At 37.3% G+C, this 116,839-nt stretch overlaps 14 protein-coding genes, 1 non-coding gene and 1 pseudogene across 24 annotated transcripts; 8 read left to right on the forward strand and 8 right to left on the reverse strand.

Annotated features, from left to right (window-relative positions):
• Positions 1 to 1,163: 1,163 nt before the first annotated feature.
• Positions 1,164 to 2,922, reverse strand: LOC113763520 (allene oxide synthase 3-like). Its single transcript, XM_027307353.1, has one exon. The coding sequence runs from the start codon at positions 2,818 to 2,820 to the stop codon at positions 1,354 to 1,356; it is 1,467 nt and encodes a 488-aa protein (XP_027163154.1). The 5' UTR covers positions 2,821 to 2,922; the 3' UTR covers positions 1,164 to 1,353.
• A 5,699-nt stretch (positions 2,923 to 8,621) lies between these two features.
• LOC113763913 lies at positions 8,622 to 9,361 on the forward strand. The gene is made up of 2 exons (XM_027307910.1): positions 8,622 to 9,071; positions 9,155 to 9,361. Exons 1-2 carry the CDS (start codon positions 8,792 to 8,794, stop codon positions 9,250 to 9,252), a joined length of 378 nt encoding a protein of 125 aa, XP_027163711.1. The 5' UTR covers positions 8,622 to 8,791; the 3' UTR covers positions 9,253 to 9,361.
• A 12,494-nt stretch (positions 9,362 to 21,855) lies between these two features.
• On the reverse strand, positions 21,856 to 25,037 carry LOC113758756 (annotated as a pseudogene).
• A 578-nt stretch (positions 25,038 to 25,615) lies between these two features.
• On the reverse strand, positions 25,616 to 29,445 carry LOC113761813 (proteasome assembly chaperone 2). The gene is made up of 7 exons (XM_027304952.1): positions 29,216 to 29,445; positions 28,950 to 29,115; positions 28,718 to 28,776; positions 28,241 to 28,359; positions 27,149 to 27,383; positions 26,339 to 26,462; positions 25,616 to 26,063 (listed from the first exon to the last, which is right to left on the reverse strand). The coding sequence occupies exons 1-7, from the start codon at positions 29,273 to 29,275 to the stop codon at positions 25,984 to 25,986; spliced, it is 843 nt and encodes a 280-aa protein (XP_027160753.1). The 5' UTR covers positions 29,276 to 29,445; the 3' UTR covers positions 25,616 to 25,983.
• Positions 29,446 to 38,057: 8,612 nt separating this feature from the next.
• LOC113763609 (protein JINGUBANG-like) lies at positions 38,058 to 39,764 on the forward strand. The gene has a single exon (XM_027307476.1). The coding sequence runs from the start codon at positions 38,117 to 38,119 to the stop codon at positions 39,506 to 39,508; it is 1,392 nt and encodes a 463-aa protein (XP_027163277.1). The 5' UTR covers positions 38,058 to 38,116; the 3' UTR covers positions 39,509 to 39,764.
• Positions 39,765 to 43,494: 3,730 nt separating this feature from the next.
• On the forward strand, positions 43,495 to 49,620 carry LOC113760534 (extra-large guanine nucleotide-binding protein 1-like). 3 transcript variants are annotated; one of them, XM_027303157.1, is made up of 9 exons: positions 43,495 to 43,800; positions 43,946 to 45,278; positions 45,365 to 45,502; positions 45,582 to 45,686; positions 45,790 to 45,966; positions 46,529 to 46,703; positions 47,717 to 47,958; positions 48,091 to 48,254; positions 48,685 to 49,620. In XM_027303157.1, exons 2-9 carry the CDS (start codon positions 44,112 to 44,114, stop codon positions 49,268 to 49,270), a joined length of 2,754 nt encoding a protein of 917 aa, XP_027158958.1. In that variant the 5' UTR covers positions 43,495 to 43,800; positions 43,946 to 44,111; the 3' UTR covers positions 49,271 to 49,620. The 3 variants fall into 3 exon arrangements, with proteins under 3 accessions (XP_027158958.1, XP_027158959.1, XP_027158957.1); XM_027303158.1 differs by having other exon boundaries at positions 44,013 to 45,278; XM_027303156.1 differs by lacking the exon at positions 43,495 to 43,800 and having other exon boundaries at positions 43,809 to 45,278.
• A 2,932-nt stretch (positions 49,621 to 52,552) lies between these two features.
• TRNAA-CGC lies at positions 52,553 to 52,625 on the forward strand. Its single transcript has one exon. It is a non-coding gene; the product is annotated as a tRNA-Ala (tRNA).
• An 8,670-nt stretch (positions 52,626 to 61,295) lies between these two features.
• LOC113762119 (serine/threonine-protein kinase SMG1-like) lies at positions 61,296 to 81,398 on the reverse strand. The gene is made up of 17 exons (XM_027305405.1): positions 80,984 to 81,398; positions 74,742 to 79,665; positions 74,483 to 74,671; positions 73,415 to 73,529; positions 71,646 to 72,699; positions 69,766 to 70,213; positions 69,485 to 69,538; positions 66,543 to 69,384; positions 66,313 to 66,426; positions 64,750 to 64,880; positions 64,003 to 64,095; positions 63,615 to 63,884; positions 63,112 to 63,519; positions 62,904 to 63,024; positions 62,428 to 62,503; positions 62,205 to 62,351; positions 61,296 to 62,113 (listed from the first exon to the last, which is right to left on the reverse strand). The coding sequence occupies exons 1-16, from the start codon at positions 81,253 to 81,255 to the stop codon at positions 62,252 to 62,254; spliced, it is 11,211 nt and encodes a 3,736-aa protein (XP_027161206.1). The 5' UTR covers positions 81,256 to 81,398; the 3' UTR covers positions 61,296 to 62,113; positions 62,205 to 62,251.
• A 559-nt stretch (positions 81,399 to 81,957) lies between these two features.
• LOC113760644 (pentatricopeptide repeat-containing protein At2g15630, mitochondrial) lies at positions 81,958 to 84,881 on the forward strand. The gene has a single exon (XM_027303300.1). The coding sequence runs from the start codon at positions 81,975 to 81,977 to the stop codon at positions 83,916 to 83,918; it is 1,944 nt and encodes a 647-aa protein (XP_027159101.1). The 5' UTR covers positions 81,958 to 81,974; the 3' UTR covers positions 83,919 to 84,881.
• Positions 84,882 to 85,790: 909 nt separating this feature from the next.
• On the forward strand, positions 85,791 to 86,872 carry LOC113763804. Its single transcript, XM_027307748.1, has one exon. It carries the CDS (start codon positions 85,791 to 85,793, stop codon positions 86,691 to 86,693), a length of 903 nt encoding a protein of 300 aa, XP_027163549.1. The 3' UTR covers positions 86,694 to 86,872.
• Positions 86,873 to 87,603: 731 nt separating this feature from the next.
• LOC113760982 lies at positions 87,604 to 89,940 on the forward strand. The gene has a single exon (XM_027303764.1). The coding sequence runs from the start codon at positions 87,873 to 87,875 to the stop codon at positions 89,211 to 89,213; it is 1,341 nt and encodes a 446-aa protein (XP_027159565.1). The 5' UTR covers positions 87,604 to 87,872; the 3' UTR covers positions 89,214 to 89,940.
• LOC113760983 lies at positions 89,826 to 90,604 on the reverse strand. The gene is made up of 2 exons (XM_027303765.1): positions 90,494 to 90,604; positions 89,826 to 90,391 (listed from the first exon to the last, which is right to left on the reverse strand). The coding sequence occupies exon 2, from the start codon at positions 90,371 to 90,373 to the stop codon at positions 89,996 to 89,998; it is 378 nt and encodes a 125-aa protein (XP_027159566.1). The 5' UTR covers positions 90,374 to 90,391; positions 90,494 to 90,604; the 3' UTR covers positions 89,826 to 89,995.
• An 841-nt stretch (positions 90,605 to 91,445) lies between these two features.
• LOC113763805 (diphthamide biosynthesis protein 3-like) lies at positions 91,446 to 97,621 on the reverse strand. 4 transcript variants are annotated; one of them, XM_027307752.1, is made up of 4 exons: positions 97,217 to 97,621; positions 96,948 to 96,977; positions 96,009 to 96,101; positions 91,446 to 92,031 (listed from the first exon to the last, which is right to left on the reverse strand). In XM_027307752.1, exon 4 carries the CDS (start codon positions 92,005 to 92,007, stop codon positions 91,756 to 91,758), a length of 252 nt encoding a protein of 83 aa, XP_027163553.1. In that variant the 5' UTR covers positions 92,008 to 92,031; positions 96,009 to 96,101; positions 96,948 to 96,977; positions 97,217 to 97,621; the 3' UTR covers positions 91,446 to 91,755. The 4 variants fall into 4 exon arrangements, with proteins under 4 accessions (XP_027163553.1, XP_027163552.1, XP_027163550.1 ...); XM_027307751.1 differs by lacking the exons at positions 96,948 to 96,977; positions 97,217 to 97,621 and adding an exon at positions 95,205 to 95,282 and having other exon boundaries at positions 96,009 to 96,056; XM_027307749.1 differs by lacking the exons at positions 96,948 to 96,977; positions 97,217 to 97,621 and adding an exon at positions 95,166 to 95,282 and having other exon boundaries at positions 96,009 to 96,056.
• Positions 97,622 to 97,778: 157 nt separating this feature from the next.
• On the reverse strand, positions 97,779 to 98,348 carry LOC113763806 (diphthamide biosynthesis protein 3-like). The gene has a single exon (XM_027307753.1). It carries the CDS (start codon positions 98,206 to 98,208, stop codon positions 97,957 to 97,959), a length of 252 nt encoding a protein of 83 aa, XP_027163554.1. The 5' UTR covers positions 98,209 to 98,348; the 3' UTR covers positions 97,779 to 97,956.
• A 2,516-nt stretch (positions 98,349 to 100,864) lies between these two features.
• On the forward strand, positions 100,865 to 103,053 carry LOC113763068 (pentatricopeptide repeat-containing protein At3g12770-like). Its single transcript, XM_027306761.1, has one exon. It carries the CDS (start codon positions 100,871 to 100,873, stop codon positions 102,977 to 102,979), a length of 2,109 nt encoding a protein of 702 aa, XP_027162562.1. The 5' UTR covers positions 100,865 to 100,870; the 3' UTR covers positions 102,980 to 103,053.
• A 1,084-nt stretch (positions 103,054 to 104,137) lies between these two features.
• Positions 104,138 to 109,651, reverse strand: LOC113762256 (B3 domain-containing protein Os01g0723500-like). 5 transcript variants are annotated; one of them, XR_003467183.1, is made up of 8 exons: positions 109,559 to 109,651; positions 109,313 to 109,342; positions 108,378 to 108,470; positions 107,256 to 107,372; positions 105,535 to 105,700; positions 104,966 to 105,397; positions 104,494 to 104,780; positions 104,138 to 104,393 (listed from the first exon to the last, which is right to left on the reverse strand). XR_003467183.1 is itself a non-coding variant. In XM_027305630.1 (8 exons), the coding sequence occupies exons 5-7, from the start codon at positions 105,631 to 105,633 to the stop codon at positions 104,547 to 104,549; spliced, it is 765 nt and encodes a 254-aa protein (XP_027161431.1). In that variant the 5' UTR covers positions 105,634 to 105,700; positions 107,256 to 107,372; positions 108,378 to 108,431; positions 109,313 to 109,342; positions 109,559 to 109,651; the 3' UTR covers positions 104,138 to 104,442; positions 104,532 to 104,546. The 5 variants fall into 5 exon arrangements, 3 of the variants coding, with proteins under 3 accessions (XP_027161431.1, XP_027161430.1, XP_027161429.1); XR_003467182.1 differs by having other exon boundaries at positions 104,138 to 104,408; XM_027305630.1 differs by having other exon boundaries at positions 104,138 to 104,442; positions 104,532 to 104,780; positions 108,378 to 108,431.
• Positions 109,652 to 116,839: the final 7,188 nt, after the last annotated feature.

Genomic DNA, 116,839 nt, shown 5'->3' on the forward strand with positions numbered 1-116,839 from the left:
ATTTGCCAGCAACTTCTGCTGCTTTTTATGAAATTTGCGGACAATCGGGTAGGGACCAGGTCTAGCTCTCTCTTTTATCGCAATAATTGCCTCCTTAATCATCTGAAAATATGCCATGGATGAAAATTGAAAATCGCCATTGCTGAAATTGAAGACCGAAATTTGGATCAGATTCAATAGCGACCTTGTTGCGACCAAATTTGACATGGAGGAGATGGGTGGAAGTGCTAGAAAGGGAGAGGAAGATGGAGGAGGGGGGTAGAGTGGGAAGAGGGAGGTAGAGAGGTTGCGGTTGTGGGAGAGTGCGGCAGTGGAGGTTGGGAGGGGAGTGACGGTGAAGGAGGGGATGTTGGGTTGGGTGTCGGGAAGGTGGTGGCGGTGGTGGTGGAGGAAGGAGACGTGGTGGTGTTGGTTTGGAGACGCAGGAATTTGTGGAGCAGAGGAGAGCGGCATTGGAAAAGTATTTGAGGAGGTTGGCCAAGCATCCGGCCATTCGGAGGAGTGAACAGTTGAGGTTGTTTCTGGAGTCGCAAGGAAAGCTGCCGCTGGTGAAACGTACGGATGTTGCGTCGAGGATGTTGGATGGGGCGGTGAAGTTGCCGAAGCAGTTGTTTGGCGCGGAGGTTGTTGCCGGAGTGGTGGATGTGAATGAGGTGGCCCAGCCTGCAAAAGGTGGGAAGGATTTGCTGAAGCTTTTCAAGGAGTTAAAGCAAAGCGTTACTAATGATTGGGGTGCAACGAAGCCACCTTTGGTAGAGGAGGACAAGGAGTTTATGGAGAGGAAAGATAAGTTGTAGGAATTGGAACAGGAGCTCATCAACGTCTCTCAGCAGGATTGAACCTTTTGTTTAATTTTGGTTAAGGCTCCAGAATGAAAGTTCCTAAAATACCCCTTTTGGGTTGCTCAATTGGAAAGCTGATGGAAATTATGCGGTGGCCCCGCCGCTAAGCTCTTTGATTGGAATCGAAATATAAGTTTAGGGATTAAATTGACTATAAATAATGTATAGGCACTAAATCGACAATAAAAAAAAGGTTAGGGACTAAATTGGCGATTTTTCCGAATAAATATGAAATTGAATCAATTTAAGAATATTTTTTGTAATACGAGTTATTTTGACAATAAACTCTGGATTATACATATAGTATCAGAAGTACAACGAGTCTATTAGGAGTAATGCTACCAAGCAAAAGACACAAACCCAAAATATATGTATACACACACATACACGCACAAGTTTATAGATCCCCGTGACCCAAAATATTTAGCAGTAACACTTGATGAAGATGAACCACCCAATTTTAATTATTAAAGAACTAGTTGATCCCAGGTTTCTTTGAACCGTCACATGATTACGAAGAGGCCGTGGTTAGTGACGTGACGGTCACCAATGGACCCAACAAAACCGTGGCAGCGTCAACCGTAAAAGTATCGTACTTGAGAAAGAATTCCACTAACATCAGCCTGGACAAGAGCACCACCAAATCTTTCGCCGGGCATTGCTTATTATTCTTTGATGGATTATCCGTCTCTCTTCCATTAGACCAACAAACGTACTCAAGCAATTTCTCGCCTTCACCGACGAACCTATCCCCGACAAATTCTTCAGCATTGGCAAATATCTTAGGATCTTTGGTCGCAAATGGCTGATACCCAAAAATCATTTCACCCTTCTTGATCAAGAACGCCGAATCGTGGCTATTGATCACGATATCCTCCCTGGCCTTGCCATATTGGAAGGGTACGGCAGGTTCGATCCTCAATGCTTCATATGCCACTGACTTAACCAGGCTCATTCTATTCAATCCAGATAAAGTGACCCCGCCTTCTTCCTTAACAATGGTCCTGATTTCTTCAGCAAGCCGACGATGCAATTTCTCTCCTGCAGCTCCAACCCACTTGATCAGAGCTGGAAATAGGATCTTCATGCCGCCATAAGCGTTGAACCCTGCAAGAAAAACCAAGTTATGGCAAGCTTCATCTCTTTTGATCCCTCTCTTCACAGCTTCATCCAATATTGTGCTGCCGTACTTGTAAAATGCGTCATAAAGCTTCTGATAGCCTGATTTTACTAGAAAAAATGGCAGCCCGAATGTGTGAAACAGTAAATCTTCGAGAAAATGCGGTATGAACTTGTTCCCAAGAGATACCAACGGCGCCAACTGGAAGAATAGCCACTTATCAAAACTTGTTGGTCCATCGGACCCAATTTTCGTATCAGGATCAGCAGGGCTCTTATTATCGCAGAGCAAACGAAAGACGAAGTCAAATGAAGCTTGATCGCTGAGGTCGTTGAAATTTGCTTTTCCGTCCTTGGACATATCATCATCCAGCTTAACAAAGAGCTCCGAAAGCGAGCTCTGGAAGATTGGGATGAACCGGTTATGTAATTTCGCGAGTTGGGATAGGAAAAGGCCTTTGATCTCGGCGTGGGAAGGCTCATCAGTGTCCAGATAGGCACATGCACGATAGCCACCGGTGAAGGTGGTGGAGGGCATGTAGGTGCCATCAAGAACGTCTTTCTTCTCTACTCTGGAATTGTCGAAGAGGATTGGAAAGCTAACAGCGTCCAGGACTGTGACAACCTTAGAATTATGAGCCATGAAGGGGCCAGGAGGCATATTGCATCTGAAGACTGTGGACTTGTATTTTTCCACTCGACTCCTGAAGAATTCATCCGCGCCTTGCTTGTAATAATAGTCACTCCGGTCCCTGAGCACCCCGAAAAGGGGCCAGCCGTAGTCACCGGGGATTTCTCTCAATAGAAGCTTTTCCGGCGAAGGGACAGCATCAACATTGGCAGAGAGAGGTGAAGACATGGCTAATGGATTCTTTGTTTTGTGAGGAGAAGTTGAGTTTTTTTCTATTTTTTTTCAAGCGACGAGAAGTTGAGTTGATTCTAGGAAACGATAAATAGACCAACAAACAGCTAATTTAGAGTCTATTCTTTCAATAGACTATAGTTGATGCTTCACGCGAATTGATGATGACGGTAGTATCTTGTGCTGAGCAAATGGAGCAGGCAAATTGACTGCAAATTTATAGATGGCTACGCTGCCTGCTACCAGTATTAATATGATGATCTTTACGCATGTGCGTGAAATATCCACGGTGTGCGTGCATTGGTCGGCGGAAACGTATACATTTTGAAGAGTAAAAATACGATTGAAGTTTCCTACATTTCGGGCTTGTACAAACGGAGCACGTATTCAAATTCAATGCTGGATTTCTTGGGAAGACCGTAACCGCAATAAATGTTAGAAAATTGGTTTAATTTCTTCTACGGAGAGTTTTTGTTTTGTGTAAAAGTAATTAGTTTTCTAATTAATTTTAGTTACTTGAAATAGTAGCCAACAAATTTTTTATTTTATTTTGATTTTAGAAGTTATTTTCTATTCGTATAAGTTTAAAAATTAGCATTGATTTCCTATTATTATTTGGCTTTTGACCAAATAAAGTTATCTAGAAATAGATAGGTTGACATATTATAAAGAGGCAAACAAGGGGTACACACAAGAGCGTCATATAACTTTATACATTGGCAATGAGAGAGGGTTTTTAAAAGATGAGAGATGGTATGCAGTGGTTGAGTTTTGAGTCAAATTGTATTCTTGTATAGGATTCTCTTTCTCATAATAAAGTACATATTTTTCTGGAGGTTCAATGGTGGAGTCAAATCACGTTAAATATTGTTTGTCGTTTATCTTTCATACTTGTGACTTGTTTATCATTAAATTATTGTATACTTGATATCTCGATAGTTGTTTGTTCCGCTTTTGAATCCTAACAAGTGGTATCATAGTTTGGTTGCGAGACTGGACTGCTCACAAACGCTTAAAACCCAACAAACTGTATTAGAGTAGGGTTCAAAGTTGGATCCTGATTAATTATTGAGATCAAGTGGATTGGTAGTTGTTACTAATTGGACAATTTAATGAGTGATATCTTTATTTCAATGATTTGGCAAAAAATATTGATGGTGAAGGCTAGAAATTTGAAAAGTATGGAAACATTTGACGGTGAATCTAGACAGGTGATTCAATGATCAAGGAAAAGGTGGGGTCCAATGTTGATTTTGGACGTGAATCGATGAAAACTTTCTTACACCTCTAACGATTGATATTTCATCCTGATGGCTTGTAGATTTCGATTATATTCTTTGGGTGGCGTAGCATGTGTCCCAAAGAAATAAAAAGATCTAATTTTCATGCTTCAGAAGACTCTGATAGTTACGAAGTGGAGTTTTGAAAATCACACGTGGCAAGACAAACATAAGGATAGGGAAGAAATATATTGATTTTACCACTTGATTACTTCAATGAGTAGAGTTAGAACTCACAGAAGGAGATCTCGTGTTGCGAGTGGTGGTGAGAAGAAATCTTGCAAAAGAAGACGATGAATTGAGACATTTCTCGTGAATCAACAGGAAGTTAGATTCGGAATAACTACTCATGTTCATTTGTCAATTGAATCAATTTGATATTAGAACTGATTGATTCGGATGTTTAATTCGATATCATATTATTTGGTAGTTGAACGCAAATTATTGTTAAAAGAAATACTCGTCAAGGTGGATATTTGTTAGATAATTGACTTAATTTCTTTTAGTGAGGTTTCTTGTTTTGAATGAATGTAACTAATTTCCTAATTGATTTTAGTTATTTGAAATAGTAGTCAAGAAATTTTTTATTTTGTTTAGAATTTAGAAGTTATTTCTTATTTTGTATAAGTTTACAAATTAGCATTGATTTTTTGTTTTTATTTGACTTTTAACCAAATAATATTATTTATAAATAGGTGATTTGGAATACTACAAAAAGACACACAAGAGACATATACAAGAACGTCATGTAACCTTATACATGGGGGATAAAAGAGAGTTTTTGAGAAACTAGATATGGTATGCAAGGGTTAGGTTTGGATTTAAGTTATTTTTTCTGCGGACATAGATTTAATGGTGGAATCGAACCACGTTAAATATTATATGTCGTTTATTTTTCATATTTATGACTTGTTTATTATTAAATTACTATGTAGTTGATATCTCGATAGTTATTTGTTCCGCATTTAGATCCTAATAATAAATTTAGTAGTATCAAGTATCGACCAACAAGAAGACGAAGATTGGGTCTCGTTTTAAAAATTCGGGTACGTGTATAAATCACCATTCTCTTCTTCAGATGAGTTGAATACTACAACTAGTTTGGAGTTCAAATATGCGCACAACGACTCGGGGAAGAAAGCAATAATTTATAATTGTTCGTTAGCAAATTACGGAATTTTCCAAACAAGATAGAATCATAGGACTTGAGAACTTATAATCTTCGAGCAAAGGTATTGAATTTTCCAACCTGGATGACTCCCATGGATTATCCCTATTAGTAATAACCGATTTCCCAATGGAAACGGCATTACTCTTATTTATTACTGTTAGAATAGTCGACAGTCGTTTATGATAGGACTTGAGAACCTTACCCGGAAAAAATTATTGGACTTGGGAGCACTCGAGACCACAAGTATCGAACTTGGCTCATCTCCCAGTACTCTTTCTTCATTTCTGGCAGCGTACGTTACCGTTTGGATGCATGACATGTATTTTCGTTTATTAATAAGTATTAGAATGAGTCAAATTTAAAATAATCGTATTTCTTTCTAATAAATAAAGATACGAATCATACGTCTAGATGTATATTATGAAAACGACTGAAAAAGAGCCAAATTACACAAGTACTATATATAGGTTAACCAATTACTCAAAACTTGGAAATTTTCAATCCTAGCTATTTTTCGCTGTGAATCAGGAAGACTTGTTTTTTTTAGTACTAGTACAAGTAAAGCACGTGGGAAGTTCGCCTTGCTAAAGTAAGCTGCTTTGAAAATTCATCAGAGAATAAACCATGCAAAAAACGATTGAGCAAAAGGTCCTTTTCTCAACTTCTGGGCGGTACGTACAAATTGTGGCCGCGGAACATCAAGTCATGTTCCCCGTTGTGTTGCATGGTTGGATCTATAATGTTGTACTGCTTGCACAATGAAAGTGAAAAACGCCACATCAGTTCGATGTATCCTCCACGGACAATCCTATCAAATATATTAAGAATTCTCAGAGTACACGGCATTTAATATATTCATTGAACTTTCGTACAATCGTGAGAGAGAGAGAGAGCCTCCAGCAGTAGATTCACCTTTGACCTCGTACAAGCTTAGTTAGAGTGCCCCTTCCTCCTGTACCATAAGAATAGAATAGATTGTTAAGATTAAATTTTTTTTTTTTTAAAAAAAAACAAAAGGGGTACACAAGATTTATAAAAGGGAAGAGTGTTTTACTACTATTTTTAAGTTTTCATTTGAAGACGAATAATGTTGAAATTAGAATATAAACACGTATTTTTTTTAATCTTTTTTATTACTTTTTTTATCTTACATATATCATATTACAAAAAGTATTACATAATTCTTTCAAATAATTTTTTATCTAAACAAATAATTAATTTCTCACCAAACTTTGGTTGGTTGTATGAAACCTAAATTTTGAAGTAAATCTGGTTGGCGATAGATACAATACGACTACCAAAATGAACAACATCCTCGTAGGGATAAAGCGCCTTAAAAACTAGGAATCCCGCTCCACAAGGCCTTGGGTTGTCCCACAACACGGCTGCCCTGATCTGAGTATGGCCGAATCCTGTCAATTTATACGATATACTTCACACAGATGTATGCCCTCTCAAGGCTTTGTTTGGATTGTATTTTTCTTAATTTTTTTATGAAAAACTTGCTATAACGATTGATATATATGAAGTAAAAAGATGATTAAAAAATGTATCCACAGAAAACGTAAAAATATTGTAAATCCAAACGCAGGTCCAGCGATAAAATCTACTCCCTCTGTCTAGAGGTGTCAAATAAAATCATTTAATTAATTTTATCCATACCCGCCCATTAATAACTGAATATGGGTACATTAAATTTTTATATATGAGTATAAATAGGTTACCCAATTATACCCAATTATTAAATGGGTATAATTGGATAACCCATTAAACCCAATTAACCCATTTAACTTGCATTCCCAAACTTCTTTCTATTTTCAGTTTTCACCGTCAATCTTCTTCTCCTCCCCACCAGCAAGCCCACTGCTTCCCCCCCTCTTCCTCCAGTGTTTGATTCCCCTCTCCCTTCTCCCCGTCTCTGCTTAATAGAAGGTTTTTGCCCCTTCCATGTCCGATTCCTGAGCTGATTGATGGATAACTTTTCTAATGCCATTAGATCCTGGAAACGCCACTTATATTTTTTAGCTCTAGTTTTTTTCCCTTCATTTGATACCATTGCATTTCTTTGCTTAATGTTCACAGGAATCTAAATATTGTGAGAAAAGTTGAAAAGCTTTGGGAGCTTGAGGTACAAGAAAATTAGAATCAATCTTCAATTTTGTTTGGATGGAATTGTTGGCATAGTATTTGGACATGGGAGGAGAGAGACAGAGCATATGCTGCAGATCCTGCACCCCGGATGCAGTTGGTGGTATCTGTAGCATTGTGGAGTCTACAGGTAAGGCTTTCCTGCTTAAATTTGTGGTGGGATGCATACTTATTGGCTGTAGTAGTATTTGAATGGGATCTTAATTTTGCTGGTTCTATGACAACTCTACTGGGAAAGTTTTACTTGTATGCATTCGTTTCCTTGCAATCTGTGAAGCTGTTTGTTATTATTGTTCCCAGTAATTGCAAATTTGGAAAACTTCCAGTGCCTAGTAATTTCTTTTTAGTCTATTCGTAACAAATTTGTTCAGCACTACTGGTAACAATTTCTTGAAGGCTACAAAATCTGCAATGACGAGGACAAGATTGGTTGGCCATAGTTTTTCAAAATTTACACGACGCTAAACTGAGGTCTAAAGATCCAGCCATGTTCTTTTTCTATAACAGGAATCTTGTTAAGTAGCATATTCTTTAAATTTTTCCTATAACAGGTATCTTGTTATTGGGCATGTAATTTTTTTTTTTTAATAAAAATGTTGTTGGAAACGGGATAGAAAAGCATAGAAAATTAACATGATAGAAAAGCATAATATCTCGTATATAATATCATTGACAGTAGTATTTTAGGTTCAATCTAATGCATTGTTTAGGGGAAAGTTTCTGGTATAAATTTGCTTCATGTCAATTAAGCCACACATAACACATAAAAAGGTGGATCATATACACATGAAATCCTCTTTTTCTATGTAATTTGGTTTATGTGAACGGTGGCATATGTCATAATCTACCCATATCCTTGTAAAGGGTATATTTGGCTTGGATATGTTTTAGGTTCTCGATATTGTTGTAGTGCTAGAGTTTGAGCTACAATGTGGAATGGAATTTTGTGGCTTGTGTCTTGTGTATTATTCAGCCTTTGTTGTTATGACATGGTTATATTTGTGCCTAGTTATCTGGAAAATGGAAAGATGCTGATTTTGTTTGCATGATCAGGCTTAAATTGGTTCTAGCAACCTTGTCAGGATGCTGATACTGATGCACTGAATGCAGCAGCATCACTGTTGTAAGGTTCTCCCATTAGAAAGAGTCAAAAAGCTAAAAAACCAAAGTAGCAAGGAACTTTTTAAAGTGATGAAAATTGGAAGTTGTTGAAACTTGGGCTTGGCTATCAAGTCATTGAAACTGGCAAGTGCAGTCAGCACAATTAAGTCTGAGAGGGCAGGGCAGGACAAGTTATATGTAAGGCTGAGAGTCTTAGATAGGAAAACATCAGATGAGGTGTACAAAGTTGGTAGTATAGATAACAGAAATGCTATCCCTTCATGATCCAACAGATGAGTTGTCAGAGCACATTCAGGAACTATGTTCTTATACAAGCCATGAGCCTACCAATACAGATGAGTTGATCCAAGGTTCTTCAAAGCGTTCGAGACAACTCACGTCATTGATTTGGAAGGAATTTGATATATTGTATGTTGAACCAGATGGTTCACAAAGAGCACAATGTAAATGGTGCAAGCGTGATTATGCATGTGGTGGAACAACCGGAACAAGCAACTTATGGCGTCATCTTTCAAATGGAGTAACAGGTATGTTATACTTAACCTTTTTGTGCACATGATCTTGTATTTTACTTTTTTAGTCACTTATTGAACTTTACTTTTGATTTCAGCTTCTGAAGATGAAGAAGATAGAGAAAGACTGAGTATTGACTTTGCACCTTTAGTTGCTAAACTTACTAACCTTCATGTTGGCGGATTCCAACAATGAGCTGGAGGAGTTTTATGCTATGCTATGCAGTTGTACGAAGCTTGTGCTTGTTAAGTATCTTGATAGAGTAGCTAGTTGTGGGAATTCAAGTAGCTATTGTTTATTCTCGTACTGAAGGTTGGCAAGAAGTTTTGGCCATGTAACCTTTCACTGTTCTATCAATTATTTCTATTTATTGAAAATTTATCTTTGTTTGTATGCTAAATGAAGTGATTGCTAATCCTTATCAGGATTTTTAACTATTTTTTATGTTAACTAATTTTGTTTTATTTATTATATTTATTTGTTGATTTTGTCTTATCGCTTTATTTCCTCGTAATTTATTAATTTGATCATTTTTTAGCATCACTAATTTATGACAAATTTTAGTCTCCTTTCTTACCTTTTCAAAATGAAAATTTAAATTTATACACGAAAAAATACTAGGGGTTCAAAGTTTTGTATTAAATTTTTATGTTAACTTTCATATTATTTAGTCCAAATTTTTAGATTATCATTGTTCAATTATTAAATAATATGTAATTTTGCAACATAGCACGCGGATGAAAAAAAAATTGATAATTAGACTTATTTGGCATAATAAGTAAATATTTAAAATTAATGATGGGTGTAAAATAGTATAAATTGATAATTTAGTTTGCAAAATGAATTTATATGAGTTTGTAAAAAATTAGAATAAATGGATTATAAATGGATAATTGAGTTACCCAACTCATTTTTTGACTTACCCATTTATACCCATCTAATTAAATGGATATAAATGGGTTGACTCACTTATACCCATTACCCATTTTACCCAACCCAAACCCGTCCAAATCACCCATTTTGCCACCTCTACCTCTGTCCCATCCCATTTTGATAGTCCTAATTTTTTTCACACAGTTTAAGAAAAAGTAGTTAACTTTGTTGGAACAATAAATTTAGTTGGCTATTTTTTTAAAATATTCTTACATTAAATAGAGTACAACTTTATATTAATTATTCATGAAAACTTAAATTGATGGTTTATGGGAAACTTGAATTGATGATTAAGAAAGAATTAATTCTCATTTTACATTATTTCACATTTTGGCTTGAAAGAATAACAAAGCTGGCTTTTCATATATCAATATGTTTTGAAAAATATAAATGTATTAAATGGAGTAGGTTAACAATCTATATTAAATAAGGTAGTTTATACTAATAACAACCTACATTGAATAAGGGTATTTTAGAAAAATTAAATTATAATTACATTATTCAATTGAAAAGTGGACTATAATTTGAGACAGACGAAAAAGAAAAACATAACTATCAAAGTGTGACGAAGGAGTATCTAATAATAGCAGTAAAGTTAATCTACTAACTACTTCGGCTGTTATTTAGTTACGGATGGACATATTAACAGTAGCATTACGTCCAAGCTGTTTCAAATATAATTATGCATGCAGTTGCTATCGTTTAGTAATATCTCTGTGTGTGTGTGTATATATATATATATTCGCATATTTCATAATCAAAGCTTTGTTCACGCCAGTCAAATAGGGTTAATAGCAGACTGTCAAATACAAATAAACTAACTGACATGATTAGTGCCGCCCCAGTCTTTTTTTTTTTTTGGATGAAGGACGCCCCAGTTTCAATCCAGATGCACCTCCACATAACTGGCTAGATTTGATCTTCCAGTCCACTGTTTCACGAAACTTCCTCTTCATTGATCCAATTAATGCATAAGTTATTGAAAACTAACACTACCCAGATTAGGTTGTTTGGCAAGAAACTCGATTATTGCTAGAAGAATCTGTAATCACCAACTATGGCACGTTTTAAATTCTGATAACAGCCAATGCGTTTCTTGCTTCCCTTTTGTTTTTTGTTTGATTTTTCTCATTTACAGTGAAGGGTCTGCTAAGAGTTGAAAGCCTGATACCGTCCATAAAAATATGAGTAAGGTGCAAGATGACATCAAAAGCAGAGTTCAATATCACAAGTGAAGTGACATCAAACGGAGGAAAAGATGAATCTGAAATAGGGAAGCTAAGATGGCGATAAGATTTGAAAAGCTGTCATGATAAGATTTCAAGACAAATCCCGTTTTTACAAATAACTCATCGTTCCCGGCTGCTATGCGAGCCTCGGACGCATTCTTTTCTGTGACTAGTACCAAAAGTACAATCAAAATTGTGACAAAAATCTAACTAAAACAGCAAACTGATTAGTTCAGTTTGGTTTCAATGAATATGTGTATTAGCCATTTACATCAACTGTAACCTGAACTGTCAATAAGTTTTATTTTTTTTAACAACATTTATGGTTCCTGTAGGGAAGCATTCCTCAAATTGTTTCTCTCAATGATAATATTGATCAAATATTCTAAATAATTTAAACTATTACAGTTCAAGAGTCAAAACACTAATTTTACCATCCAACAAGAAGAGAGTATGATATCCAAAATAACTATCAGATTTATAAAGACACTAGTGGCATTTGTTTGCTAGTATACTTCTACGTGGCTTTGTTTATCTTTTTCATTTTTGTACTGATTTTGATACTTTATGAGTACCAGAAGGGCAGTAGCAGAGTTGTGGGAAGTCGGGGGCAGTAAATTAATTAGCCAGAAAAATTTCACCTCATACTGTCCAAAAAATCGCTAATCTCATCGTTTTGTTGGTTTTCAAATGAAGCTAATGGTTACAAAAAAAAAATGAAACTAATGGAAATAGGGATGACAATTGGGACGGATGCTCGCAGGGTCTAATGGCACAACGGATCTTCTGTCCCATACCCTGTGTCACTCTCTGTCCCAATTTTCATTATATTGCTATTTCTTCTACATAAACATCATGTGTTAGTTCTTTTTTGTTTCCTTAACATTCAATAACTATTAACTAAGTAATATACAAAATTTAACAATCTCAAAAAATCAAAATGCATAAAAAAATGAGATTTTTATGAATTTTCTACTATATTTTTTAATTTTCTATTATATATTACTTTTTTGAACCTGTTGTATTTATTTTTTATTCAACTAATTGTTATTGAATGTTAAAGAAACAATAAAGAACTAAAACATGATGCTTATGTAGCAGAAATAGCAATATAATAAAAAGTGGGACAGAGAGTGGCACAGGGTATAGGACAGAAGATCCGTTGCGGGCTAATGGGATGGGGAAATTTTTTCCCATGTCTAGCAATGGGGTGGAAGGCGGGGGCCCACCACCCGTTAAAAAAATTTAATAAATATATAAATATATGTATATAATATTTAACTTAATGAGTTACAAATTTATGATAATGATATTATTAATTATATATATATTATATAATATATATTAGTATATGTAATATAATTGATATTATCAATTATACTAATAATTATACATATCTACTAATAGAAATTGTTAATTAGTTATACTAAATTTACTAATATATTTATATTAAATTTCTAATTATACTTAACACAATAATACTTTTTTATATAAAAAAAGCATAAATAATGACTTGGTGATTGTATTTATGTAAAAAGTGAAAATTTGACTACTTTAGTTGTATTTGTTTTATCATGTTGAATTGTATTCAAATAACTTTTATTTAATCGTTTTTATGAATTTCAACTATGAAATTATAATGAATAATAACTTTGTGTTGATATTTTAGTATTTAATTATTTATTAAAATTTGATTATAATAAAATTATATTATAAATTTTTATTAGTCCCGCATAGAAAGCGGGGCGAGGCGAGTTAGTGGGCAGCGGGACTTGCAGTGAAAACTTCAAAAAAGTAACTCATTTGGGTTGCTATTTTCCAAACAAAACGAGGCTTTGTAGTTTAATCGAGATTGGTGATTTTTTTGGACAAAACGACGTGAATGAAACAAATTATTCTTCACTAGTCTCATTCAAAAAATGAACAACACAAGTCATGTGGCATTTCAAGCGCGCGCTCTCTCTCTCTATATATATATAGAGAGAGGAAGAGAGAGACGGGTAAAAAAGATCCCATGTGATACATAATTGAATCGTATCGTTACCTAATAAATTAAAGACTCCTAAATAGATGACTCTTTTGATTTTAGCCCCATGGAAAAAAGAAAGAACGATTTTGAGCGAAGATGCAATTTTGCATTCTTTGCTTATATACTTCTATATACATATAGAGAGAGAGATGGGTAACGAAGATCCCATGTAATACATAATTGAATCGTATCGTTACCCAATAAATTAAAGACTCCTAAATAGAGGACTCTTTTGATTTTAGCCCTATGGAGAAAAGAAAGAACGATTTTGAGTGAAGATGCAATTTTGCATTCTTTGCTTATACTTCTATATACATATAGAGAGAGAGATGGGAAAAGAAGATCCCATGTGATACATAATTGAATCGTATCGTTACCCAATAAATTAAAGACTCCTAAATAGAGGACTCTTTTGATTTTAGCCCCATGGAGAAAAGAAAGAACGATTTTGAGTGAAGATGCAATTTTGCATTCTTTGCTTATATACTTCTATATACATATAGAGAGAGAGACGGGAAAAGAAGATTCCATGTGATACATAATTGAATCGTATCGTTACCCAATAAATTAAAGACTCCTAAATAGAGGACTCTTTTGATTTTAGCCCTATGGAGAAAAGAAAGACCGATTTTGAGCGAAGATGCAATTTTGCTTTCTTTGCTTATATACTTATATATATATATATATATATATATATAGAGAGAGAGAGAGACTGGTAAAGAAGATCCCATGTGATACATAATTGAATCGTATAGTGATTTTACCACTTGATTACTTTAATGAGTAGAGTTAGAACTGACAGAAGGAGATCCCGTATTGCGAGTGGTGGTGAGAAAAAATCTTGCAAATGGAGACGGTGAATTGAGACATTTTCTCGCGAATCAACAGGAAGTTAGATTCAGGATAGCTATACATGTTCATTTGCCAATTGAATCAATTTGATATCGGAACTGATTGATTCGAATGTGTAATTCGATATCATATTATTTGGTAGTTGAACGCAAATTGTTGTTAAAAGAAATATTCATCAAGGTGGAGATTTGTTAGGTAATTGGATTAATTTCTTTTAGTGAGGTTTCTTGTTTTGAATGAAAGTAACTAATTTCCTAATTGATTTTAGTTATTTAAAATAGTAGTCAAGAAATTTTTTATTTTGTTTAGAATTTAAAAGTTATTTCTTATTTTGTATAAGTTTAAAAATTAGCATTGATTTTTTGTTGTTATTTGACTTTTGACCAAATAATATTATCTATAAATAGGTGAGTTGGCATACTACAAAAAGACATACAAGAGACACATATAAGAGCGTCATGTAACCTTATACATGGGGGATGAGAGAAGGTTTTTGATAAACGAGAGATAGTATACAAGTGTTAGGTTTGGATTCAAATTATATTCTTGTATAAGATTTTTTCCTCTTATAATAAAGAAGGTATTTTTTTTCTGTGGACGTAGGTTTAATGGTGGAGTCGAACGTAAAATATTGTATGTCGTTTATTTTTCATATTTATGACTTGTTTATTATTAAATTATTATATACTTGATATCTCGATAGTTGTTTGTTCCGCATTTGGATCCTAATAATAAATTTAGTAGTATCAAGTATCGACCAACAAGAAGACGAAGATTGGGTCTCGTTTTAAAAATTCAGGTACGTGTATAAATCACCACTCTCTTCTTCCGATGAGTTGAATACTACAACTAGTTTGGAGTTCAAATATGCGCACAACGACTCGGGGAAGAAAGCAATAATTTATAATTGTTCGTTAGCAAATTACGGAATTTTCCAAACAAGATAGAATCATAGGACTTGAGAACTTATAATCTTCGAGCAAACGTATTGGATTTTCCAACCTGGATGACCCCCATGGATTATCCCTATTAGTAATAACCGATTTCCCAATGGAAAAGGCATTACTCTTATTTATTACTGTTAGAATAGTCGATAGTCGTTTTCTCCTCCTTTCCTTGTGCAATGAACGCAATGATCGGACTTGAGAACCTTACCCGGAAAAAATTATTGGACTTGGGAGCACTCGAGACCACAAGTATCGAACTTGGCTCATCTCCCAGTACTCTTTCTTCATTTCTGGCAGCGTAGGTTTGTATGCATGACATGTGTTTTCGTTTATTAATAAGCAATAGAATGAGTCAAATTTAAAATAATTATATTTCTTTCTAATAAATAAAGATACGAATCATACATATAGATGTATATTGTGAAAACGACTGAAAAAGAGCCAAATTACACAAGTACTATAGGTTAACCAATTACTCAAAACTTGGAAATTTTCAATCCTAGCTATTTTTTGCTGTGAATCAGGAAGACTTGTTTTTTTTAGTACAAGTAAAGCACGTGGGCAAGTTCGCCTTGCTAAAGTAAGCTGCTTTGAAAATTCATCAGAGAATAAACCATGCAAAAAACGATTGAGCAAAGGTTCTCCGAAGTCCCAAGGCCTTTTCTCAACTTCTGGGCAGTGCAACTTGTGGACGTGGAACATCATCAAGTCATGTTCCCCGTTGGGTTGCTGGGTTGGATCTATAATGTTGTACTGCTTCCACAATGAAAGTGAAAAACGCCACGGTAGTTCAATGTATCCACGGGTCTAAGCTCAAAGAAATCCTATCAAATGTATTCTCAGAGTACACGGCATTTAATATGTTCATTGAACTTTCGTACAACCGTGAGAGAGAGAACCTCTAGCAGTAGATTCACCTTTGTCTGGATTGCATTTTTCTTGATTTTTTTAATGAAAAAATTGCTATAGCGATTGATATTTGTGAAATAAAAGGATGATTGAAAAATGTGTTCATAGAAAATGTAAAAATATTATAATCCAAACGCAGGTTAATGCTAGAAGAATCTGTAATCACCAACTATGGCACGTTTTAAAATTCTGATAGCAGCCAAATGCGTTTCTTGCTTCCCTTTTGTTTTTTGTTTGATTTTTCTCATTTACAGTGAAGGGTCTGCTAAGAGTTGAAAGCCTGATACCGTCCATAAAAATATGAGTAAGGTGCAAGATGACATCAAAAGCAGAGTTCAATATCACAAGTGAAGTGACATCAAACGGAGGAAAAGATGAATCTGAAATAGGGAAGCTAAGATGGCGATAAGATTTGAAAAGTTGTCATGATAAGATTTCAAGACAAATCCCGTTTTTACAAATAACTCATCGTTCCCGGCTGCTATGCGAGCCTCGGACGCATTCTTTTCTGTGACTAGTACCAAAGTACAATCAAAATTGTGACAAAAATCTAACTAAAACAGCAAACTGATTAGTTCAGTTTGGTTTCAATGAATATGTGTATTAGCCATTTACATCAACTGTAACCTGAACTGTCAATAAGTTTTATTTTTTTGAACAACATTATAGTGGGGTTTTTTTTTCCGGTCCAAAGCTATTAGAAGTGTATCTTCAACGCTTGATTGGAGACCTTAGATACATTGCTTGCTTAATCATGCCGAGAGCCTGAGAGGATAGAAGATGAATAGCTGAAGATATAGCTAAGATAGGACATACTAATTAATCTTTATATTGTACTTTAGCTTATGTACTCGTTCAAAAGTATTATTACTAGTACTTATATAGTAAAATAGTATTGGGTTTATTAGGTTATTATGACACTATTTCAGCTTGGCGTCTTGGATTTCAAGCCAATTCAGCCTGCACTACTGTTACATCAATATTGTTTTTCTTTGAGATAAAAAGAAAAGGAAGAATGAGAAGAGGTAAATTTATAGGAAAATTTTATGGTTCTTGTAGGGAAGCATTCCTCAAATTGTTTCTCTCAATGATAATATTGATCAAATATTCTAAATAATTCAAACTATTACAGTTCAAGAGTCAAAACACTAATTTTACCATCCAACAAGAAGAGAGTATGATATCCAAAATAACTATCAGATTTATAAAGACACTAGTGGCATTTGTTTGCTAGTATACTTCTACGTGGCTTTGTTTATCTTTTTCATTTCTGTACTGATTTTGATACTTTATGAGTACCAGAAGGGCAGTAGCAGAGCTGTGGGAAGTCGGGGGCAGTAAATTAATTAGCCAGAAAAAATTCACCGCATACTGTCCAAAAAATCGCTAATCTCATCGTTTTGTTGGTTTTCAAATGAAGCTAATGGTTAAAAAAAAAAATGAAACTAATGGAAATGGGAGAAAATTCTAAAACTATTATGAAAAAAAAAAAGTTTTCTATTTGAAGGGTTGTTTGTGTTGGGGATTCTAAGAATAGGTAGTTCGCATTTGTCGAATGCGAGCTCAGTGAGTTTGCATTCGGCAAATGCGATTTATTATTGAATTTCTGATTTTGCAAAAATCTAAAAAAAAAAATTTTTGCTTCAGACCTCGCATTTGACAAATGCGAGGTCAGGCAAACATATGCGAGAATGAATTTTGCTTCAGACCTTTTGGTTTTTTAATATTAATAAATTCAAGCTCATCATTTTTTTTGTTTTTTATAAATTCAAGCAAATTGTTTTTGTTTTTCTTTTGAGTGTGGGTTTTGCTTGTTATTTTATAAATTTACGGAGAATGAATTTTGAAAGGTGAGCATTTGATGTGAATTTTTAAAGATTGTTTCCGAGAAGACTCAAATCCATATGGTCAAGACCGTTTGAAATTACTCAAGTGTTTCCTTATGGAACAGTCGAGGTAGTTAATGCAAAAAAAAAAAAAAAAAAAAAAAAACGGTTCAAGGTCAATGGACAACGATTAAAACTACATGCATTTGGCCGGTGAAATCAATTTCAAAGGACTTTTATGTCTTTTGGGTGATTCTTATTCAACTTAAGAATCCGAACCCTTGAGTCGAGCCAACGACTATAAACAAAATCGGTAATTGGGAGACAACCCAATGTTTTAAGTTGCATGTGTTAATCTGGTATGATTGTATGTTTACAACATGCATTTAAGTTGGTTTGTTATTTCTTTGTTGTAGGTTTGATAACCGGAAATCAAGATGAGCATTTGAGGTGGAAAAGGCGAAATTTGATCCATCAACTCAACCCCTCAATTTGTGTTAAAGGTGTTTTTGATCCGTTAAAAAGGGTAGAATGCATGTATTTATCATTTTGCATGTGCATGTAAGGTACAAATTAGTAAAGAAATGATTTAAAATGCATTGTTGGATTTTGGGGTTAATAGTCAAAAAATTGGTTGTGCATGAATTCCTGCAGAAACTGCAGAAAATTGAAAAACGCGACCATAATACGCGACAACAAAGTCGCTTATTACAATCCGCGCCTGCAAAAAAAAAAAAACGACCACAATACGCGACCATTACGTCGCGTATTACACTCCGCAACCCCTGTGCAGAAAACGCGACAACAATACGTGACCATGAGGTCGCGTATTGTGTGGTCGCGTAATACAACATGTAGAACCCTGACCTCGCATTTATCGAATGCGAGGTCTGTGACCTCCTTTTTTTTTTTTTTTTTGCATTTCGTTGGTCACAAAATTCAAGAGACTTCGCATTTAGGAGCTCGCATTTACTGAATGCGAAGACCCTTTGGACGGAATCTCACACTCAAAATGCCCCCTTTGTAGAATTTTTTAAAAATTCATCATAATTTTAGAAATTTCTCTGGAAATAGGGATGGCAATTGGGACGAATGCTCGTGGGGCTAATGGGCTGGGGAAATTTTTTCCCATGTTTAGAAATGGGGTGGAAGGTGGGGTCCCATCACTCGTTAAAAAAATTTAATAAATATATAAATATGTATATAATATTTAATTTAATGAGTTACAAATTTATGATAATGATATTATTAATTATATATATTATATAATATATATTAGTATATGTAATATAATTGATATTATCAATTATACTAATTATTATACATATCTACTAATAGAAATTGTTAATTAGTTATACTAAATTTACTAATATATTTATATTAAATTTCTAATTATACTTAACACAATAATACTTTTTTATATAAAAAAAAGCATAAATAATGACTTGGTGATTGTATTTATGTAAAAAGTGAAAATTTGACTACTTTAGTTGTATTTGTTTTATCATGTTGAATTATATTCAAATAACTTTTATTTAATCGTTTTTATGAATTTCAACTGTAAAATTATAATGAATAATAACTTGGTGTTGATATTTTAGTATTTAATTATTTATTAAAATTTGATTATAATAAAATTATATTATAAATTTTTATTAGTCCCGCATAGAAAGCGGGGCGAGGCGAGGCGAGTTAGTGGGCAGCGGGACTTGCAGTGAAAACTCCAAAAAAGTAACTCATTTGGGTTGCTATTTTCCAAACAAAACGAGGCTTTGTAGTTTAATCGAGATTGGTGATTTTTTTGGACAAAACGACGTGAATGAAACGAATTATTCTTCACTAGTCTCATTCAAAAAATGAACAACACAAGTCATGTGGCATTTCAAGCGCTCTCTCTCTCTCTCTCTATATATATATATATATATATATATAGAGAGAGAGAGAGGAAGAGAGAGACGGGTAAAAAAGATCCCATGTGATACATAATTGAATCGTATCGTTACCTAATAAATTAAAGACTCCTAAATAGATGACTCTTTTGATTTTAGCCCCATGGAGAAAAGAAAGAACGATTTTTAGTGAAGATGCAATTTTGCATTCTATGCTTATATACTTCTATATATAGAGAGAAAGAGAGAGAGAGACGGGTAAAGAAGATCCCATGTGATACATAATTGAATCGTATCATTACCCAATAAATTAAAGACTCCTAAATAGAGGACTCTTTTGATTTTAGCCCTATGGAGAAAAGCAAGACCGGTTTTGAGCGAAGATGCAATTTTGCATTCTTTGCTTATATACTTCTATATATATATATATATATATATAGAGACGGGTAAAGAAGATCCCATGTGATACATAATTGAATCGTATCGTTATCCAATAAATTAAAGACTCCTAAATACAGGACTCTTTTGATTTTAGCCCTATGGAGAAATGAAAGACCGATTTTGAGCGAAGATGCAATTTTGCATTCTTTGCTTATATACTTCTATATATATATATATAGAGAGAGAGAGAGAGAGAGAGACGGGTAAAGAAGATCCCATGTGATACATAATTGAATCGTATCGTTACCCAATAAATTAAAAACTCCTAAATAGAGGACTCTTTTGATTTTAACCCCATGCCGAAAAGAAAAAACGATTTTGAGCGAAGATGCAATTTTGCATTCTTTGCTTATATACTTCTCCATACTGCCATTATTGTTTTCACAAAAGGAAAGCACCAGCATGGATCAGATTCGCGAATGGATCAAAGATACCAATTGTACTTTTTTCTTGAAGGCCCGCATTTTGAACGAACATGGCATAATGGTTTGTCAGCAATCATACGGCAGTAAGTCTGAATTGAAAGGGCTGATAAGCAGAAAAGCATTGGGCGCAGACCAAATACATACAAAGGATGCAGGGTGGACCAAAATAAAGGTTAACTTACACTGCAAATCAGTAGTGGACCAGATTTGTGCATGACAGCAATATTTGCAGCTGTACTGGAAGGCATTCAGGACTTAAAACAAGACTTTGAATACTACTATTGCTTTTCTTTTGTACCTAGATCAGAAAATGAATGCAGCCACGCACAGACTCATCAATTTGCTGTAAAGCTAGTTCACGATACAGAATGGGAATGTGATTTCCAGTACGGCTGATAGATATAGCAAAGAAGGAAGTGAGAGTTGTGGCCTTTTTATAATTAATTCTTGTAATATCAATTGTTTATATATATATATATATAAAGCTGTTACCGTTTGCAGAAAAAAAAGATTAATATCGAAAAGTGAATGAACAAAGCAACCCAAAAAAACGATTGAGGTTTACATTAGAGTTCAAAGATGTACAGTCGGGCCAGCCCATTTTGGCCGCGTGCTTCTCTTCAAACTGATGCGTTTAAAGGGCACTCACCTGCCCAATGCCTCAGATTTTGAGACTCTCATTCTGGGCCTAACAATTCCTGAAGTTCTAACAGGCGGGGGAAAGGTACAGCTACAAAAAAACCACACTGGTAAAAGGTTGTCTTTTCCCACCAAGTTATACAAAAAAGATACGGAAAAAAATAACCATATATACTTCGATCTTTACTGGAAAAATCTTGGTCATTTGAATCTTAACCACTAATGTTTTAAATTTTTGAGAAGTATTACATAACATGGTAAACCTAACTAGCGGGCGTTTAGAAGGTTAAACAGCTTTTAATTAGATTCTTTCTATTTCCCCCTTTTTTAGAAGATTAAGCAACTTTTGATACCTTTTTGAGCTGATATGAATTGATTTGATTATGGTCTTCCTGCATATTTTATGCATATGTTAGTAGCGGGGCACCAAACAAGAAGTGGCGGGGCACCTTGTGCAGAAATCAACAAACATGACAATGTTGATAAACACGTACCAACATTATCGGAAGTGCTATTACTGCTAGACAGCCAACAAATGAGATCAAGATACAAACATGTTTACAAAGAAGATGGAAATGCAAGAACACCGCTTACTTCACCCCAAGAATCATGAGCAAATCAGTGAAACTAATTAGTTTTGAAATATTCAATAAGGCTGCTTAATTATCAAGCTCTGTCTGAATGAACTGATACGTGATAAATTCAGTCGGCCTTGGTCAAAGACTTCACAGTAACCAGGGGACCCAACAAGATGGTGGCAGCCTCGACCGAAAATGTATCATACCTGAGAAAGAACTCAACCAACAATAGCTTAGACAGGAGCACCACCAAGTCCTTTCCAGGGCATTGTTTGTCATCCACGGTAGGGTTATCGGTCTCTCTGCCATTAGACCAATACACGTATTTAAGCAACCTCTCACCATCACCCAAAAACCTATCCCCCACAAATTCTTCAGGATTGTCGAACACTTTCGGATCTTTGGTAGCAAATGGCTGATACCCAAAGATCATTTCACCTTTCTCGATCAAGAAAGACGAATCATGGCTACTGATCACGACGTCCTCCCTGGCCTTTCCATATTGAAAAGGCACTGGAGGTTCGATTCTCAGTGCCTCGTAGACCACTGATTTGGTCAAGCTCATTTTGTTCAATGCTGAAACCGTAACTCCTCCCTCTTCCTTGACAACTGTTCTTATTTCATGAGCAAGTTGACGGTGCAAATCCTCACCTGCAGCGCCAACCCACTTGATCAAAGCAGGAAATAGGACCTTCGCGCCTCCATATGCACTAAAACCTGCAAGAAAAACCAAGTTATGACAGGCTTCATCCTTGTGATGCCATATTTCTCAGATTCATCCAATATTCCGCTCCCATACTTGTCAAAGGCATCATGCAGCTTCTGATAATCGGATTTCACAAACAAAAATGGCAACGGAAGTGTGTGTAACAGAAAATCTTCGACGAAACTCGGTACGAATTTCAGCCCTAGCGTTATGAGTGGGTGAAGCATAAGAAAAAGCCACTTATCGAAACTTTTTGGTCCACTCGAGCCGACACCTGTCTCATCGGGGTTCTTATTATCGCAAAACAAACGAAAGATGAAGTCAAAGGAAATCTTATCACTATGGGCGTTGAAATTCGCCTTTCCCTCCTTATCCAACTCATCTTCAAGGTTGGCGAACAGCTCAGAAACGGAGCTGCGGAAGGTTGGGATGAATTTGTTGTGTAACTTGGCGAGTTGGGACGAGAAAAAACCTTTGATGGCTGCATGGGAAGGCTCACGAGTATCGAGAAAGGCACATACGCGATAGCCACCGGTGAAGTCAGTGGAAGGCATGAATGTGCCGTCCAGAACGTTTTTCTTCTCAAGTTTAGAGTTGTCGAAAAGAATTGGAAAACTAACGGCATCCAGGACTGCCACAACCTTGGGATTTTTGGCGCATGAAAGGCCGGTGGTGAACGTTGGGTTCTGAGACGGTGGAGTTGTATTTTTTGCATTCGGCTCTTGAAGAATTCATCTGTAACCTTGGTTTGTAGTAGTAGTCTCGTCTGTCTTTTATGGGTCCAAAAAGGGTAAGACGTAGCCACCGGGAATAATCTCGTAATGGGAGGGTTTTCTTCGATGAAGGGTTAGGTTTGGATGAGGAAGATGATTGGAGGAAGAGGACGACATTGTTCACTTCAGTGTATACTTAGCAAGGCAAAGATTGGTTTGATTAGTAAGTTTGAAAATGGTGATCAACAAAGGTATGTATATATAGGGAATGTAAATCGAAAGAATCATCAGTTGACAAGCTGAAAAGCTTAATTAACAAAATCAAATACAGGAAAAATTTTTATTATTATTTTTCAAATTTGAGCTGTTCCTTGTTCAATTTTGAGCGCGCTGTCCCGGTCAAGTGGCCATCATTTTGCAACCTGTACCACATAATGCGAAGATATATATGGAAGTTGGAAAGGGAGACGAGTCACAGATACGAAAGTCTTGCTTCTTCAGGGTTCAGATCATAGAAGACAATAATAGTTCAATGACCTCAAATGTTTTAAAAGTACACTAGTAATCAATCCGACAACACCTTGATTGCAAGTTTTAACGAAGACATACGTGCACTCGTCACGATTTACCAAAGGAACCAAAACCCAAAAAAAAATGAGTTTGTACTTCTGTGAAATTCCGTTCGCCACCGCCCGTCATGTCAATTGTTTGGTTGTGAATTTGGGACTCAAAACTCATTTCTAATATAAATCCAAGATCATAAATTGCTCCGTCGTCCACAGCTACTCGGCTTCAAGAATATATTGAGGTGATTGTAATGTACACGTAAGAGCCTTGAGTGTGTGAATTGGATGTCAAAAATAAGGGTCTCAAAGTAGTTTAGTACTTCAGATCAGACAGAGAGAATACGTACTCCTTTGTTTAACGTTTAGCTATTAAAATTTCATAGTCTGCGCGTATTAATATATATATATATATACATTTGGTTTACGAGTAAAACAGGCAGTTATTTACTTTCATAAAATCACACGTATGGTATGTGGTATGTATGATGTCACGCGTCTTAAGTTCAAACGGACAACCCCACCAGCAGATACAACCATACCATTGATGAAAAGATTATTTTTGCACGGTGAAGTCGAGCTGACTTAATACGTCCTCTTCCTAAATGAAGTGACTGGGATGTACTTTTCTTGACACACACTAGACTGGCCTTTTTCTCCTGGAATACTTCCGATGATTAAGTTAGTTTACTGAAAAATGAATAATGAATAATAGAAAATGGAAATAGTAAAATTCTTACTATATTTCTATTCCTTTTCTGAATGAGGGGGAGTAGTATTTATAGAGAACAAGGTGGAGGGAGAAATAATAGGCTCCAACTCCCTAAAACCTGTCAAGGATTGAGCGTGTCCAATCTGATTTGACAGGACGGAGCAATAGACAGGTCACTTAAGATGTCTTGTCTGCCATGCAGGTGTCAGGTTTTTCGATAAGATTTCGGATGTCGTGTCAAGCACAACACCAATCCGAGGTACCAGGGATGTGAGAGTCACCTCGGTTATCCGCATGCAATGTCTAGTCGAAGTGACCAAAACTGGTGGCGACCCGTTCCGAATAATAAAGGATTGAGCTCAGTATGGCCGAGCCGGGATGGCAATCCTCAATTGACATACATACAAGTGAGATTTTGACCCCAAAAATAAAATAAAATTATTCCCACCTCATCCCTAACAAGCTGCGCCAACCTCGCCTTCTAGAAATTGTCAATTCCCGCGTCGCCACAGCTGGATCGTTCGTCATTCTATAACAAAAGGCGTCTGATGAACTAACCGATAGCATCCCTGGTTAATGCCAATTTCATCTTTATAATCACACAATCGTATGTTCACGAACACAAAAAGCAGTCCAGAACCCTAAGGAAAACTGTAAATGTGGTGGCGTCATCTAAATATGGAGTATTACCGTATATGTATGTCTAAACTTATTAACGTTTAGATATGTAAGATGTCAATCCTTTTTTTGCCTTTTTCTTCTCTGATCGTCCGATGAAGCGTCTCTGTCTGTCTCTGTCTTGGCTCTATTATAAGAGGCCTCAATTTCATGATCATCAGCTACAAGACACTAATAATACCTGGGGAAGCGGGGAAAGGCGCCAGGTTCAGCCCATTCGGGGGGAGGGGATGCTGTAGTAATAGCATTACCTAATCAAAAGGCATCGATTATGTCCAGATCCCACAAAATATCACCAAAAATCCCGCAACCCCGTCCATCTAACCTGTCATTAAATCCCCTTGACCTTCCAAGAACAAAAATCCTATATTCTGTACTAGCATTTGAAGGTTCATAGCCAAAAACTTTTCGGGTTTCTCTTTTGGTCTAATTTCTCGAACTTTTAGGTCAAACCATCCAAGTTTGGTGTATTTCCATCTTCAATGTATATAACCCAACATCAGGACATGACCCGTTTAGATACTTGTTACATACTCTCGACTATAGTAATTTCGATTGCATATTCGGTTCAGATGTATATAGATACAGTACAGTACCGAGGAAAACATTAAAGCAGCCATTTATGCAGAGTGCTTCTACTTTGGAGGTGAGAGATGATACACTGGTATGGGACAGCTGGACAGGAATGAAATTACATCTCCTCTAAAGAAAGAAAACAGGAAGCTGACAGCTTAGCTAAATATAGAAGCAGAGAAGATATTAGCAAGTCGGCATACCAAGACATATAAGTCTCAAGGCCCCATGTAAAGACACCCAAAATAAAATCAAAACAATAGACAACACTACCCAAGAGCAGCCTAAAACAGAGATGTATCTGGGGGTGGTCCATACACGCTCTTCCATGAGAAGGGAACAATCCATCTACCACTTCCAGTACCTGAACAGATTAAGTCAACCAAGTCAGTAGTATTGCATACTCAAGACGAAAAGCATTTGTAAGTGTTGCAACTTGGCAGTGGCATCGATAAATAAACATAATCTCAACACCAAAATTACCTATAATACAATCGAGGAAGTATTAGATAGCATTCCATCTATTATCTTTTCTTACAGGAAATGAAATGCGCCAGACTTAACTAGCATAAGTCACCACTGATGAAACAGATGTAACAATAAAATGAAGCAAGCCTTGCTTTCAATCTTCAAACTCACCTTCAAAATCATTCGGGCTTTGGATCAAGATTTTGCTTGCTGCCTCGGCCAATTGGAAAGCATCAGGTATATTGTCTCCCTCCGAGCAATAGCACAGTAAACAAGTCACTTTTAAACCCTTGGCCTACCCCAACAGAACATAAACTTTCATCACACAAAGTTACACCCATAAAGATCCAAAACGACAAAGGCAATGAAGAACCAGCACAGCTCCATATTAATCAATAAAATGAAAAGATATGCTGAAAGAGTGATGTCCCCCCCAAGGCTTCCAGATTGCTCTCCTTTGATAATCTAGATACTTAACTAACATTCAGGCAGTTCTTCTTAGGTTCAAGTTTGTGAGGTGGAAAGTAAGGATCGCAAGCAGTGATAGGAGCAACAAAATTCCATAACATCTCACCTACATTATACATTTTTCCTGATCCAAAGAAACTGGGAGGGTAATTATGTTCAGTTAATAATTCTGAAGTTAAATAGTGGCTGGCTGACTGATGGAGACATAGGAGGCCCCAAACTATATGATATTATATCAACGACAAGTTTGTGTGATATGAGAAACAAAATACCCAGAGAATATATGTGAACCCTTAAGATAGATATCATCTTGCGAAGACTGGAGATAACATTTCGTTTCTGAAGCATTAAAATCAAATGCATGAGCTGTTTACTGTCCAATTTCCTTTACCATAAGTTCAAAAAAAAACCAACACTACAATTCAATATAACAACAAATCCAAGCTATAACACGTAAAGACGTCAAGAAAGTTGATCGCTTCTCGTTAGAATGATAGTTCTGCATTTCTTTACCTTAAAACAAGAAAATAGTGCTGCAAAAGGCAAACTTGGATAGTAATCTTCTTCTTTTAAATCCTCAAAAAGCAAATCATCATCTTGAACAATATTTTCTTCATTAGTGGAACTAAGATACTCCCACCTCCTGTGAGCAGGATTATATTCCGGTAGTCTCTTCCATCCATGTTTTTCACAGTCCTCATCTGTCCCATCTGTGCTGGAACTAGACAGGTAATATATCTGTAAACCACTGCAGTAAATCACAAGAGGTCAATAGGAATGTTTACTTCTGGCTTCTAAGCATCCTTGAGCCTAGAGTAAATAAACCACGGACAAAAGCTCTTCAAACATGCATTTAGGCAGAATTGTCTCTACGAAAATATTCTACAGTTCAGTCACCGAGATATGAAGATCATTTATCAAGAGCAAGTGAAACATCTATAAACCGCCTGGCAAAGAATTCTGATTGATAAGTTCCCAATTATTCATCATTATTAAAAGTTTCGATTAAGAATGGGCCCCAAGGAAAGGAAGCGGCACAAGGGAAGCACATGAGATGAAAGATAGGGGGAGATAAACAATCAAAATATCCCATAAACTAATCAAAGAATGCCTCAAATATCTTTTGCAAAGAACATGAAGACGGGAAAATACAGATGTCCCCAAGGGGTGGAGGAGACTGTTATATCAGGTTGAATATGAAGACTAGAGGCCTTGAAAGAAAGGAGGATTTATCTGGCCAAATTTAATGACATAACACAGTAAAAGCTGGGATTTGTATGAGTAACTGCTACGGTTATAGCTAATATGGGCATTCATGTACGTGAAATCCTTCAAAGCTACTTAAAATTGAAAACATGGGAAGAAAGAGAGGACGCACATGCACGGCAAGAGCATGAAAAAGTGATCTAAGGAGGAGTTATTTTGTAATATGATTTTGATCACTTCCAAAATCCTACAAGTACTCACCAAATCCAAGAATGTCCAAGCATTGGATACCAATGACTCTGGATGGCAATAAGTAGATAACTTCCAAATTCGTCTAGAAAATCGAGAGACAGACGCATACTAGAGTTACTAATTAACAAAGACTAAACTGATCAGTACCTTGACATATCAATGTTTTGCCACTGCTTAAAATCCAAGCTGGAGAGGATAATGACATGCTTCTTTCCATTTGTGGCTGCAAAATTTGCCAGATTCTTAGCAAATTCAACCATCATACCCTGTTCCATAAGCAGTTTAGGACTCCATCATACTGAAACGGTTAATGACCATCATAAAGCAGAAGAACAATAAGAGATCAAAAGAAGGTTTGCCAGCAAAGAGCCAACAACACTGCGCAGACACTAGTTACAAAGCTCCTGCACATTTTGTACCGTGTAAGTGCGAAATTAACACAAAGCAATTTCCCAAAATTTTGCCTATAAAATCTCTTTACATTTTCCTCTCCCACTTCAAAATGATTAGTAGTAACGCCTACACTAAACAGTTCATCATCTAAAGAAAGAAGCACAATTACGCTTCATAAACATCTCTATTTCATTTGCTTCTTCCCAAATAAATTAATTCAAAGCGTATTACCTTTACAACTGGAGACCTCTGCTGTACAAGAGTCAATCGGTTGGAGGACGAATCAAAAGCTGCAGACTCAAACCAGTCATAGTCGGAATTGCTTCGTAGATAACCCAAACAAAATACGTAGACAAAAAAGTAGCAAATAAATAGTACTTTCATTCTCAAATTCCTCGTCCATTTTAAGACAAAGAGCATAGAAAATGTAGCACTCAGTATAAGAGGGAACGGCGAACGAGACCTTCGAGAGGGAGGGAGAGATCGCCGGGAGGAGAAGGCGCATAAGCGTTGTTGCCGACGCAGGGCAGAACGTTAGGATCGTCAAAGTAACCGATTCTCTCAGCTCTCAATGACGATATGAATAGGTCCACCGCCAACTGTCCGACGTTCCCGATGGACAGCGCCGGCTAGTTAGCATTTTTGTAGGAAAGGAAAGATTATCAGTAAGTCAAATCTAAAAGGGAATTGAAATGAAACCCTGGGAGCTAGGGGAAGATGACTGATTACCAATACAAGAGTAGAACATGCTTCGTCTAGTTTTTTTCCTTCCTCAGCATAAAATTCCATCCGTTATTGTAGTATCTTCAATGTTCAAAGAGTAGTACGAATAATTATAGGTATGAGCGTATGGGAGCAAGGAGGTCTTCTGAGAGCTGTGAGCTCTGCTCTGCTACACAACACCCCAATCCACTGTTCTTGAAGAAGGAGAAGGAGAAAGATTGTTCCGCAAGTCCAAAATTCTTCTGGAAATTCTTAAATTTCTCGTAAGCTATGGACGGCGTCGTTTCATTGTTCATGAAAACCTAATATGCTGTCGTCCAAGGCAGATGGGCCGCCTTCTGCAAACCAAAACGCTTCGCAGAACGCAAGGAAAATCTGGAACAAGCAAGACGGAAGCCCAAATTAATGCTCGGGCCCAAATGTGTTTCTATTTTGTAGTAGTATTTGAATGGAAATCTCAAAAGCCATGACAAATGTTTCGTGTGGATTTTTAATTTGAATGGACATTTATTTTAGTACTCAAACGTGGTAGTAGTATAGAAACACCTAGAGGAGCATTCGGTCTTTTCTTATTTTCTTCCTCTTTGAATTTGTGTATACACTATTTATCTTTTTCTCTCGAATATTAATTGAAATTAAAGAGACCATGTGAAGATGCAAGACTATTATTGCGAGTTTTTAAGTAGAATAATTAACTGTTCATACTGTTATTTACACAGATAAAGTTTCTTTTTTTTTTTTTGTCAATACAATAGATTATCCTATATTAGGGGTAGGGAAAGGATTTAAAGAGATCCAAGGGTAATCCAGAAGGGACTGAATCGCTATCAGATTAGACGGGTGTATTTTGCCTGAATTTTTTAAACAGAGCAACTTTAACGTGGGAAATTGGTGAACCCTTACCTCCCACTTCACCAAACTTTAATGCATTGGTAGTGACCACCAGCCCAAAGGCCGGTGGTTGCACAGATAAAGTTTCTACTCGATGAAAAATTGGTGTTGTTTCATGAGTGACGTACGCATTTAAAACTCAAACAAGACATTCATTTATAAGATCAAAATTTTTGGCACAGCTTGAGAGTTCAAAGAGCGAATGCAACCCCATGCATTGGTTTTGGATTCGCTGTGTGCCAAAAGCGGCTAAATGCCATGATCATCCAGCTTGACAAACGGCCTCATCTCATCCAAAGGTTATAGCAGCCATTAATCTCTTAACAATTAGCGCCACAGGATTCTGGTCCAGCAGCACTACTGAATGATGTTTAGTCGAAAGTGGATGTCTAAATCTCTCGGAAGGTCAATCATTCATGATTCTACTAGTTTTGCCAAGATGTGGTGGAGTGGAAGGCTTTAACTATGAATGTACAAGCCAGGCCAGTTGAGAGCGACAGAAATTTTGGATTATATCAAATTAGCGCGAATGACCTGACCACAGACAGACCTCTTCCAGATCGAACACCAAATTTTATGATTGCTTTTGGTTTGGATTTGAGAGTCTCTATACAGTTGGTTGTGAGGAGCAGTAGCAGTGGCTATATGATTCATTCCTACCTTGCTCCTCTCATTTTTCTCACGAATATAATTAGAATTAGGATGGATATATGTATGATTCAGGAACTTCCGGTGGTTGAATTCTCAATCTCCATGTTCGCAGTCACTGTCAAATTCACGGGCGTACACTACACCACACATCAAATTCACATTCACATTCACTACTATTGTCCGTGGATGGAAGCAAATTATTGTCCGTGCGTGTAATTAAACTAGCTTTGCACGTGGAAACCTTGGAATCACAAATCTACTCTCACCTGAAATCATATACATTAAACCAATCCATAAAACTACCAGTGCAGGTACACGATACCATACTTAACTCAGGATAAATTATTATTTGTTTTCAAATACTAGTTAAAATATGAATAAATCAAATCACTAAGTGACAATGCCAACAGTAATAATAAAATATAGGAAAAATAAAAGATACAAGACACCAAGATTTTTATACTAAAAATTCAAATTGAGGAAAATCAGGAGACATAGTAGAATCAAAAAATCTCCACTATCACAATAATGGAAATACACAGGTCTATCTGGAACATCTAGATGACAATAATATCACTAATATCAGTCAAGTTAAATTGCTATAAAATAATTTAAAAAATATTACAACTATCAAAGAAGTGGGTTTGAAAGGGTGTTATCAAACGAAGAGGAAATCCAAAAACTGAAAGAAAAGTGACGGCTGCTATATTTTCTCTCCCTTCGTTTTTTCTCCAAAGAAAGAAAAGTGACGGCTGCTATATTTCTTCGTCGGTTGATTTCTATGTCTCGGCTGAAGCTTTTGTCCTGTGTTCCCAAAAAAGAAAGGCCAAGCTTTCCAAGTCAAATTTGACTTCAACCTAATGGGATTTATTTTGTGGTTTGACTCACAAATGGGCTGGCCGAAACCTAACATGTTATAATGGCGCATGCAGAAGCAAAATGGCTGTACTAGCTATAGCTAGTTTGTGCATTGCCGTGTTTCTTCCACCATTAACAAGCAACTCTATATTACCATTCTTCTAAAACAGAAACTCAACTTGATTGCTAAGGACGTTTTAGCCGTTAAATCCTACCCTTTAATTTTCCCTTCGCCTCATAAGACATATAGAGTCTCCCTTGAACCAAAATAATAATAATAATAGTAGCAGTTCACTTCTCGTGCATGGTTTCCATTTCAATGGTTTTACGGGTTCAAACTAGTGTGTTTGGACAGGAGATTATTTGTCCAAATATATTTGATTACATCATCATTATAATTTTCAATATACCTTTTCATCTTTTCAATTACCTTTTTATCTCACATACACCACATCACAAAAAGTGCTACAGTAAAAATATCTCAAATAATTTACAATCCAAACACAGTAATTAATGATTGTTATGCTTCCTCAACGTTGGTTTTCCCTCAATCATTTTAATCTTCAAGGTTCCTACCTTACACACTTGTAGTTGTATGTAATTTGGGAAGAGAAAGGATTAAAGAAACAAAAGTGTTTAAACTTTTTTTTTTTTTTGGTAATGAAAGTCAAGTCGAGCTAGGTTACGAAGTGCACCTGATCAAAGTAATTAGCTTTATGCCCAGAATTTTCAAGGTTTACACAGTAGAACAAAGGCAGCGTTAAATTCTTCGTTGCGGGGGAAGGTCAAACCAGTCGGAATCTACATCAAGGACTCTACCATGTTTATAGTAGTGTGATCAGTTGTGCTTTTTCTTTCCCTTTAATACCTTCACCCATCATGACGAACATGGATAATTAATTAACCAGTTCGACCTTCTCGTTTGTGTTCTTTTTTCTTTTTTATTTTGTGGTGGTTGGGGGGGCGGCTGATGATGCAAAGCTTTCATACTTGCTCTTTTACATTTCTTATTTCCGATGAAGATGCGGCCTCTGCAAACCCGGCACATGAACCCAATTTATCGGAAACAGCATTGTTGATAGCTAGACTTCAAGGAAACGTGTATTAACCTTGGAGGACATGATCCCGTCAAGTAACTATAGTTTATTAGTATTTCCTTTACGTACCAAGATCTTAAAAGTTATCTACTTTAAGAAAGAAACTAAGTGGTGTGTGGATTCTTTTCAATGGTGCTTCAGTTTTTTTTATACCCTAAAATGCATCATCTCTAAAGATATTTGTATACCTTAATGAATGTGTCATCATCAGACATCAAATGCTTAACACATACTAGCTATACTGTTGAAGCTAGTCATATTTAATTATAAAGTTGTACCATTCATATAATAACCAACCCGTTGGTATAACTTTTTGATTCGTATGTAGATTTCATTTTTGGGTATTAGGACCAATTCGATCGTGTTAGTACGTATTATCTTATCTTATTTGAAAAAAAAAAAAAAACTAGAGGTAGGGTATGTTCTTAATTGATTTTAGCTTTTGATTTTTCAAAAAGCTATTTTGTTATGTTCTCAACTAATGTTGAACATCCGACCACTTTAATTTTTATTTTTTTTTTGGATTCAAAAAATTTTTAAACCGATTTTAAATTCTTATTCTGGCCAACTTTTTTTTTTTTTTTACAGACAAAAATACCATCAATAAGGACTCGATAAGAATTACTAATGGAAATTCTTCTCACACTACAACTACAAGTGCACAGGGCCTCTCACATCACATGTTTTTCAGATCAGAAAACAAAAACGAAACAAAAAAAAAATTAAAATCAATTCGTGATTCTTATCTCAATCAGAAAACATGAAGCAAATTCAAAGCACGCCCACCTACGCAAGCAATTATGTGTTGTGATTTGATGATTAATGTCACCCAACAAGTTGACAATATCATGCACTGTTGAACTGCAGCTGACAAAAAATATTGTACGTATAATCTTCACTCAGGATTTCAGATGCAACCAAGAAATCTCAATCATTATCCAACTGATAATAAGCTTGCTGCTAATATTTTACAAAAAGATCTGACAATTGGAAGAAGGAACAAACGACGCTTAGATACATTGCCTCAACTCAGCAACGTACGTGGGCCGGCTAAGATCTTGAGTTATGACGTGATTTTTAATTCTCAAAGTCAATAGCTCTCGTCCACAATGTCGTTGAAACTTTAATGGGGCTGGCAATTACAAGTCGCAACTTGCAATAAACTAGTATTGCTTCCTACTTACCAGTGGCTGTGATCAGAAGCAAATTTTACAATAGACAGGGAACTGCAAACAAATGTATTAAGTGACACCTGGAGTAGGATCGATGCTTATGGGAAATCGTATTTAGATAAGACGAGTAAAGTATTTAGAATGTGAAGAATACATAGTTCAATTATGAGCTAGGAATTAATTGAGGGCACATTTGATGAGAGGAAGAAAATAAAAGTTACTCATGAAGCCAGAACAAGGTTGACGGGCTATGTGGTTAAAGTTTCTCAACAGATAAGCTTAATTATATGAAGTATTTACCAGAAATACCAAAGATTGTAGTAGACTCCAACGAAAATAAATTTTCTTATCACTTGAGATACCCCGCCCTATAGTACAGTACAAGGGTATAAACGAGTTTGATCACATCAAACACTCAAATAAATTTGACTTGTTTAAAATTTTGTTTAAATTTGACTTGTTTATTTGTTGAATCGAATTCAAATAAACTTTGGTTGAACTGAATTCAAGCCGATCTCTCGAGTAATTTGAAATGTTTACATGTAAAATTCAATCTTACACTACTGGAACTAAACTCAAGTTCAACTTAAAAGTTTATCCAACATCAAACAATATCGTACAAGTTTTGGCTTGACTAGTTGACAAATAAAATTTGAATAATCTCTTATTAAATTGAAGTGATTCAAGTATGGTTTATCCTTGAGTCGTGCTGCATGGCTGAACACAGTTTTCGCATAACATGCACGTTTTGGTTAATGACGAATTATTTGGCGTGTAGTGAAATAGAGAGATGCAAGCATCAATGACGGAGCCAAGGGGGGGCAGAGGGGGGCCATGGCCCCCCCTAAGTTTTGAGAATTTTAATTCATAATATGTAAATATGTGTGTAAAATAAAATTGGCCCCCCCTAAATTTTTTCAATTTTAGTTTATATTATGAGAGTTGATATATATATATATATATATATGAATTAGTCATCTTTGAATGGAATTTCAATTTTGGCCCCCCCAAAAAAAAAATCCTGGCTCCGTCACTGGCAAGCATGTTATTGTTTGTTGTGCGTGTTTGGGATTGAGTAGTAGAATTTTACTGACAGTAAAATAGAGATGCACGCATGTCATGATCGCGTGTGTTTATCATTTCGTGGTACAATTTTAGTAGTTACAAAATAGAGATGCATGCATGTTATTTTTCGTGCGTTTTTATAACTCATTTTCCGCTATTGAAAGTGATATGCTTTTTATTTTAAAATATTGAGAAATATTTGTAATCTATCAAATTCAAAGTCAGTTTTTTTTATCATTAATTTCTTTCCAATATTACCTCTGCTTTTGCTCTTGTTTCATACCAGATTCAAATTTAAATTTTAAAGAACAAATTCAGGATAATCCACAATTCAATTTATTACTCTTAAAATGTTGGAATTTCGAAATCTGACGAAAAAATTTCGAGCGGGAAGAGAGTGTATTTATTTAGCACTTAGCAGTTTACTTTTTTGTCAAGAAGTCAATTGACTTTTACTGACTAAACAAACCTAATCTCCAGAGCATACTCCAAAAATCGGCAACTCTTGGAGCAGCCCCAAGAGACTTATCTACCCAACAAACCCCAACCCTTGAGATGCAAACCTAGTAAACTTAGCAGTTTACTAGAATTCTAGTAATAGCAGTAAAATAGAGAGATGCATGCATTTTATTATTATCCTGTTTGTTCGCGGCGTGTCTTGAGTTTTGACATGTGGCGGGGCTGCAACAATTGGGTCACGCTGACGCATGTGCCCTCTAATTTTCCCAGAAGGAGGAAGCACGCGCCACCCCATCATTTTGCAATTTGACCGGCGCTCTCCCCCACCTCTCCTATTAAGGGGGACTTACGTACGTGAGTAGGTGTCAGCGACCGAACAGCTGCCAGCCAATTGGCTTCTTCTAATTGGAATACGTGGCGGCCAGCCTGACTTTTTGGAAGTCATTCTCACTTTTCTACCTGTCCTTTGAGCAGTAGGTTACCCTCAGATTTGGTACGTTGACATTTTCGCTAATCTGCTCCTCTCTCTTCGTTCCCTTTCCCACAGCTTGTCATGTTCTTTGTGTAGTAGTAGGATTATTTCGTCGTGCATTAATACACCGTATGTACAGCTACAAGAGTTAACTGGTAATAATATCTGCAACATTGCTTCTGGAAGGTCATTGTTAATGCACAAAACCAATCACAATATTGTCTGCTATTGGCTGGCTAATGCATCCAACCGTTACTATTTTCTAGAATTTTTATTTTAAAAAAATGTTATAATATTTTGATATATATATATAAAGTAAAAAAAATTAAAAAATGAGTTCGTAGAAAGCTTAAAAAATTTTTTTCTCTTTTTTAGCCTTCTTAATGGTACTTTAATTATTGTTAGTTGCACTACATTTTTTTTTTTTGGCAAAAGCACATGAAGGAAGTGGAGAGTCATTAACAAATAGGGAATAGGTAGTAAAAAGATTGGTTTTTTTTTGTTTTTGTTTTTGTAAATTGTATTACATGAAATTACACTAATTTTGGATTTAATTTGCTCATGTACGGCGGTTCAAGCGCTATGGAAAGATTTGACGTGAAGAAATTTGTCTTGGCCAGTGGGTATCGTAACGGAGACTTGCACGGTCAATTGCAAGGAACTGTAGTTCAACCGTCATAATTGCAAAGTCAATTATTTGAACTCCAAACTATTTCGCCAAAAATTAGTCTTGCAATTGTTCAGGCGCTTTGAAATTTCGAAGCTTGATGAAGCTATTGATTCATTTTTCTTCGGCTTGTTTGTTGTGATCCTGTCAGACCGCGGCCAGGATCAGTTAATCCTAACCTAATGTCTGATAGACTTTTTGGTCGGACAAAGCTAATATTAGTAGCCAAATGGGAAACCAAATGACGAATTGAATCTTCCATAAATGTACAAAGCGTGACAAACATGACTTGTGAGAAGAAGTCAAAACTCTCAAACACCGATGTTCAAATTATGAAATTATCAACTCAATGCACAAGTTAGGGCTATAAACGAGACGAGTCGAATCGAATCTTGATTTTATTGAGTCGAGCTGGACTTGTTAATGTGCAAATTTGAGCTCGTCGAGGCGAAAAAATGAAGCTCGAGCTCTACTCGAATTAGGAAAAGGAAAGTTCGAGCTCGACTCGTTTTCTGGCTCGTGAGCTTGACTTGAAGTCAATTCAAGATGTCAGATCTAGTTTCGCTCGACATTCTGACTCGTGAAAAGATTGAAATCAGTTCAATTTTAATTGATTTAGGGATATTTTTGTAATTTCACATCAACTCGAGCGGCTCGTCGAGCAATCGATCCTAACAAATGACTGCTCAAGTTCGACTCGTATATATTAGCACTCGACTCAAGTTCTGTGTTGACTGAACGCAAGTTGAGTTCATGAGCAGTTCGAGTCAATTGTAACCCTATGCACAACAAAGTACTCATATAAACTCACGTAGCAAACTTTCGTGTAAGTGATAATCTTTCCAAGAGTGGCAATCGATATTATAATCATATTACGAGCAGCTCGAGTCAATTATAACTCTATGCACGACAAAGTATTCGTATAAAGTCATGCAGCAAACTTCCTTGTAAGTAATAATCCTTCCAACAATGGCAATCCACGTTATAAACCATATGACAAATAATCCTCCAAAAAGAAAAATCATATGACAAATAACACATTGTAGCAAACAATCGTTGCAAGTCAGGATACAAAGAATTAAGGCCATATTTGTCGTTTCCCCAGTACATGGCATTTGCCCTTTTTCCATTTTGTCCTAGTCATATATATATAGTAATACACTAAGAACCTTTCTCCTGCGTAAACCTCACGTATCATTTCACCACGTGTCCCTCATTCACCTCCTCGCTAAACCTACTAATGCTTCCACTGCAGTTCCAACCTCACGTACTTACATTTATATATACACACATATATATACTCCCGTGGCCCTTCATCTTCCTCCAGTAAACTACGAGCATCTTTTTTCTTTTTATAGATTCTCACAATTTAAGCAAACAACCCTGTATCCAACCTCTACGCTTCCTCCCCAACACCCCCCCCTTCCTCCAAAAACAAAAAAAAATCCCACCAGAAAAAATACAAAAAAAGAAGAGTGTCGACCAAAATTTATGTCCTTGACAAAACAAAACAAGCTTAAATTTCGCTTCACGCTTGAGCCAAATCTCCACTTTCTGCCGTCTTGTTTCAAAAAGATGACAAAAGTTAAAAAAAGCAATGGTGGTACGTTGTTTAAGGAGAAAAAGACTGTGCAAAGACAAAAATTTCGCACTCTCTTGTACTCCGATCCAACTATTTTCAGCAATCAAGAAGATGAGGATGACAATAACAACGATTGCTCGGCCCGCAACAGCAGTGCCACCGTTCCAAGCGCTAGCTACTCTAACATGTCTCCGGCTCCCAGCAGCGGAACCGCGTCTCCCTATTATTTGTCACCATGGAACCAACCCTCTCCTTTCACCAAGTCCCCTTGGATACAGCGGCCTTATCCACCTCTTGATCATTCAATCGAAGAGAGCAGCGGCGCCTACGCCATCCACAACAGCCTTATCGGCTCCCTTGTTCGAGAGGAAGGTCACGTATATTCGTTAGCCACTTGCGGAGACTTGCTATACACGGGTTCTGACAGCAAGAACATAAGGGTATGGAAGAATCTCAGAGATTTTGCGGGCTTCAAGTCCAACAGTGGCTTGGTAAAGGCCATTGTCGTAGCGAGGGATAGGATATTTACCGGCCACCAGGATGGTAAAATCCGCGTCTGGAAACTCTCCGGGCTCAGAAAGAAAGGATACCGACGTGTTGGTAGTTTACCTACCACCACCGACTATTTCAAGACCTCCATCAATCCCAAGAACTACGTTGAGGTAAGAAGGCATCGAAACGTTCCTTGGATTAAACACTACGATGCTATTTCATGCATGGCCGTGGACGTAGAAGGAGGGTTACTGTATTCGGGTTCCTGGGATAAAACCTTGAAGGTTTGGAGACTTTCGGACTCTAAATGCATTGAGTCCATTAACGCCCACGACGATGCGGTGAACTCCGTCGTCATCGGGGTCGACGGGTTGGTATTCACGGGCTCGGCCGATGGAACGGTGAAAGCTTGGAGGAGAGAATTGGTGGGAAGCTCAACGCAGCATGTTCTTGTGGAGACATTGTTGAAACAGGAGTATGCCGTGACGTCGTTGGCTTTCAACGGGAAGGCGGCAGCGGTTTACGCGGGTTCCTCGGACGGCTTGGTTAATTTTTGGGAACGTGAAAAGCATTTCATTTCCCACGGCGGGTTGCTGAGGGGCCACAAAATGGCCGTGTTGTGCTTGGCCGCGGCCGGGAATTTGGTGTTTAGCGGCTCCGCGGATAGGAGTATTTGTGTGTGGAGGCGAGAGGAGGGTGGGATCCACACATGTATTTCTGTGTTGACTGGACACAATGGGCCCGTGAAGTGCTTGGCCGTTGGGAAGGAAGACGGTGATTGCGATGCGTCTGATCAGCGGTGGATGTTATACAGTGGGAGTTTGGACAATTCCGTCAAGGTCTGGAGAGTGTTCGAGAAGGCGGCGAACTTGAAGAAGTTGGAAGGGACGTGAGAACGAAAAGAGATTGAAAGCACGCGCCTCCGCTGTTGGCGGGTTCGAAGTTGACTTCTTGAAGTGGTCTAGATGGCGACAAAACGGTCTTGGAGCGGGAGGTGAGGATGAAATACCTAAAGAAAAAGTTTCCAATTACCATACCATAATTATTTATCAAGGGTTAAAACAGTTCGTCAATCAAATTACTAACTTGTATATACATACATCTTTCTTCTTTAGGAGACATGTAATTCTTCATTTCTTCATTTTTCCATTTGCATGAAAAGGAAAAGAAAAGTGTTACAGAAATTTGACTTCTTCAGTTTTTAGAGTTGGCAGCGAATGGCTAAGCGTAGTTTATACTTTGCGTTCTTATTATCAATTCCAGCGGGTTGTTGCTGACGTACACTGTTTATTAACTGTTAAACGGCTTGATTTCATGAGATGGAGTGCCAGTAGAATCACTCCATCTGATGAATTTTGAGCAGGCGATAGACATGTTTTCAGGCACTATTTAGTTATAGGCACGAGAAGAATCCAATAACAATTTATATAGAGAATCATGCAATTTATCAGTGGCATAGTGATCTTGTCAAATTCTAACACGTACTTTTATTTTAAATTATCTTTACCTAAAAAGCAATCAAACAAATTGAATCAGTTTGAGACTGCAAGCTCCTAATCACCAGCCTTTGGACTGGTGGCCACCACCAATGCATTAAGACTTGGTGGGGGTGGGAGGCAAGGTTCATTTGTCACAATTAAATGTGGCCCTGTTTAAAAAATTCAGGCGGGTGCGCAGTGCACCCGTCTGATCCGGTGGTAGTTCAATTCCTTTCGAATTATCCCAGACCTCTTTAGACCTTTCCTTCCCCGTAGTGTAGGAAGCTATCTATCAACAAAAAAAGAAGGAGACTGCAAGCTCCAAGTCGTGGCATACTTTTTAGAATGGAACGAGCCTTGAATCAAACTAGATTAATTCTCTGCTCCACAATTGACTAAGCGTAGTTTGAGATGGTGGGATTTTTGGTTCAATGGCCTCCATTATGATCTTCATTTTGCTTTGATTTCAGTTCGAGGGTCGACTTTCTGTTTGCTTTTATGTCCGTGAAACTCTCTCTTTAGTGGAAGATTCTTGGCCACTTACTTCCCTGGAAAAGTGAATTCCAGATGCTGCAGTTGCATTACATCGATAAGCTTATGATGCGAAGCTGGTTTTCATTTTGAACTTGAACAGATTAAGGGGGACATGAAAAAAGAGAACCAAAAAACTTTACTAGTAGTCGTTGCATTGCATTGTTCAAAAAACCGGCATGCAGATCTACAGTATTCAAAGTTCAATTACACATAAGGTTTGAAATTTGAAGGCTTTTAGCCGAAATTCCAAAGCTTTAACAGGGGGGCCAGCCTATATGAAGTCAACTTGTAAATCTTATTTATATTTGGTGATTCTGTTAGTCTTCAAGAGTCAAGGATTAGTAACATTTATGCCCACATATTATGCCACCAAAAAATTACTAATAATCACACACATACAATTTTTGTATCGACTAAAAAGTACTCCAACACTAATGCCATTTATTATTATTATTAGTATAGTATTTATTTTTAGGAGAAAGACAACTAATGTTTGTTTGAAACTGAACAGTTTCAAAATGTTGCCACCTCTTCAGCTAAAATGTCTGGCAAAAACTAAACATCACGACATAGCACCTGTCTGAAAAGAACTAGTCCGTGTCCTTTTTGGGTGATAAACTGAAGTAGTCCTATTGATTTCGGTACCGGATGATATGACATTTGGGCTGTGAAATCAAACGTTGGGTAGTCAAGTGAAGCCCGTATGTCAGCTACCTACGACCCAAGTACTAGTTCATATAAGCGGTTTTGGTCTCAAGGCCCATACACCGAGTTCAATTTGTTTTCCAGATTACAGGCGGTCGAACCAATTTCAGTCTCACCTCGCTGAACATGTTAGGGGAATGTTATTTGCATTTTTATTTTTATTGTTCACATTTTACACCCTCACTATTAGTTTAATCATATAATAGTTTTCATTTATTAGACTGGACGATACAACAAATAATGAAAGTGTAAATAACATTTTTTTTTTTATTAAATATGAATAAGCTAGGTAAGCCAATTAGCTTAGCTCAACACCCACAGATGTCATTGAACCAAATAGTAGCTAGCTTTGTTCATCTACAGAAGTGTTTTCCAGTTGCCCAAATGCATAGCCTTAGAACCCCTCAAAGATCAACGAGGATTCATCATATTCCTCCTGTTCTTCCAAAGAAATAGAAACAAATGCAAAGTGCATAATATTTCTACGTAAAATGTTTGTTCAGAACTTCAGAGATTACTTAAAACGTTGTTGAGACTGACGATAATTATTAACTTCCACGAAATTCCAGAAGCGAGCAGAAAATGCTGACCGAGTCTAAGCTTCAAAAATCAAAAAGTCGGACACCATTTTCCATTCACTCTTCCCCCGTCTTCGCGGGTTTTACTACAGCACCAAAGTGGAGGCAGACCGGGTCACAAGTTCCATTTTAGACACATGCATGGGATTAGAAATAAATTAGTATTTCATCTGGAAATGGGGAGTCAAATGAAACTTGTTAGGCCGATTTCGAAAGTTGGACTGAACGAGTCTAAGTAACAGCCCCATTACCCGACAAGCACGTAGTATCCTTTAATTTTAGCTAACAAAAATGGAAACATAGAGGATGTCAAAAACATTGCGCTGAAGACTGATTTTTGTTACCATCACCACACTGGTTCGCCCAATTAATATATAATTTTTCTCATCCACCAAACCAAAAAAAAAAAAAAAAAAAGAAAAGGCAAAAGAAAAGGCTGCCGGACGACATATATAACTGCCGTAATATAATATGAGCAAGTTCTGCATGCAGCATAATGATTTACTCTTTTAATTAACAATATAATCATACTCCACGGGTTATAAATATTAGCACAAAGAAGTGACCATCAAACCAGCAAAAATATGCTAATGTGAACATACTGGTTTGTTTGGACAGAGAAAGTAGAGTATTATTTGAAATATTATTTTGAAATATTACTGTAGTACTTTTTTGTGATATAATGTACGCATATGAGATAAAAAGATAGTTGGAATATAAAAGGTGGGTTGAGAAATGTATTTATGATGCAAGCAAAATGTTATTTGAAAAAATTTGATATCCAAATGCTATTATTAGAAATAATGCGGATGGTTCTCTTTTTTCTTTGAAAAAAATGCAGACTGTTTTTGGTTAAAAGATTATTGAGAATATTTTTTTTTCCGATTAACCTTTTATGCACTGAGAGTGTAATAAATTTTTCACACTAGTAGTTTTAGTTTTAGATGCATGTCACATGGACATGATTTGAATTTATGTTATATGGTATAATTTAAATCTGTTAGCGTTAAAAAAATTATGCACTAATAGTGCATAAAAAAAGTTATCCAAATTTTTTTAGAATAACGTTGTTGGACTTTGTGATACAATATTATGTATACAAGATAAAAAAAAAAGGTAGTGAAGAAAATAAAATTATAATTCTGTAAAAATTGTCATTATTTCCCCCCTATCCAAATAACTCTAAAAAAATTGTCATATATATATATATATTTTTATTTCTTGAGAGATTAACCTTAGCAGCAGCTAGGACTAGGAGTGGAAGTTACGCCTCAAACTTCAACTTGTAGCCCCACCCCCGATCCTTTGGAATTCTTGCAATGTAGTCGCCAAAAACTTTTTAGATGCCTTGTCAACCACGTGAACATGATGGCTTGCCTAATAAACCTGAAAAACATTTTTTTTTACTAGTAATAAACTTGAGAAGAATTAGTCCTACCAATGAGACACGAGACACGTATCACCCATTCAACGCATCCAAATAACAGGTGTGTCTGTGTAATAGGATTCCAGACTTGCCAGTTCCATTCACATGCAAGCAAATTCTCATCAGATTGTAAAAGGGCCAAGACTAAAGAGGAAATTCTAGCTTGCCTCCACTTTTTAGACCACATTACCCTCCATTCCCACTCAAATTCGAGCCGAATGGCACATTTGAATTATCATCGTGAACGGGTCCTCCTTTATTTTGATTTCTCTCCCGTTATTAAACCATTCTCTGGGGTGAATATTTTCTCAAAAACGCGTTGCTCAAGAAAATCAGTGGTCTTTCCAGCGTTGATCTTTTCTAAGACGTTTGAATACTACTACTATTACTGCTGCGTCTTCCAGTCCTCCTTCCTTCGGGTCTCAAGTCTCTAGTCTCTAGTCTCAAGTCTCCATTTTTCACTGGTATGCTCCTATATTTATACCATCATTTTCTTTCCCTTGCTATCAATTAGATCCTTTTCAAGCAGGAAAAATATCAAATTTTGATTTCTGGGTTGTACGAGAATCACATTTCAAAGTTGATTTTGGGTTTCTTTTTCTTATATAGGATGAAAATATGTAAAGGGTGGGTTTCATCAGATTAGCCGCCATTTGATGCATGCTCATCCTTTAAGCTGTAGGAGAGAAACAAAGATTGAAGCTTTTCAGCAATTTGATGCATTCTTGAAGCTGTTGGAGTTGGGGTTTTCAAGATTTTGGGTAGAATTATAAATATGACTAGTATTTTGAGGAGTTTTATGCCAGTTTCCGCCTCGAAAGTGGATGATCATGATGAGTATAGCGTGGAGTACTCTTTCGCTTTGGAGTATAGTGGTCCTCCTGTTGGCTATGACATTCCTCACGTGGTTCCGGTAGATGTTAACCGGATTCCGACTGCAGCTGTGGTTTCGAAGGCCTCTATGTCGAATAATTTGTCCTTACCAATTATTCAACCAATTGTTAAGAGTGACCGTTCCAGCAAGAGATTAGCAAAGCGGTCTAAAGTTGGGCCTGAAGCGGCTGAGTTCGAAGGTTCTGACAGAATTCTGCCCAGAAAATCAGTAGTAGATGCGAATGATCAAGAGGGTGCAGCAGTAGATGGTTCGGAAAATGGTGATGCATGTGCAGTGCCGAGGGTGTCAGATGGAACTGGAAGTTCTGATACCTTAGGTTTCTCGGACAGCCATAATGACTCCAATGAGATATCAGAGAGTTCGGATATTGAAGACTTAAATGATGAAAATAGTAGTCATGCTCAACATGCCAATCCACAATTGGAGGATCGTAGCTTGAGCTCATCTGCTTCCTCTTCTGAGATTGCTACTTGTGAAGAGGTGGAAGATTGTCTTGATGAGACTCCCTACCGCGGCAGTAGAACCCCAGTTGTGACATTCCGTGATCCTCAAACCAGTGAAATAACTTCTGAGGATGGTAGCCTTGATGAACTGGATAATGCAGTAGAAAGGCCGGTAGCCAGAAGTGATGTGAAGAGAGGTTTGTGCTATCGCTGTTTCAAGGGGAATCGGTTTACTGAGAAGGAAGTGTGCCTTGTTTGCGGTGCCAAGTTTTGTAGTAGTTGTCTGCTGAGAGCAATGGGGTCCATGCCAGAAGGGAGAAAATGTATTGCCTGTATTCGTCATATGATTGATGAATCAAAGCGAGGATCTCTGGGAAAACCTTCGAGAATGCTTAAGAAACTACTCACCGACGGGGAACTTAAACAGATCATGAGAAATGAGATTTCATGTGAAGCAAATCAGCTACCGCCTAGGCTTGTATCTGTTAATGGCAGGCCTCTTTCTCTGCAAGAGTTGAGCATGTTGCAGAACTGTAGGAACCCACCAAAGAAGCTAAAACCTGGGAGGTATTGGTATGACAAGCAGTCTGGATTCTGGGGAAAGGTGAGGATCATGTTCTTTCTAACATTATTGTTTACACTAAATGTAAATTTCTTGTTCTGATGAATAATCTCAACTGAAAAAAACAGGAAAGCCAGCAACCTTGTCAGATTATCAGCCCTAGACTGGATGTTGGTAGTCCAATTGAGCGAAATGCTAGCAATGGAAACACAAATGTACTGATAAATGGTCGGGAGATTACCAAAAAAGAGCTCTGGATGTTGCAGGTATATGTTCTCTGCCTGGATACATATCCTGAATCTATTTTGAATGTGCAGTTATCAGCATTTTGTTAAATCTTTGCAGATGGCTGGGATTCACTGTGAAGGACGCCCACACTTTTGGTTGAGTCCAGATGGGTCCTACCAGGAAGAGGGTCAGAAGAATGTCATGGGGAAATTATGGGACAAGGTAATCGAGAATTTCATTAAATGTTTTGCGTTTTACCTGTTCCTTTCCTGCATTGTACTATTTATTTCTTGGACATTTAATAGCTCAGAAAATGTAATTGCAGTCTGGAATCAAGCTCATTTGTGCTGCATTGTCTTTGCCAATTCCACCTGAGTCATGTAATGGTGAAGTTGAAAAGGATGCAGATAAAGTTTGCTCCGAGGGCCTGGATCAGAAAGCAGACAATAAACTTCTTTTAGTTGGTTGTGACCAATCGGGGACGAGTGCAATATTTAAGCAGGTATTTCATACTTGGAAATGTTCTTTTCTTCTTTTGTTTGATGACGATAAAATCATAAAAGTAGTATGTTATGTTTAAATTGGTCTTCTGCTTGATATTACCAAGAATTTGGACATTTGTTGGTTAAGGATAACAAGATTTACTTTGCAATCAATGACTAAATGTGGGAACTACACAAAAGGTGTATGACCTTTTTTATATGCTTAGCATGTTTCTAATACGTACACATTATGATCACCCTGTTTGGGAGGTTTTTCTACAAGCTCTTCAGAGGTGATGAGCTCTATATTTATCTGAGGATACCACTGCCAGCAATATTATTAATGTTGTTCTGTATACAGTCTACAATGAATAGTGAAACTCAATGTTTTTATACTTTTATGAACTCATACTTACCACTATTTTCTTGAGAAGAGTAAATGTCCCAAGAAAATTTGCATTAATTTCTGATTTTTATCGTCCTTAATTAAATGAGGCTGTATCTTTACATGGATGAACATTATTGTTTATGACTCAGAACGGATGAAAGGGGTAAACTTCCTAACTTACATGTCTATTTCAGGCCAAAATTTTGTATGATGTTCCTTTCTCTGGAGATGACCGTCAAAATATTAAATTCATGATTCAGACCAATTTATATCGTTACATTGGAATTCTGCTTGAGGGCCGTGAATGGTTTGAAGAAGATTGTTTGCTTGAATTAAGGAGACAACATCTGAGCCAACCTGGTCCATCAGGTAAAGAAGAACTGGTTTTTCAATTTTCATCTATTTGTCTCTTCATAATGTCTTTGTCTTTCATAGTGTCCTAAGACCTTTCATGTAAAATTTTTCATCCAATGATTTGGTTACATCTGATTTTCAACTTTTGTAGCTCCAAAGTAGGTCTGAAGGGCTTTCAGACCTGCTTAAGCTGTGAAAGCTTGCCTGAGAATCAAAGTGTACATCATTCAACCTTTTAGTAGCTGTATGTAGATTATGATTTTCATTAGATTACTAAGTTCCAGTAGTGTTAAATGGCATGAGATTTCAGCTAGCTCATGCTCTTATTTACTTCATGCAGGCTCCTCCTGATGTGTTAGATTATTCACCATTTAAAAAAAGTAGCCCTGTGAATCAACCAAAAAATTATACTACTACATACAGATCTGTTGTTGCTCTAAACTGTGAGAAATTTGGAAAGGACACATCTCAGTGGTTGTTTTTAACTTTTGTTCCATCCTTTTTGGTTCTCTGTGTTTGCTCCCAGAAATCTGGTCCTTACTGATTTTTAAAGCTAATACTCAAAATTGGTCAACATGTTTTACACTAAACACAGAGAAGGATGTGAGAGTAGCTTCTAACAAACTCTGTGATTTTGCAATGCTTATGAGCAATGATCAGGATCCTTACACCAAATAATTTAAAAAAAAAATGATAAGAAGCAAATGAAAGAAATAATTTTGGGGATAAAATATTTGTGGGTTGTTTCTGATGTATCTTGCTTATGGTGTCACTGGTGCTGATGTACTTAATATTTACTACTTTGTAAAATATTGTGCTTAGATACTTGTTATAAGTTGGTCTATGCGTTCTTAACTTTTTATGATTCACATATTAAAACCTCTGCGGGTCTAAGGTAAAAGGAGTTTCTCTTTGTCAGTAAAATCTGTGATATCCAAACTTCTGAAGACAATTTTTACCTAGAAATGCTTGCATACATAGGTGGATCTGTCATCCAATGGATTCTAAAAGTTAAATGTTTGCAACAGCATATGCTGAGCAGATTGAGGAAAAAAATGCTTATTCCATCAGCCCAAGGCTGAAAGCATTTTCAGATTGGCTTCTACAAGTCATGATGTCCGGCAACTTGGAGGCCATCTTTCCAGCTGCTACCCGTGAATATGCAACATTAATTGAGGATCTGGTAAAGGATAGTGGCTTTCAAGCTACCTACAGCCGGAGAAATGAGCTGCCCATGCTTCCTAGAGTTGCTAATTATTTCTTAGATCGGGTAAGCTGAGATTACAAATTATTTCCTAGTTATGTGTTTACATGATATTGTATTTAATCAATCTTCTGGCTGCTATACATGATATTGTCTTTGCATCATATTGTATATGCTAATATACCGTGGTTGATGTAGGCTGTTGAGATTTCAAGAGTTGACTATGAACCTTCTGATATGGACATTTTGTATGCCGAGGGCTTTACTTCTTCTAATGGGGTTACATCTATGGAGTTTTCATTCCCTATGTCTTCCCAGGATGGATACATGGAGCCCACAGATCAAAGTGATCCTGCCATGAGGTGATCTCTCTTTCTGTGTGTGTGTGTGCGCGTGCGTGCTCTCAATCGCATGGCATGTAGTAGGACGGGAGTCTTATCACTCGAGGAAGTCTCTAAATTTGATTTGAACTCTGTAACTGCATTTGTTAATCTTATTGTGGCTTTTGAGAATGGAATTATGAGATCTAAGCCAGTATTTTTGAGTCCATAAATTAGCTGTACGCTAGATTTTGCTAAATTTCTTAACGTTCGTGATGGTTCACCCATGATTAACATTGCATGCACAATTTCCTCCTCAATAACATATAGGGTAGAAAAATGCTCAACTACAAAGTTAGATGCTGACTTCTAAATTGTCATCTGTACTGGGAATTGTAGACTCCCCTTACTCAGTCTCTCCTGCTCTGGTTCTCCTGCATGCACATAACGGATAAAATTGTTGCACTCGCAGCTACAGGTACCAACTCATCAGAGTCCATGCAAGCAGCCTTGGAGAAAACTGCAAGTGGTTGGGAATGTTTGAAGATGTTGATCTTGTCCTATTTTGCGTCTCTTTAACAGACTATGATGAGTACTATGTAAACAGTGACGGAGCTTGCATAAACAAGATGCTTGCTAGTAAGAATTTAATGGAGAACGTTGTTACTCATCCATCTTTTGCCCAGAAAAGTTTCCTCCTGATGCTAAACAAGTTTGACTTGCTGGAGGAAAAACTTGAGCGAGTTCCTCTCTCTCAATGTGAGTGGTTTCAAGATTTCTACCCGTTGGTGAGTTTGCATTCCCAGAGCAGGCACGGTAACAATACTCCGTCTTTGGCTCAACGTGCATTTCACTACATTGGTGCCAAGTTCAAAAGGTTGTTTGACTCCCTAACGGAGCGGAAGCTTTATGTTTCACCGGTTACTGGACTGGAGTCTGATAGTGTAGATGAAGCTTTGAAATACGCTAGGGAGATCCTGAAGTGGGAACAAGAGAAACCTACTGTCTCTGTCAATGACTGGTCTTCTGGGAGCATGGAGGCTAGCACATCTTCGTAGTTCGTCCGTAGAAAATTTTTGTAAATAAGGGTCTCCCTCAGTTTGTGTTCATGTACATAGTGCCCAGATACCACAAAGCAAACGTAGTAGAACCAGAAAGTGGACATCTGGAGGCTGTCAAAGGATAGGATGTTGTTGAAGCAGCAAATCACAAATGCTTCTTCTGTCACTTGCAGATCTGAACTCCAAGAGAAGTTCGATAACTTAATCATGCTTTTTCCATCTTTTCCTGCACGCAACAGACTCAAATTATATGTCTTACACCGTTACACGCATGGTCATAACCCAATATTTCTTTCTCAATGCTCATTTCAGTGGAGATCTCTCAAAAGATGTTTTTGTTTTCTTTATTTTTTGACTTGAGCACAACCTTTTCTTGTCCCGTGGAACCAATCATCAAATTAGCGAATTATATGTATTCAACCAAGTCTGCTAATATTTCCAACTCCTTGAGCTACTGCTAATATTTCCAACTGCTTGAGCTAATTAGTAAGCCAGCATAGCAATCATCCAAGAACTGAAATTGCAAAGATCGTCTCCCAAAACATGAAGCGCAAGCGTTTACTATTATCTTTCCCCAAAATCGAGCATGAAACATATTAATTCTGCCTGGATTAGTGAGGGCACGTGCACGCACTGTTTTATTAAGAATCAGGGTACCCAACCAAGCATACTAACATTTCCAACTCAAGGCTCTGTACTGGAGTGGCAATTGTGAAAGTAGTCAAAATTACAAAGATCATCTCATTTCATCAAAAGAAAAAAGAAAGAGCTCTTGGTACAAAATGAATTCTCCAGACGAAGCTATATATATACATAGCATAGGTGATAATCTGATCAAAGATGCTAGGGGTGGTGCTTCAACATCTCTCTGCCCCCGAGTCCTGCTTAACTTTGATCATCACCAGGGTGCAAATCGATCCATAAGCAAACAAATAGTGGTTTCAGACAAAATACATTCATCCTTTGCCTTGGTTGATGACTTCAATGGAGAAGAAGAAGAAGATGATTGTTTTTTGGTAGGTTCCGCTTGGTCATCCCCAACTTGTGTGTCTTGGACATTGAACAAGAATATCTTCCTGGCTCGAACCTTCTGTTTCAGCTTAGCCAGCTCCCCCATGCACGCATCAACAAACACTGCTGCCATCTTAATCTGATTATCCTCCCTTCTCTTGCACTCTCTCAATTGAGCTAGTATTTATATATAGTAAGTGTCTTGAGTAATAGTAATAATCTATTCTTGGAGTTCAATCATCAAGCTACAATGAATGAACAGAAACGCGTAGCAAAACTACACATATTTATGCAGAATTGAAGTCGAGAGAAGAAAACAAGGCAGTGGGGGCTGCTGTGGGGCATCGGTTTCAAAGGGAATCCAGTGGCGTATGAAAAATCAGCATGTAGCCGCCCCCAGAACCAGAAGCACATACATGGTCAATTTGGTCATGGGATTAGAATATCTTAAAAAACCAATGGCATATTCCAAATTTCTGGAATAATGCAACTCCAACTCATCCATCCATCTGTCTCCAATAGACTCGTCCATCTGTCTGGTCTCCAAGTAACGTCCTCTTTGCTCGTTCTATCATTGTATTATGCCGTGCCCATAATGCACTTCAGTTTTGATTAATTATTGCTGCCTTTTGCCTTGGGACCGACCTTCCAGTGGACGACAATGACCAAAACGAATGAATGATTTTTTTCATTCCCTTGGCCCTTTTTTTTCTGTACTTTTAATTATTATCTGTGTGTGTGTGTGTGTGTTTTTTTTTAAAGCTTATAGTTAGTAATTAGCAGGAAAATTTACCAACACATGGTGCAGAAGTCAATGATTTACGGATAATTAATGGTGTGCCCAAGCATACGTCTTTATTTGGAATGCTTCGGTTCGTGCAAATCAACGGCACGGCATTTAGAAGTAGCTGCACATTTTCTAAAAACTATTTATAATTAGTACCACTTGAACGTCTTCTTCTTCTTCGCTTCTTGAATTCTATTTTTTCCTATGCGTACAATATATATATATAAAAGATATCCAATATGGAGTGCTCAAAGTTTTGTTCAAGTCAACTTTTGCCTAACTTGAGAGTTTCTGCGTGCGACTTCAATGCCTATCCATTCATTTTGTTTTTATTCGCAAGATTCAATGCTTATCCATTCATGTTCCCTTCGCTACTAATTTCAATTCCTTAGTAAACCAAGGCAAAAATAAACAAACTAAATAAAAGGCAAAAAAAAAAAAAAAATCCAGTTGGAAAATATGCTCAAGACATATATTTGTTCGAAAAATCGATAATAAATCAAAGCATATATAAACTAAATGGTTTCCACAACGAGGCATATTAATATCCACAACGGTGGTGCTGCTCCGGGATTTAATTAATTAATATTTTGTCATAGCTAAAAATAAATATAATTAAGGTCTCAAGAAAGAATTGGAGGTCTAAATTTTGCAGCCTACTTCTTAAACCCCACCATTTCATTGCTTTGGAACCAAAAAAAAAAAAAAAAACTAGGCAGGAAAATTAAAAAAAAAGAAAAAAGAAAAGGTGAAGTCGTGGAGTTCAAGCCCATATGAGATGGTAGCAACTGATTGAAACATTTGTGGCATCCTTCTACAGTTAGGAGAATGTGTGGCTCATTCTTCTTTTTGGCTGAAAATGTGAGAGTAGCTTCTGCAGCTTTCTCTTGTTCTTTTTCTCCAGTTTTCATTTACTGTGGTAATACACCTTCTGTTCTTCTATTTTAATTAATGGAATTTAGTTTCAGTTTGGAATTACATAACAGGTGGGAAGATTCTAGGAACTCTTTCCGAATCATTAATGATTTGCTTCATGATAATTAAATGCATTGAAATTCATCCAACCGTACAAGTATGCGAAACGATAGAAGTATGCCTTTTAAGACTCTGTTTTGGATAATTAAACTAGCAATTGTTGTTAGTTTAACACAGTAATAGTTTTCTTAAAATCATTTTCCTTCAAAGGACAGATACAACTTTTACTGGAAAATGTATTTGAAGAGTAGAATTAACTATGCGAAGAAACAATTAAATTCATGCAAAGTAATAGTTTATTCTGAAAATATCCTCTGACGATTAAAAATATCCCCATCACCATCACCGGAGCAATGATGACAAAAATTTGGGTCCAGTCCGATCGTCAAGGCCGAATGTCCCAAACGAACGAACGAACGAACAAACAAAAGCTAGGTGCAGTTATAATTTTTTTTTTTAGTTATGGTATAATTACAATATTTCCTTGCGTCGAGCAAGTGCGCAAGGGGGGTGTAGCTCATATGGTAGAGCGCTCGCTTCGCATGCGAGAGGCACGGGGTTCGATTCCCCGCACCTCCACTCTCTGCGCATGTTTCCTTTTCTACTATTATGCTTTATGTTAACTAAAAACAGGCGCAAATGAACAAGCGACCAATCCATTTTGCATATCTTCTTGTCTGTGTTTTATGTTGGAAATCTAGAACAGACGCAAATGATGAAGCCACCAATTCATTATTATTTCTCTTGGCCAAAAACTTCACTTGTCATTTCGTTAATTGATCTTCGATTGGTTAACGGATTGACGAAGATGAGTCCGTCCTTCATTCAGACAAGGTAACCATAGTTTACAAACAAGTTATTTTAACACATCACCCAACCAAACGACATACATACATGCTGCCTAAACTCGACACTCAGATGATTAATGATCTGAGAAATCGCATCAGATTAAGTTAAAATTAAGGACTAAAGCAATTCACGAGCATAGAAAGTGTAGCCTCCGAGCAATGCAGAGCAACCAATTTCTTGACTTGCCAATTTGCAGCCAAGAAGGAGCGCCCGGGGCTGGCTCCCTGGCTAGCTTGATCGAGACTGGCTGGCGGGGTCAATGTTGATGCTGCAGCACTTGCATTACCATTTGAGAGGAGAGTGAAGTTTTGACCCTTTTCACGCAATTTATCGACTTCACTCGTCCAAATATCTACTAGCCCAGACATTATTGCTTCTCGCGAGAGAGAAAAATATCTTCTATTCTTGTGCGTGCGTCTTTTTGTGTGATTCTGGAATGAAACCATCCTGGCTTTCATACATTTTAACTTCCTCTATTATATAGAGGACACAAATACATAGGGCAAACATGAAAGAATTAGATGGGTTTGCCAAGCAAGGATGGCGCACACAGTTGCTAGCCAGGTTTGGTGTTTGTATCTGTGTGCTTTTTTTCAGTTGATTGAGTTGAACTATTGAAGTCTGTTACTGTTAAGACACCAAAATAGTAATAATAAAGAATCTAAAATTAGTCCACAGTCTCGTTCTCATGGTTAGTTGTTGCTGTCTTTTATTTACCGTGGGCAGTATCATTCTCATGGTTTGGTTTAAACAAAAACCGCAGCTCCGCTGTATCCGGTATTCTATTTATCTGGTCCAATGGACCATTTCCTATTTCAACATCCGATCCAATACGCTTCCTCTTCATCTCTCGTCTCGTTTTTTGGGTGCATAATATATTCAAAATTAAAACCCGTGGCCTGCTACGTTCGGATCCCTCGAATCCATGGAAAGCTTTTTTGATAGTTATAGATTTTATGATGGAGCACTATGCTCATCATCTCATGCTCCATACTTTTCATTATACTTATCCACTATTACTATACATAACTACTACAATTGTACTTATCCACCACTACTATTCCCACTGCAGCCACTACAAAAAATTTTATCCTGACTTTTCCTACCAATTTCAATCAACAAACCAGTGTAATTAATTCCTTTGCTCCAACTAATTTAATATTTTATATCTTTTTCATTATTTTTTTCCCTAAAATATGTGCACGTATAGAGCGAGTCTCGCCCACTAATAAGCACATAATGTTTGCTACTACTGCATATGTTCATGAAAAGCGAAAAATCCAGTCAAACCTTGGCTAACAAAATGTAATAATATTCCCCATACTCCGCCTCGGCTTTTTTTTTTTTTGCCACAACATGTATAATTCAATCATTGAACTGACATTCAAGTAATTCTTGGAGGGGATCAATAGATTCTATCATCACCAATGCCAATTGTATGGTGTAGTGTAAACAGCAACACAGCATATAGAGACACTAGTAAAACAAATGTTTAAACACCAAGGTAACAACGTGCAAAAATATATTAAAATTCGGCACTTCATGAAATTGCGTTTCCAATTCAATCTCATCCACTCAATTTCAAATCGAACACATTCTCACCATTAACTGCACCATACAATCTAACTTGGACGTCTTATGCCTGTTATTATCCAAAAGAGATCAGTTTCGAACACAAGTTTAAACTACTAAGCTCAAAAATTTAATAACACTACAATTAAATCTTTGCTTGTTTTAATCTTTATCATGTATAACAAGATCCCACAACATTCAATCTCTGAATGTGTTTGGATAGCAAATTATTTATACAAATTTATCTGTTTGTATCATAAACATATTTTTTAATTACTATTTTATTTCAAATAATCACGTTCAAAAAATGTTGTAATATTTTTAATTCAAAATATTATCCCAAATAACCTCCTATTCAATAACAACCCACGAAGTCTAACTTCTACTCCGTCTTATATCAATGACAACCCACGAAGACTTTTCCTGGGAATAGCCGTACTAGAAAGGTACGGGGAGAAATAAAATAAGTCAAATATAATTATTAGCGACGCACAAGAAGAATTTGAATGCATTCTTAAGACCAATTTATCGGACCTTAAGGCCCAACTTAGATGATAAGGACGATAGTTAAGTAATTACGAAATGGGCAAACTGCACAAATAGTCCCTCACATATTGCAAATGTGAAAATTTCGTCCCTCAGATCGAAAATGATCAATTTTAGTCCTTATCAAATAAAAAAGGATCAATTTGAGTCCCTTTTCACTTTTCCGACTGATTTTTGCCCGGAATATCTCACGTGCACACCACGTGGCCAACTTTTCAAGGGTAAAAATGCCAAACCACTTATCTGTTGACCAAAACCAAAATGTAAAGGACGAATACTGCCCAAAATTCTTCTTCTTCTTCATTTCAACCAAACCCAAAAGCTGAGCCTCATCTCCATGGCAGAACCACCAACTTGTAATTGCGGTGTACCAGCTAGGGTGAAGACGTCGTGGACAGCTGAAAATTCAGGAAAGAGGTTCTACGGTTGCGCTTACTACGAAGTAAGTGTGCCTGATTTCTGTTTCTTTTTTCTTTTAGAAAATGTGAAATTTGAAGAGGTAATTTTGAACAGCATAATGGTGGTGGCGGCTGTGGCTATTTCAAGTGGTATGATACAAACAGTTGCGAGAGGTGCGATAAATTAGTGAGACACACAAGAAGATTGGCGAAGAGATTAAGAGAGTTGGAGGCAAAGGTGGAAGAAACAAGACGCAAGGAGAAAATGATGAAATTGTTCCTGTTTGCGGCCTTTGTTGTATTCATAGTGCAGAATTTATTGAGCAAAGATTGAGTTGTAACTGGCATTTGTTGGTGCAGGTGGTGAACTGGGAACTGGGTGGTGAACTGGGAACTGGGTGGCTTTTATTTGTTGTACTTAGGTTGGGTTACGTTTAGTGGCCCTGTTGATTGTACAAATGGGAGTTGGAATGCAATTATGAAGCTTAAGTTCTTTCTGGTATATTGTGATTTTTTCTTGAATATGAGCTTACAGCATAAGATGGAATAAAAGTCTAACTTGAAAGATAATGCAGATGATAATGGCGATATTGCAGAGTTGGTAGGTAAAAGAATCTGTCAAAACTGCTGCTATACCGAAGCAGCAGCAGCAGGAGAGGGAAGAAAGCCGAAAGGGGAAGAAGGCATTAACACAAGATTTCATATTGCAGTCCACCATGTCTAGTCAGCCAAATATGAGACCAACAACATTAAAACCTGCCCTGCCAAAAACTTTTTAAGGATTAAGCCATATCAGAACTTGGCAAGGTTTCAACAACATTAACTAACTACTCAATATTTGTGTCAGTAAACAAAATTGGAGACAACATAATTGTATATTCATTCTTCAGTCCTGCCAATGTCATCTGCTGAGGGTTCAACTAACCAATAATCAGTCCCTTCAAAAATAAGAAGAGCATGCATTCCATTGCAATGAAAAAAAACAGTACATAACCGAGCCAAGTACATTCATTACAATACGCCTGTTATCAAAAAAAATGCAATGAACTAAGAAGTCAATTCCATTGCTCCAAAAAAAGGTCTGCTGAAGTCAAATACAAGACAAAAAGGCGAAAAATAATCCATTTGCAGCACTCTTTTGTGGATTCTTTATTATATCCACCATTTGCAGCACTCTTTTGTAGATATCTTTGCAGTCATCCCTCTTTGCAATAACAGGCCAGTCATCTAGGCCTTTTTAGCCCTCTTTGCAGCACTTTTAGAAGTAGATATATTTGCAGTATTCTTGGGCCTCTGATACAAAAAAAAACAATGAAGAAGTCATTACTTACAGTCAATTACTTACAGTCAATAGCAATTTTTGCAGTCTTAAAAGTAGATATCTTTGCAGTCTCTTTAGACTATGCACGTAGTAGACAATACTTACAGCCAATCCAGGTGGTTCCCATGGGTGTCTCTTATAGAGAGAGGCCAATGTTGAATCACAACTACTTCGAGTGTGTCCAAATCTCTGACATACACCACATCTGTACTTGACTTTCTTACCCTGACAATTGGCAACCAGAAATTCAAGTAAATAAATAATAGTATAGAAAGAAGTCAACATGCTATTATTAGTATGAACAAATAGAGAAACATGAACTGGAGATGTTGCATTCTTTGTTGTCAATGTTGAAGTAGGTGGTTGGCTGGTTGTAGGTTGATCTGGGATTTGACTGATGAGATCAAACAAGACTTGGTCATTTGTATCAGTCTCCAAGCCACTTGCACCAAAAACTGCTTCAGGTGTGAAATTGGACTGCTGAGGTTGGGACTGCTTGTTTGCACCAGGATTCATAGTGTTGGGATTCATAGTGTTGGGAGTCTGCTGTTGTGATTGAGAGCCACTTGCACCAAAAACTGCTTCAGGTGTGAAATTGGACTGCTGAGGTTGGGACTGCTTGTTTGCACCAGGATTCATAGTGTTGGGAGTCTGCTGTTGTGATTGAGAGCTACTTGTAACCGCAGCAGCTTGTTGCTGGACATTCTCTTGATCATGACTGCTTGGACACTTCCTACTATTGTGGCCCTTCTGTTTACACTTTCTGCACTTATAATCCATTAGACCAACTCTAGACAGTCTCTTTGTTTGTCCTCGAGAAGTTGTTGTAGCTGGTGGCTCATCTGGCTCTTTTCTTCTTACCTTCTTTGGCCGGCCAGGAAGCTTGATGGTTTCAGGTGGTAGGACAGGCCCCTGTTTCAAATCCTTCCACAAATGCTCACCATTGAGAGGATATATTATAGGCCCATATGCCTTCATATAGGCCTCTTTTGAGTAGCATTCATGAACAAAGTTCTCGGGAGACTCCTTTGTCAAAGCAATGGCACTTATTGCATGAGCACAAGGAATGCCATTTAGTTCCCACCTTCTACAACTACAAGTTCTGCTAGCCAAATTCACAGTGTACCTATCCCCATACATACATCTCACCTCATAATTCCAGTCCCCTGAAGGTGTAGCTATACATGCACTAGAAGCAGTTTTTACCTTTTCCAACTTTTTTAAAATTTTGGGACATACCTTTCCTGTATACTTCTGCATCCACTCCCTCTTATTCTCCATTCTAACCATTAAATAAAGTCGTATTGTTTCCAACATACCTAGTATAGGCCTCTCCCTTGCTTCTAAAATGCTGGAGTTGAAACTCTCACAAAGATTGTTCAATAAAATGTCACATTTAGGGGAGGTTCTGAAGTAAGCTCTGGACCATTGCTGTGGTGTTGTGTTGTCAACCAACCATTGAAATGCACCCTCATCAACTGCTTTCAAAGCTTCCATCAAAGCCTTGAACAGATTTTTGTAAGGAGCTCTTGCAAGTGCCCAAATTCTCTCCTTTAACGCCAAACCACCATGCAGCTTTTTAAAGTTATTGTACATGTGTCTCACACACATCCTATGCTCCACATCTGGAAGCAACTCTTGAATAGCTTGAATCAGTCCCTTCAACAAATAAAAAGGTGAAACCAGATCATCAAATTAAAACTAGCAAACTCAGTTTAAAAAAATCCCAGAAAAATACACTAACATACCTTTTGTTTATCAGTAATAATTGTCCAATGATTTTCATCTCTGATTTGGAGGTCATTCAGCAATTCACCTACGAACCATTTCCAAGTCAGCTTGTTTTCTATTTCCACCACAGCATAGGCAATGGGGTACAACTGATCATTGGGGTCAATTCCTACAGCTGTAAGCAACACACCCTTGTGGGGCCCTCTAAGATGGCAGCCATCTAACCCGACAACAGGCCTACAACCACTTAAAAAGCTTGTCTTGCATGCATTGAGACAAATATACAACCTCTCAAACCTATCTTCTCCCTCATCATCTTCAACAGTGGTCATGAAAACATTTGAGCCAGGATTAGCCCTCTTTACTTCCCTACAATAGTTTCTTAGTTTGTTGTATTGGGCTTCATGTTCACCATTAACTAAACTCTCTGCCTTTTTCTTAGTTCTATAAGCTTGCCACCTAGAGATGTTGACATTAACATCAGTCTTCACTTTATCTGTGAGCGTACTCACCTTCATGTCGGCCATGGCAGCCAGCTCCTTTTTGTATCTATCAACCAAAAAAGTTGAATTTGCTAGTCCGTGGTCAAATGTCCTCCCACAACTGTGTTTACCTTGCATGCTCTTGATTTGAAAAGTCTTTTTGTCTAGCATAACAGCTGTAGAAACTTTCCAGCTACAGTCCTTGCAATAAGCCGTAGCTCTTCTGCCATCATTTTTACTGAATTTTATCTTCCTTCCGTGAACCACTCCATGGCTCTTGCATGCCTTCATGAACAACTGCTTACAAGTAAAAATCTGCCCAACCTCAAATTTGGGATCAATCATATCAGTTTCAGGGTTAAATTTTGGAAACTTAGCTCTTTTTCTTGACTGATCTTCTTCTACTTCTGAGTCACACCAACTATCAAATTCATCTGAGTCAGTAGCATCTTCTTCCATCTCAGCATTCTCCACTTGACATGTTCTTTCCTTTGTACTCTTATTTGATTTGCAATTTTTGGCAATTTTCTCCCATTCAGCTTTTCTGTCTTTAACAGATTTTACTATGTCTTCTTCATCACTGAACTCATAGTCACTATCAATGAACTTGTCACCATCAGCACATTCCTCATCTTCCTCAGCATGTGTCTCCTTCTTACTCTTCTTCTTTTTCTCAACTTTTTCAGCCTGCTCTTTATTTGTTGAGGATTTTTTCTTTAATGATTTCTCTTTTGGTGATTTGTTAGTAGAAGGTGCATTTTTTCCTGTATTCTGTACTTCTGAGTTTGTCCAATCTTGTTCTTTTCTAAAATTCTGATCAGGCCCTCCTATATTTGCTGCACTATCCCCTTTATCAGCAACTCTAATGTCAACTTCTGAAAGCATTTCACCTAAGTTCTCTCCTATGGCTGCTTCCTCTATGTGTTTATTAACTCCTGACTCACCAGCACCTATGCTATCCTTTTCACCCTCATTTTCTGATTGAGTTACAGGAATATTAGTCAACATTATTTCTTCTACATCAGAAGGTTCTTCATGCACCTTACTACCCTGTTGATTTTCCTTAGGATCAGTCCCCTCTTTTGGTTTACATGGTCCAGCTTCACATTCACTTATGGAGTAGGTTTTTAAGTGCACAAAGTATACATCAACCAAACCATATTTCACTCCGTCTCTAGCCAAATCCTGAGCAACATCTTCACATAACACATACACTAACCCATCCTCCATGTTCTTCCCGGGTATTAAGTAATAGTATATTACAGTAAACTCAGGATAACCCAGTTTTTCTGCAACCCTATCAAGTGTACATATAGACCATCTGTCAGGATTGCAACAGTTAACAATTTTTACACTACCCCCGCGGTATTCTTTGTTCGGCAACTCAGTGAATTCACCTCCATAGTGGACCCTAATGAAAAATCGATTCATACCATCTGCCAACCATTTAGGAGACAGTTAACAACAAAAAAATTGTTTTGGGACCGACAGCCCATCTATGTAAAGCGACAACACAGCACAATACAAGGGACCACATGTACTTACAACAATTTAATACATAAAATTGACCACCAGCAACCCTAATCAATATAATAATGCTTCTTAACTGCACAAATCATGCTTATTTCAACTGTATTTAAACTATTCACATAGTATCTGACATCATTCCATAAATTTTACAGTTTAGGGTTTAGAAAAACATACCGTAATTTGGGATCCATTGAATGTCTTCTTCGTCCATCACTCTGGTATGCCTGTTTCTTCTTCGCTTTAGTCACTAACACTCCTTTCCATCAACATCAGTCCACTGCTGGGTAGTGGGTAGTGATAATTATGTTTTTTTGTTTGGGTTGAGAGGAATCGGAGATGGAACGGTGAGTTAGTACCAAAATGGAGATTTTTTTTGGGCAGTATTCGTCCTTTACATTTTGGTTTTGGTCAACAGATAAGTGGTTTGGCATTTTTACCCTTGAAAAGTTGGCCACGTGGTGTGCACGTGAGATATTCCGGGCAAAAATCAGTCGAAAAAGTGAAAAGGGACTCAAATTGATCCTTTTTTATTTGATAAGGACTAAAATTGATCATTTTCGATCTGAGGGACGAAATTTTCACATTTGCAATATGTGAGGGACTATTTGTGCAGTTTGCCCTTACGAAATTCCTAGTTTAAATTTCAAACCCTCACTTTTTTTCCTTTTCCCTTGCAAGGTTTGAAACCTGTACCGCTTCCTCATAAAGGTGAGGCAAACTTATATACTAATAAGACTGAGGAATTGAAGCAAGTGTAACTTTTTCTGGCACGTGAATCCCTTGTGTTGGAATTTGATGCACTGAAAATAAAGGAAGCAAGTCAGCAACATTCGTCCTTTTCATTGTACTGTAAAATAGCAGGAAAAGTAGAGCTTAACCGAATAAAGAATTTCTGCAATAGAGAAAAATGAATAAAAATGTCAGGATAAAGGTAAAGACGGCTAGAGATCCTCAAATATATTTAAAATGCGGACAGTAGTTAAAAATTCAATACGTGACATCACAAGTCAGGAGCGAAGGCGCAACTTTGTTGGTCATCAACCAGATGGTTCATGTGCTGATGCAGCATGTGTCACAGTGATATAAAGCATTTAGCTGGACCAACATCCTTAAAGCATGGCAACAGAAACTCTAGTCCAATTTGCCAATCAGCTTAACTTCCCAAGTTCCAGCGCATTAAGTTGCTCTTTGATCGGGTTCAGCAGTAAACACGAGTGCTGTTGAGGATAGCACCCTAGGGAGCCAGCATTGAGAATCTGCAAATCCTGATTGCCGCTTTTACAAGGCACTGATCAACTAAGAAGCCCAAGCTTGTGTAACAGGTGCAAGTACTCACATCTGAGCTGTAATACATTTATCAATTTAAACGGGGCAGCTGCCTGCTGCAATAACCTGCCACCAGCCCTTCAATGAGATCTTTTGTCATTTAAAACAATCCACGCACAGCCAGGAAACGTACACTGAGGACGAGCTCAAGGGACTGGTGAGAAAGCAGATCTCTTTAGAACCTCATGCCAAAAATCCTTTGCACCTCAGTATCCCTCAGGCACATTCATGCGCAAACCATGGTGCCTTCCATCTTTTGCAACTCAAAATAGGGATTATGATTTGAAGAAACATGACGTGCCATGGCAATAGCTGCACCCAAGGCAGTGGATCACAGTTTCAGTTCTTGCATTGAGAAGTCGAAGAGCAGCACAAATCCAGATACACATGGAACATCTCTTACCAAATTCTGAAGGAAGAGGTTCATAGAAAATCATCCTCTTCAAAAGCTCAAATCCATGGTGTCCAACCTTCATACATATTGCATAAATTGTCCACACTTGTTGCTTGTTTGAGCAGAAAATCAACTTGTTCAGCAATACTAATATCTCTGTGAATGGGGGCAAAAAACTATTAATAGATCCAATAATAAGATACCTGGCGAAAAAGCCATGGCACGCACGTACCTGTTATTTGCGATATCCTGACCATCAAGTTTCATCTCTACTCGCCTTAGTATTGACATTGCATAAGCATTTTTGCCTACAAGCTCAAACGTTACAAACAGCATAAGAAGCATGCTATTTTCATTATCTAATAATCCAAAAAAAAATAAAAATGAAGATCCCGTATCACAGTATTAGAGCAAGGGGAAAACCACAAGAAGCCAAAAAGGCATGCACCACGATTTTAAGTTTCCATAAGCTCTGCACCCTAATTTCTCAAATTAAAAAAATAAATACATTTGCAATATCAAAAAGCTGCTATAGTTCTGAAAAGGAACGGCAGATAATGCACAACAGCTGCTCTAGCAATTCAAACCATGTCAGATTGCATCGAAGTGAGGTAATTACCTCCAAAACTATAGAAACATTTTATAGTAGGTCTCTTACCACCACAAAAGACCCAGAACCTTAAATAGAGTTTTTATTAGTTATCTTACCCCTGGTAGCTCGAGTTCCAGCTTCTGTAGAAATAAATGAAGTGTCATGTGTTCCCCCCACCTTGTCTTCGTTTGACAAGGAAGCTTCCTTTCTAAGCACCGACTTTCCTTGGGAACTTACCTGACTCAGAAAACGGTAGTATTATGAGGTTGGCATGCATATAATTTTTAAGGCAAGCACTTTTAACCTTAAATCACAATTATATACCTGAATGCTTACTGAGCCTGATTGAGTAGGAGATGATTTCTCATGAGGAACAGCCTCATTTAAGCAAAATTGGTTTGAAAACTCTCTCGCCTCTCTGTTACTAGTATCATACAAAAGTGGTTCGGTCACATCTGAACCATTGGAGCTATCTGGAAGACTAACTTCAGCTAATGTAACACCAGAATCCAAGCTTCCGCTCAAGATAGTTTCAGGAGGAGATATCCAGCTTTTCTCTTGCAATGACAGGTCATTCAGACGAAGAAGATCATGATAATTTTCAGGATAAGATTTGGAGAAAATCTCACTCTCATCATTATGATATGCAGTGATATCACCGGCTAAACCTTGGCTAGACAAATTATTGTCCGGCGGCCTTTCCTCTTGGCTGTCCCCCAATCCTTCAAGAGCCTGAAAAAAAAAATGGATAGTGAATTTGTCTGCTAGGAGCAGTTACTTTGGGGTTTGGAAACGAAATTCTATGGGCAATATATATTTTAGATTACTTTGTGAAGATTTCCTGCATGAAGACTTGCAGTACGTGCTAGCCTGGTCAACATGGAATATAACCCCTTCACAGAGGATGTGAGAGGTGGTACCAAAGGCTTAAATGCTTGACAAGCCTCCGTGGTTCTTATATAATAAGACTGGAATATAGCTTGACCATGAATTGGGGATATTTCCATCTGCGTTTCTTGCTCCTTGCCCATAGCATCAGTCATAGCAGCAACATCCTTAGACAACAGAGATTCAAGCGGCAGCAAAATAGCATTCACCTGTATAGAATGTGACTCATTTAGAAATGAAGACAAATTTCACTGCAAAGAACCTTGAAATTATGACTTCAAACTGAACAAAGGAAACTGAATAAATTGAACAAAGGAACATGAAGACCTTAGAAAGATCTTCCATAAGAGAGAAGTGTAAGGCAGCAGCCTCCTTTCCCAAGCTGTGAACATCATGTAGACCTTCTGTTATTGCCAGGACCTATAGAAAATGGAGGAGTTCGCCAAAAATAAGTACTGAGCAATGTTTATGTTTAAGGCCTTAAAAAGGCGATGACCTTTGGACAACTTTCTGATACTTGTACCTCCCACAAAATAAGCTACTTGTTACATTCATTGAAGAATAGGTTTAAATAACAATAAAGTTTAATTTAAGCACAAATTACTTTTATGAGTAGAAGTTATACAAACAAGGGATGATAAGGCTTATCATCACCACAGGGTAAATCAGTGCAGAGGAATATTCAAGAAGATAATGGGATTGAAGATGATTTTATTGGTAAGGCAATAATAAATGCATATTTCTCCACAGTCAAGTCTAGGACATGAAGTTAAACAATTTCTCATCGAGACAGCACAGCCAAAAAGCACATATACGAGCTATCCAAAGTGGAAATTTGCAATGGTTTAAAGCAAAAGAAAGTATCACAATTAATTTAACTACCATTATAGCTATGTGGCAAGAGTTCAAGTACAGACATAATAAGGAGCAGTAAAGGTTCAGACTAAGTTCTAAAGCAAAAAGCACACATCAAAAGCCAATTTCCAAGATGCCTCAAGCATGGAACCAAATTCTGAAGTATTGAACCAAGTGATGAATGACTCAAACTTAGACCAACTGATGAATGCAACATACCTCCTCAAGCATAGAACCACATTCTGAAGTCAAAGTTGTATGGCCTTTGGTAATGCCCGCAAAAGCTGAGAGTGCTACACTGGCTTCATAAGCAGAATCCCGCATTGCAAGTAGTGTGCTCTGCAAATCACCTGCACAACAATAGGCAGATCCTAAAGTTGTGCATATAGAGAGGACTTCATATTTATCTATACTCAAGTTTTAACTCTATTTTTTTTAATTTTTAAATTTCTTGCTATTTTGAATTACAAGAATGCATCTGCTCTCTGCTCTAAGATGGTTGTTTTCTGAGCATCTTGTAACTCGATGGAAGCAGTCAATCAGTAACTTAAAAGGACAAGCTTCACCTATCACGGATAATTACACTTCTCCAATGCCGACAAAGAACAAGATAAACCAAATAATTCTGTAAAGGGACATACTAAACATGCACATACCCGTATTGTCACCAAAATTTCTGTTTCTCATTTTTTAGTGAAAGATAAATTAGCAAAAATAAACTAGTCCTTTTCATTTACCAATAAACCTTGCACATAGTCCTTAATCTGGGCTGGGGATATATAGTTCGACATAAATTTTTGGAAGTCAAATTCAATTTCTCTCGTATGACTAACTTAACATGGGCTCACAACACAGACATATATGGCCACTACAATCTTGTTGATGATTTAGTCAGTAAATCAATCAAGCAAAGTTTGGAGACTGGGAACTATCAGCATTTTCACTCATTAATGGCAATTTGTAAGTTCCAGAATGATTCAATTGATAACTTATCAAAGTAATTTAGAATCAATAATTATTGAAAGTTGTTGCCAACAACTATGGGAAAATCCTTTTTACTTAATTTAAATGGCCTACTAGGTACATAATCATTTGGTAATTCATATTCTCCATATCCCTCTTTTTGGTTTCATTTCAAGGTGAAGCAGGTCAAAGTAAAAACTGTTTCTTTCATGTTCATCAGTAATTTCCTGATCCAAACTCATTATAGACAAAATGGGAGTTAGAATTCAAGTTCTGGACAGGTCTCTTCAGCCTTTTTCTATTTTTCGGTATTCTATATGACCACATAAGAAATATTGGTATGCTATTTGACCAAATAAGAAATCTAAAAGGGGCAATTTTACTGGCTAACCTCTTGAAAGATGGTGTTCAGGCATCAAGTGCGGTATTTAGAACCAGAGATCATATATGGGAAAACTATCCTGAAAATTAGTCAGATGTAATTTAACTAGCAGATTTCATGGAATGTTAAGTTGGGTTTGGTTTTTGCTCGGATAGCTGGTGCTTACGCTCTTTCCCATCTTGAGATCCCCATTCACTCAATGCCCATCCTTTCTAATATTTCTCTCCCATGTAATCTCAGACTAATCATCGATCAATACGATCTTCCTTAAAAGCGAAAACCAATTTTTGAATGCAATTCCTTGTGGTAATAAAAAGTTCACACATTAAAATTTATCAACCTAAAACTATAAAAAAAGTATCGTACAAAAGAGTTCACAAATTCATGGCAAATAAAGAAATAATGGATTAAGAGTTCACATCTGAAAACCAGATTACCTGACGCTGATTTCACTTTAACAGAGGCGACGCAAAGTTCATTACTTGCAGAAAATAAACCACTTGAAGCAGCTTCCATATTGCTCTGAGCAAACTTCCATTCCTGTTCAGTACCTGAAAGAGGAAAGCTTTCCATACATTCATCAACAAAGAAAGAAGAGCGTATAAAACCAACAATAAAAACCAATTTTATCATTCATCCAATGAATAAAGTAAATGTTTGTCCTCACGTGTAAAGGAATGATAAGTAATGTCCAGTTTGGTCAGAACATTCAAGTAAGCTTGCTGCCAGGTCCTGCCATCAGAAACAGTCCTCAAAGGATAGAGCTCTTCTGAATTTCGAAATATCCCATCTCTTGATGCTTCAAACTCCAATATTAAAATGCAAATTTTCATTATCTCTGATGCCTTTTCTCTAGCTTCCCATAACAACTGCCTCCGTCTCATTAGATGATCATGGAATTCAGGCGGTATCCCTGAATTCCTAGTCAAACTATTTCCAGTTGCACTAGAACTTGGACCACCACAAGCCCAGACCATTGCTCTCTCAAGCTGCCCTTCAGCTGTGACAGAAGTTTGCTCACAAGCTTGCAAGCTCTCAAGTGATCTAGCTATTCTTGCAATGGATGATTGTAAACTTTCCACCAACTTAGGTCTGCTAATGTTTAAAATAACTGGAAGTAAGTTATCCTGACTTGCAAGAAACTTATGGGAGATAAGCCTGTTATGCTGCAAAGGGTTTAGGGTAATATCATGCATCCATTCCATTTGAACAATTTCAAGGCTGGCCTTTAGAAGAGCCTCTTTTAATTCATTAACCTGCCTTTCCATGATGGAGGCAGCCGATCTTGCTGCTCTGACAGTTTCATGAGCACTGCAGTACTTTTCAAGCATGACTTGGACTCTTTTTACTGCCCCAACATCTCTCACCGGATCAAATTGAAGGTCCCTTCCTGTCTCATTCATATGCTTCAAGGACTCACACTCCGTGTCTAATCTTACCAATAAGATAGGAGCAACACGTTCTCTTAAATAATGCTTAATATGTTCTTGAATTCGCGCTTCAATTTTCTGCCTGACTGCATTTACTAGTTGATCAAATCCCAAATTCTGATCAACAAATGAAGATACATCATGTGTGCAGGAATCAAGAAAAGAGTCAACAAGAGAGACCTTCCAAATAAAGAAGGCATGACTACTTAGCACGCCTGAAAACTTCCATACATAATCAGATATTGGTCCCGAATTGACCAAATCTTCAAGGTGAGAATTTCTACTTGAGCCAGATGCTGCTAATTTATCAAATGAAGCCAAAGCTTGATCAACTGATTCCAACTCAGAGAAGGGCTCCATTAGTGCAGCGAGAAGAGCTTTGCTTCTTGAAACATGCGGCTCTCTCTGCTGATCAGTTCTGATTTGAGATTGCAAAAGATGTTCAGATGTCATCAAAGCACTTAAAATATTTGCCTCTTTCTTTATAAGAGAACTAGTACGGAAGTCCTTCTGGTTCCATGTCTGATGAAGCTTATCCAGCTGTGCTCTGCAAGCTTCTTCTTGGGAGGCAAGCTCCTCAGCTTCTTCCCAAGACAAATGATCTCTGCCCTTGACGGCAGCTTCTTCAAGAGCCAACTGTTGCTCAGTGATGAGACCAACCTTAACAAAGTAATTCTGCTCAAGTTCAACCAACGAAACCCTCTCTTGTTCAACCTCTACAAGTTGCTCCAGAGATGTATCAATGGATCCCTTGATTTGTGAGAGTGATCCAAACACATCCATTACTTCTGAGTTGAATGAAACAACACTCCTTATTACATCAGGTAGAACAACTTCAATCATTTGGCTAGCAAACCGCTTGCAGGAAAGCAGGCTGGTCTGAAACATTGAAGCCCAGTTGTCTCGAGACAAGCAGTTAACACGGTCTCCATCTACATTACCTCTTGAATCCCCATCCATATGTTGATTGACTTCATTAAGAAACCCTGCTACAAGTAAGCATTTTTGTATTTGCTCTTCCAAGTAATTGAAAATATTTCCAAGATCAGACTCTGGTCTGTCATCTGAATTTCCCCAAATGGAACCATTCAAGTTATTAACTATTGCCTTCTTGACATCGTTATACAAAGTAATGGCAGCATAATTTAGGATAGTCCGAACATTTTCCTTCTTCTCTTCAATATCTCCCTGAGATCTAGGATCCTCAGGAACATCAACATTTACTGTTCCCAAAGCAAATGCATCTGCTTTCTCCTCAGACCTGGAAGACCGCATATAGTTCATGAAAGTAGACAAGAGACAATCCTTAGCTTCTGATTCAGTCTCTGGACCAATGGAGTCCAGAAGTTCTGTGCACTCTTTTTCCATTTTCTCTATTTCTACTGCATATTCTCCCACCTTAAAACAAAGTTCATCGTAGCTACTCTGAGCAGAATTGAACCAATTCCCATGTAACTTTGCAATGAGCTCAGAAGCCTGTCTCCTAGAAATGGATAGAACATCAGAGGAGAGCGTACTCATTGAAAGCTGCAGAACTTGTGCCCAACCATGTACTGGGCTGGTAGTCAGATAATTCAATGGTAGGATCCGCTGCAGAGCCAGTGCATACGTTTGGAGTGTTGTAACTGCAGAAGAAAGTCCATGATCCAGCTCAGCCACTAATAGAGAAACTTCCCTATCTATCTCATAGCACTGAACTTGCGTGGGTTCAGGAACAATGGTCAATGGAACCCCAGCCTGAAGAACAGCAGATGTCAGAGATAAAGATTCTTCAGCACCAGTTAGCCTAATCGCTTCAATTTCTGGTATTGACCGACTTCTCAATGCATCAAGTATCCTTCCATGCTCTTCAATCCAACTTGTTGCCTCTTCAGCTTTCTCCATCACTGCAGCCTGCGCTTGGGCAAATTCCCGAGCCTGTATTTCCAATGCAGCATGGATCGTTTCGGAGTTGCAAGATGCTTCAGCAACAATAGACTTGGCTGATGTTTCATGGAGAGCAAGATTGGACCTCTCTTGGTCAACCCGATGAAATAAAGCAGAGACAATCTCATACTGATTTAAGATGCTTACAAATCTCTGGACATACATTGACAAAAATTTCAAGGGTAAAAAAGACCAAGTAAGGGAAACTTAAAGGAAAATAAGAGAGTGAGAGGGAGGGAGGGAGATTATATACCTCAAGGGAAGATTCAATAGCAGGTAAGACAGCTAGGAGAAGATTGTGATGCTCCTAACCAAAATCAAAAGAACAGTCATGCAAATAAATATAAATACACAGTGAACCACTGCATCAATTCTTGTAAAAAGAGATAGCAACTGCACCTCAAAGAGCATGATATGAAACAAAATCACTCCTGTAGTGTATTTAGAGATGCCATAGTTCTATTGGACAGAAAATTATGCAATACTCAAAGTTAGGCATGACACTGATAATAACAACTCTAAAAACATCAGTACCTGCAATGGAACCCGAATTTCTTGCATACGTGATGCAAACAAACTCAGGCTCACTGCAAGCTCCATGCCTTTTCTCTCCTCACCAACAATTGCTGCATCATCATGAAAATCTCCACGTGTCCATTCCACAAGTGGATCCCAAACAAAAACTTCAAGCAACATCAAGATGATATCCTTATTCTTCTTCAGAACACCAAGAACTGCTTCACAGCTTGCTCTAAAAGCGCCTTCAATCCCAGTTAAACCTAGAGCTGCTTCAATTGTCTGAGTCAAGCGAAATGGTACAATCTCAGGAATTTTTAGTCGCTGGCCTTTATCAAAACACACATTGTAATCAATGTGCAAGATTTCTCCAGTAGAAAAATCAATAGGAATATTATCCAAATGCCGGTCACCCAGTCCTAGAATGTGGCCAACAATGCTCATGGTGGCTACACTGCCAGAGAACCTACAAGGAAAGGAATTAAATAAATGAACAAAAGTTGATTGTCCACAATTATTTCACATGAAACAAAAATTTATCTAATTATCCACCAACTGCTGCAGATCAATCCATTTCCCACGGCAACCGTATAACAAGCAATTGAACATCATCTTCATGAAAGAACTCTTTTTACTAGAGAGGAGCATTGGGTAGTCAGATACTGTCAGCAAGCATCGTTCCAACAAAATTTAAGTCCTCAGTCAGCACTATTTCTCACACTTTGGACCCTTTCACCAAAAGCAAAACACCTTAGATGTGGTGATGCGGCATGAACAACGCATTAATTTAGTGATCTAAACTTGTGAGAATACAAGGAAGCAAACAGTATCTGAAGCAAATACTCTAGGAAGATGTTAAATCTCATATCCTGTACGCCATCTAGTACTTATTTAGCTAAATATGTCTTATACAACCATAATATTCATTGCAATAATCAGCAATAGTCGAGATAGAAGTGCTGCGAATGAATCACATAACTTCCTATGCCTGTTGAACACTTCAGGGTTCCCTTCTTATCATTTCTTCTACAGTATCTGACAGGCAAACCGTATACCAGACAAAAACCAAGTCAACCTTTTGGATGGATGATCTAGTGGACTTTAAAAAGCCAACAGTAATGAATAAGCACATTCCAGAATCAAAAGCATACAGTTTACACAATGCGTTGAAAAATCAACACAAAATAAAAGGTCAAAGATAAAGAAAAAGGCCAAGCAATTCAGCCAAAGAATCCATGCCCCTCTATCAAAAAAGAAACAGATAAAAAAAGGAAAACAAAAAAGAGCAACTAGAAGTTCAAAGCAAGTCATTGACAGATGCAGACATATTTGGTTAATCACAGTTCAATCTACCACAACTTACACGTTTTGATCATCAGCACCACACAACTTACAGCGCAATCTTTTACTTAGGCATGCAGAAATTGGTTAACACTGTCCACAGATATAGAAATACATTTAATAACTCCTACATGCCATTCATTATCAAAACAATATGAACATAACAAAAATATTGGGTCTCTGGTTATTACGGCTTCAGGCCAAATGGCCGGTCCTCTGTCTCCTATGAGGATATTGCAAAGAAAATTGCTCAACTTATTTATCCACACACACAAGACATGACAACTTGCATTATTATATAGAAGCTATGGTGACATAGAACCAACAGCTTCCAAAAACTAGTACACAACCAATGACTTCTAACAAATACAAGCTTTCTGAGCTTACCCACAAAAAAAAAAAAAAAAGCCAAGTTTTCTAAGCCATTAGTGCATGAATATAGTAACATCACTAATAGATCGTGAGATAAAATCTTCGAACTCAAATATAATTTTCAAGTTTAAATAAGTAAATATAGGTCATAAAAACACAAAATGATGGAAGATATAACGGGGCACCTCTTCAATTTTGAGCTAAAGGCTTTAAAGCCTTCGCTGGCACACCACAGCTCCTGATGAAGAAGTTGCTTAGGAGCCTCCTCCATTAGATCCAAAAGAACTTTTCGCTTGACTTCATGGGGCCAGTCCCTTCTTGAAATTACCCGTCTTATGCCTTTCTCTTTAAGTGCGGGTATTATTTTGCCATAGAACATGTCAATTGGTCGGGGAACAGCTGGAGGTACGGCATCATTGGTATTACCAGCACCCAATGCTGAAAGTTGTCCCTGCTGGACGTGATTTTGCCATGATTTAAAGAGACTGTAAATGCTTATTACATTATCCACCCACTGGATGAGGCCAGCTCGACCACTTATTGGTGTCACAGAATAGTAGCGAATCCCAAGAGATTGACCACGAGTCACAGAATGTGAATGAAGAAAACCATTTACAACTTGCAATAGCTGCATAATTCGAGCATCAAGACGTAGGTCTTCTCGGCCTTTCAAGAGATAGGTGTACTTCTGACCATTAGAGCCCACAATACTTAGTTTTTTAGGTTTGGTCTTGGTTGGTAAAATATTTACTTGCATAGAAAAAGAGGCGACTGTGACAATCCCATTAACGCCAGTACTGAGGTTCCTTTCGGTATCAGATGCTATTATTTGCTTCTCAAGCCCAGGAATGGGAGCTTCAGATGAGGACAGCTGGGCCAGTTGTGGTGCAACATCTCCAAGAGATACTGATGACTTTCTTTGATAAGACAAGGAAGCAGCAATATTCTCAAATGGTCGCCACACATCACCAAGAGCTGCTGCAGATGCAGGAGGAGTCTTAAAATTTAAGATGGCTGATTTAAGTTGACCTCCATACTCTTCATGAAACCACATCTCATGAGGTGTTTCAGGTTTCCTAGAAGTAGAAGCTAATCGACGCTCCAAGACTACAGCAACTGGAGCCATCATGGCTGAGTATTTTGCAGAATTTATTTTGTTCTTCTCCCCATGACTTAGAGTCACATTCTCTGCAATTCGTGTAGCTTCCTCTTTCAGCAAACTTATGCGCCTCATCACATCTAGCAGAGTTTGCATTCACCTTGGTTAGCATGACAGGATGAAGGTAGAAGATTTACGAGGAAATTCATATGTATATAAATTATTTGCCTAAGAGGGAAGAGAGAGACAGCAAAAACAAACCGTGTACCTTCAGCCAGCAAGTTGCAAAGAAAATTTTGTGGATGTTAATGTTGTAGAGGGTTTACAAATACCTGGTCTAGTCCCAACCCAATTCTAGTTCTAGCAGTATAGCCCTTAAAGAATAAAAAACTGGAAGCACATTAAATATATTAACAGCACGCATTCCACTAGACAAATCACAACCAATCAACAAGGAGTCAGATATTTATCTGGTACAGCACAAGCTTCTGATATAGAACTTTAGCCAGACACAAACTGTGACATGTGCACCAGACTCAAAATGAAGAGGCAATGGAAAGTAACAATTAAAGAAGAATGCTACGAAGCCATGAGCATAATGACACTGCAGATCGAGTACAGGGAGTTTGGAAGGCTTATAACAAATGAGACAATCTTCAATTGAACACTCACGATTTTGGTCATACATTATGGGACATTGACACTAGAACAGTTGTTCACGTCCCCCACATTTGTAAGTTTAAAATTAAACCGAACCTCGTCTCACTGTTGATAGCAGATTATCAAGCACAGATGATTTCACCTAAAGGTAGTAAAACCCAAGAAAAAAAAAGGCTGGTCTGGTAAATATATTACCTGCATGAAGATCCTGAAGCGTGCTTAGCCAAAGTTCCTCCCAAAAGACAGTAACATTTTCAAGTTCTTTAATGATCAGCTGGGCATCCTGAACTAGGCTTGGATAGAGCTTATACTGCATGTGATCAACACATAAGAATAAACTGCTAGTGTTGAACTTATAAACAGATAACAGTTTTTTTTTCGTTTTGCGGGTCAAGTAAATAATAAATCATTGTAAACAAACAGCTCTACAGTTTCTGCAACAGAGGACTATCTATCTTGTGGTAGTACTTCGGAAGAGTAATCCAACAAAGAAAATATAAAAGGGGGAAGAACCTAATAAGGTAGGTTTCCAAATGACCGGTCCAATTATACAAGCAATAAAAATTGCTCTATACTTCTGCCTTGAAGATCATCATTATTGTTTAGACCTATTTGGCATCACTGTAGTGAAAGACTCAAAATCCACGTATCTGATTGGGTCCAGAACCAGAACCAATTTCTCAGATCTGTGTATCTAGAACAGACTCCCATTTATCACAAACCTACTCTGAACTAAACTTTTGAGGAATAAGCAGCATTGCACTCAACACAACTTCTGTAATTCAGTTCTTTATTTCTTCTCTTTTTCTCATATCCTGAATATACCCAAGCAGATATAACAAATGTTTAATCACTAACTAAAAATATTCACAGAATATGCATCAAAGAGAAAACCAGACTCGCTGTTGAGCAAAATCGATGCAATGACAAGGGGAACATTCAGCTCTCTACTAAAAATAATCAGGGGATGGACACTAATTTCAGCAAAATCAGACGCCAAAAGACACAACTGACTGGAGTTTTAGAGGAAGAGTTGGTCTTTACAATTTTCCTTAACCAAAAATTCTCTATGCAGATAAAGCTCCAATTCCAGAGCTGTGCACCCAGTTTAAACTTCTTAACCAGACTATCCTAGCATAGAATAATGACAAAGCAATACGAGATGAACATCACCACTACTACTGTCCAAATATTTTTTAACAACTAAACGAAAGAAAGAGCAGGAAAGAGAACTCTTGTCAGAGAAGGAAAATTTTGCTTTACCAAACAAGCCAGTATCTTTTGAAGCTCCTCAGGAATTTCCTTCTCTTGGGTGTTTGCATCAACTAGAGCAGGGTACACAATAGACCAAGGAGATAGTTTTGACAGCTTGACCAGTAAAGTTTCTAGCTGTCTCCTAACTACTTGTTCTGGATGACAACTTAATCGTGCAAATAGTTGAGGTGTTATCTCCTTCAAAAAAAAATAATAATTAGAAAATCATCCACCAACATTGGTATGACATCCTAAAAGCGTAACTCACCTGCCATGGTAGCAAAGGAACAGTTGAAAGTGCAGGTTCAAGAGTATCTTCCAACTCAACGCCATAGTTGAGAAGAATATTTAAGACGTATAAAGTTGCCCTCATTGTGTAGCTCATGGACTTATGATTTGAGTGATGCAGGCCAGATAGTTGACAATCAGAGTACATGGAAGATGAATACGAAAGGTAATTGATGAAAGCTTGAGCTGCTTGACCAAAGAGGGATACCCTTCTTCTTCTCAAAGACCGCCAAAGATCAGTTATATCATCAATCAAGGATGTTACTGCTGGATCATCAAGGGCAATCTTTGCACTGGCTAAGGACTTCTGCAATTTAGATTTTAGCATAGCAGAAAGGGTTTCACCACTATGATCTTCAGCTCCAGGTGCTCCTGCTGTAGCTTCAAGAATATCTGTTATTTGCTCAGACAAAGATTTGACATTCTCCTTCTGCCAACATTCTGAGACAACAAAATTTTCCATATTCTCATTTAGAACTTCTAACGATCTTTTCTGTAGGAGCTCTGAGACAATGTCTTTCACTTTTAGCTGCTCTATCTCGGTTAAACTTAAGCTTTGATGATGGATTTCAGAATGAAAAGCAGATGAAACGGAAGAAGAATGAAGGAGAGCTTCATTATCTGCAGAAAGAAATGATCTTGCCCGAGCATAACACCAAGAGGCATATGAAATCCATGACTTCCCCATATTAAGGCAGAGTCGAGTAGATAGCTCCCTTGCAGCACCCACAAATTCCTCAGTAATAGCATCAATATTAGGTTTAGCACTCAGAGCATCATTTCTAAAGCTAGAAAACCCTCTGCCAGAGTCAAACGTGTCAGTATTAATAAAATCTTCTCTAAACTTCAGAACGACATCTTTCAACCTTGGATCTGAATAATTTTGTTCCAACCAATTTGACAGTTTTAAACATGCCTTTGCCTTCAAGACATTGTCAAAAGAATCAGAAGAAACAATTGCAGAAGAAAGCATGCTAGGACGTACAAGTGACCACATATTGGAAAATGCATCATCAAGTTTGCCTTCACTGTGCATCAACAGGATGTCCTCATACTGCAAACTGGAGATGATATAATCACGAAAGTCGGTGTCAGGGCAATTTGCTACATTCTCCTTAAGGTAGTTGCTTAGACGATTTGCCAACACCAAATTTCTTTGCTTGCGAGATAAGTTCAACAAGTTATTACATAGCTTGAGAGTCGCAGGTGATGTTGGTTGAGTATTTTGGTAAACTCGGAGAACTTTTAGCCATAAACTGCAATCTTGATGAACTCGATTAATCGGGGACTGAACTGCTTGAATATATGATCCTAATAATGACTCTAAATGATTGTCTTGGCTGCCCCGCATCTGGTACTTTTCCTCCAATGCCAGTATGCAGTATAAATGGTTGACATGTGGTGCAGCATCAGAGAGACCATCGAGGGGAAGAACAGATAGTGTTTCCTCCAGTATTGACTTGGCTTTCTGCAATTCGTGAGGTACCTTGTCCACTTTCCCCTCCTTCTGGAAAAGCATTGCCTGCAAAAGCATTTGCTCACTCCTTTGCAAGGCTAACTTGGGATCAAGTGTGAGTTCATTGCTACTTTTTGGTGTCAAATCAAGGCATGCCCATGATGCCTGAACATCGCCCTCATCAAAACGGGCTAATGCTTGGACGGAGTTTATTTCATTTCCTGCAGTAGTTAGAGCACCAGAGTAGCTCTTTCCTGCATGCTTTGATCGTAGTGCTTGCAGCTCCAACAACCAGGATTCCAAAGCTTTCCAATCAGAAACTGCAGTATAACTCTCAATAATACGAGCAATAGCAAACTGTACTCCTTCAGAACCCATAGAACTGAGTGAATCATCGGTCTGTAGCAGATGTATAAAATGTGCTGCAGCCTTCTCATGTTGGCCCTTTGCCTGATATACTAGTCCAGTTATCCATGAAAATTGTTCTAGAATCTCACTATCACTTAACCTTTGATTGTCCTCAGCAAACAATGGAAAGAATGCCATGCTTGTCCACTTTTGTAGACCAATTAATGCCTCTGATTCATGATTCTTACAGAGAGCTAATGCCATGTGCCGTACAACCCTCAAAATTTCTCCATCAAACCTACCCCTGATACTCTGGACAACTTCACTCACCTGGACTCTTGAATTGTCCGTGAAAGATGAAGCAACAAAATTCTTAAGCTCTCGTAAACGCAGTGTGCAGTATTGGATTGTAGCATCATGACACTGGAGTGCCAATCCAGCATTCATCATTGGTTCACATATGCGAGAAAACCACTCCTCACAGACTTTCTTATTTGCACGGAAGAACAAAGAGCTCTGCCTAGATGGACAGGGCAAAACTGTTGATCCTTCATATGCATTGTACACATTTTTCTTCAGAGCCTCAACAAAATCTAGCAACAGCCTCATTGGCAACAAATGAGCATAAGAAGTGCTGGTGATGGTCAAATTTCCATCACTTTGGTGAGTATCAAGCTGTAGCAGATGAGAAATGTCCAGAAGCATTCGTTCCAATGCAGCAAAAGTTTGAGTGGGGCCACCAAGATTGGTCCGGAGTCTTGTAGAAATACAGCACCTTGCCGCTTCATTTATAGCCCACCAGGCACCTGCAAGAATATTGGTAGAGCAGACTCTTTCAAGAATATCCCTCTCCACTTTGACGTCCCTCCACAATCCATTTACATCAGCGTTTACCAATTCCTCTGACTGTATTAAAGGATGGTCTTTCGAGTTCCGGCAGGAACAGATTAACCGCTGAATCCAAGAAGACAAAGGCACTTTCCATCTCTGAGAAATGTAACTCAATATGGAAACAAGTTGCTGTGAGCGAAGTTGATGAGGTAGTTGCTTTATGGCAAAGACTTGCTTCCAGTACAAATTAGGCCTGTTTTTAACTCCACAAATAACACTGCTAGAAGAAGTAATCATTCTACAATCATACAGACCAAAAACATATATAGTAATAGGCAGAACATTGCAAAGCAACCTACCAAATGCATTTTTTATATCTTTTTCTGGGTCCCCAAGTTTCTCAAGGACAGTCTCAGCAATGTACAGGAAGTGAGAGGGATGGACAAGTTTTGCTTGCAGAAGCATGTCTAGAACCAATTTGACAAGAGATCTTACTCTTGGTTCTCTGTCTGATGCAGAATCCAAAATGGAGAACAGCAAATTCTGCATGACCTCTACATATCCCCAGACTTCACAAGGATAATGTGTTGCCTCCACATTCTCATATGCACAGATTACATTTTTACAGAATTTAGTTATCCATTCTAAGGCTTCTATTTTAACAGCTAAAGGAGCAGCAGTGTCAAGAGCTTTAACAAGGAGATTGGAGTAATTTCTCAAATACTCCAAAACTAGTATTGGATGTTGATTTTTAATATTATCCTCCTTCATTGGCTTTGAAAGTGCAGGTTCTCTTGTAGAGCAACTAGTCAGAAACTCAACGTCACTCAGCCTTTGCAATGTCTGCAATACTGCTAGTTGCAGTTCTACATAGGCTTCAATAGGTAAGCTAAAAGGATCTAATTTCTCCACCAAAAAGGATAATAATCTCTTTGACCTATTAAGATACAACGTGTCAACTTCTGTAACATTCATATAGCGACTTCCACCTGGAGAAACACACGTTAACAAGACTTTCAAATCAAAATGGATTAAAGCAAACAATTCTGATCGTGAATAAGATTTTTGAGCTGTAATTCCATCTCCAATGCACCCCTCACCGCATGTCTCTTTGAGCACAATAGTCTTCAACAAATCCAGCTCCTCAATCAAGGAATTGATTGTCCTTTCAACAACTTCTTCATTAACATGCTGCAGTAAGAAGATATAGGTAGCAGCAGCACTTCCAGTTACTAACTGATTTGGATGCAGACGCAATTGAGATATAGGGGCATCAAATCCTATTATCTTTTCAGCAGATGATGGGAGAAGCCCATGCTTTTGAAGCGACAGCAACTGTAAATTAGTTTTAAGAACCCCATGAACCTGAAAGGAAGTAATATTTACAGTCCTTGTGAGTTGGACTGTATTCCGCATGTCCAAGCTCTGAAACAAAATATCAACCGCAATAGGGAAAAATGTTGAAAACCTATCGCCTAAAATTTCTGCTAACAAAGTCAAGCACTTCCAAGAATCCTGAATCCATTTTGACCAACCATATTTCCTTCCAATCTGTGATAAACATCCTAATAAAAGAGGAACCATTTTGCAAAGAGGTTCAGTAATCTGTCCCAGCATATTCATTTCCAGCAAACCAGATGCTACAGACTTCAAAACTGTAGAAAAGCAAGATAGTAAAGCAAGTAATCTTTGAAATTGCTGTGGAGTACCAGGACTTCCATCCTGAAGTAACACATCCATGTCTCCTAGAAACTTTGATAGCAATCCCAAGGAGAACTGCATGTTATTTACCCAGTGTTTCTGAAATTGCAAGAAACTGTCCATAATCACACTCCGATCTGATTCTGCCAGGTCAGGCACCATTGCCCACCCAAGGAGCAGATCAACAATGTCAACAAAGTGAGGCTGGAAACATCTAGAAAAGTTTAAAGAAATTATAGTTAAAACAGCAAGAAGTCTGTGCAGTAAAATCAGGGAGGTTCTCTCATCTTCGAGAAGTTCCTGGCATGCTTTGAGAACAGGCAAGGCATATCTTTCGACTGCCCCAACATCTCCAACACTAAGAAATTCTCGTAGAGCTTCCAAAGCCAGCTCCGCTGTCGCATTTCCTATATTGATAAGCAGTGGCAATGCCCAACCCATGAACCGGTCAACCAAGCCACTGAGTATAACATGATTCTGCCTTCCATTTGATGCTAGAGGGACTGAACACAGTACAGAGCACAAAGCCCCATATGCTGTGGCTGCTGACTGCCGTACCAAATATGATCTAAGCAACACAGTGAAAGCAAAAGATAAATCAACAGAAATGAAGTATATTATCCTGATCATTAACTGGTCAATATCCACTCAAAATTTAAAGACCCTTTATTACAATGAATACAAGTTATTACATCCTATTAAAGTGCAAGGTATGTGATGCACTTGGCCCATCAACAGAACCAACTGGAATGTAGGTTGTATAACAAATTGCTATTCTTGTGCCATCCAAGAACAAATGTTTGATAGATTGAGATGGAATAAACTTCAATTTTTTTTTTTAATGAATTGCATAAGCTATTGAAACATAACAAGACAAGTCACGTGAATACACTCTGATGCCAAATCTGCAGCTAATTTTTAATGGAAAGTTTCAAATCATTAGTCACATATATTTTCAACCACTGTTGACATGAACATGGATTAACAAACTTATTTCGGTGGCCCAGTGGATCTTTTATCTTTCCCCTCAAATACCTATCCTTTACAAGAAACTTGTAATTGTGCAGATTCTAGTTGCTGAATTTAATTTCAAGCATATCTCTCATGATTTTAAACCACTCCTTGAAGCAAATCAGAATTAGTTTGATAATAAATGCAACTACAGTGGAGATCAATGACTACATGCTAGACTTAACTAGCTTGGAAATAACTTAAGCCCTTTAATTTTGGTAGAAACTTTCCGGCTAAGAAACAATATCTCGGAATATATAGTTTGTACATCAAGTATATTCTCGTCTATGATTCAACAGAAAATGCTGACACTTGAATCCAATCCAAAGGAGTCAAAAACTGCTGAGCCTGCTTGTCAATTGTTGACTTTTCGCTTGTATGTGATTAAGAAAAACCCTCTTTAACCAGCATGAAAGCCAAAAGAAAAAAGTAAATAAAAGCAGATAAGTTGTGAGGTCTTAACCTCTCCTACACCGTGAAAATTGGAAAACTACATTAAAATTTGGAAATGAGTATTATCAAAAAGTATCTCATAAACCACAAGAGAAAGATTAAAAAGTTCACCCTTGAATGACATGGATGTGATCCTTTTCCTTTTGATTGTTTTCCTATCAGTATCTGTGTTTTTTTTCCTTTTTCTTATCTGCAATTAAGTAAAACACTCCAAGATATGTTAGAAGTACATATAATCCACATGATACACCGCACGAACTCTTGTTTATATGTACCGTATTTATATTACAGCTATTGATGTAGTAAAAAAGCAGGCAAGCAATACTGAGTAAAATCTAGAAACAATGTTGAGCTGATTCCCAACCATTAGCAGTAAGGAAAAACTAAATTACGTGACATAGAGGAGGAATGAGAGCAGTTACTTGTCGGTGAGGAGTTGAGAGAAGCCTTGGGCGAGGAAAGAGGCGGAGTGAGTAACAAGAATGGAGTTGGGAGGGTAGAGAATGGCGCGGTGGAGTGAAGTTATGGCGGCGACGCGCGAAGGCTCCTCTTCCTCCGAAATTGACGAAGTAGCGGCTGCGTTAGCTGAAGAAGACGGCGTGGTTGAAGAAGTGGAAGGATCGTTGTCCTTGGGAAGAGCCGCCGAGAGAAGTGCGACGAGCTGTTGTTGGTGGTGGTGGAGTCCTTGCATCATCTCCTCCCGTGAGTATCAGCAGCAGCAGTGTTCCACAGATTCGCATCTCCTCTGGTGTTTCAGTGATTGCTTCAGTTGTCTAACGTCACCGTTTGCCGTTTGGCAGTTGCAAGGTAGTTTGACATGCATCAGTAGCAGTACCATGCTTGTCTCCGACGAGGCAGCGGAAGAGACAGACACATTAATAGCAAGTGCTTCGAGTTCGAGATTTCTCCCTGGAGTTTTGTTTTTCGTTTTCTTTCCCTTACTTTATCGGGGTATGATGGAAACAAAATTAATTCAACAAATCAACCCGCTTTCTCCCTCTCCAGTCTCCACTCTGCAACCCCCTTTTTCATTTATTTATCATGAGATAATGTAAAGAAATTCAGAGCAATTTGATCATAATCAAGGCTCCGTTTGAATTAACTCACCTGTTTTTAGGATATTTAAAAAAAAAAATTTCAAGTGTATCAATGTATATGAAAAATAAATAAATTTCCATGGATCCAAAGTGAAGCACAATCTTTCAACTTGCAAAAAATTCAAAGCAAGACTGGAAAAGGCAGTATTTAGTAATAAGTTAGAGCCTATCCTATAGTTTAGTGAAAACTAAGGGGTTCAATTGTAATTACCACTTTCCTTTAGCTCCACCAATGCACGGTCAAATCTCAGAATCAACAGTTTAATCCGTCTCCTCCTCCTCCTTGCACTACCAAATTGTAATCGACCATTCGCCCATGAAAAAACTACGCCAAGCTCAGTGTCTCCTCAGGCTACAGCACCCGAACCTCATTCAGCTCTCCACAATACCTGCAGCTCATCGGCACAATTCCACGCTTTCTCGTTCCAAATTGGGAAAACCCACACTGTCCGCCTCTCCAGCAGCCGCGTCATCTATCACCTCTCAAACTCTTCAAGATTACGCGAAATCTTCTCAGTGGCATTTGATCAAACAGGTATCTTCATCTTTGACGCCTAAGTTAATCTCATGCACCTTTCTCAGTCTCCGCTCGTCCCCTGACCTTATTCTCAACTTCATAAAATATCTTAGCCCCCAGTGCCTCAACTTGGAATGCTACTGTCTTGCTATTTCAATTCTCTCTCGAAGGCCATCTCCAAAACAAGCCACAGAGCTTATCAAGACAGTTATCTGTTCTCGGATCGCGAGTATTAGTGACATTTTTTATGGATTGGTGGGTGCTAGAGAGAGATTAAAGATATCGAGTTCGATTTTGCTGGATTTGTTGATCAGGGCGTTGTGCGAGTTGAAAAAGGGTGATGAGGCATTTGAGTGCTTTAAAATGATGCAGGGGATGAATGTCTTGCCAAAGATTGAGACTTGTAATGATATCTTGAGTTTGTTCCTTAAGTTGAATAGGACGCAAATGGCCTGGATTGTGTATGCTGAGATGTTTCGAATGAGGATTAATTCTGGTTTGCGCACGTTTAATATTATGGTCAATTTGTTATGCAAAGAAGGGAAGTTGAAGAGGGCTAAAGAATTTATTAGGCAAATGGAGGGTTTTGGGTTCAAGCCGAACGTGGTAACATATAATACCGTAATTCATGGATACTGCTTGAAAGGGGATCTAGAAGAGGCTAATAAAGTTCTTGAGTCGATGATATCAAAAGGGCTTGAGCCGGATACATATACATATGGATCACTGATCAGTGGCATGTGTAAGGAGCGTAGGGTGGACGAGGCGTCTGCACATTTTGTGAAGATGATGGAAGCTGGGTTGGCGCCCACAGCTGTGACATATAACACTTTGATTGATGGATATTGTAATAAAGGGGACTTGAAAAGGGCTTTCTCTTATAAAGATGAGATGATCAAGAAAGGAATAATGCCTACTGTATCTACTTATAATTTGCTAATTCATGCTCTGCTTCTTGAAGGTACAATTGGTGAAGCTGATAATTTGTTAAAAGAGATGCAAGAAAAAGGGATGCTTCCAGATGCCATTACATATAATATACTGATCAATAGGCATTGCAGAGCTGGAAATGCCAAAAAAGCCTTTAGTCTTCATGATGAAATGTTTAGTAAAGGGATTCAACCTTCCCGAGTTACATACACTTCACTGATTCATGTCTTGGGCAAGAGGAACAGAATGAAGGAGGCAGATGACTTGTATGCAAATATATTACGAAGAGGTGTATTACCAGATCTTATAGTGTTTAATGTGTTAATTGATGGTCACTGTGCAAATGGAAACATGGAGCGTGCTTTTCTGCTTCTGGAGGAGATGGATAAGATGAAGGTCACCCCTGATGAAGTGACCTATAATACACTTATTCGAGGGTATTGCAGAGAGGGTAAAGTGGAAGAAGCACGTGGACTTTTTGCTAGGATGAAGGAACAGGGAATTGAACCTGATCATATCACCTATAACACACTGATTAGTGGGTATAGTGGGAGAGGTGACGTGAAAGATGCCTTCAGAGTGCGGGATGAAATGTTTAGTTTAGGGTTCAATCCCACTCTTCTCACTTACAATGCTCTTATACAAGGATTATGCAAAAAAGGCAAAGGAGATCTTGCTGAACAACTCCTCAAGGAAATGGTGAGTCAAGGTATTACTCCTGATGACAGCACTTATATTTCTTTGATAGAAGGTATTGGGAATGCAGGTAGCTTTAAGGGTAAAAGTATCCAGGATGAGGTATCTTGTGCATAGACATGTGTAGTACTTGGAAAGCCATGCATGGATAGATATTTTGACAGTATCAGGCATGAGCTCTTGCTGGAGTGTAAATTCTTGTGTTGCTTACTTCTTGATAGCTTTATTTTGCGATTCGATATATTATACTCCTGCATGAAAAGTAAAGACACTGTCATGAGGGTGGATAGAGTAAAAACACTGGCACCTTCAGAATTTTGTCACAGTACATGTGTCTACAGGCTTAAGAGGCTGTTCTGTTGAGGATGTAGAAGCTGATTCTCTATTTCTAGTAATGCTTCAAGGCAAGCAGTGAAAAATGTCATTGTGCTTGCTAATGTACCCATCTGAGCTTGTGAAGCAGACTACCTGCTACATTGATGTTCTTTGAGGAAATCTCATTGCTGCGAGATACTCTTTATCAACCTTTTTCAAAAATGATGTTTCCAGGGCACTGAAAATAGGATGAGAATCATTTGAAGGGGGTTTTCCATCATCAAGGTAGTAATGTATACTTTATTGATCAAAGGCTTTGCTAAAGTGGATCTGAATATGAGGATTTGGTGCTACATTTTGCTTCGGGTGAGAGACTCTTGCATGCAGAAACCTTTTTGTTTGGAGTAAGAGTCATGCGACTGAAGAGCTACCTTTGAATTAGATGTTCAACCTGTAGATTTGGAAGGTTTAATGAAGTCGAATACTTCTGCCTGCCTCAACATGATTTAGGACTGATCATGTAGATAAAATTTTTTCTTTTATTCTTTTTTTTTTATCAATCTTTTGCTCAGCGATGCACTCCATTTGTACTTTGTAAGTCATTTATGTGCTGTAATACTTTCGGGGAGACATCAATTTTGTAGTTAGAATTCGTGTTGAACAAGAAGAAACTATTGGTACTTAATTGATGAACAAGTATTGATGTGATTTGAGGGATTTTTGTAATATCCATCTCCCTGAACAGTTTCTGGTTCATTTTATCCCGTTAAAACATCTGCTTGATGATATGATCTGGCTCTTTTTATTTGTGAAATGAAATTAAGCATCTACTTAATGGAATGTTTTGTTTAATAACATCTCTTTTATTATGCCTAGCGTTCTTTTCGTTATTTATTTCATAGTTCACCCATGCAGATAATGCATGATACAGACTCGTCCTGTTTTTGCTGTAAGAAACCCCGCTTAGTTTATTCACATCACCATCTGTGCAACTTTGTTGGAAGAAATTGCGCTACTGCTTCAGCAATCTCAATCTTCCAGTCCATTTGAAATTGGACTGGACACAGAACACAAGTATTTTTCATAAACCATTACTCGGTCTTAGGTAATGTTCCGTCAGGATCTTGAAACGAACTTGTTATCGCCAGTAAAGATATTATATCTTTAAACAAGTGATAACGTCTCATGTGCTACTTTTAAGAATTGAAACATATCAGTCCACTACTTGATGGTGGGGTCAAAGGTCTGTATCCCTTGTTATCAGTTCACTGGCTTCGAATTCCTGAAAGATGGTTATGCATTTATGGTCAATTGACAATTGAATATGGTAATCCACTAGCTCTTGTCAACTGCCTCTATGCCTTAATCTTTAGTGTGTTATTGCATTAAATCGCCATTCAAACAAACATGAGTCCTAATACGCAAGGCTATGAGATTATATGTCATAACCTTTCCATTACAACTGTAGACACAATTTTTCTTTGAAGAATAGAGGAAGGGTCACATTTGGATGGTTTGTCATCATTTTAGTGGAATTGTTTGTGGAAACACATGCACCATGCACCAAATTTTGTTTACAAAACCTATCGTGCATTTCTGAGACGAAATTCCGCAAAGTACTTCCAAGTATTTAAGCCTTGCAGCAGACCCAATTCTCCAATATCAGAAACTTCAATGGGAAAACTTGTGGAACACCTAGTATCTGGCTTCGCCCTTGCCAGCCTTGGTTTCTGGCATGCCTTCAACACAGTCAGAGCCTGCTATGCAAATGACTCTTCTAAATTTACAGCAAGGTTTTGGTACCCATTTAGGAGTCCAATTTGCAAACTTAAAAATCTGGAGCTCATACTTGTCTTGTCTTTCTCCATCTTGGCAATTTTCATGCAAATCTTGGACTTTCCTCCTCTACACCTTTCTTTCAAACATGAGAATTTTGAGCATGCAACTATGTTCCTTCACCTTGCCATTTTTTCTGGTTTCAATCTTCTTGCAGAGCTAAGTCATTTGCCTGAGACCCTATCTGGCGTCTCCGGCATACTTGCAGCCTCTGTTTTTGCTCAAGAGCTTTTCTTGCTCCATTACCACTCAACTGATCACATTGGACTTGAGGGTCATTACCATGGGCTTTTGCAGCTCATAGTATTGGTGTCACTGTTCGCTGCATTGGTTGTAACTTCTTGTCCTTCTAGTTTCCCTGCAGCACTAGTTCTTTCGGTTTCAGTCATATTACAAGGATGCTGGTTCATCGTTATGGGATTCATGTTGTGGGTTCCTAAGTTCATTCCACAAGGATGTGTGGCGCAGTTAAGTGATGCCAGCAGCAGCATCATGCAAGGAGCGGTCGTCTGTGAGACTCAAGAAGCTAGTTTCAGGGCAAGAGCACTGGCTAACTTGCAGCTCAGTTGGATGCTTTCTGCAGTTTTGATCTTTGTCACGGGGATTTTGCTTGGATTTTCCAGAGCTTTTGCACCTAGAGGACCATCAACTGACTATAAGCAATTACAAACTAGAGCCACGGATATACCCTTACCAATTACGGAATTCAAGCAAACTTGGCCACGAGAAGTGAGAACTTGACTGACTACTCAAGTCTGGCAAATTAGTTGCCAATTAAAGGGCCTTCGATGAACTTGGGAGTCCATGTAGTGTTTGGATTCCGAGGAATGATGTATATAAGAATAAGTGATTTTGGAGCGTTAAGCTATCGTTTGCCCTCGATGTATTCCTGTCAAGACTGGTTTCAGTATACTGATGGATTGAAAACTTCGTGCAAACTTAGACTAATAATCGATATACTTTCAAGAGAAGTGCCTTAGACAGCTACTCTTGGTCAAAGTTCGTTAGGTTTTCGTCCCTAGATGAAAATAGTTTGTGGACTGTATCCATGGTTTGACATCGTGGGTTGAGGCCGCGTCGCGGTCTCGGTTGTTCCACATCCATCGCGGCATATCGATTGAATATCGGGTGATACGCACATTATAGCACATGAAAATTTCCAAAATTTTTGAAAAAATTACTAAAATTAGAAAATATTAAAAAAAAGATACAATTTTGAAAAATATCCGAGTCAATTTCGAATTGACTCGGATATATCGGTCGATATCATGCATCACAAATTCGAATAGGCCAATATCGGCCGAATCAAAGCAAGTCGTTGCGGATATGATAATATTACAGCGATTGACATCGTAACAGTCCCCTCCATTCCAGTTACCACTCGACCGATACTTATCGGTATCGGCCGATATTACGAAACATGACTGTATCAAGAAGAAAGATTATGATTGTCAAAACACGGAAAGGACCAAAAAAAAAAAAAGTTAAAATAACAAAACTAGGTCCAAGTTATGAAGATGTTGAGGGTGACTGCGTGGGTGGGTAGATGGGTTGGTCTAGGGCCGCCTAAAGTAATTTCAAGAAATGCGTTCCCATTGAATAGTTAATTAATTTCATCGTTTCAAGTTTTCATCACCCTCATGTCTCGAGATCCATGATACTTGCTTAGTCTCCATAATAAGTGAGCAGTACTACCTTTATCACTGACGAAGCATGTTCTCCTCCAGTAGGTTACAAGCAATCTAATTCTAAAGTAAGCTCAAGAGAACAAAGCAGTTACTCTGACCCCCATCCAATGAGCTGCATGCGAGATCCTTGTGGAGAAAATTCACAAAGCATTTACCTATTTACTTTCTGGATAAGAACTGCACGAACATCAGAATTCTGCAGCACCCGTTGTCCTGAAGTCCCACTTGAATCATGACTCGGTTATCATCCAGAATCAGATGCCTGTGCCCAGTTGTGGTGTTTAGCTTGTTGGGGTGCCTGATCACGATCCGGTTATACTCCATAACGAGCCAACCCTTTGTGCCTGGTGCAAAAATTCAAATGCCTAACACCTATCTTTCCCAATTTGGTGAGCTCGTAGATGTGGAGGAACTGGAACACCCACCCTTATCGAAAGGGCAAGACACGCAAACTACAAGCCTGGTTGATGAGTTTCTTGACAAGGGCTCCCAGATCAGGAGTTTTTTCTTTCCTGATAAGAGAAACGCTATCGATCCGGGGGAAGGGAGTGATAGGAATTACTATTATCCAGGAAGAATTTGGCTAGACACGGATGGGAATCCAATCCAAGCTCATGGAGGCGGGATTTTGTACGATGAGAGATCAAGGAGGTACTACTGGTATGGTGAGTACAAGGATGGTCCAACCTACCGTGCTCCTGGGAAGGGCGTGGCCAGGGTGGATGTCATTGGAGTTGGATGCTATTCTTCCAAGGATTTGTGGACTTGGAAGAATGAGGGCATTGTGCTGAAAGCAGAAGAAAAGAACGAGACTCATGATCTACACAAGTCCAAAGTTCTAGAGAGGCCTAAAGTGATTTACAATGAGAAGACAGGTAAATATGTAATGTGGATGCACATTGATGATGCTAACTACACTAAAGCCTCAGTTGGAATTGCTATCAGCAGTTCTCCAACTGGTCCATTTGTTTATCTTTATAGCAAGAGTCCTCACGGATTCGATAGCAGGGACATGACAATTTTCAAAGATGGAGATGGTATAGCATACCTGTTTTACTCTTCTCTGCACAATAGACAAACTCATATTGGTCCCCTCAGTAAAGATTATCTTGATGTTACAAATTCTATGACCAAGGTTTTAGTCGGACAGCACAGAGAAGCGCATGCTGTGTTTAAACACCAAAGCAACTACTACATGATCACATCAGGCTGTAGTGGCTGGGCACCCAATGAGGCACTGGTTCATGTGGCTGAATCAATTATGGGGCCATGGGAGGCCATTGGAAACCCTTGCTTTGGAGCAAACAAAGTTTTTCGGGTCAACACATTCTTTGCTCAGAGTACATTTGTACTTCCCATGCCAGGGGGACCTCCGGGGTCATTTGTTTTTATGGCTGATCGTTGGAAGCCAGATGACTTGCGCGATTCAAGATATTTATGGCTGCCTCTAATTGTGGAGGAAGAAGCATACCAACAGCTGCCTCTTGTTAGTCCTATAAGGCCCAAAGTATCAATCTTTTGGCATGCAAAATGGATGATACCTTACAGAGGAATTCGTGAGAACTCACGATGAGGTTTTTCATGCCAATAAATCATTGAGCAACATAACAAGGTTTAATGTGTCTTTATCCAACTACAGGCACAAGGTAGCTCAATCATGTGTACACTTTATCTAACCGGGATACAAAGGAAACGGAAATAACAGAGCCAATATGCTAGCTCCATCGCAAAATGTTCTGCTCTGGGCAAGATGTCTATTAATTTCTTTAGCTTGTAGTTTTGCAGTTTAGTATCTGTTGTACGAAGCAAGATAATTCTTGATAAATAGTATCCAAGATGTAGAAGCCTGCATTGTTCCCAGGAAAAGCAGCATAAAATCCTTCAGTTGGTTGCCAAAATTTCATCCCTCATCAGTTAATGTGCGAGGTAAAAAGGTGATTGGAAAATGTGTTCACAGAAAACGTAAAAATTTTTCTATAAAAAATCACAATCCAAATAAGAAGGTTCACAAGCAGTTGAGGAAAATAAATAAATAAATAATTGTTTTTTGTGTCATAAGTTGGCAGGTCTGAGCTTGAAGAGTTTCACGAGTAAACTTGGTGTCAAGCGTTAAACCAGAATAGGGAGCCACAAATAAATGGATGACTGAGATGATGAATGTCTAGCTTTTGGCAATAGAAAGGATAAATGTTGATCAACGCAGTGTCTCAAGAAGTTTCCAACAGAAACGAATTGTACAAATTTGGTTCACTTGTCCAAATTAACTCAATTCTACATCCAGAATAGAATTAGGCAAAAAAGAACAGAAACCTTGATGAAAAACATCTTCTTTAACCAACTAAATTTTGTAATTTCTTATTCGGACTCTTCAACGGAGGTTTCGATTCGAAGAAGAACAAATCCCACAGCTACTCCAATAAGAACTAGGACTTGAATGATAGCAGCAATCCTAAATATCTCATCAGCAGCATTGCAGGTTGAAGAGAGAGCTCCGCCACCTCTGCCTTTGCTCTGTGAAGGACAACTCAATGAGCCAACAATCTTGGCAAAGGATTGTTCAGTGCTAACAGGAAGGCCTAATGAGACAACATTGTTGTGAGCCTTAAGGCCACCAAATGAGTTCAACCCACTAATATAGGTGACTTTGGTCCTCCTTAGGGAGGTTCTTCCTGAGCCAGGAATAGCTGCAGCCTTAATCGTGGCCGGAGATAGTGTAGCTGTGGCTATCGCCATTGCTTCCTGACCAACAACCTATGGAATGAGAAAGATGCAACAATTATGCAAAAGGGGTACCTGACTACCTTAAAATACAGATACGTGTTTCTTTTGGACTTGATAGGGTGATCAAGTTACCTTGTTCGAAATGATCGGTGCAGAGCTCTAAGTTTGCTAAAATGCAGAGATAAAGAATGAGTGAGCAAGTGAGACTTTCTACGGAGAGAAATGAAATGAAGTGGATAAGATGGTCAGCCAATGGTTGGCTGAAAAAAGGATCGGATGAGATTTCTTTGAATGGTAAAAGCGTTAGCTTTGATAGGGGCCAAGAAAAGTGTGGGCTTTTGAGGACTTAGAAGACCATTTCTGTCATCTCTGAATTAACAAGCACAGTAACTACTTATTATCAAAGTTCAGTGATGATTTCTCCAAATAACACAAAATAGCAGAAGCCTGTTTTCAGAAATTATTCAATCTGGCTATGAATGTCACTCAAAATATCTAGGGTAAAGGGAAGTTCAAAAGTAGGAATCTTATTTGTATGACCTTCCGAATCAGAAAACTGATTGAAAACAAACCAAAAACAATAGCAAGTAGGAATGAACCTTAACACCACATCTCCTCTTCGCAAAACAATGCCTCGAACTAGGCAAACAAGTTCTCAACTAATAAGGAGGTCAGCAATCCGAAGATTTATTTTTTCTAGTATATCAATGTATCATGAAGCCCGAATCCGTTTAGGACTGGGTATCTATAAAATTGTTAGGGCAATTGCATTGTACAGTTTAGGATTCAAATGGGTTCAATCTGAATTTGAAGAGATGGAATTGATTGCATGTTACAACCTCAAAAAATTTGCTCCTCTTTGGATGGATGATGTTGTGGTGGTTTTATTCCCAGTTCCCACCTGTGACTATGATCATCGATTCGGTTTCTTCTTCTTGGTTAATGCATCTGTATCCTGATTCAAGAATCGGAATTGGCCTTCCTCATTCGAAATCAGGTAGAGATCATATCAAGCATTTTAGAATGCAGTAGATTGCTCGAAAAAAAGGGTAGAAAGAAACCTGTTAAAAGAAGGTGCAGCGGATTGAGAATCACAGGGCTTGATCACAATATTGAACATGCTAAACTTCCAAAATCACAAACTCGAAAATAATTCTATTTCAACTGATATCCGTATAAATACACTCAACAAACAATAAAACCAATTCTCACCATCAAGCTACATATATGGCCTCCCTATTTCCTCCATTTCACGGGAAAAAAAAATACAACTCTAACGAAATTATCATTGCCGCCCAACAAATATACCTTAACGACAATTGAGCCAATAGGAAAATGACAAAAATCTTAGGGAAAAAAAGAAAAGGAATCAAATTTCGCTCTCCGGGAGATTTTCAAGTGACGGCAACCGGCTGTCGCTTGGGAGGTTCGATATTCTTATTCTTGCGATTGGAATCGGCGAAATCTTCCGTATTATAGATGACGGTGATGTAAAGAGAACAGCTAGGGCACCGAGCGATTTCTTCGCCCAAACGGAGTTCTTCCTTGGTGATCTGGAAGAGGTCTCCGCAGGGGCAGGGATACGTGAAGGCCTGGAGCTTCTCGTTCCATTCCATGTCCTCAATCTCTACGTCGTCGTACGACATCTGATCTCTCGCTGATTTCAAGTTCTGGACTATAGCTGCTTCTCTGAACAGAGTTAGGGTTTTGCGCAGCCTCGCTCAGGTTGTTGCCCGGCTGGTGGAGGTGGCGTCTATTAAAGTTAGGGCTCCTTGAGCCGCCTTCCACGAATTGAGCAAATCAGGGTCTTAAAAGGATTATCTGAATTTTAGAATACCAAATAACTCCCAAAGCAGAGGAGGAAAAAAAGTGCAGGACACTTAAATCAACAGATTTTATGTAGTCTGCGATCCTATTTTATACAATAGGAAATACAAATTGTTTTTCCAATCCGCACAACCATTATTCAATGTTCAACCAATGTAAGGCTCCTAATAGTACATAGAAATTAACTCCTAGTACCATATTGGATTACCAATCAGTAATATATGATAAAGATGTTCACCGGGATGACCATTTAGAACGGAGGTCGGTGATCATCTCCACTAGCACACACAACAGGTTTCTAAATATCAGAACAAATGTATCCAGCTAGTCCAATCTTTGAATTTACAAAACTACAGCAATGTTTTAAAACCCGGACCGTCAAGCGAACTGGTGAAGTGAAAGGGTCGAGGTTCAACCGGTCAGACCGGTTCAATCCCGGTTCAATAAATAAATAAATAATATATATATATATATATATATATCCTAATTTGCATCTCCTGTTAGTGATTTGGCACTGCTAAGATGGAAATCCAGATTCTGAAGTAATTCTACTCTAGATTTGGCACTGCAAAGATTCTGAAGTAATTCTACCCTAGGATAGAATTTATATTCTAACATTCTTGGTTACACCTGGCAGCTTTTGGTTGCTTCTCTAGTATTCAGACTCCTTGTACATGTTTGGTAGTAGACAGCAGTCTTAATATGTAGACATAATAGTTTTCCAACTGTAGGTTGTGCATAATTTAATGAGCTCTAATTAGTCAACAATAGATTTGGTTGTTTACCTTTCAGAAACAGGAGGTCACGGAATGATTTAGTAGCAAGAGCCTAGCAAGGGACTTATATTATTTAATAAGTGGAGTAGCATTTGAGCTTCTGTGAAATACACTAATGGTGGATTGTAGAAAAGATGATTTGAAGAATATAAACCAAAAGGACAGAAACCGGATATATTTAAACATTTTGTCTTATAGACAGAAGCAGAAAAAGCTTTGGCTAAAGAAAGAAAAGAACCTTGCTGTACAGAAAATCAAATTCTGGTTCATCATAGAATCTTTGTGTCACTGCACTTTGGTTAATAAAGTTTTCTAATTATAGGATTAAGTGTTTACCTATAACAGCTAAAGATTGAAAGACTGGCAACTATGATAAATGGTAGTATGAGATTATTATTGAAAGAGTCATGGTTATTATATCTATGTTAACCTGTTATATTAACCTGACAAGACAAACAGACAAACAAGAAGATTTGTTCAACAACTGAAAAACATGTTTTGGAAGCTTCTGTCAAATTCTCACTTCACTTCACCAAGTAACCAAACGTGTCAAAAATTCATCCCAATTCGCCAAATGGAAGTACTTGAAGCAAGGGAAACTTTCTACATGCTTCAATATCAAATTATAATACAACTCCACAATGACATGGTTATCAATTACTGAATTAAGTGACAGAAGGGACCATATGTTAGGCTGTCCAACTGAAAGACCGAGGACTTTTTTTTTCTTTTTTTTAATCCAGTTTTCAGATAATACCAAAAGAAAAAGACTTTTACTGAGGCCGTTGGTGGAATTTAGCAGTGAAGTACTGGGAATTTAGCAGTTTAGTACCAACATCTGATACCTGACCACCAATTAATTGATATTTTTGATTGTCGGCCAAAAACATTAACAGGGAGTCTACCTCCCAATTAAGTTCCGGTTTCACCAGCGGCGCAACTCAACAACAGGGCAACCAAATTATCTACCGAGTCAAAAAAAAATGAAAATTGCAGGACAAACAGACTGACAGCTTATCTAATTTGAGGACAAACCAAAAAAAAATTGATTTAGGCTGATCAACTTATAATATAATCATTTAGCCGCTGCTGCAATGACAAGTTAATAAGGATCATATGCCCAAAAATTACAGCAGTACATATACATTATATAGAGGGCTGAGGGGACGGAAGGACAACCAAAACCCAGTAATCAACAACGAAGGAAAAAAAAAGGGAAAAAGGATAAACAAACCTGGTATAAGCTGAGATAAACAAACCTGGTATAAGCTGAGATGGGTAGCAGCTGAGAAATGAAGCGGCGGCGAAGATGAATTGAGTTGAAGAGAAACCGGCGAAGGGGACGGAAGAGGGCCGAGGGGACGGAAGGCTATGAACCGGCGAAGGCTACAAACCCAGTAACCAAACGTGAAGCGGCGAAGATGAAAGGAAAAAAAAGGGAAAAAGGGACAACCAAAACCCAGCTGAGATGAATTGATGGGTAGCAGCTGAGAAACGAGAATCGAAACAAATGAATTGAGCTGAAGCGGCGGCGAAGACTGAAGCGGCGAAGCGAAGAGTGTCGTGAAGGCTGAAGACTGAAGACTGAAGAGTGAACTGATGATTGAAGAAGTGAAGATTAGGTTTAGACAATTGCGGTCAAAATTGAAAATTCAGTCAAAAATTGGAGAACCGCGGTTCACGGGTTGAACCGGTCTTAACGGTTTTTTGCAATTTTGACCGGTTCTTGGTCCAGGTCAACAAAGGCTATGAACCGGACCGGACACACGCCCGATTTGCGATCGAACCGGCCGGTCCGATTCGGGTTTGAAAACATTGAACTACAGCATACAACTTTGATACTCCACAAAAGAAGAGAAGTCTCAACACTATTATTAAGCACACTTGACATCTCTTTAGCTCAGGAAATTTTTTGATGCAGGATCCAGCACACATGCAAGCAAACTTTTATATTCTGCCTGGTTTGGGACAAATCTGATTAGACAAAAAAAATTTTGAATTATTTAAATTTCACATTAATAGTTGTCCAGTTGGGAAGACGGAGGAGCCAAGGAGTAATCATTTGAAATTCTTTGTTTTTGCAACCTTAAATTTAAATTAGGTTTTAAATAGGAAACTTTATGTTATCATCTTAACAACTAACATACAAACCTTAAGAGAGGCCATAAAAGATTCATAATGATTTAAAAATTGTAAACTACCTTAGAGGCCAGATAATTTCCTTGCATATGAAATTTCACCTTTAAGTCGATCTCTTTATTCCTGTTGAAACTTTTGGGATAATCAAAGCACTTCAACCAAATGTATAGCCTACAAATCTGATGCACGAGACATGAACGCAAATATTAAGAGCTACAATAAGTTTGAAAAATACTGCTGTCTTATGAAGTGTCGAGTAGTTTAATTGAACATGCAAAAAGTAAGGAAAGTTTCTTTATTATAAAAAAGGGCATGTCATTAAACATCCTATGTATTTTTTATATCTTTTGAGAGGTTAATAGCAAAATGAATCTTCCATAGTAAGGAAAGATGAAAACAAAAGTGAAGCCATACAAAAATACTAAGGTGCCATTTTGTTAGTGTAGAGAGAAAATTGTTGAAAAAACTTAGTGTCACAAATCCCACTCAAACCTCCCAAATATAGATAAAAATCATAGAACAACAAAGAAGCATGCCAAGAACCATAGAGTACCAGGAGTTAGTAATTGCTCTTAAAAAATAATTGATCCTCTAAAATATTTCAAACAGTAATATCATCAACATAACATTCTTACTTATCCTCTTTGGCAGTTGCTCATTGTCAAGATCAAATGTAAAGGTATCTCTTTTGAAGAATATCTATCAGTTGAAGTTGAGGCCATGCATTTCCTTAGATATGAATGAAGGCATAAACTTTTGATAGCCACCAACAAACATCAACATTTTTTGTCTTTTGTTCAAGCAACCTCACAATTCAATGCATGTTTGATGCTAGAAAAGTTCTACACCATTATGAAATAAAGCCAATGAAAGCAGGAAAAAATTTAAAATGCCCAAAGACATACCAAGATATTCAAAGCAAAGGAACCATTTTGCAGCTAGACAGATGAAAGATAAGCCTGAAAACTGAATACTTGATTAGCTGCTATTCAGAGCCTCTACAAACACAGAAGCAATAGTGCAAGTAGTTAATATCACTCCACACTTATAACTGCAACTACTACTAAGTCTACTATTACTTCAGCTAGAGAACTAAAGAAGGAATTTTGTTTGTCCCTCCAAGGATAAGATCAATCAAGTGGATTTGCATATATCCCACAACTGTGAAGACATAGGTCAGAGGCGGCATATCCATCCTATCATACGAGTCAATAGCTCCAAGAAGCACATCGGAATCTCACAATCATTGGCGCTCTTTAACAATGATGCATAGGGCACGAAAACAAAAAAATATGGAATAACTAAAACATTAAGCTTGGCAGTGAGGCGTTTTCATAGTAAAATGCATTGCTAGTTCGCCCATAAATAGAATAACTAATTAGTAGCGCTAATTAAAAAGCACCTTGTCAATGTAAAAGCCCCGGTAGAGTGCTTGGTTTTTACACTTTTTTTTTTCAGAAAAACACCAATAAATCTTCATCTTTCTCCATGTTTCTATAATTATTTGCACAAAACTTATTGTATCTTTGGAGCAAATTAAAGAATCACAGGAACAAACAAAATTTGGCCAAAAATGACAAATTAGCAAAGTCTGATATCAAAGCAAACCTTTTTTGTTGTTCGTAATCCAAGCAACACAAATGTATCCATTGATTAGCAAATTAAATTAGAGACTAAAAGAAACTCATAACCTGGCAGCAACTTCTGAGGATTTGCAGTGAAGTTCATTACTTGGACCGTGTACAATGAGCAAAAAAGAACAACAAAATAATTCTGACAATGTAGCGGGAAGCGAAGAAACCAAAGGCAGGGAAAATAGTGACAATGGAAGACATGAGACTAACCAGAATCATCTTCTTGGACTCGGAAACAGTCTGCAATCACAAAAAAATAGGTCAAGTTCAGATAAGGAGAAAACAACATGAACAAAAAATTTAATGAAAGAAAAATCTCAAAATATTTAGATTCAAAACCTAAAGTGATTTCAGATTTGTCTCTCCTACTTCCTCATCACATAGATAGATAGAAGAAGAGGAGGATTTTGACCCAAAAAAATAAAGACAAGAGAGAAGAAGAGGAGAGAATCTTCGAGCAATTCTTTTTTCCCCGTTACCGTTTGTTCTCGGCTAGATAGGGAGATTAAAATGATGAAGCAGCCGTCCGGTTCGAATGTCCCTTTGATGGTCAGTTCAGTTGGCTAGGTGTTGGGTCTGGGTGTTGGGTCCAGGAGGGGGTTGGGTGTTGGGTCCAAGAGGTCAGTTTTGAACTCCTTCATGGACCATTTAAACTCGTTCAGTTATGGTGGTTTCATTCCCAGTTCCCACCTCAAAAAATGGGTTCAATCTGAATTTGAATAGATGGAATTGATTGCATGTTACAGCCTCAAAAAATTTGCTCTCCTCTTTCGTTGGATGATGCTATGGTAGTTTTATTCCCAGTTCCCACCTGTGACTATAATTATCGATTCGGTTTCTTCTTCTTAGTTAATGCATCTGTACCCTGATTCAAGAATCAGAATTGGTCTTCCTCATTCGAAATCAAGTAGAGATCATATCAAGCATTTTAGAATGCAGTAGATTGCTCGAAAAAAGGGGTAGAAAGAAACCTGTTAAAAAAGGTGCAGCAGATTGAGAATCATAGGGCTTGATCACAATATTGAACATGCTAAACTTCCAAAATCACAAACTCGAAAATAATTCTATTTCAATTGATATCCGTAAAAATACACTCATCAGACAATAAAACCAATTCTCACCATCAAGCTACAATAAATATATATAGGCCAATAGGAAAATGACAAAAATCTTAGGGAAAAAAAAGAAAAGGAATCAAAATTCGCTCCCCGGGAGATTTTCAAGCGACGGCAACCGGCTGTCGCTTGGGAGGTTCGATATTCTTATTCTTGCGATTGGAATCAGCGAAATCTTCCGTATTATAGATGACGGTGATGTAAAGAGAACAGCTAGGGCACCGAGCGATCTCTTCGCCCAGACGGAGTTCTTCCCTGGTGATCTGGAAGAGGTCTCCGCAGGGGCAGGGATACGTGAAGGCCTGGAGCTCCTTATTCCATTCCATGTCCTCAATCTCTACGTCGTCGTACGACATCTGATCTCTCGCTGTTTTCAAGTCCTGAACTATAGCTGCTTCTTTGAACAGAGTTAGGGTTTTGGGCAGCCTCGCTCAGGGGGTTGCCCGGCTGGCGGAGGTGGCGTCTATTAAAGTTAGGGCTCCTTGAGCCGCCTTCCACGAATTGAGCAAATCTGTCTTAAAGGATTATCTGGATTTATCGGATTAAGCGAGTGCAAGACGACAGCGTACGTTGCCAAACCATTTCAATATTATTATATTATAATCGTTATCAACACTAGGAATATTAACGGTAGGGTTGCAAACGAATCGAGCCGCTCGCGTCAATCTCGACTCGAGCTCGAGTTGAGTTCGAGTTGGTTTGAATCAAAATCGAACTCGAACTCGAACTCAAAATATTAAGCTCGTTAGGCTTGCGAGCTCGAGTATATATATATATATATTTTTTTTTATTTTAAGTATATATATATATTTTTATTTTAAATATATATATATTTTATATTTTTTATATTTTAATAGTAAAATTACATATATATCCTTAATATTTTATTATTTTATTAAGAAAAAAATATTATTTTATTTATTTTTTAAAAAATAAAATAATTATTTTTTATTTTTTTCGAGCTCGAGTTCAATGAAATTATGTCGAGACTCGACTCGATTAGGCCAAATCTCGACTCGACTCGGCTCGTTTGCAACCCTAATTAACGTGGTTGGTTTCAAAAGTTGAGCACCCAAAAAAAATTTGGAAAATTTGTCAAATTGGTCCCTAATATTTACACTAAAAACTTTTTTAGTTCCTAACATTTAAAATCAGCCAGAATAGTTCTTAACATATAAATTATGATATATTTTGGTCCTAATACTCGTATTTGCTCATTTCTCCGACTAAAAATAGCACACCTCTCTCATGTTTCAAGGGCAAAACTGGAAAACATAAGTTTTACTCAACTGGCTAGTCTGTTACACTGTGTAGCAATTTGTGCACCGAGAGAGACAAAGAGAGAGAGAGATTCATCAGCTAGCGGCAGAATCTTATCATCATCATGTCCCCAATTGTAATCAGCAATACAATTTCTCTTTCAAAGTTGATAAGATTACTGCTATCATCATTATCATCATCGACAATACCTACCCGATTTGAAATCTCCCAATCGATCCGTAATATCCCTCACATATGAAAACCTTTTCAGGATCAAAACAGCAATGGAAAAGGGAGATGGGCAGTGGCGCCAAGCAGAAGCAGCTACCCAAGTGGAAAATCCACTTTGAGAAATCCCCAAAGCAAAAAATCCAACCTCCTCTGGAATTCGTCTGCCCCATCCCGGCTCCCTCATGGTTGACCCGTTATTGTCTCCTCCGACCACTCCTTCGAGCGTAACTGCATCGATGCCTGCAGTCCCTCAACTTCAGGCCCACCCTCCCCGACAGCTCTGTTCCCGATTTCTCCACCCTCATCCCTAACCTCGCCCTCAAGTCCGCTGTTCTCAGCTGGTGCCATTTTACTCTCTTTACCCCTCCTCCCAAACCCTTCGATTTCTGCTCCGCTCATAACCTCATTCGTACCTTATTGCTCGCTTCCCGTTCCCAACAGAAGCCTAATCATCAATTATCAATGTTCTCTTCCTAAGAATCCGAGCTGACTCGAACGCCTAGTCAAGTTATCGCTAGCTCCGAGGAATCCATGACGGCCGCCGCTATCATCAGCAGGCCCACCACTCCTCTACCTTTAACCACCCGCCCCTCTTGTTGCTGCTCTTCTTCATCCTTCTCAGATATTGAGTCCTTGTATCACCCTAACTCCCTCGAAGAAGATGAGTTCGTGACCAAGCTCAGGAGCCCTCATGTGTTCGAGCAAGAGGAGACTCTGCTTTCCCTCCGGAAACTAACCCGGACCCAGGCCCTGGGTGAATCTCTGCACGGCGCGTCTACTCTCGGCTCTCCGGCCTCTAATCACCTCTAAATACGCTTCTGTTCAGGTGAACTCAATCGCCATTATGGTGAACCTATCCTTAGAGAGTCGAAGCAAGGTAAAGATCGTGAGACCAGAGATCGTCCCCAGTGGATCTGGGATTTGTGTTTTCCAGTTTTACCTTGAAAATATGCCCACGTGAGAGAGATGTGCTATTTTTAGTCAGAGAAATGAACAAATACGAGTATTAGGACCAAAATGAATCATAATTTATATGTTAAGGATTATTCTGACTGATTTTAAATGTTAGGGACTAAAAAAGTTTTTTGTGTAAATGTTAGGGACTAATTTGGCAAATTTTCCAAAAAAATTTTTTACTTTGCTGGATTTTGGCTAAAATAACTAAATTAGCCAGAATTTCAAAAAAAAAAAAAAGAAGAAAAGAAAGTTTTAGCCAAAAATAAAAACTTAGGGACTAATTGGCTAAATTTATTTTACTGAAAAAAGTTGATGGACTAAATATGGGATTTTGCTCTAATGCAATGTATAGAAGTTAAAAATGAAAATAAATAAATAAGGACTAAATTTTTATGTACTATTTTTTTATATATTTGCAGTTATGGATATTATATATTAGTAGAATGTATCTCATTATTAGAAAAAATAATAATAATAATTAATAAGAAACGACTTTTTGTACTAATTCCTCCCAGACGTAGATAAGCAGCCTTCCACCCTTCCACCCAATTTAGCATGAACAGACTTCAAATGGTCAGTAGCCGAAAACAATGCCTACAGAAACTGCCGACTTTTAGTTTTAAAATCACCCAGCAAATTGGCCTCAACTCCATCCCACTTTCACATGCTTCAATTCTCAAAGAACTCAAAGAATCAAAGCCCCTCCAACAAGTCCATGCCCACATAATTACCTCTGGCCTTTCTAGCAACATTTTTCTTTGCAACAGATTAATGAACTCGTATGCTTCTTGCGGACTTATAGATTGTGCACAGGACATATTTTCTGGAACTAAAAATAGGAATTTGGTTTCTTGGACAATTTTAATATCTGGGTTCACAAGAAATGATCTTCTCATTGACGCAATTAAGGCCTTCCATGAGATGATTTTGAATTATGTGAAGCCTAATGCAACTACAATTTCGAGTATTTTGCCCGCATTTGCAAAACTGGGGCTGACACGGATGGGCAAATCAGTCCATGGTTATTGGATTCGGCAGAGCTATGGAAGGAATGTGTTTGTCGAAACAGCTTTGGTTGATATGTATATGAAAATCCGGTGCATGAATTTTGCTAGACATATATTTGACAATATGCCTGAGAGAAATCTTGTTTCATGGAATTCTGTGATTTTGGGTTACTCCGATAATGGGTCTGGTGAAGAGGCATTTAACCTTTTTAACTGTATGAGAAGGAAAGGATATTCCATTGATGTGTTTACCATAATGAGCTTGATTTCAGCTTCTTTAGGTGTAGGGGATTTGAGTTTAGCAAGGGCGGTCCATGCCTTGACAATTAGAATCGGGTATGTCAGTGATCGACTTGTCATGAGTGCCTTCATGGATTTATATATAAAGACTGATGGTGTTGATGATGCTTATTGTATTTTTAATGAGATTTCAAAGAAGGATATAGTTGTTTGGACTGTAATGTTATCAGGGTTTTTGAGGAAAGGAAAATGGAACAGGAGTATAGAACATTTCAACGAGATGATCGCAGCAGAAAAATCAGCTTTAGATGCTGTTTCTTTGGTAAGCATCTTAGCAGGCTGCAGCAGTTCTGGAGCTCTTCAACAGGGTAGGCGGATACATGCAATGGTGATAAAAATTGGTTATCAAAGCGATATCTTTGTCGGATCAGCTGTCATAAACATGTATGCTAATTGTGCAGAAATTGGTGATGCAGAATGGTACTTTGGTTCTATGAAAGAGAAGGATGCGGCATGCTGGAATGCACTAATTTCTGGTTATAGCATGAATGGGTACGGTAATGATGCTATTGATCTCTTTTTGAAGATGAAGGGTTCTGGCATAAACCCTGATGAGTGGACGTTATTATCAGTCTTGTGTGCATGCAGTCACGCAGGGATGGTTGATCAAGGACTCCATATTTTTCACCATATGGCCGAGTTTTGGAACATAGTTCCCAATTCAAAGCACTATGCTTGTGTTATTGATCTTCTTGGCCGTGCGGGACTGTTAGATGATGCTTACCGAATGATTTGCAACATGCATCTGCCCCCGACTGTTGATGTTTATGGTGCCATGCTTAGTGCTTGTAGAGTTCATAGAAACATGGATATGGGAGTTGAGATAGCGCAGAAGCTCTCTGCGCTGAAGCCTAGTGATGTGGGGCACCATATATTGCTCTCCAACATGTACGTGTTGGCTGGAAATTTGGAGGCTGTAAAGCTGACAAGGACATCATTACGATTGACAAGACTAAAGAAGTATCCAGGTTTTAGTTCAATTGAGATCGATGGACAAATATACACATTTATGGCAAGTCAGAAAGATCATCCTCAATACCAGCATATCAGTGGGTTCCTGAAGGGCATAATCTTGAAAATTAAATCAGAAGGTTATGTTCCAGACAAAGAATGTGTACTTCAGGAGGTTTCGGATGATATGAGGGAGGATATTCTGTATCACCACAGTGAGAAGTTGGCCATTGCTCTTGGACTGTTGAAAACCAAACAAGGAACGGTCATACGGATAACCAAAAATCTTCGCACTTGCAATGATTGTCACTCCGCAAGCAAGATTATCTCTAAAGTTTTTGGAAGAGCTCTAATCATAAAAGATGCCAATCGGTTCCATGTTTTTGAAGAAGGAATCTGTGCATGCAAAGACTATTGGTGAGCCTCCTGGCAGAGAAATTACATTATAAGTTTAAGGTTCTGTATCTCGAATACCAAGTCATGCACTTTTATTTAATCCAAAAAAAAAAAAAAATCACGCGTTTTTTGACTGTCAAATTCCTTTGATTCAAACATCAATCTATCAAAGAAGTCCTCTCGTGTGGAATCTCTTGTTGTATTATAAGGACTCTGAAGTTTAAGAACAAAATATTAGTGGTCAGCGGAGGAAAGGTTACAGTAAGGAGAAATTACTGAAATTGATTGAGAATGAGTTCCATTAGTCAAAAATAAATAATTAATATATAAAAACCTAGAAACAGCTAACTGACTAAAAGAAGGTTATTCTCGGCTCTTCCGGAGAGAGTTTGGAACATGAACAAGAAGCAAAAGAATTTTTGGCTATATTTGAATTGAGGGATTCAACGAACGATTTAAAAAGAATCACTAAAATTTTTCTAATTATTTGGATTGTTTGGAAGGTATTTGAATTTATAATTAACCGATGATTTAAAAGCGTTCGAAACATTAAAATAATTGATGAATTACACATGCAAATGCCTCTTAAATAATCTAAACAGTTAAATTGATTTGAGAGGATTTCAAATTCCTCAATCCAAGAGAAGCCTTTGCGTGTGTGTGTGTGTGTGTGTGTTTGTTTTTTTTTTTTTTTTTTTGGGGTAAGCGAAGCCTTTGTGCTTGTTTCTTCAATGTTCATCGCATTTCTCTTATTTTTCTCCCAGAGAGTAATGTTCAAGAATTGGCCGAGATTTCTCCAAGAGTCAGTGAAGTAGTAAAGGACTTTTTATGGCTGCTCGCGCAGAGAACCGTTAGTGAGAAATTCCGCATCGACTACATTGCCACCAACTTCATTTCTTAACCAGTTAATACGCTAAATTTACTAGATAAAACTATTAGGATCTGACAGAAGCTAGTTAACTTGAAACCTGACAAAGGCTTTCCTTTAGCATTCTGCACGAAATTGACAATCTTTCAAGCATGAGTTTGACTTGATGGACATAGGTTACTGCCAGCCAATGAAATCAACAAGTGAGACTCCAAATGAAACTGGACTACATCAATTAGATACTAACAATACAGAGAACAAAATTGTGATGGAAGAACAGGTGTATTAGCAGAGTAAATAAAAACTGAGGGAAAGTAAAACAAGAAAGCTCAGAGTGCTAATATCATGTTTTCAGCAAATCTGATTACAAGCAAAATGCCTAAAGAATGAGCTCATTGGCTCTGCACATTGTTCTAACTTCCTTCTAGCTAGACTAATAAGAAAGCTACAAATATTCCAATGAATTGCTGCTATATATCCACTAGCACATGAGCTCAGCTGAGAGGGCATGGTTGATCAACTCAAGTTCTCTGATCTGCAGTAGCTTGAACGTGCAACTCCACCACTTCAGCTACTTCCAACAACACTAAACCAACTCCTTATTCCAGCTAGCCTTACTTCTACTTGAAACAAAAATATTAAGCAATTAAATCGAGCATCATGACAGTTACTTGAAAGATATATCCAAGTGCTTGAATCTTGCACATACCAAAGTTGCTTGTTTCTAATCATCAGAAATATGGACCTGGAGCACCTTTTCACCAATAAGTTCAAATATGCAGACATTGCCAATCTTCAGCTTATTATCGCGCACAAATCTGGTCCATCCTCCCACAAAAACAAAGTTTCCCCCGTTAATTGTGTAATTCACTTCCCATTCTTTACCTTCTATATTTTTCAGCCTGATTTTTGTCTTGGCCTTTTGGAAGTGTTTCTCTGCAAATGACTTGGGTATGATCTGCACAAAAGATGCATCCAAGTAAACATTAATCCGTTCAACTTTGGAAGGACAAAACAATTAGTACATTGGAGACATAATTGCTGCAACCACTGGATGATCTCAAGAATCGCCTGAATTTTGTCCAGATATGCCATTCAACCATTCAAATTCTCTATTACCTCAAAGCATAAAAATAATCTTACCATTAAAAAAGGAGGATTAACGTTGTAACGTTTGATGTTTGTCTCAAAAAAAGGATGCTGAGAGCAGAATTCCTGCAATGTAGCACCTTCTTCTCTACTCTGACTCTTCTCTCTTGGTTGAACATGGGTAGTGTGCTGATCCAAGTTTTTGGTACCTGAGTTTGCAACTTCTTGATTTGTTCTCTCCACTCCACTTTTATCAAAAATTTGAACAGTGAAGCACCTATCTCCATGCTCATAATGGAAGAGGAGAAAATCATGTTCCTGCAGCAAGTTATCTTCCACAAATTTCTGCCAATCATCTCCCAGAAAGACATCACCATCGTCAGTCTTGACTACTTTAACAGACCAACAGTTTCCATATGAAGTCTCGAGGATTATTCTTTTAGGTATCCCTATTAGAACATCCCTTACAAATTGCGGAGGAATTTTCTGCAACAGATCGTGATATGGAACAAGAAAACTTGGTTGGAATTTTTTTTATCATTAATCATTTAGCCAATGACTAACAACAACTGCAAAGAATAAGACATGATTTGTCATATGAATGCATCTATGAAAAAAATTACCAGTCTATTCTCTACAAGTTGATTAAAAATCTTGAAGAAGGCAGGCCTCTGGTCCAATATGATCTCATCCTTATCTTTCCCCAGGCTCTTGTTCACCATTTTCTCAAGTATAAGTTTCACAACTTTTTCGTTCAATAATCTTGTCTATTCAGTAAAATCTCCAGCCCTGGAATCAACAGCTAAGAACCATTACTACTTTGCCAACGTGGTTGGTGAAAAAGCAATTAGATGCAGACTGGAAGATGAACACCGTGCTTTTGCATGGAAAGAAATTAAACTAATGTCCAAAATTAATTGCTATAGATGTATTTTATGATTCAATTTTTTTTATATAACCAATGAAATCAAGCAATTATAACTGAATACACAAAATAGATAGGGCATCGACATTTATTATTTTAGTTTAAAAAATGTCATCAATACTTGCATTAAAAATTTTGCAGTTAAGTCACAAGCACCTTGATGCATGTCATTACCAAGTTTGAATTTATCAAAAAGCGCATAATATTTCTTGTCTACAATAAGTGCAATTACCATGCTGTAAAGTTCTGGTTAAAGCAAGTCCTGTGTATTTCTTTCTCAGTCCAAGTACTGTTTTTGTTTTAGCCGAGTATGTTTTCATGCATTTGTAATGCATGTTCAACAGAACCTTTACCTTGTACAAAAATTAAAAGAAATTAACATACAAACAACAATGAATACAAAATTCATGGCAAAATCTTCTATTTCCTTATTCATCATGAAAGACAATATGAAATTTTGAGGCATACGAAAATAGCAGCATATATAACCAATATACCTCGAGATGCAAACCTATGATATATTAGTAAGATAAGTTTTAATAGTTTGTTGCGTGCTTCTCTGAAGTAATACAAGAACTAAAGAAGTTGATCAAAAACTATTTTTAACCACAAATACCAAGTAAAAAGAAATTTTAGAATACCAAATAACTCCCAAAGCAGAGGAGGAAAAAAGTGCAGGACACTTAAATCAACAGATTTTATGTAGTCTGCGATCCTATTTTTCTTTTTTTGACAAAACGATAGGATAGTCTGCGATCCTAGTTGATACAATAGGAACTACACATCGTTATTCCAATCCGCACAACCATTATTCTATGTTCAACTAATGTAAGGCTCCTAATAGTACATAGAAATTAACTCCTAGTACTATATTGGATTACCAATCAGTAATAGATGATAAAGAAAATCACCGAGATGACCATTTAGAATGTAATCATAAAACAAGTAGGTCGGTGATCATCTCTACTGGTACACACAACAGGTTTCTAAATATCAGAACAAATGCATCCAGCTAGTCCAATCTTTGAATTTACAAAACTACAGCATACAACTTTGATATTCCACAAAAGAAGAGAAGTCTCAACACTATTATTAAGCACACTGGACATCTCTTTAGCTCAGGAAATTTTTTGATGCAGGATCCAGCACACGCACAAGCAAAATTTTATATTCTACCTGGTTTGGGACAAATCTGATTAGACCAAAAAAATTTTGAATTATTTAAATTTTACTTTAATAGTTGTCCAGTTGGGAAGAGGGAGGAGCCAAGGAGTAATCATTTGAAATTCTTTGTTTTTGCAACCTTAAATTTAAGTTAGGTTTTAAATAGGAAACTTTATGTTATCATCTTAACAAGTAACATACAAACCTTAAGAGAGGCTATAAAAGAATCATAATGATTTAAAAATTGTGAACTACCTCAGAGGCCAGATAGATTCCTTGCATATGAAATTTCACCTTTAAGTCGATCTCTTTATTCCTGTTGAGACTTTTGGGATAATCAAAGCACTTCAACCAAATGTATAGCCCACAAATCTGATCCAAGAGACATGAAAACAAATATTAAGAGCCACAATAAGTTTGAAAATTATTGCTGTCTTATGAAGTGTCGAGTAGTTTCATTGAACATGCAAAAAGTTCAAAGCAGAAAAATTGAGAAATAAAAAGCAGACATAGCAACCACCCTGGAAGTATGTACATCTCTGTACTCAACATGCAATACTGCTTCTGGCTGTAAGGACGGCACATAAAAGAAGCTTGTACAGCATAGAGTGTAAAAATTATTACGTGGAGAATTAAATCAGCATTTGATTTCTCTCTTTGTCATGTAAAAAAAAAATGGAAAAGAATAAGCCGACTCCATGTGGAAAAAAATGATCCATGTAAAATAATAATTAAAACATACATGGAAATTAGAAGAAGATAACTTTCTTTATTAAAAAAAAAGGCATGTAAATAAACATCCTATGCATTTTTTAGATCTTCGAGAGGTTTTTAGTAAAATAAATCTTCCATAGTAAGGAAAGTTGAAAACAAAAGTGAAGCCATACAAAAATACTAAGGAACTGTTTTTTTAGTGTAGAGAGAAAAATGTTGAAAAAATTTACTGTCACAAATCCCACTCAAACCTCCCAAATATAGATAAAAATCATTGAACAACAAAGAAGCATGCCAAAAACCATAGAGTACCAGGAGTTAGTAATTGCTCTTAAAAAATAATTGATCCTCTAAAATATTTCAAACAGTAATATCATCAACTTAACATTCTTACTTATCCCCTTTGGCAGTCGCTCATTGTCCATATCAATGTAAAGGTATCTCTTTTGAAGAATATCTATCAGTTAAAGTTGAGGCCATGCATTTCCTTAGATATGAATGGAGGCATAAACTTTTGATAGCCACCAACAAACATCAACATTTTTTGTCTTTTGTTCAAGCAACCTCACAATTCAATGCATGTTTGATGCTAGAAAAGTTCTACACCATTATGAAATAAAGCCAATGAAAGCAGGAAAAAATTTAAAATGCCCAAAGACATACCAAGATATTCAAAGCAAGGGAACCATTTTGCAGCTAGACAGATGGAAGATGAGCCTGAAAACTGAATACTTGATTAGCTGCTATTCAGAGCCTCTACAAACACAGAAGCAATAGTGCAAGTAGTTAATATCACTCCACACTTATAACTACAACTACTACTATTACTTCAGCTAGAGAACTAAAGAAGGAATTTTGTTTGTCCCTCCAAGGATAAGATCAATCAAGTGGATTTGCATATATCCCACAACTGTGAAGACATAGGTCAGAGGCGGCATATCCATCCTATCATACGAGTCAATAGCTCCAAGAAGCACATCAGAATCTCACAATCATTGGCGCTCTTTAACAATGATGCATAGGGCACGAAAACAAAAAAAATATGGAATAACTAAGACATTAAGCTTGGCAGTGAGGCGTTTTCATAGTAAAATGCATTGCTAGTTTGCCTATAAATAGAATAACTAATTAGTAGCGCTAATTAAAAAGCACCTTGTCAATGTAAAAGCCCTGGTAGAGTGCTTGGTTTTTACACTGTTTTTTTTTTCAGAAAAACCCCAATAAATCTTCATCTTTCTCCATGTTTCTATAATTATTTGCACAAAACTTATTGTATCTTTGGAGCAAATTAAAGAATCACAGGAACAAACAAAATTTGGCCAAAAATGACAAATTAGCAAAGTCTGATATCAAAGCAAACCTTTTTGTGTTGTTCGTAATCCAAGCAACACAAATGTATCCATTGATTAGCAAATTAAATTAAAGACTAAAAGAAACTCATAACCTGGCAGCAACTTCTGAGGATTTGCAGTGAAGTTCATTACTTGGACCGTGTACAATGAGCAAAAAAGAACAACAAAATAATTCTGACAAATGTAGCGGGAAGCGAAGAAACCAAAGGCAGGGAAAATAGTGACAATGGAAGACATGAGACTAACCAGAATCATCTTCTTGGACTCGGAAACACCCTGCAATCACAAAAAATAGGTCAAAAGTTCAGATAAGGAGAAAACAACATGAACAGAAAATTTAATGAAAGAAAAATCTCAAAATGTTCAGATTCAAAACCTAAAAGGATTTCAGATTTGTCTCTCCTACTTGCTCATCACATAGACAGACAGAAGAAGAGGAGGATTTTGACCCCAAAAAAAAAATGACGAGAGAGAATTCTTTCTTCCCCTTACCGTTTGTTCTCGGCTGTCCAGTTCCAATGTCCCTTTGATGGCATTACGAATCCAGGGGCGTATGCCCACAAGATATGGTCGGTTGGCTTTGGTGGGTTGTTTAGCCAAGATTTTGGCTAAACCACATCAACAAGTGCTACTGAGCAAACCTCCAAAAAAACGGTGCAAAGTGCACCAAAAAAATTTCAAAAAAGGGCGGGGGTTGGGGTGTTGGGTCCAAGAGGTCGGTTTTGGACTCGTTCATGGACCATTTCAGAAGTACGTGTGAGACCACGTGTTTCTGAGGTGGTCCGAATTCATTTTAAAAGAAAAAAAAAATGAAAAGTCTTGCCTAACAAATTTGCTATACGAATTAAAATTGAATCTATAATACCTTCAATTTAGTCCATACTACCTAATTTCTAGAAACAACACGGAGTAGAAGAACTATGTGATTTCTGATCCAATAAGACTCAACCATCTATATTCTCAAAAAAAAAAATGAAAAGCTCAACTATCTTTTTTATTTTGAAATGGAAAAAAAGAAAAATTCGACAATCTAATTGTGTCAATTGATACTTAAACTCCTGAAATATTAACGCCTAATGCTAATTTCTTTTCTATTTTCGTTGTAACTAGTTGAAATGAGACCTGACACTTGCGTGTTAAGTTGCTCAAATTAATAAGATTTTGTATTACATTGTGTTTTTCTTTTAGATTGGATATAAGAAAAAGCAGTTTTTTTTTTTAATGAACTATTGTATTTTTACATGCATATACAATGAGGGTCTTGTTTTGCTCAATTTGGGACTAGGCTGGTCTATGTGCAACTATTTGGTCAACTAATATCTTAAGTGTTGTGCCTAAAAAAAAAAAAAAGGTGACAAGCACAACAGTGTATCATCTTGAAAGAAAAATATATTCAGCAACAAAATAGTGGTAGTAAATAATACTTTATCATAAAATTCTAGACATTCACTTCAAATCTTCTAATCCAAAATTATTTTCTGTCCATATGTCCCGTATTTATGCAGTTATCACGTGTATTGATGCATTGATAACAAACTCGATCAACAAGTCAAAGCGTTTGCTTGAATTATCAATGTATCAATACACGTGATAGTTATATAGGAACGGGACAGACGAGGCAGAAGGTAATTTCGGAACAGAGGATTTCAAGTGCTAGACATCAAGCTGACCCCTAATTTCTAATTCACAAGCTGCCCACATATCATACATTTCACGTTAGTCAATACCCTTGAACCAAGGAAGTCCCTGGACAAATACTCAGCACGTCAACGCGATAAAGAAAGTTTTGAAAAAAAAAAATGAAAGCAACAAAAAATGACTTCAAACACACTTTAACTTGATTAGCCCACCAGTACCTAGCCTATTCTAAATATCACGTAGAAAGCTACAGAAAAATTTAGATAAAGAACAAAACACAATAAGCAGCATTTAGAGCCTTCTGCACAGTTAAATGCCAAGCACCATTATATAGGGAAAAATGGAAAAAAAAAAAAATCAAAGCAAAACCATAAAGCCAGTTAGATCAATAGATGGAGCAACTACTAACAGATAAAACAAAGGGTTAATTATAAAAAGTCCCTAAGGTTTAATCCATTTTGCACTTTACCTCTTAATGTTTTTTTTTTTCTCACTTTATCTCCTAAACCGTTAGTCAACTCTAACATTGCGTAACAGAAATGTCAAAAAGACATTGATACCCCCTAAGCGCTATTTACAATAAATTCCCTTGATGTATAGCTATTTTGTACTTTCTTTGCTAATATCATTTTTCTCTTAACTTGTTTATTCGTCCCTAAAACTATTAATCAATTCTAATATTTTGTACCACTCAACATACATTTTTTAGATGCAATAAAAAAAATTTTAGAAAAATTTAGCAATTCAAATAAATTTTAATAGCATCTAAGCATGGTATATTACAATAACAACTTTGAAAATTTGGACTCCAAATCAATCATGTTTCTCTTTTTTAGTGCTATCAATAAAAAAAAATGTATACTTCCATAGAAGAGAATACAGTTATTAAAAGAAAAGTTTAGCCATATGCACATTGCTAAAGAGGAACTAACAACATCCTGATCATTTTTCGACTTTTTAAAATATTTTTCATATTTTAATTTTTTAATAATAGTTTTTGTTTGTTCTTTCCCACTATTGAATCAAATTAGCAAGATATTCTCCTCAATCTAAAAAAAATGTAATTATGAAAGGAAATTTAATTAGGACCGTATATATAATATTATTTTTTATTATTATGGTAGGAATATTGATTTTTTAGATATTAATTGTTCTGGGTGTTATCAAATGTTGAAGTTCATTAATAATTTTGGTAATAAATAAGCAAGTTGATAAAAAAAATGATTTTAGGAGTAAAGCGCAAAACAAGCTATACTTTAAGGGGATTTGACATAATAACTTCCATATATAAATAGGTTGTATTCCCCGTCTCCCCTAATCCCAACAAAAAATAGCGAGTCTCAAGCTACATAAAAGAAATGCTCCACAAAAAAATTGGACGTTCTCCAATCAGAGAAAATTATCTCTGTTTACTTGTCAACTTTTGCAATTCCTACATCTTCAATCTCCATGTATAAGCACAACCAATCCATCATCACTCAACAGTAGAAAAAGAATCCTTTTTCTATGGGATCCAATCACAGAGAAGTTTTAATAGTCAAACACCATTTTATGAAAGTAAATTCAAGATAGATCCAGGCCTAACTTCTGTCAAAAGCTAAATCACAACCAATCCATTTTGCCACCCTTGCATCACTAACCCATAAGCAGAAGAATCCATGTTAATTAGCATACAAAACAGCAAGAAATCAACAAAGATGAATGAAAAACCCCAGCTGGAGAACCGCTTTTCCTGATAAGATTTGAGCACTTAGCATTATGATTCATCCTGACCCGACCTTGATTCATTTCTCCACCCCAAGCGGGACAGTATAAGAAGATCCAACAACAGTACCTCCACCTACACAAACACTGGCTTGATACCTTACAGAAACCATAGTACCCCTGCTTCTGTTACTACTGCAAAACCCACTTTCATTTCCATTTTGCTGCATTCTAGATGGATAAATGATGAGACAAATACACATGCATTCTTTTTGTCATGATGATATCGTAGTTATAACAGAGTTATAAAGAAGATTACTTTTTCTTTCATCGAAATTAAACTAATTAAGTCAAATAAGTACTTTCCAGAATTATAACTTCCAACACTGGACAGCCTAATAAATAGCCAATTCAGACAACTAAAGAAGAAATATAGTCAATAGTTTAGCACTACGTATAAATAGCCAATTCACAAAGATACCGCATCAACTCAAGATACCAACAACAATAATTTAATTTTTTTTCCTTCCCATGTTTATTATTCTTCAATACAAAGGGAAAAAAAAGTGTCTACTCTACTCATCCATTGAAAGAAAATTTTCCACCAATCCAGAAATAAAACATTCAAAATCCATTTTGATAATAAGATTTTTCCCGGTTTCTCTCCATTTTCTTGATAGACCAAAAAAAAGGTATCTCAAGTTCTCAAAATTACCAAAAAAAAAATGTCAGAATTACTTGCACAAATATTTGATAGTTCTTTGTAATTCACTTCAACTCAAAATCTTTTATCTTAGCTGTAAAAAACCAAAAGAATAAATTCTCGAAATTACTTATACAAAAATCCCATAGTTCTCGACAATTTATTTCAACTCAAATCTTCTATCACACAAAAGAAACAAGAACTTAAAATGTAATTAAAAAAACTAAGTTAAAGTGAAATCGTAAGATTCTTGAAAAATGCATGATTTTATAATTATCAGATTTGATAATCAAATTTTCCAGGTTCTGAAAAACCAAAAAAAGGGTATCTCAAGTTCTCAATTTTTTTTTAAAAAAAAGAAGTCAGATTTACCTGCACAAATATCCGATATTCTCTATAATTCACTTCAACTCAAAATCTTTCATCTTCGCTGAAAAAAACCAAAAAAATAATTCTCAAAATTACTTATACAAAAATTCCATAGTTCTCGACGATTTATTTCAACCCAAATCTTTTATCTCAAAAAAGAAACAAGAACCTAAAATGTATAAAAAGAATAAATCAATTTAAGTGACCTTGCAAGATTTTAAAAAAATGCACGAGCCTATTTGGCAAAGAAGTTTTTTTAACAACTTTGGCTCTATTTGGTTTCCCTATTTCTTGAATAACAAGGTTTTCAAATACAATGTTACAATAATACACATACAAAAATAACTCAAAAAACATCACATCCATATAATATATCAAAACCAACTCCAAATATATAAAAAAATTTAAAAATAAAATTTACACCATCTTTTTCTTCCTTCTATCACCACTACTATCCCCACCCGCCACCACCACCATCCTCTTCTTACTCCTCCCTTTCCCCCTGAGTTGGCCCTGACCAACTCAAGGCCTCTGGTCGCGACCATTTGGTCGTGTCCGATCAGGGGAGAAAGGAGGGGGTAGGGTGTGGCGGGGAAGGGAAAGAGAGAAGAAAAAAGGAAGGAGAGGAGAAAAGAGAAGGAAGATGAGAGGAAGAAGAGGGAGGGAGAAGAGAGAGGGGTGGTGGCAGTGGTGGTGGTGAGTGGAAGAGGGGGTGGTGGCGATTGTAAGTGATAGTGTGAATTTTTAAAAATATCCAAAGTTTTTAAATACAATAACCTTAAAATTTGTTAAAAAAATTTTAAAATACACACTTTAAAATATCTAAAAAATACACAAAAAATTACCTTCCTTTATTTTTACATCTCCCTCATCACTATCTCTGTTGCCGGTTTTCCTTTTCTTTTTTTCTTTCCTTTCCTTTCTCCCTCTCTCTCTTCCCTCTCCTTTCTTCCTTTTCTCCTCTTTCCTCTCCTCTTCTCTCTCTCTCTTTCTCACCCTATCCCTATCCCGCCTACCTTTCCCTCTTCCTTCCATTCGATCGAAAGAAGGAAGGAGGAGAGAGAGAGGGGGAAAGGAAGGAGGAGGAGGAGAGGAGAGAAGAGGGAGGAAGGACAGAGAAAAAAGAAAAAAAAGACCGCTAGCGCCGATTGTCAGTAGAGATGCCGATAACAGGAGGCGGCCAATGGAGAGAGAGAGAGAGAGAAAAAAAGAGTAGTGGGGTCAGGGAGAATAAAAGGAGTTGAAAAAAAGGGAAAAAGAAAATGGAAAAAAATAAATGTTTTCTTTTTTTTAAAGAAAATTTTTTAAACATCTAAAAAAAAGTTTTTTTTTACAAATTCTACATTAAGTTATAATAAAACTTAGACAAACAGTCAAAAAATTCATTTGCCATGAAATAAGTTGCAATCACAAACATTGTTTTGAAAATCGGATTGAACCGGCAGGTTCAACTAGTCAGATCGTGCACTGTTCATAACTCCGGTCCGGTTTATACTTTGGGTTGATTGAACTTAAAAACCGATAAGAATAGTTCGAACCATACGAACTGTGCGAACTGTTGAACCAACAATTTTTTTGTTTTTGTCTATTAAATTAAAAAACATATAGGTTTTCTTTAACCTTAAAGATTAATTATTAAATGTCAGATCCACTCACTTTCTTCTCATTTTTTTGCCTCTTATCAAGTTTGTATCCCTATTTTCTATTTTCCTGACTTTTTCCAAACTCCTAATTTCTTTTTTTTTTTCAAGTTGTAATCTTTAAATTCAAAAAACGTGAATTAAATTTGAAACTTACAATGTCTAATTCCCATATACGTAAATTTTGTATAATTTCAAAATATTGTGGTATTTTTTGGTTGGATTTAAGATTATTTTTTTGGTAGATACAATTGAGATTGAGATAAAAAATTTTTGTTTCAACTTATTATTTTAAAAAGGAAAAATCGTTCAAAACGTCCCTCACATTTTACAATATGACTTTTTTCGTCCCTCACTTTTAAAAGTGTAATTTTACATCTCTTACAAATTCACATTGACCAAATTTGGTCCCTACCTAGGTTTCTGACTAATTTTTTGTCGGAATCCACCACATGACTTGCATGTGATCATTTTTAAGGGCAAAATTGTTAAATCAAATTTTTAAATAATCTGATTCACAGTCCCTCACATTTCACAAAATGAATTTTTCTATCCCTCACATTTTTCAAAATGAATTTTTTCATCCCTCATTGATCATGTGTATGAATAGCTTTTTTTCTAGAAACCCACGCATATGTTTATTTGATTTTACTTGAACAGTACGAATAACATGTAATTTATCTCTATTGGATTTCATCTAAACATGCTAATCGTAGTTACACACATGCTATTCAATAAATATATATAGGGGTTTAAAACTCATAATTTTGTTTGAAACCCATGTACATATTTATATGATTTCACCATTTCAACCTATTTAATATTTGTGACATATCTCTTTTGGTAATAATTTATTTATTGAATTGTATAATAAGGTCATCTAATTAATGGGTCATAACTCGAATTCTATAATTGTGCTAACAAATTTCAGTTTAAATATGAAATTTCTACTCGACACTTTTAAGACCAACAGTTGAATTACTTGCCTTGTGATTATTTTAAAATTTGAAAATGCCAATCACTTATTTCTTTTTGTCATAATTTTCTTTTGTCTATTTTTTTTGTCCAAATTTAATTCGATATAAACACTTGATAATATTTAGGATTAAATGTTTTCTTTATTTTCAAAGTTCGAGTAAAAAAAATGAATATAAGTGAAAAACTAACAATTTTTTTAACCCATTTATATATCTATTTGATTTCACTAGAGTAGTATGAATAGTATGTAATATATCTCTATTTAATTTCACATGTTATTCGTACTGTTCAGGTGAAATCAAATAGATATATACATAGATTTAAAAAAAATTATTCACACACATGATCAATAAAAAGATGAAAAATTTCATTTTGAAAAAATGTGAAAGATGAAAAAATTTATTTTGTGAAATGTAAGGGACGAAAAAATTTATTTTATGAAATGTGAAGGATTATGAATCGAATTATATAAAATTTAATTTGACAATTTTGCCCTTAAAATATGATCACGTGCAAGACACGTGGTGAATTCCAACCAAAAACTAGTAGGAAATCTAAGTAGAGATCAAATTTGACCAATGTGAATTTGTAAGGGATGTAAAATTATATTTTTAAAAGTGAGGGACGAAAAAAGTTATTTTACAAAATGTGAGGGACGTTTTGAACGATTTTCCCTTTTAAAAAATTATTTGTGAAAATTCAAGTTCTTTAAAAATATTAAACTTTTCATTTTATGAAGTT

This window comes from Coffea eugenioides, chromosome 2 (assembly GCF_003713205.1).
Source record: "Coffea eugenioides isolate CCC68of chromosome 2, Ceug_1.0, whole genome shotgun sequence".
Classification (NCBI taxonomy): domain Eukaryota; kingdom Viridiplantae; phylum Streptophyta; class Magnoliopsida; order Gentianales; family Rubiaceae; genus Coffea; species Coffea eugenioides.

Coding starts and splice junctions, on each gene's coding strand:
- LOC113760983 (XM_027303765.1), bottom strand. CDS start 90,373: ATGGCGATAGCCACAGCTACACTATCTCCGGCCACGATTAAGGCTGCA.
- LOC113763804 (XM_027307748.1), top strand. CDS start 85,791: ATGGGAAAACTTGTGGAACACCTAGTATCTGGCTTCGCCCTTGCCAGC.
- LOC113761813 (XM_027304952.1), bottom strand. CDS start 29,275: ATGGAATTTTATGCTGAGGAAGGAAAAAAACTAGACGAAGCATGTTCT. Junction 27,384..28,240: donor CAAAACATTGATATGTCAAG/GTACTGATCAGT, acceptor GATTTACTGCAG/TGGTTTACAGATATATTACC. Junction 26,064..26,338: donor AAGCCCGAATGATTTTGAAG/GTGAGTTTGAAG, acceptor TAATCTGTTCAG/GTACTGGAAGTGGTAGATGG.
- LOC113763520 (XM_027307353.1), bottom strand. CDS start 2,820: ATGTCTTCACCTCTCTCTGCCAATGTTGATGCTGTCCCTTCGCCGGAA.
- LOC113760982 (XM_027303764.1), top strand. CDS start 87,873: ATGACTCGGTTATCATCCAGAATCAGATGCCTGTGCCCAGTTGTGGTG.
- LOC113763913 (XM_027307910.1), top strand. CDS start 8,792: ATGCTATCCCTTCATGATCCAACAGATGAGTTGTCAGAGCACATTCAG. Junction 9,072..9,154: donor TCTTTCAAATGGAGTAACAG/GTATGTTATACT, acceptor TTTTGATTTCAG/CTTCTGAAGATGAAGAAGAT.
- LOC113763805 (XM_027307749.1), bottom strand. CDS start 95,192: ATGCAAGGAAATTATCTGGCCTCTAAG. Junction 92,032..95,165: donor GAAATTATCTGGCCTCTAAG/GTAGTTTACAAT, acceptor GCTATAGTCCAG/AACTTGAAATCAGCGAGAGA.
- LOC113762119 (XM_027305405.1), bottom strand. CDS start 81,255: ATGATGCAAGGACTCCACCACCACCAACAACAGCTCGTCGCACTTCTC. Junction 70,214..71,645: donor TTTAGCTCAAAATTGAAGAG/GTGCCCCGTTAT, acceptor CTTTCCTTGTAG/GTTCTCTGGCAGTGTAGCCA. Junction 62,504..62,903: donor TGGAACTCGAGCTACCAGGG/GTAAGATAACTA, acceptor TTGAGCTTGTAG/GCAAAAATGCTTATGCAATG.
- LOC113763068 (XM_027306761.1), top strand. CDS start 100,871: ATGGTCAGTAGCCGAAAACAATGCCTACAGAAACTGCCGACTTTTAGT.
- LOC113760644 (XM_027303300.1), top strand. CDS start 81,975: ATGAAAAAACTACGCCAAGCTCAGTGTCTCCTCAGGCTACAGCACCCG.
- LOC113762256 (XM_027305630.1), bottom strand. CDS start 105,633: ATGGTGAACAAGAGCCTGGGGAAAGATAAGGATGAGATCATATTGGAC. Junction 105,398..105,534: donor AACTTGTAGAGAATAGACTG/GTAATTTTTTTC, acceptor GATCTGTTGCAG/AAAATTCCTCCGCAATTTGT. Junction 104,781..104,965: donor TTAATCCTCCTTTTTTAATG/GTAAGATTATTT, acceptor TCTTTTGTGCAG/ATCATACCCAAGTCATTTGC.
- LOC113763609 (XM_027307476.1), top strand. CDS start 38,117: ATGACAAAAGTTAAAAAAAGCAATGGTGGTACGTTGTTTAAGGAGAAA.
- LOC113760534 (XM_027303157.1), top strand. CDS start 44,112: ATGACTAGTATTTTGAGGAGTTTTATGCCAGTTTCCGCCTCGAAAGTG. Junction 45,967..46,528: donor CGAGTGCAATATTTAAGCAG/GTATTTCATACT, acceptor TGTCTATTTCAG/GCCAAAATTTTGTATGATGT. Junction 46,704..47,716: donor GAGCCAACCTGGTCCATCAG/GTAAAGAAGAAC, acceptor TGTTTGCAACAG/CATATGCTGAGCAGATTGAG.
- LOC113763806 (XM_027307753.1), bottom strand. CDS start 98,208: ATGTCGTACGACGACGTAGAGATTGAGGACATGGAATGGAATAAGGAG.